At 46.5% G+C, this 114030-nt stretch overlaps 3 protein-coding genes across 9 annotated transcripts; 2 read left to right on the forward strand and 1 right to left on the reverse strand.

The window, feature by feature from the left end:
• The first annotated feature begins 277 nt into the window (after positions 1 to 277).
• Positions 278 to 1481, forward strand: LOC143185941 (uncharacterized). Its single transcript, XM_076389276.1, has 3 exons — positions 278 to 307; positions 376 to 794; positions 1406 to 1481. The coding sequence occupies exons 1-2, from the start codon at positions 297 to 299 to the stop codon at positions 692 to 694; spliced, it is 330 nt and encodes a 109-aa protein (XP_076245391.1). The 5' UTR covers positions 278 to 296; the 3' UTR covers positions 695 to 794; positions 1406 to 1481.
• Positions 1482 to 1882: 401 nt separating this feature from the next.
• Positions 1883 to 9520, forward strand: Hiscl1 (Histamine-gated chloride channel subunit 1). The gene is made up of 7 exons (XM_076389275.1): positions 1883 to 2046; positions 3768 to 3945; positions 4456 to 4682; positions 4757 to 4839; positions 5751 to 6062; positions 6635 to 6840; positions 9344 to 9520. The coding sequence occupies exons 1-7, from the start codon at positions 1967 to 1969 to the stop codon at positions 9518 to 9520; spliced, it is 1263 nt and encodes a 420-aa protein (XP_076245390.1). The 5' UTR covers positions 1883 to 1966.
• Positions 9521 to 24589: 15069 nt separating this feature from the next.
• On the reverse strand, positions 24590 to 103314 carry Shal (potassium voltage-gated channel protein Shal). Of its 7 annotated transcripts, none has more exons than XM_076388609.1 (6): positions 102179 to 103314; positions 70591 to 70753; positions 53164 to 53352; positions 44230 to 44382; positions 30435 to 30518; positions 24590 to 24856 (listed from the first exon to the last, which is right to left on the reverse strand). In XM_076388609.1, the coding sequence occupies exons 1-6, from the start codon at positions 103291 to 103293 to the stop codon at positions 24713 to 24715; spliced, it is 1848 nt and encodes a 615-aa protein (XP_076244724.1). In that variant the 5' UTR covers positions 103294 to 103314; the 3' UTR covers positions 24590 to 24712. The 7 variants fall into 7 exon arrangements, with proteins under 7 accessions (XP_076244724.1, XP_076244718.1, XP_076244719.1 ...); XM_076388603.1 differs by lacking the exon at positions 30435 to 30518 and adding an exon at positions 35297 to 35347; XM_076388604.1 differs by lacking the exon at positions 30435 to 30518.
• Positions 103315 to 114030: the final 10716 nt, after the last annotated feature.

The following is a 114030-nucleotide window of genomic DNA, read 5'->3' on the forward strand; positions in this document are numbered from 1 at the left end:
CACCCACACCTCGGAACGCAGCGTAGCGCCTGTTACATAACGCTTTATTGTGGAGAAACGAAGGAAGAACGTGAAAGCCTCTAGCACAGCAGCGAGGTTGAAAAGAGCGGTACGCTAAAGGGAAGGCGACTGGATCAGCCACATCTTAGCGAGGTCGTAATCTCATAGCAGAACCTGTCGACGGAAGTTTCTCTGGAAGCAGAAGCTGTCACGTGTGTGTGAGAGGCGCACGTGTGCGTGGATCGCATAGAGTTGGGTAGAGCAGCCGGTGGAGCAGAGCGTCCACGTCCACCACGATGAAAAAGAGGTAGGGCTTAATCAGTTAGTCGATAGGCAAATTGGCTTAGAGGCACCGACCGACAGGGTGGTTTACAGAACCAGCAAGCCCCGCCAGTGGCCAGTGGCCGAGTGGCGAATCAACCCTTCGCCGATAACAGCCGCGTCGCGTCCCCGATCCTTCGAAGGGTTTCTTCCACGAATCGTGGCCCCGAATTCGTCAGTGCACGCGCCGGAAGTGATCCATTTCGCTGGTGTACCCCCGCTGCAAGGGCGCAGAGGAAGCGACGGAGCTGCCTCCTCGGGAACCGATGATCGTTCGGGGTTCGAGGTGCTCGCCGATCGACGCGCGTCGAACGATCCAGACACGTTGATGGATATTCGAGGGACCATCCGGCGGACGTGGCTCGTGGCCTGATAAGCAGGCTGCGGTATCGTGACGAGGGATAGGGGGTCAGAGTGCACGAGCTGCTGGCTTGGACAAAGAGGATCGGCACGGTAGAATGTGCAGCTGATCGGTGAGTCGAAGAGCCCCGAGGATCCGCTAGAAACGGATAATCCCCCTGCCTCTAGCTAACCCCGCTTTCGAGATAGCTTACGTACAGGAATTACTAGTTCTTTATAGAAACAGCGAGAGCCTCGGTAGAATAGAACCTTCCAATAGACTAGCCTCTCCCGGGAATTACATTTCATCGCGACTTTCGATCACCGCTCGCCAATCGATCAATCGACAATCACAGGCTTCGCGTCTCCACGGTTCGAGCATCAGCGTTACCCAGCCGAGTAAAATCGCACGCGATACGTGGCTCGCGAAGGAGAGCTTTCCCGCGGCTGTATCGACCGAGCCTCTGTCTAGCCTTCGAGTCCCGAAAGAACGAGCCGATGGCTCTGAAAAAAGAGAGCTCGCGAGGGAACAGCGTCGAACGCTCGTCGACCTGGATTCCTGCTATGGCCGATAGAATTCCGTGCACACATAAGTTCGTCGACGAGTCACGGGACTTGGTTTCGCGTCGTTTGCCAACCTTCTCGTCGCTTTTCACTCCGTTTCTCGGTTCGATGCTCCTCCTCGCGCGGAACTTTCGGCTAGATTAGAGAGGCACCGCGGCTTCACTCACGCCGTTTGTTTCAGGAATGACGAGGCACTCTCTGGTGATCCTATGCTGCTACCTGTACACGCTCTTTGACATGGCGGCCCTACACTTTCCGTGAGTAGGCGAACATGTTTGGAAACTAAGCAGACTCTCTCGATGGACTGGCCTTGCTCGAAGGCGGTCGATCGTCCCTTCGACCGACTTCCATCCTCGGCCATGGCGAGATCCCTCGAGCCCTTTTCCTCTTTTCCTTTCTTCTCTTACTTGTTCGATCGCCAAGCAACGAGATCCCGTGAACGATATCGTGGCCCCCTTGCAAAAAGGACGTCGACGAAACCGAAATCCTCTTTCGAGCTTGAAACTTAGCTAACGCCGTGATAACCCTATTACGGCCTAAGCCCTGTCGAATTATTCCCCCTGGAAGGGAGCTCCTCTCGATCGAGGGCGCGCTCGAACGGGGAATTCGATCGCGGTGAATTCGCTCTTGTTGCAAGATGGCGACGATAGAAGCTGGCCCAGCATCACCCGCGACTGTGTCGAGTTTCAGCGAGGAAATATGCGAACCGGTACTTTCCACGGAGGTCGAAGGCTGGCATATTATGGTCGATAGCCTATCGTCCAGTACGTTTCGACTTTCGGCGAGAAAGCGCGGGTACCGGTTCTTTCCGAAGATCGAAAGGTAACGCATCATAAATGATCGACACCATCAGTCTTTTCCTACACGATTCATCAACAGTTGCATCATCCGACGACTCAACTCTTCAGTTAACTCCCTCACTAATCGTTAAGGAGAATAGAATAGAATAGATCGATAGAGTCAGACGATCAGCGTCGAAAGAAGGGAGATTGAAAAACATTTCTCCAATGTCTTGTTATGGATTATCGGCTTGGTAGGTTTCACACCTTTATAAGACGCCACGACGCATTTAACTCCAGTCCACTTAAGTCTGTCACCTAGAATCAACCCTCATCGCAGCTCTCGTGAACTCAATCGCAGTAGACTTCGTCTACATCGCGATGCAAAGCATAGAAAGCTCTCTAGAAAACTTTCGACTTAGCAGCCTCACAGCTCCCCGTCAGATTTCTGCTTTCCAATATTCGCGAAACTGCTGTCGATTACTATCACAAAGGAACGAGGCGGAAATCCAGGAAGAAACGAAATCCAAAATACGCTGATAATCGATTTAATTCGGGCTCGTCTATCGTGGGTAAATTCGGGTCGGGGAAGCAATCGTGACGTATAAATCTAGATGGTCGGAACTCGCGGCGAAGGAAAGTGGAAATCGTCGGGGAAACCGGATCCAGAGGTCGTAGGTTAGCATATTAAAATGTCTGCACGTAAGGAACACACGTATCTCGGCCGGACTTAAAGGTGTGCCAAGCACGAAGACCTATTATGGCTTCCGCGATATTGCTGTTTCATCGGAATCGCGGCAATATTTTAGACCCGCTCGCTGCCACCATTCGTGGACTTCCTTCGCGAGCAGCTCTCGACGCAGCCTTGATTTCGTGCCACCATCACGGTTCTCGTATTCGAGTAGAACCTTGCGAAACGAGAAATCGTTTATGAAACGAAGATCGCGTGAAGCTTTGATGAAATTTCGTCTACTGGCGGTCCTAATTCATTTTCGTCTTGGATTCGAGCACACGTTGCTCCGGCTCGGATTCGTTTCGAAATTCTGATTGGCAGAATAATAGGGGTAGATTCTAAATTGGAGAAGGCGAGATACGGCGGTCGGTGGAACGGGATAAAATAGATGAAAGAAACGAGATGGTCTGAGAGACGCATCCTACGACACTCTACTTTCCTCCGAATTACAATATTCTATACATAAACAAGTAGCTAATACGAGCCGTCCGAAAAGGCGATGGAGCACACACAGTGAAAGAATTTAAAGAAACAGCCCAGAAAGGGACATCATTTGCAACGACAGGGATGCATTCTTCGCCGACGCTTCCTCCAATTACCATATTTTATGAATACAGAATTACCTAATACAGAACATCCAGCATGAAAATGAAACATGTGTATGAAGTGAAATGTACAAACGAAATGATAACGAGGGAACGAGGTCGCTTTCCTCAGGGAAGGCCGACATATTTCTCGATTAAAACAGCCTCTTGATAAACGCATAGTTAATATAGGGTATACAAAATGAACGCTGTAGCGCGGGGGAGTAGCTTGACGAACAAAGCGACGGGGGAAGGAAATTTCAACAGAAGTGCATTCCTCACAGTACGTGCTCATTCTCAATGCGAACACAAACTCGAAGGGTTGAGTAACAAGCGACCATAAAGAGACGTTCCACTGGCAGGGAAATTGGCTCGCAGAGGCACGGCGCAAGAATTGACGGGGCTCCGTGGTCAGACTCGCTTCTCCTCGCTTCTACTTTCTTTCAGGGAGTCGGACCTCGAGGAGTACGGCAGGAAGGAGGCCTCCTTGTCCCTGAGAGACATCCTCCCATTGAACCCGAAGCAGTACGACAAGCACAGGGCGCCAAAGTTCTTGGGACAGCCTACCATCGTCTACTTCCACGTGACGGTGCTCAGCCTTGACTCCATAAACGAGGAATCCATGGTAACTAGCTTGCAAAGGACGCCAATCCAATATTCTTTTATTTCACTCGGAATCGAATTGCAAGTATCGAGGTTGAACTCCTTGTTGCCTCGAATTGATCAAAATTTCAGAATTTAGTACCGAGAATTATATATGTTCCATCAGACCAATAACGGGGCTGAAACGAGGTGGTCTGTGGGCAACGTTTCTAATTCTCGAGGATTTGCAATGTCGAGCAGACAAGCGTTTTTCAGGCGCCGAGAAGCGCGCTAATGCGAATGCAAATTGCAGCCACCGGTGCTCCCATCCACCCTTTTTAGTCGTCATTAAAGTCTCAGGTGGCGTTTTTTATTTCGAAGGCAATTAAAACTAAATAATGCCCCAGCAGAAATTAAGATGATGGCCGGTAATTGCTGGGTTAAAATCGATAGCTGAGCACGCGGCGGCGAGGCTTTTTTCATGTTGGAAGTAATTAAAATCGAATAAAGCTGGGGCTCCGGTTGACGGCTCTCTCTCTACTATATTTTCCAGACGTATGTCGCGGACATATTCCTGGCGCAAAGTTGGCGGGATTCTAGGCTTCGACTTCCGGAGAACATGTCCGAGGAGTACAGAATATTGGACGTGGACTGGCTGCACAATATCTGGAGGCCCGACTGCTTCTTCAAGAACGCGAAGAAGGTCACCTTCCACGAGATGTCGATACCGAATCATTACCTCTGGCTTTACCACGACAAAACCCTGCTTTACATGTCAAAGTAAGCGTGCTGCTCCCCGTAACGAGAACGTAATTTGCGACGATGAAGTAATCGCATGAATATTTCTTCCCCAGGTTAACCCTCGTGCTCTCCTGCGCGATGAAGTTCGAGTCTTATCCCCACGACACGCAAATTTGCTCAATGATGATCGAAAGCTGTAAGTATCGCTACTAAATAAAGCGTGACAGAATTTTCTGCAACGTCGTATTACTCTCTGTCAAAATACCTAGCGGTTTCCATAAATTCTAGTATCCAACCCACCCAAATTAATTACAGTCAGATTTAATCGGGGCTCAGCCGTCAGGCGGATCGCATTTGTATCCATTTGTAGCTAACGTAAATTTACGCAAATCCCTAGTCATCGCACATCAGAATGAAATTGAATTTCAAATTCTACGCTACTAAGATTTTCTTTATGAAGGCAGCTCGAGAGGATTCCTAATCTCTGTGAAGCACAGTAGGAAAGAATTTCAGTGGGAAGGAAATATACTAGGTACTCAACGACAGGTGTTGGAAATTTGAAAGGGTGATTCTGCAAGCCAGAATAAAAGAAAATGAAGAATGAAAAAATTGCATTTGAGGCCTCATTTCCGAATTATTAATTATTACAGATATACCTACAGTAAGCGCGTGAAATGTGTCTGACTCAGGACCTATTCTACTCCCAGGCTGAAGTGGTCCGATCAGGCGCACCGCTGCCAGTAGAATAAGTCCTGTGTCAAACAGAATTCACTTACCATCTAATACCTCGGATATAAAGCCTCAAACACAACTTCATCATTCTTCATTTTCGTCTTATTTTGGCATATAATACCACCGCATAAAACTTCTCGCTCCTCTCATCGAATACTCTGCACACACGCCGATAACATCTCAATTTCATTCTATGTACACAAATTGTACACCCCCGAAGATGAAAAGACATTCGTTTGACGACATAATAGGGGATGTATCGCGTCCCCGTGTAAACACGATGACCGCAACAGGGTCACGCGCGAGATAAGGCGATGGGATTAACGCGTGCTCGCAGCCAGCGGGTGGTGACGCGTGAAATTGCTCGGTTTCCAGTGTCACACACGACCCAGGACCTGGTGTTCATCTGGAACATGACGGACCCTCTGGTGGTGAACCCGGAGATCGAGCTGCCGCAGCTAGACATCTCCAACAATTACACGACCGACTGCACGATCGAGTACTCGACCGGGAACTTCACCTGCATACAGATCGTCTTCAATCTCCGCCGCCGGCTGGGCTATCACCTGTTCCACACCTACATACCGTCCGCGCTGATCGTGGTCATGTCCTGGATCGCGTTCTGGATCAAACCCGAGGCGATCCCCGCTCGGGTCACCCTGGGCGTGACGTCACTGCTGACCCTCGGTAAGCTCGTCGCGCCTGCGACTGCATTCCGGACTGAAATGCACTCTCCGCGAGCCTTTGCCCCTCGCGGACACCTCCGCCGCGGTGTCCCCTTTCTTTTGGGGGCGCTAACGAGCAGTCGTTATACCGTGACTCGAATTTCGATGTACAGTGGGACTGAAGGTCTTAAATTTTGAAGGGGACCCTAGTTTGCAATTGAAGCAAACTTCATGGGGTGGGACAGGAATGTAGGACGCTTTGTCGGTGGCGATGCTGAGATGCTCTAGCTTGGTTGAACCGTGGGCTCGATACGCTATCGTTTTAACGTTCTAGTGGCCCCGCGATCGCTTCAATTAATTAGGGGACTGTAACGCAGAATAACACGGTCGAGTGATTGAACACGACTGGTAGACTGTCGCAGCGATGCGGCTGTGACGCAGAGAGCAGTCGAGTAGGTACACAGGGACTCGATGAACCGTGAGACCGAGGATCCAATGTTAGCACAGGGAAGGCTGGAATTCGCATACGAATCGAAAAGTCTAACGAATCGGACGACTACTGACCGACATACTGTTCCCCGTTTTTGCCCGCAGCGACTCAGAACACGCAGTCTCAGCAATCACTGCCACCGGTTTCCTACGTGAAAGCCATCGACGTCTGGATGTCCTCCTGCAGCGTGTTCGTGTTCCTCTCGCTGATGGAATTCGCGGTGGTGAACAACTACATGGGCCCCGTGGCCACCAAAGCCATGAAGGGATACTCTGACGAGGATCTCAGGGAGGCCATCGACGAATTCAAGGTACGTCGTTTTTTATATCATTTCTCTTCTCTTCTCAGCTGTTCCAGGAGTGTAAAGTGTAGGAGGATAAAAGTGTAGGTAAATATGGATAACATAACGAGGGTTGGAAAGCATGCAGAAGGGGAATGAGACTCGCCAGACGGGCAGTGAAACTGGGAGCACAGTAAACAAAACTGACAAGTAGAAAAAGAGAATACTAGAGCGAAGTGTTCTCTCGCAAGTTTGCGCTCCTGAATATCGAGCTACGCGTAACACGTGCGAAAATATTGGCAGTTTTTCGGCGCCGAGGTAAAGGGTACGTTTCTGTCGGCGTTAATTAGGGGTGGATATAGTCGAGCGTGGAAATTGGGAGGCATGGAACCGCGTTTCCACCCTGTCTCGACCGCTTTCGGAAGGAAAAAGCCAGTCGAGATACAAAACGGAGAGAAACGGTGGCCTGTTTTCGCAGCCAGTGAGCATTATTCATGGAGGTTGTTACACGAGCGGAAGCTTGTTCCGCATTCAACTAGAGAATTATGCATCTCGAACTTACAATTACTGTAAAGCTAAGCATCTCTAACTGTCGCGAACGCAGCCAGGGATGATACTAAATATCTGGCGGTTTCTGCTCGCGTTGGATACGAAAAATTAATGTGACCACAGCCGAATTCCACTGGTCTCTGCGACGCAACAAGGGTCGTAGAAAGGAATTCCTCAGAGAGAGATAAATAATACAAAGAAGGGTAACATTACCTCATTGTTTTTCGTTCAGCTTTTTTCGCGACCGGGTAGCGCGTCGTTTCTCTGTAAAACTGTTCACTGAATTGCAAAATATATGCACAACGAATATCAGCGTAGATGGGAATCTAACCACGCGTCTGAAGTTCCAGCTGACACACTTGGAAATTGAAGTCGCGACCTCGAAGGTGTCGCAACTTTAACTGACTCGCGCGAGCTGTAAAGTTTCATGACGTCACATGACTTTTATTCGCGAGAAGACTCATCAAATTTTGAAAGAATAGTAAGGGAAGTTTCGTAAGAACTCCCTCGCGACATACGGGGATGTATAATTCAGGAGAGAAGGACTCTAGGACGGACTGTTGCTTTTGAGCTGTCACCGTCGCTCTCGGTTCATAAGGCGTTAAAGTGTTTCCCTATCTGAACTCGATTGGCGCGTTAATTTCTAAGCGAGGCTGTGTGTCGCTGTGCAAAATGAAAGCCAAACACGACGGAGTCCAATTACCGGTTCCACCGCGCTGAACTCGAAATTCTTCGCGTACCGTGCGTGTTTGCTCCACTGGAAAAGCGGGTCTATTTGACAGCCAGTGCAAACAGACCGCTGATGTTCCAGGCGACGCGTAAATCGAGATCATCGATTCGCTTTGAGCTGGCTAGTGACGTTGCTTCTCTCAACCTTCTCCAATACCACGAGAAAACGCTGGAAAAATGGGGAAGGAAGCCTCCAGTGGAAATTGCTTTTCGTTGCTTTGTCCCACGCTCCGCGGGAAGCCCTGTCTGTTAATTTCATTTCGTCCAACAAAACGTTATTAATTGCCCGTGGAGGGTAAGAAGAGGCGAGGTTCTGAGAAGGAATGCTCGAGGGGACGAGAAGACTCTCAGATTTGGCTCACGAAATTCATGAAATTCAAAAGACTGGAGTCGCGTTACGCTGGAGACATTTAACGCGGAAAAGATGGGAAATTCTCTGGGACACGGACGGAAATTGAAGGTGGCTCGATGCAAACTTGCCGGTTTAAGGGTGGGACGAATGTTTCACGGGACTGTGTGCACGAGGGCCGAGGGAAAGATTGTTTCGCGTGCCTTGAATAAAATATGAGCCCGAAACCCGAGATTAATTTAAGTTTAACTCGAGCGTGGACAGCGCAGGTGAAATTCAGGACGCGTGGTTAACAATTTATTGTATTTGCGAACGAGTTGATCGCGTGGACATTCTATTCCGTTCCTCACGCGAGGATCTTAATGTACGCGACTGTTTCTCTGTTTATGTTTCTCTAGGTTTATTTCTTCAGTGAAGCCTTCCCTTCCGTTTCAGTTCGCCTCTTCTTAAAAAGGGAACAATTGTCTTTTGTTTATACGATGGCACTGCTGCTCTAGACCTGAACGTTTCGGTACTTGATGGTAGACTATTTCGTTGCATCGTGCCGCGGGAACAAAGCTACATTGTCCTAATTGAAGTAAACGGAGCTGACAGCGTCGGCTTTCTTCTGGAAAAATACGTCCGCGGATAAGTACCTCGAAGAGACGTTAGCTCAGAGCTGTGTTTCGTTGCAAAGTCCCTCACTAAATTGCAGTTTCTGGTACCTACTTTATTAGAGGAATCTAATAATAAAAGAAGAGAGCTACTTAAAGGGAAGAGTCTAAATCAAGGAGGATTTATTGGAATATGGCTACCTGATTTACCCTATTTCAACCATAGAAAATAATTAATTACTTTTAATTGAAGAATAAAGTACAAGCTTTTCTTATCTGAATCTATATAACTTAAATATGATTCTTTTTCCAGACGCCAATGAGGAATGACTCCGAGAGAAGCAGAAGCCCCGTCAGGCCTCTGACCGTGCAGTACGACACTTGCTGCCAAGGTCGGGCGACCGCCATCTACATCGACAAGGTCTCCAGATTCTTCTTTCCGTTCTCCTTCCTCATCTTGAACGTCGTCTACTGGAGCACCTTCCTGTAGGAGGCTCGTCCCTCAACGAGGGAGAGGACCGACGAGAGCGAAAATAAAAATCGTCGATGGTCTCGTCTTTGTTAACGTATCGATCCGTTGCTACGATCATCTGATACAAAAGCTTCTTACTTCTTCCATCGACGCAATCGATAGAATAATTTTTCATTGTCATCCCGAGACGAAGAGCGATCCTCGAATGGTTGCTTCTTCCTAGAGAAGGCAGGATCGAGGGGTTAACAAAGATTCGAACGAACCGGACGGTTTTCTACGAGAGAAAGTCTGTTAAGAAAATTTTCAGTGCCTTTTATATATATACACATAGAAAGACCAGATTCAGGGCGTTTAATTAACGATAAACTAATTCTAGAAGTTAAGTCGCGTTGAGGTTCCTCGATGGTGTATATCGATTGATCCGAGTGTACTCGCCCGTTCGAAACGCGTATGTAGATCCACTTGAAACGGAATGTCACCTTGAATAATAAAAAATGAATCTCCATCGATTCGTCTATTTACGATCCGTCACCCGAGAGCCCGTCAGCTGCCCGATAGTAGTTTTGCCCGATTACTTACCATAATCTCCTTCCATATCGCTGTGACAGGTACACTCGACGATGTTGCCAGTAAGATATTCCTGTTAACATTGAAATTAAAATCTGTGGGGAGGGTTTGAAAGATAGGGTAATGAAAAACACTTCTGAATCATGACGAAAATAGATCGTTTATTTCTTGAAACTCCTACGCACTTCTGCTTGTCAGCATATTCAAAAAGGCCTTGAATTTTCGTAGCTCGTATTCTAACCAGCCTTCTTTTCCCTTCGGTCCTTTTTCGTATAGGCTGATCTCAGTGGAACCTGTTTGGTTTGCGAGCTGAAAGTGTCTGAAAGCAGTCTAAAAACCTTAGGCCAAAAAGATTGACATCTGAGCCTGAAACTGTGTTCGAAAATCCGAACTTACCACCCCTTCCTTGGAAAGATTCTGTAATCCAATCGTTAGGAACGCACCAGGAAGCTGAAAAGGAATCTCACTGCTACAATAGCTTACCCGAGGATACAGACACACAAATTCGTTCACCTGTACTCTACTGTCCTATATTCTTGACATCCAGTTTTTCCACTTTCGAAGCTACAACCAATAGTCCTCGAAGAAATTCGTGAACGAGCGTGTGTCAACTTTTCTTCAATCCATGTACCAATTCGTATCCATCTCCGAGTTCAGTGTGTCAGTCGAGGAGTAACTAAATTGCGATCGGAACGCCCCTCGTCGAAATCGTCAGAAAAGCGATGCGTGAGAAATAAAAAGGGGGAAACAATGAAGCTGTGGTGCTCGAAATCGAGAAAGTATTCGACCTACGCTCACGATCAAAGGAAAATTCTCCGTCATCCTTGCACGAGTTCTTAGGTCTCGGCGAGTCTTTTATCGAACGGAGCGCTCAATGTAGCAAGAGACCACGGAGAAAGAGAGTTCTCGTTGGTAGCAGCACGCGGTCTCACGAGCACCGAACAATGGAGGAAGGGGAAAGGGTCCCGTTTCCTTTTCCTCCAGCCGCGCAGCGGCGTCCCCTTTAAATCGCGCCACTTTTAGCCGAGGATCTCGCCGGTAAACGACGCTCGCCAGTAATTAATTGGAACGAACTGCTCCGGTTGCACGGGGGAATAATTAAATCCACACGTAAGGTGGCGTAATTGCAACGCGACCGAATGGCTGTCTCAGTTTCGCGACGGAACGCTGCTGCGAAAAGATGTTCCACTTTTTCTCCCGCCCCCGTTTCCGCTTAATTAAAACAACGTGTCATCGCCACTTCCTCCCGCCCCCCCTTTCGCCCCCTATTTTAATAATCCCACGAAACAGCCGTTCTAACAGGTTTTTAACCGTCTCCCTTCGCGCCAACGCCACTGAATGCGCCAGCAATTTCGAACGCCACGATTCGTTACACTGCGCCCTGGAACGAAGCTTCAGCTCGAACTCATCACCTACACGTTTCAACGGGAACCTACTGAAAGAGAGCGTCGAGCTTCTGGTAGAGACCAAATGGGCACGGTGGAAACAGAAAGTTGCAGTAATTGGAAGAACTGCAATTTTCGACGCTGAATCCTGGATACTTTTCGGCGTTCCATTCCCGTCATACTCACTCCTGCTCACCCCTGCGCTCGAACCTTTTTTTTTCCTCCCTGCCTACGTCCCTCGGGAGCATTCCCATCAGCGATAACAATTTCCAAGCATTCTCTCTGGTCGAGTAATCCGTTTTCATCCCGGCACGCGACACCAGCCACTCGAGGACGTTTCGCTCCTCGAAACTGCTGCTTTGTGGACCAATCTACCCTTCATCTGTCACCCCACCCCTTTCTTGTGCCTCTGCTAACCCTGCCAGGTGGCTGGCTGTTGTTTAGAGAGGAGAAGACGCCGAGAGGCATCTGTCCGCTGAAAGAGTGGACAGAACGGTAGAAAGAAACCTCGCGGGGGTGGGGTAAGCAGAAACGCGCGTGGAAGGCGAGAGTTTTTAATCATAGCATTTTATCTTGAGAGAGCCTTTGTGTCCGCGATGAAAATACTCTCGCGAGCTTCCTCCATACCACGATCCCCCTCTCTGTTTACGCGAACGTGCCTCTCGGCCGCCCCCTTTGCGCGTTTCGACGATTTAACCCCTCCTGGAGCCCACCCCTTAATCCCTTCTGGCGACGCGGCTCCACAGCAATCCGGAAATTACGCCTCTTTGTCGATTTACGATTTCTCTATCCTTTTGTCTCCACATTCGCGCACCCCCCTATTTGCTCTCGCCTTTTCCACTTCTTCTACCCTCGTTTCGACTCGTCTCTGAATCTCGACTCGACAGCATGAGGGCTTGAAGTCAAGTTTGCGGTGAAATTGGCCGCTCGAAGTAATCGCTGTGGCCTCAAAGAGTCAGGCAGTCGGTATCGCCATCAAAATTTTCGTATTCTACTTATGTGTATTTTCTTCCTTCGATAAAGTAGACGTATACACACAATCGATGCTACTGCGGTTGGTCGAACACGATCGATCGACGTTTGATGATCAATCGCGAATCGGCCGAATTGGGGACAGCCGCGGCGACCCCTAACGAGATCCCTTCATTTGCGTAATTAACTATCGACTTTCCGTCGGCAATCTTGTTAACGAGAAGCCTGCTGGTCGTTAATGGATTCCAGCGAGTCGAAACGGACACGCTGAGACCGACAGACATTGAAGTAATTATTCCACTTCCGGATACCAGGGGCCTTCGGCCGTGGCTCGTCGAAAATAGCGTGAATGGACCTCCAAGAAGATCATCACGACCCCGATAGTTCGCCATCCCCAAATACTTCGATGATCACGAGCCTCGTTCGGCCCTTCAAGTGCAAAGCGATCAAGAAGGGGAACGTCTTAATTAAAACAGCGCTTCAGGCTGGGGTGGGCAAGAAGCGACGGCTTTGTTATCGACTTTGTTTGCGTCAAGGAAAATTTCGGTCCCGTGGATTCGTTTCGTGAAAATATTATTCGACACGGTGACCCAGATTCGCAGACTCAGACGAGATATAAAAGGAGACCTATCACCTTGTAAACCTCTGTACTTATAACCGATATAGAAATTCGTGTCCGACTTTGGCATCGCAGTGTCACTTGAAAAATGATCGAAAATAATAATTTGCCAACTGTTGAGAGTGGTAACGTTCAAGAAATGAATCACTTTCCACATCTCATTGATACAGGTGCAAAAGATGAAGAAATTTACAAGCCACAAAAAACATATTCCTTCCTCGAAATCAATAAACAGAGAGATACTGCCTCAGAATCTCGACTTTCCTTTGCCCAGCATCTCCCATCGGCGTCCTTGACCCCCGTTCTGGAAATAAAGCATCCCTCGGCGCATTGAAAAAGCCCCGTATGCGAGCAGCATCCGCAATGTAGCCATAAATTCCGCCAGCGAGCGGCGTTCGCGCTCAGCCTGCAAACACCATGACACGATGGCTTCCCATTTAAACCGTCGAGCAGGTAACGAGCACGTCCTGTTCGTTCATACGCGCGAATACCAATCGATTCCCACCCCCGCGAGCTCCACGCTCCGAAACACCAATTAATTTCGTGATCTCCTGTTTTCTTTCCTGTTTTCCTTCCGTTTTTGCTCCCGAGAGTCCTCATGGGACGAAAGTTGCTCGATTCGCCGAGACTAAAGTCCGAAGGCCGAAGTCCGCTGAAACTTTTCCTCGACCCTCGTTCGCCATTCCATGTGTTCAGGAAACGAGAGGCACTGTACTTTGATTGGACGCTTAGAAAAGAAAACTTTCATGAATTTATCGGGGGCGGGTCTACGGCGAACGCGGAGGGACATGTTTGTGGTAGCATTTTGCAACCGCCGAAGTTTCAAAAGTACTTTGGCATTCAGGCGGAAGTTTGCCATGGACGCCACGTCCGCTTTTCCGTTCGCCTGTAAAACAAACAGCGCTAGCGAAGATCGTTAGGCAGGCTACCAATCGATTACAGTAAATTTTCTATCGAGACACTGGATCGACGTCGTGCTTGCGTAAAAGGCGAGTAACACCGACAGGAAATGGTGACAAAACGGTGGACTGAGCTCGTTGAACGCCTCGGTTAGCCGAGTGTCGAGGCGTTCGCGTGAAACAGCTGACGCGTGGTTACGCGCATGAATACTTGGCCTTTTAGCGGTCGCAGTGGAGCAGGAAATTGTTGATCGCGACAGAAGTTATCGCGTTAGATAATTTTAGGTAGGAAGGTTAACGCTAACTAGATATGCAAATGCAGCGGTGCGAGTTGAGGGAATTTGTCAACAGAGGGGCGAGGGCTATGCATCCTCGCAGTCGAGAATCCTTGAAGGCTGTGTACAGAGTGGATCCTGTTCTAAGTGGAATGAAAGATAGCTCCTTAAATATGAATTTGAATTTATTTTCAGTTTTTTGAGTAAGGCGTGGAAGCTACCGAAGACGGACAACACCTTTGGCTAAAACGTCTTCATCCCGTTCCTAGTTAACATCTATCGGGTGTACTCGTTACAACGTGTCGGCGCTTGACCGCTGTCGATAAACTCTCTCCCCGCGTCTACCCTCCGTTCATCCCCTACGTCTCTCCTTCGACAGTTTCTCCTCCTTCTTCTTGCTCCTCTTTTTTACAGAGTGATTAAAAATATCGTTATTGCCAAATGATCGATACACAGCGCGTACTCCCGAGCCTCTGAGAGACAATTGTCGTCGTATCCGCTTACAAATTCAGATCCATGCGTCGGAAGTCAGACGTTTGCGCAGGGGTCGATGGAGAACGTCTCCCTCATCCCCTGACAGTGTTTCGACCCTTGTCACGACGTCTCGCGGGGCGCGGAACGATCCCGTCGCTTTCCTTTCGAACTCCTTGCGACGTCCAACACAGATCCTCCACGAAAGACGCTTTATCTACTAGAAAATTTCATTCTAAGAGCACTCTAACGTCGATCGCGACCGACCGATCGACCAAGGTTTGCTTAGAGATCTGAGAAAAATTTGAAATTCGAGTATGGATTCGTAAAATCGCAAAAGGTTGACGGCGGTTCGAAGGGGGAAGCGACGGGGGCCTCCTCTCGCGGGTCGCTTAAGAAAATATACGAATAACGAGGGAAAAAGGTTGTTCGGCTGCGCCGACATCTTCTCGAATCTACTCGCGAGCGCGTCGCTTCCGCCTGGCCAGCGGAAGTCGATCCCTCTTTCGCTATACGACACGTGCTACCAGCGTACAATTACATAATCGTCTAATTACGAGCGGGAGAGGAAGTTCCAAAACTGGTGCCGCTCGTTTCAGGATCTGCGGAGGAACTCTCGAACAACAAGTGTTTTGCTGCACAGAACGATCGCTGGATTTATTCCATCGTGGAAGAGAGAAAAGGTTAGATATGCTGAACAGGGTTGAGAAGCTGCAGATACAAATTTCACGAAATACTTCACGGACTCTGTGACATCTGCTACTTTTGATCTTTGAAAGAATCTCATTGCCAGTCCAAGAGCACGTTACTAAGAAATTGCATTTCTTTTCTATGTAAAAAGTTACCCCATTAACCCTAAAAATTTGCACCCACGATTTCTCAACGCGAACTACTTACATTCTAGGTAATGGAATTCTCGCGTATCTTTCTTCCGTAACGGGAGGTGAACCTCCTTCTCCACGTATCGCAGAGGCACGCGCGATTTCCAGTTAGTAAAGGGCGCGACAGAGATTTTGGAACTATCCTCTCTCCAGGCTTAAACGCCGTAAATCGCGATTACGGCTGAGCGCGTCAGGAACATTCGGCGATCCTGCTACGCTCACAGATCCTGTGGACGGTGTCCTGATTACAAAAGGATCGCTTTTCCTCTCACGATGCGAAAGCGACCGAGCGGAGGGGCCGCGAGGGTGTTGCTTTTAATCGGCTCGCCGCTCGAAACAAAGCAGAAATAAATCGATCCTGCGGTTCGGATTCAGGTTTACCCGACTGCTACGCTAGCTCTGCAGTTCGTTTAGCTCGTTTGTTCCTCTTCGAAAGAGGGAAAGCGCTGTCGAGCTTACGCGACAAATCGACGAACTTTTTCAATTCGTCTTTGGTTAACAAAATAATTTTGTGAGATCTTTCTTTCGCGAATCTAGTAACTAGGACAGCTGATTCAGGGTTAAAACCCTCTTCTTTTGTGAGAGTTAGGAGATTCAGTGTAAGATTAAAAAGGGTAGTTTTCCGAAGTTTACAGAAGCCCACCGATCGAAAGCAGAACCCTCCGACACGAGTCCCTCCGTGAAGATCGCGACTGAGTCCTCGTTCAGGACTAGAGAGCGACGAGAGCGAGCGAACCAGCGTCAGACGAGCGGGTCGACGCTTGTTCGCCGCCACCCCTTCGCTCGCCGCCCCTCGTCGCGTCGCTTGAAACCCTTAGTAAAGTTATTACGCGTCGCTTCGGAAAAATTGGCAGTACGGTAGTGAATTGAAAGACTCGTTACATCGTGCTCCTCGCTTCCCTCGATCCCCTTCTCTCCTCCCTCCTCCCTCTTCTCGGTTCTCCAAACCAATCGCGATCTGCTCCCTATAGACTCGTATCATCGACGAAAGTAACTGCAGGTGTTCCCTGGTATTTTACCGAACGCTGACGATTGCGAGGCGACAGCAGGCAAAAGCCCCCTGCCCTCGTTTCTCTCCCCCGTATTCTTTTCTCGAGGGGCGTTCGTCGTTTTCCTTTGGCGAGGGTGAAGGGTGTCAAGCAGCTTTTCTCTCGGTGCATCCCCTTCGCGAATCGCGAGCGTCGCGACACTCGTCTCTCGCCTTTGTCTCCCTTTGTCGCCGCGAAATCGCTTGCTCGGCGCGGGCTGAAGATCAATCGACCCAGGCTGACGACACGATTTCCGGTATAGTCTCGGTCCTTCGAGGAAACCCCCGAGAAGAGGGAAGAAAGCGTCTCGGTCGGTCCAGCGAGATCGAGATTGAGCGAACCTCGATTCTGGCCGAGTGACGCGACGTTTCCGAGCCGAGGACCGTGGAAGGGTTTGCGGACGAGCTTCCGCGAGCGGAAGCAAAGGCTTCACTGCTCGCCAAGAACCAGAGACTAATTAGCTTCGGTAACTAATCCCGAAAGTTACTCACGCACGCTCCAAACCTTTCGCTTCTCGCCTTTGCTTTTATTTCCTCTTTTCAGTCAGCTTCGCGGTAGTTCTGTGCTCGCTAGCCGGAACAGGCGGCGTCGGAGCTTAACCCGACAGCCATTTTTCTCGATTAACGAATGCAAAAGGGGTGTTGCGGTGCACGGCCGTTCTGTGTTTTCCTCCAAGGCGGGGAAAGATGAAACGATTATTTATGGCGATGGGGATCGATCGACTCGAGGCAAGTAATAATAGGATAGGAAAATATCATTTTTGAGCTTGGGTTAAGCTCGAGCTGCCGTTCGATTCCGTCGTTCATTTTAATTTTCCCCCGACCTTGATCCAATCTCTGCTTGGCCATTTCTCCATGAATTTTCGCTCGAGTTTTAAGCGATCCCACGATATAATAAATGATAGAAAAATGTAAGATAAGCTTTGAGTATTAAAAATTCTATGGAAAAAGTGACTTCATCTCTTCATAGGACAGCCCGTTCGTTAGCACTATTCAAGGAGACTTTGTTCGATCAGATTAATGCCATTCACTCGACACTCCTAATCTACTATTTTAAGGCAAATAGAGGAATCGATTTAGTAATTCATATTAAAGCCAAAGTGCCTCTATCTTCCAGGAAAAATTGCATGAACTTCTAGGCTAATCTGCGAATTGTGAAAAAGGAATTTGGTAGACAAGGTTGAGGACTCTGAAGAACATGTCAATTCAATTCGTGAAAGCGGAGATTCATGGAAAGCTGGCTTCTCGTGTTAACGATTCCAATAAAATTTTGACTGATGAGAAGTTCTGGCTCAATATTTCAATAACTTTCTTGATCAACAATATACCATTTGAAGAGGGTTTGATTCAAAATTTCAATTTGTAGTATGTGACTTCGGAAACTTCATCATACGAAGACCTCCAAGGCCTTTTACAACCACTGCTCTCTAGACGACAAAGGACCCGACACATTAGTCTCGATTACCTCTACGATCATATAATATAATAATCTTCTTTTTTTTTATTTACTTAGACTCACGTTTACGTCTTTTGTACCCTCCCGAGGCACCGAGCCACTTTCCTGGAAGTCTAACTTTATTTTCTCGCTCCTGGCGATAGCAGTTTTTCTTCTTCAGAAATTCTTCGCACTTTTTTCGAGCTGCTTTATTCTCCGAAGAAAGAAAAATCATTTCTCAGTATAAATAGAGTTCCTTCTGTAGCTTACAGAAGTTTGCCAAGTTAAGTCGCTGAAATATTTCAGAGAAGTCTGCACCTGAATGCTTACGTTCAAGCTATTTAATGCTTGGATAAAGCTAATGCGATTCAAAAGTTAAAAATTGAATTTCCATTTTTGAGAATCAAGATACTCCTTGAGTTAAGAGCATTCTCCAAAGCAGGGTGAACAACCTCTGGCCTAAAGCCTCCAGAACTTTAAGACATTGAGCCAGCCAAAGTGTTCGCGTCGAAATTCAAAGTGATATTCGGCAGAGGGTGGCTCGGTGGTTCGAAAGGGTTGCTCTCCCACGCACTCAGGCACACATTCTAGTTTGAAAGTTGATTTAGAATTTATTTTATTGCGCAACGCGAGGGTGCCGCAAAGTTGTGTATGTCTCTGTGTGTTGTACGTGTCAGTGATGTGTTCGCTTGTTCCTCTCTTCTTCCTTCTCCCAGCACTTATTCGCACGCTCGAGCAGCGCGTTCGTGAGTGTATTCCTGTGCGTGTACGTGTACAACATAACTGTATTTTTATGTATATATAATATATTCCTTCTTCTTTTATTTGCATTTATAATATAACATATATATATATCCTCTCTCAATAACGTTTCTCTGTTCGTCATCGCTCGTTAAATCGTTTACAATTAATTACAAAGTTAATTACAGACAACACGAGACTCCCCCGTACCTCACGATTATTTACAGCGAATATTCAACGACGTCCATATGTCGTCAAATTAAAAACACCGATTCATTAGTTTCCCATCGCTCAAGAGGGGGTTCCTTGAACTTCTAAAATCGTTTCACCCCTCAGACGAGCGTGAGTCGATCGTGGATCCAGTCGCAAAAATATACCTCATGGATGGAGAATTATCAACGAGATCGATTACACTGTCCACGAATAAAAGACTCCTGTAAAATGAAGAAAACGCTCGATAGTCAGGTTTCTAATCATTAGATCAACCCTCCCGCCCCGACTGCGGAATCGCGAAACTCATAGGGAACATCGAAGATTAAGTAGAATGGTCAACGATCGACCCGTCATTAGGAATCGGCGCGCGACGGTGGGATCGATAAGTTACCACCTAGGAAACAAAGGGTAGAACGAAAATGGGACTCGTCGAAGAGTTTTGAAAGAACGAGGGCATCATCTTACTTTATTTAAAGTACAAGGTACCACTGGGTCCCCAAGCATCGCATCGATCTCTCGCTAAATTCTGCCTCCCCTTTTGCCACCTCGTTAGGGACCCTCGCGCGATCGATTGCCCGCGGATACAGTTCGAATACAGTCCGCGGTTTCATCGACCTTCCCCTTTACGACCGCAATCGTAAAGCTTCCCTTATCGCTCCAGCTTGCAGTCTTCGACCATTTCATCGCGTGTGCTTAAAATTACCGTTTTGCGTAGTTAAACCTAGCGAGTTGAAGAGACTCCTTGGAAAGAGCTTGTTGACCGATTCCCGTGGCGTCCTTGCTTCGCGAGAAACCTTCGTAAGATCGATCCTTAAATCTACCAGGGATGTCGCTTGTCGAAGAGCCGATCTGCGCCCGACGACCGGAGCCGCGCCGCTCGTCCGCCTCTTTTTCCTTTCATCGTCGTTCAACGACCACGAATTTAATTCGCCTTCAATTTTTCCAGTGCTTTGAGTGCCGCCGACGGAGAAACGTTAACGACGCTCTCCACGGACGAGTCTCGAGGAGGATACGCTTCACAGGTCAACAGGCAGCGGCAAGGGGGTCAAGATGAGGAAAATTTCGATCGGAAGGAAAAAGCAAACAGAGGTCTCGGCGATCGAGCGTCCCCGCGGCTACGGTCGCAAATCGTCGAGTTGTTCACGCGCAGACGCAGATCCCGGAAATAACGAGAGTACTGGAAGCCACGCCAGCTGGCCCGGAAGTAGTCGAACCATGTTGCTCTTCCTCTTCAAATTGAACCACCGCTCATCGACGAGGACCAATAGGAAAATTTCGATACCCGATCGATGGGAGATACGCCAGCGTCCCACCGATCACAGTTCCTGGCTTCTTTCGCTCTCCTCGCGGTTTTCCTCTCGCTGAGGCCAGCTGGCGAGACTCATGGCGAGGTACAAATTCACCGATCCTCGAGTTCGTGAACGAAACGGATAGAACAAGGTGTGCAGGCTTGTGTGCGTGCATTAACAAACTTTCGTCCTTGAAGACACGAAGTCGAGGTCCGAGGACGATTGTTGACGCGACAGCGAACTCCTCGAGCTTCCTCTCGCGACGACGTCTTCCTCCTGGCCGGAGATCAAGCGGAGTTCTTGCTTTTCGAGGATAAGCGGCTCTCGTCCTCCTCTAGGAAGTGGATCGTTGAGACTTGAACGGTGTTGGGCCTGTTGGAGGCTCTCAGCAGCTCCACGAGGTCCTCTTTCGTTCGTGGCGCCGATGCAAAGGCGGCATTAGCTTGGGTTCCTCTCTTCCCTTTACTGAAATTCAAAAGTGGCATGCTACTGGGTTTGGCTGGAAAATCTGAGCGGTGGAGAGCTCGATCGAGACGCTTGATAATCGCTGGTTCGTCGCCGAGCGATGCTTCTCTTCTGAAGCGATGTTTTTAGACGACTGGTTGAGACTGTGGATCTAGTAGATGATTTACATTTCCCTTTTCTTTAATATAGGTAATTCTCTGAAACGTTATCTTGCTTCGTGTGTACAATAATCGGTAATTTCTTGGCCCCCAAGGTCTTTATGCAAAGTAAATGCGCTGGATAGTTAATCAGATTGCCAAGAAAGGTTGGACGAGGTTAACGAAGCGTGAGCTAGGGAGCTGAAATAAATTAGCCGCTGAATGGTTAATTTGATTAACAAAAGGGTATGACTGCTCATCCAAGAGAGTGGCCTGCGTTCCAGGAGATTGAGAAAGATCCCCCATCGAGATTAAATCGACATAAAGGCTCGACGAGGATAACCATTTCAGCAAAGTCGCCGAACGTTCTGGCTCCCGTTCAATTATTCTTGCTTAAACATTTTCGGAAGAGGGGTGAAGCTTGCTCCAATGACGAATGGGGATAATCCTCCCGTGCAATAGAGGAAGGGGAGAAAATCGTAGCCAGAGAAGCGTCAGCCTCTTTGGAAGAAAACCCTCGTCAGGAAGTGTGTCAACGTTAAATCTTGCAAGGATTAGCTTTAGAGCATGAGACGCTTGAAATCTCGCCTTTGAAACGATACGAACAACTTTTTTTTTTCAAACTAAAATTCCCTGTGATTATTCCTGCTCTTCACAATATTGCCACCATCCACAGAAACTATTTTTCCAAAAAAACGTTCGCAGGCTTTTTCGACGGGATTGAGAGATCCTAATTTAGTGGATCGTATTGTGCATCCCAACCAAGGGATAGACCGACCAAGTTCTTCGGAAACTATGCTCGCGACGCGTTCTCAGGAATTCGGGGAACTATGAGGCGCATTGTTGCGCCAGAGGGAAATCGATGAATTCTGTCCAACAAAACGTGTCCTGAAATAAGTCAAGATCGCTTAATGACTTGGACGACTAAGACCTCGCATTCTCCACCTGCAATATCGCTCGAGGCTTCTGCCTTCTCTCGTCGCAAGAGTTACGAGTCTCCACGCGGCAGAGCTCGGCCCAAAAAGCACCCATGGAACGAGCTATCTCTCCCCACGTCACAAAGTCAGAAAACCGCGAAAACTTCTAATGAGCTACCATCGCTAACGTTCTCTGGAACCTCGTCCGCGGGCGTGACGCGTGACAGAAGCAAAAGAAGTGGTCTAGAGCTCGCGTGCCACGCGAATCTGCTTTTCGGTCGTCGCTTCGCCGAGCGGGGCTCATTGTTCGCGAGATTTCGGGAAGCCGAACAAGTCGCCGCGCGAAAACTAGGCCTTCTTTGGAATGTCGGTCAAAGGGTGGGAAGAAAGCGGCAATTGTTGGCCGAGGGAGCAACCGCGACAAAACGGCGCCACCAGAGGAAGAAGAGGACGACTCGAGTGTCTCCCGTGTAAGTGAAACCCTTTGGGAGAGAGTGCTCGTGTTGTGGGCGTCACTGACGACGAGCTTGCTTTCGCTTCGGAGAAAAGAAAAGCCGACAATAGAAATAACACACGCGAGCGGATACTTGGTCCCTCGACACTGATCGACACTGTATTGACTGACAGTCCCACTCGCGAATATCCATAGACTCCCCGAGGGAGGACAACTTCTATCGTATTGGACGATTCAGCAATTTGGGTAGTTCAGAGGGTCCTCCACGCGCGTTTCAACGAACATTGATTGGGACTTTAGGTGGACTGAAAGGAATCAATGCGAAGTTGATCTTGAGTCTCTTGAGAGAGGTAACAGATTCCCTTTTAATACCAACAACTGCTGCTTCGAGTTAGATAGACGAACTAATGAACGTTTTAATTTTCCCAAATTTCTCCTATTTTGTCTGTTAAAAAGATGTCGACCATCGAGAGGAAATAAAATATCCCTCGAGTAGAAATTCGAGCAAAGGCATCAGGAAGTCTCAACGCGGTCGTGAAGGGTATTTGCACCTGTGCAAATTTGTCTGCGACCCCGTTTCGACGATCAGCTTCTTTCTGCGTATCTTTGGCCGCTCTTTAGCCGGCCGAGCCCTCTCGACGTCGATATTCGAGTAACGCGCTTTGCTCAATCGATGATTTCACCGCCTCATCCACTTGATAGCTGGCTCGAACCGGAAACGGGGTCGAATCACAGTCGTGTACGTTCCTTCGGTGCTTATCGCACAGTCGAATCTCGCCGTAAACGCGATTAAGTGAAAAGTCGAGTGCTGGCTTGCGATCTATCCCGAACGAAGGAACTCGTTTCGCGGACTCGAAACTGGTTCTTGATATAGAAGCATGGGGAATTAAATTACGGAAAGTAGTATTGAGTCGGAGACAATAAAAAGAAGAAGACGCTTTTAGCAAAATGTGAAGCTAGGTATTCACATTTTTCTACTCGTGGAGCTTCAAAAAAGAGTCTTATATAAATATCTAGAAGAATTGTTTAACCCCAAGGGTTCACTGGCTACAACTCACCAATGAATATTAAAGCTAGTAACCCAGTCCATGAGCATTTAATTTACACCCAGCAGACCACAACCCAGCGTTACTTTGAATAAGCACGAGCCAAGGTTTCATCTACGAAATGGAACCGTACCAGCAGCAGCTTTCAGAGTGGCTTTATAGCCTGTACCGAAGGCTCCGCTAATGTTGACCGACGATCCTGCACAAAGCAGCCGTGGACCGGAAGTCAAGGTGAAATTGGGGCCGTGTAGTTCGATCAGACTTCAGCGAACCGGATCTCCGACACGGGTCAGCTTCTAAAATTCTCCCTGAGCTTTGACGTCGATCGATCTCCTCCGTATCGAGTTGACCAGCTACGTTTCCCTCGGCCACTCGTCCACAGTCTCAACCAACATTCCTCCGCGACTTTCCACGCTTGCGACGAAAAACGATCCCTCCTCAAGCGACCCGACAGCAGGGTTGCCTCTGTCGTGGCAGAGCCGGGACCCAATGCGTCTTCGTGGCCAATCGGCAGGTACTATCGGCTCGCCGCTGGCGATAAAGCTTGATCAACGTCAGCGACGCAGGATTTTGGCGCGAATTTAGGAGGCAACGGCCAGCTATATCGTGGCTGTCGACGTGCCTCTAAGCCTGCCATCCACGCGGATAAACTTCGAGGCGATCTCAAAGGCTCAGAGAACGCGGATCTTCGTCGAGGATTTTGCTGCGCTCATGCAAAGAGGGGGAACAGAGCTGTGCGTCTAGGTACGTGCTCCAAAAGCTACGCGTACTCTCTCTTCATCGCTCTGAATGGACGAAGAAGCGTGGGTGAAGTAGATTAGGGAAACGCGGAAACGTGGGTCACCGGAAGTAGCTTGCTCTTGTAGCTTAACACATTGGAGAACGATGATCTACCCTGTGGGTGAAAGGACAGCTCTCTTCGTCAACTAAGAGTGCAACATTTGGTGACAGCCTTGGCAAAATACAGTGATCTCGAATGTGTTAATCTCTTACTCCTACTTATTTCGAGACGCGAAGAGTTGCCAAAAATTAGCTACTTCCGGTAGTCCGCGACGCAATACCGTAGCTGTAAAGAATGCAAAGATTTAAGAGAAGTTCAGCGGCAGAGACGCGGATCGACGGAAGTGGTCTTGCCCCAGGATTCCTCCCGGAGTGTAGTATTATCCTCATAGAAAGAAAAAGATCTGCAAAGCTAGCTTCTGTATCGATAGCATCGAGAATCCAGAGGAGCCGTGGATCACTTCCGCGTGCAATGGCCTGAGATAAAAGATCGTGAATGCAGGCTCACCGTTCTTCCGGCCGGTCGGCCATTGTTCTTTCATCGAGTAGAAGAGGAGGACGGTGGTTGGTTTATTGTTGGAGGTGATTTGTTCGTAATAGCGGATTATGGTGATCGTGACCGGTCTCGGTGATCGATTCAAGCGGTCTCCGATACCGGAAGCGGTGGCTGCCCACCGGAAGTAGTCATGGCAGGCGCGGTGTTGGTGGTGGTGGTGGTTGGGACCGGAAGTGGCTGAAGGGCCTGCATGTCACAGGTGTGGGAACCGCGCTTCTTTAGGTCCTGGAACAATTCGCATTTCGGATATGTTTCAATTTAGACTCCTCGTCCATCTTTCCTGCCTCCTGCTCCCTTATTCTCTCAGGCAACCCTTCCTCTCGCGCCCTCTCAAACCTTTCACACGTCCTTTCAACCTCGCTCCTTCACTTACGCTCCCTTTCTCCCTCTGTCACTCTCTTTCTCTCTTTCTCTCTCACACCATCCTCTCTCTGCGTCTACGTCTCTAGGGCAACTATGAAAAAACTAATCGTAAGGCAAGTTACGCTACACTCTACGTCTCCTCTCTCTCCCTCCCCCCTCTCCATCTCCCCATCTCTCTCTATCTCTCTCTATCTCTCTCGTGTATCTCGTAGTAGTTCTCTTACGATCCTTTTCCCTCAATGTACATACGTGTTCTTTATCTCTCTCTTTCCCGTGCTCTCTGAAGCTCCTCGAGCGTGAATTTGGAAGACGGAACTGCAGTCCCTTTGCTATTGCCCCGGACGAGGAACAAAGCGTGACTCTCGTCCGGCAGAAAGAATTCTCGAGACCAAAGGAGCTACGTTTTACCGCTCGGTTTTAGATGAAATGGAATGAGATGCGATCTCCGCGCGCGGCGCTTCACCTCGCGGCGCTTCACCCCACGGCGCCAGCCATCGATCCCCGCTGATCTCGTAAATCCCCGAACCGAGTTAATTAAAAACGAGCCAAGTCCTCGGGTAAACGAGGGGGCCGCGAGTAAGTGGCATTTCCTGCGAGATGGAATGGCCGGGAGAGCTGGTCGCGGTGCCGCGCCGCGCCGCGCCGCGCCGCGCCGCGGGGTTTCGATGCTTCGGCTGATACTTCGAGCGAATGTCGCGGCTAAGATCACTAGCGAAGAGAGATGTCGAGAGGAAAGGGGGAAGAATGAGAGAGGCGCGCTGGCCACGTGCAGATAATTCAGAGAACAGAAAGTCATGCGGAGAACAGCGAGAAACGTGGAACGACAAGAACGAGAGGTAAGGGATGCGGACAACGATGCGCTACCGTAGACAGATCAACAGAGCAACGATTACAGTAAGAGAAATAGGTAACAGCAATGCATAACAATAAAAACAGTCGATAAAAGGTGAAGAAAGAAAACAGTCTGTGACATGGTGGTGGGTGGAGGGTGGGTCGATCGAGATAAAAGCATGCGAGGTGCGTGTAAATAAGAACGATCGTGTACGCCTTCGGCGACGTGTTCGAGTGTGGCGCGCAGTAGCGAATTCTCGCAGAGTTCGAGTCACTTCTTCTCGATCTTGGATCTACTCACGTGCGGTGTGCCTCGAAATCTTGCGTCTTTTCGTGAGTCGCTGCGCTAAGTAGTGGCCACGAGCTACGTTCTCGAGTCGAGCCGATTTCGAACGGCGAACGCAATCCACGATGCAGTGCGTTGCGTGAGATGCATCTGAGTTTGCTCTTAGGATATGATACATACGTCGAAACTTCATCAGCGCTCGGTAGTCGGCTCAACGTCGAGGGTAAAAGCGATCTCTATCTGTCAAGCGACTTGCTCGCTTTCTTACTGACCGAAGCGAACTTCTCGGGCATATGCTAAACTAGCTGTTGAAGTAAGGGCTACTAAGTAGAAGGGGACTAATTAATTTGCGATCACCGATGGATTGACCTGTGGTCCCTGGGAACTTTGGGATACTTCGAGCTCCACTGCAATTACTGTCAAAGTTTCTGAACAGCTTAAGAACAGATTCCAGGGTCCATAGAGGTCGTCCATCAGAGGTCACCGTCAGCAGCAGTAAGCTCGAGAAACGAATAGAGACTCCTCGACAGGTTCGACGACAATCGTCAAGGCTATCGCGATTTCTGCATGGCCTACGGCGTAATGATGCTAGACGCGAAACGAAGAACGGCAGAAAGGAGATTAGAAACGGAAGCATCCGACGTGGGCGCGTCGACGATAGCATGCACGAACCGTCGGCGGATTTTCCGGCGAATTCGCTAGCTGCATCCGTGCACCGCAATGCAGTTCTCCCTCTCTATCTCTCTCTATTTCGTGAGTCCTCGACGTGATAGTCACCGTCTTCGCGATGTCGTTCGACGAGGGTCGTTAATCCTTTCCAGCCGACGGTGATATTCGTCGGTGCCCCTTTCCTGTTGCGACGCGACGGCGGGCTAAACCTCGTTCACACGGAAATTCATCCTTTCAACTATCGCGTGATTGGCTCTTTAAAACCTGAGTCATCTTGGTCTACGTGATCAAGATAAATTGGTGTCTAAAAATCCTGAGAAAGGTGTAAAAATATCTCTACCGAATCAGCACTTTCTCTAGTTGCAATATTTCAAAATCTCTTCTTACAGCCTCTATTAATATTCAGAACTTCATTAAGATTAAGACACTAATTACGGATGAGACTATCTAAGAATTCTAAGATTCAATGATCCTCACATAAGCTTCACAGCGACACTTGACAAGGCTTAGAAATTCACTGTACTACTACCATCAGCGAAGCATAAGAAACAGTGCCAGACACTTGGCAAGGTGTCCGAAGTGATCGTGGCTCGAGGCGTCGTGTGAACGAAGCTTTTAGCCGCGGTCGCGTTGCTTCCCTTCGCTCGTGACGCACGAGACGCGCGCGTTGTTCTCTTTCGGCCGCGCGTGCACGCGTTATTTCGGTTGCACTGGGACGGGTTTCCCGCGATTGATCGCGCGTCGCGAGCGAGTCGACGCAGCTCGCGTCAGAGGCGTCACGAGCACGATTCATCTGGGACAAAGGAACCCGTCGGTGCGGGCGCGATGCTCTATTCGCTGCAACGGTGACAGGGTCCCGTGTTAACTGCGCTTCCGCCAGGGCCTCTTCTTTAGAGAGTGACGTTACAGGTTGAAGAGAAATTATACAATTTTATAGAAATTCTAGCTTGAAGAGGAAACATGTCTTTTGAATCTAGAGAGTCTGGATAGACTTTAGACTCTAGACTCTAGACTCTAGACGATCAGATATGTTTCGGAAACATATCATCGCTATCTCCACCAGCGTTTTCCGGGTATGGTTTCTTCGGGAGACAAAACTATGTCAAGGTAATAAAACGCAGTCTTTTCGAAGCCCAGTTCCCCAGAAGCTTCCTTGTCGAGAAGTATTCCGGACGGCTGAAAAATCACGGACTCGCTGCGGCCACGTACGCGTCGGGTCACGTCGCGTTAACACAATACAAGGAAAACGCATTAGGTGAGGCGGTGTGGCTGCAGGATAATAGAGGAAGGGTAGGAGCACGGAGGAGAATCGTCGGCGACGTTTGAATCTCGCTGCCGACGTCTTTCACGAGCGTGCACATTAATCATCGGGCAGCGAAACGAGAACGAGGTGGCCTCGCTTATTAAAGTTCTGGGGGGCCATTAGTCGCAGGCCGCGCGGCAGCAACTTCAGGGGAGCGAGCCCGTAAAGCACGATCGTAAAATAAATCACGCGGTGTTAAAAATTTCGCGCGATACTCGCGGGATCGCGACGCTGGGGACACTGTAGTCATCTCGAGACTGCGCAAGGGGCGTGAGAACGTTCTAGAGTGGATAGCGCCTGAGCGAAATTATGAACGATAGAGGTTCAGACCATCGAGCTCTCTCCATTCCATCAGACTTAACCACCGCGAAGAGGCGAAGGTTCCCAGCGAAATTAAACGCGAGCAGGCCTCGTAAAACTTGTAATCGAATAGTTTCAACCCTTCGCTCATCTTAAAGTTCAAGCGCTCGATAATCTCGCCAGTCGTAAACGGTGACCCGTCACCTCCCGAAGCGCAGGAAGCAAGCAGAGCAGCGCGACTGCTATTTCGGGGCTGCTAAGTCCCGCACCCCTTTGTCCCCCGTGTTTTTTCATCCCTCCAGAGAAGCTAGAAGCTCGCAAGCGAACAAAGACGGCGGACAGACGGCGAACAAAGGGAGAATGGCTGGTGGACGACGTCAGAAATGCTTCGAGGCGTATAAGGCGCGTAAACCCCGACTCGCTTCTAACCATAAACTTCCGTAGTTTACCGTGGTCCGCCGACTTCCGTTGTTGAACGCTTCCTACTTCGATCGCCACCTAGAGGGGAGCCTAACGTGTCTCTGTTGCATCTCGATTCGCCGCGATTTCATTCTTGGCTCATCCTAGGCGCGACGCTGGAAAACTGGCTAAAGAAAAGAGAGTGGAGCTAGAGCAGCGGGCTGAAGAAGCTGGAGAACTGGAGTTCAGACCGAGGGGTGGGGGTAATGGAACAGGGGAACGCGACCCATTCGGATGCAGGGATCGATGGGAAGCGAAGAAGCATTGGTGGATCGCGCGAGAATGCATAAATCAGAAGCCAGATCAAGATTCAGCCGCAACCAATGATGGATTCGGGTAGGCACCATGCCAGAAGGGTTTCGTCTCTTCGAAGGAAGTTGGCCTTCTTCTCCAGGGACGGGCGACCGCGAAAGGAAGAAGTAAAACGCCTGGGGGCAAACTAAAACGTCAACCAAAATGACCCGCGAGGGAGAAACGGGGAATACCTTGAAGAAAAAGGGAGAAATAAAGTGCGAAAGTTGTTGAGTAACCGGAGAAACGGAAAGTTGTCGGAACGAAATCAAAGGCGAGACCAAATCCAGGGAGAACGCGCGAGAAATGGAAAAGCGATTTTGTGTGGTGTCGAAGAAGCGAAGGGGAAAGTGTTTCTCGGGAAAAGCAGACACCCAGAAGCCAATCCAGGGATCAGCCACGCGACACGATATATTCTCGACCACCGAGGGGATGCATGGGGAGGCCTTCGTGTGTCCTTCGTCCTGATCCTTTCGCCGAAGGACAAGAAAAAGTGCCTCATATTTTCCCAACAAGGACACACAAGTGTCTTATGCACATACTTTAATAAACATCGTATAGAAGAGGTTGCACGCGCGTGCGATAATGCGCGCGATCGCCACTTGTAATGCGCGTTTGTATACGATACGATCGTGGCCTACCAGAAGCGAGCGTTTTGTCCTTTGAAGGGATATTGCCTGGTAAATTCGAGGGTCCCATTCGGTTGTAAACAAGAATCACAGTATGTCGCTCATATATCTGACAAATGTTCTTTTCACTCTCTTGTAGGGCTGTATTTTACGAAGTGAAATTCGCGAGACAACCCGTCTTCTCGATGAAAGAGAATATTTTGCTTCGAGATTCAAATTTGTATTGCTTTTACTCCAAATAGCTATGCTAGTCACGCTGGTATCGCTTCCCTTTTGATATTCTTCGCCCTCTTCGTGTATTTGTCGCGATGCTTCACGGTCTGACAAGTGCTTTCCTATTCTACTGATATTTCTATATTCGCTGCGACTACACTGCGATCCCCAGAAAAATCCTAACAGGTTTCGAATATTCAAACGAGGCGATTCGACACTCTGACTTCTTTCGACTTTCAATCAATTATTTTTTCATGAAATTTTTTCAAATATGACATTTTTGCAATACTCGTAGCTCTGTAACCCACGTCCACGTATACAAACGAACGCATTACTCGCGGTAAATGCTCGAATCAAGGCACGAGCGTACAAATAACAACGAAACGGTATAACACAGTGTGGAATACACAATTATCATCGTATTTAAAATGACGTCCAGGTAACCACGGTTTTCTTTACCTTTTTCCGCACTTGTATACGGTCTCCATATACGAGCACCACTCTATCCTTGCTCTCGTTCGAGGTGAGCTGATACGACAAGCTCTAAAATTGGATGATTCGTGTGCGTTTCGACGGCCATAGTTGAGAACGCCGCAATTTATCAATTACCACGCATTGCGTGTTCGTCGTTCCCGATACAGTATTTTTTTGTTCGTTATATCGTTCCCATCGTCGGCGTTGTTACCGTGTTTTCATTATTATATCATTTGGTGTTTTTCATTTTTCGATTCGAACGTCGTCCACGAAATTCCATCGTGAAAGAGAGGGAAAAGAAGAGAGAGGGCGCGAGAGATATATCCATCGGGTTCATTATGAATTCCGCACGGTTTCACGTGGACGAATCGTTTATTCGATGTTCGTATCATTTTTTTTTTCAATTTTTTTTTTTTTTTTTTTTTTGGTGAATGCATTTCCATGTTCGTTAAAGAATCGATTTGTCAGAGGATGCGACGAGAAAGAGGTGCCGATTCGCAGCGAGAAGGATGATGATAGACGGCGATTTATGTTGGTGGATGGCCGGCAAACGATGACGCCCGCGATGATCGGTGACGATAACGATGATGGAACGGGAGAGGCGACGTCGTCGTAGGTCCAATATCCATGGTTGATGAACGGGGGTGGCACGGAAATGAGGAAATAGAAGAATTTGATTGACTTACATTGTGGATTTTTCACTGTGTGTGTCTTGTGTCATTTTTATTTCTATTTTTTACTTATTGTTGTCTGTTTTTCACCACTCTCGCGCGACTATTGTGATCGTGGCAATAAATTTGTGTTTCTTCCTGGTCCTTCTCTACCCTCCGAACGCTCCTTATATTTACACACGTATATACGTCTCTATAATACAGTTGCTGTTTCTATTCCCCGTCACTCTCGGGAAAATCGTTTCGTTTGTGTCGTTGCCTCAAAGGCAACCGTGTCTCTGTGTGTCTCTAAGGCGTACGAATCTCGTGTAAACCTTTCCTTCTCTACCGTTTCCGAGCGGTCGATCTCGAAGGCAACTTCAAACCTCGCACTCTTTACTCGCCGTGCGTCGCCGTCAACGATTACGTCTCTATATGTATATACGTACTTTTTTGTTTGTTATATTTCATATTTACTCGTTTGCCACTTAGTCTGCTCTATCTCGATTTCAGTGGGTTCGGTCTCGGGCTTATAGCGTGCGTTACACTATAGACTGACTAAGGAAAGGCTTAGGCCGCTCAGAACGAGGCCTCGACGAGGTAAGTATCGTCCATCGCAGCCCCAGTCTGGCCCCCTTGGGCACCCGATACTTGGGCCCTTGTCGCTGGGATGTACTGACTGTACGCCTGCTGAAATCCACACCACAAGCACACACTACATTGTTGCACGCTAGGCTCTCCTACCCTAAGTCTGTTTCTACATTGGCCTACGGCTTATCTACTTCGTCGCCAGATCGGACGAGGTCTGTTCTCGGGGCCGATTCTACTTCGGCTGTTATCGGCTTGCGAAGACCTCGCAAGTCTTTCGTCTGGTTCTACTCTCTCTGTTATCGCTAGGCTTTTCCTACGTGGACCAACGGGGCTACTGAGGTGTCACAAGGATGGCAACGACAATAATACTCGGCTAACTCTTGCCTACTCTTCGCTCGCAAAAGTTCCAATACCCCAGGAGACTAATCTATGCTAAACCCTACTTTGCCCTCTACTTCGAAGAGGAACAACCCCCCACGAGAAACACGCTACATCGAAGGCCCAGGCAAAAGAGGCGATCGAAAGGGGTGGCTTCTATTCAAGCATCGTCTGATGCACGATCTCCCGCGAGATCGATAACCTACGAGTGCGGTCTTACTGCGGTAAAACTTCTATCAAGTTCAACAGTTTGTCATCTTTTCCTGTTGTCGAGGGACAGCGTCTGACTCTGCCTCGTTCGTTTAGTACTTATGGAAGCGTGATCTATGGGCGGCTAACAATTCTCTAGACAACCCCGTGCCTCGGTCAGCAATTTTTGCACGAGCGTCGATCGTCCCTGTTCCGTTTTTAAGCGCGAAACCATTTCACGCGGGTCGATTGTCGCAAACAAGAACAACGAGTTGAATTTAATCGTCGCTGGTTTTGTTAAATTTCGGTCATTCGCGGCGTGTTCTCGCGAAATTTACGAATTTTCTCTCCCAATGATTGCTGGAATGTTAATGGACGCGTTCCCAGTGAAGCTGAAAAATTGATGGACTAACGCCATCATGGCTGACGGATTACTGATTCCTGGCGAATGTTGGTGAACGCGTGAACGAATTGGAATATAGAGTGAGGACCAGCGTTTTTTCGTTTCACTTATTTTTGAATAAGTTTCAGGGATCAAAGGATTGTATTCGATTTCAACCTGCAATTTGGAATATTTGATATCTGACCTGTATGAGGAAACTATATTTCAAAATGCTTCGAATAGATACGTCCAGATTTCGATTATTAAAAGTGAAATACTATCATTTCTAATCAGTTTAATCGCGTGGCAATGGCAAAAACCGAGAGTTTCACTGAAAGAAAGTAGTTTGATTAAAGTTCGTCGATCCGTGATCGATGAAAACCCGGCAACAGCGTTCTTCGCGATAATCGAATGGCAAGAGTCATCGTGGCGAACAGGAAACAGCTTCTCGGCTCGCAACCATGCAATTTCGATGTATTCGCAATTGTACGCTAATTAATTTCGTCGATTCCAGCGGCACTCGCGTCCGGAGGGCCACTGAGATCGAGTACCATCGAGAAACAGGGGATCGAAGGGAGGGAAAGCAGAGGGAATTTTGCAACGAGATGCAATTAAAAACCATCTCTTCCCCTCCCTTCGGTAATGTTGTTCACGATCGCAACTTTCGGCGGAGAGCGGGGGAGGAGGGCGAAAGGTTACTTGAAACGTCGAACAATCTCTTCGTCGAGCACGAGTCGTGTCTGAAAATCGTGAAGAGGTACGGCATTCAGGAACAATCCAGAAAGAGAAGTGTGGAAGAGGTACGAGTGCCAAGAACGAGAAGTAGAGTCGATTTAAACATTTCCCAAGAATGAAAAAAGGGCAACTAATCCGAGCTAGCAGGCTGTCAGGGGGTATTAACGATACACAAGAGGCAGACAAGTAACAGTTGAGATTTCGGCCTTACCTTAAACGGACGAGAACTGTTTCTACGGGACGAACCACACACAACAGGTGCCGACAGTGTTTATGTTACAAAATGTACAGATATATTTACATGTACGCGTCACATATGCCAGTTTCTCGGGGGTTAAGTTTTGGGGGAGGAGTCTGAGTTGCCGATAGAGTCCTTAGAGGAGGACGTAGCTTCAGCATCCACCGAATCGCTTTCACGTTGCCACCTAGAGTGACAGCGTGAACAACGACTCGAGCTTGCAATATTAACGCGTCTTGGAATGACCGAACATTCTCCAAATTCAATTATCTCGTTTCTCGATTTTTTGTAGATAAATTAACACATTTTCTTGACGCAACTTTCTCAGATTATCATTACTTCCATTACGCGTTAATAGGTTGCCTAGAGGATCATGGATACTGATATTACTCCATTTCTCATAATGAACATTGCGATGACGGTCATAAAAATTGACAAATGACAACCTGTCCCGCCACGACGTTTACGGCCCTATCCGTTTGTGACTTACCTGTTGAACAGGGTAATTAATTTCGCAGGACGATGGAATTGACGTCGATAGGAACCAGAGGGAGGGACAAGAGGCTGGCTAATCGCGGCCTACTGGCCAAAAATAGTCGCGAAGGATGGGCCACGCAAAATATGCCGTCAATGGATCGCGGATCGATTAATCATTCCACGGGCCGTAATCGACGCGAACCGACAGGCTGTAACCTTTTGCTAATTCGCGATTAATCTTGTTCACGGATCGGGCCTAAGTTCAACCAGAAACACTGGGTGATTAATGGGTGGGTCGGGGGGCACGAGGGGCGCTCGAATCTCAACGTAACACGTGTTTCTTTTGGCGATAGCTGCCTCTGGAAATCACGGGGAGATGATTGATCATCGTTGGACTATTGTTTTACGACCGTTTAATGTCTGTTTATTAAACCTGTTCATCGACAAAGAATGCTACAGTATCTTCGTGTTAATTTTCACAGTCCAAATCCGTTGAATTCGACCGCCCCCTATCAACAGCTGATACCATTAGTGTCGTTATCCTTCGCAGGGTTACCCCTAATAAAGATAACAGAATCGATCCGTACACATTATACACAGTATATTTAATCGAACCGACTATTTATGTGCGAAGGGCCAATTAGTTTTCAACAGCGATCAAACGGAGCTAAAGTTAGGGACAGTGGCCAACATCAATATCCAAAATAGAAGTCGAGTGGCCTGGATAGCACGGGAGATGCAAGTGACAGTTTCCAGGAAGTTCATTTCGCGACCTTTTTGTGAATCAGTGTGAAAGCGACCTTCGAAGTTCGAAGGGTCGCCTACTTCCCTCGAATAAGGTCAAAGTTGGGAATGTAGCAACCTTCGGACACGATCCAAATAGTTCTTGTGCCCTCAAAGAAGCGAATGCTGCTGAAATTAAACACGCTATCACATATGATATTCGCCAATCCACTGTATAATACCGCATAAAAAGGGGAGGAGAATTTTCATTCCCAAAAATGTGACTTGCAACTCCCTGTCCATGGACTACTCAATTCCTAGAAATCGGAGATTCGGGAGCACGGTGTTCGGTAACAAAGGGGCAAGTCTCTGTGAACAGGACAGAACAGAGGGTTGTCGAATAGACGGTGCTCGTTACTGGGCCGACGGCAAGTGAATTGACGGAGCTTTTCAGACGGACACTTAAGATTCAATTTTCTCTTGCCTGGCTGATCTGAAGTGGATGCTCCACTACAGGCTCCTGGTGTTCCTTCGGCTATGCATTATTCATGAAAGCAACTCGTGTTATATTATAATGCGCAAGATGGGGGGCAATTAATTCGACGCGGCGCCATCGGTGCTCGACGACGCAGTCTATCTGTTCTTTCGTTCCTACTGAGCAACGCGCGCGAGAACGAAACCGATAATGAGCCACGGAGAAGACTGCACGAGACCCTCGATTCTTAACGTCATTTTCCGACGCCCGACGTCGAAGCTACCCCTTCGAGGTAACGTTACTCGTGGATTCGTGACGCGTATTCTCGATGCTTTTCCCGAAACTCGACCATCGAAATTCACCCTCGGACCATACCAGTTTACTTTAATAACGTGACCGAAATGAACGATACGCGTGGACTTCGACGATAGGCGTCGATTCGGCACGAAACGCCGGTTCATTCGATTTCGCTGAACAAAGAGAGATGTTATCGTGACCGGAATAAAAACACCTGCTTAATGTACCTGGCTGAATGCGACCTGGTTATTGAAACGCGATCCAGTAGCCGCTAGAAGCGAGAGATTTACTGGCTCTGGCACAGAGAGCAGAACAGAAATGGGAAGAAAGCCGAACTTTCAATTACCACGAATAAAAATCACCAGGGAAATCGAAAATTCATTTTCACGCAGATGATAGAGATGAAATTAAACAAGTCGAGGGGGAGACGTGTACTGGAATATACCGTCAAACTCTGCAGCGTTCCTATTAGAACTCCTGAAGAACAACAGCTGCTGCGATTACTGATTCACGACGAAATTTCGAACGACAGGGCGTAAACGAATTTCCGTCGCTTTGGCTGTTACGCAGGGGGCTGAAAGTTCCTCGAGCTAGCCGGTCGATCGCGGTGGAAACGATGGTGGAAACGTTTATTCGACTTTAAGCGCTTTCAATTCTTCGCAGCAGCGAGCTGCCGTCTGGTCTAGGCACCAGATTTATCGAGGCTTTGGCACGTGGCGACTCCTCGTGAACACACATCAGGTTTCGATAATTCAATTGTACGCTGCTACTTCGAAAGCCAACGAGAATAAAGACAAGAATATCTCTACTGCAAATAGAAGAATTGACAAATTTTATATTACTCGATTTGGATAGAGAAAAGTTGTCAAGAATATTTGACATCGCTCTAGAACCCTAAAAACCTTCCGCGTTATTGCCGCGTGAGAAGTCATTATCCCAAAAGGGGTAAGACGATGCACTTCCCTTCGTAAACTGTGCCAGAAAGTCAACGACCGTTTTTGCGAACGCCACTCGTCGTTCATTGTGCACCACCCACGCGATGCAAGCGCGCGACGACGCGTGCATAGGTACAGCCGCACTATGCACCCAGTGAGAGGCGAGGGTGGAGTCTCGAGGAAGACTCGTGATCAAGTTGGGTCAAAGCTTGCCTCGAATTGTGCCTCGCGCCCTGAGACCACCTTAGAGCTGACGCGAGGTCTCGACGAATGCTAACGCTTCGGCTAGAGACGTTTTCTCGAGAAACGTTTTTCAAGAATTTTCGTGAGAAGTCGTTAAGCCATGGAAACTCTCGAGCTCCAGAGGTTCTTCACTCGTCAAAAATTTGTGCGAGACTTTGCTCTGCTGCCTCGAACGAACTCGCAGAGCGAGATAAAAAGGGGAAAAACGTGGCGAGGGGAGATCCTACACGTGTGTCGAGGATTGAAAAGTTCTCGGCAACTTGAGAAACGTTAAATCGGTCTTAGGAACACTCGCGACAGAGAAACGATCCTAACTATCCCTCGAGCTTCCCGTAAACTGTGCCATTTCGGGCAAAGTGGATGATTAGATCGACACAACTTCAGTATTATAGCGTGCTCTATATTGCAGCTAAAGACTTCTAATCGTTCCTGACCTCGTGAATCTTTAAATCGAGTCAAGTGAACCTGCACCGCTGGGCAACTGTTTGACCTCGTAAATCTCGCCGAAAGCTCGACAAAGTGCTTCAAGTATGCACTCCAATTTGTATGAAAAATTGAAAACTCTCTCTTACGTTACCCAAGCAGTTCTAGAGACACAATAGAGCTAATCAGTTTCCATAACTATGGTAGAACCAAGACCCTATGACAGGTAGAACAACGCGCCTTGGAGATGACTTACGCTCTAGTGGCCGCTTATACACACTCGAACGAGGGCAAACGGTTGTCCAGCATTGTAGGTCGGCGATGATCGGGGCGTGAAACTCAGCAGGGTGTCTTCTGTCCGGTAGGAAAGCTCGAAGGAGACCTCGAGCCTCTCCGTGGTTAGGTTGACGCCAACGGGTACACGACACGTGTATACACGTACACATGGAGCAAGCACGCGTTACACAGACACATTCACGTACACATACATGTGTATATACCTGCTGGACGTCCCTAAGGTCAAGGTGACACGTTGCCGTACAATTTTCTAGTCGATAACCGTGCAAGGATGACTGTACACCCGTATGAATATCCAACGGACTGCGGTCTAACCCGCGGACGTGTTCTCGCGTCGCCTGGAACCGGAAGGAAGCCAGCGAGCCCGGGCCAATCGCTGCCCGAGCCGCTCAGAACTTCTCTTCCGGTTGGCCGACGCGGGACTCGTCGAAAGTCTGCAGCGTCGCGGTTTGCGGGACGTCGAAAGCGATCCGTCTAGCTGCCACCTGCACGGAAAATCCAAGGGATCAATTCACTCGGTCGTATTTCAGGTATAGAGAGTGTAGAGGTCGAGTGCCACTGTGCACAGGGATCGTAACATAGTTTATAGGACTGTTGAGCATAAACATGACAGTGTCGAATGATAGATGAAACGGCAGCCTTCCGTGCAGGGGGTACGGTGCACTTTCGTCTCTCTCTCGTTGCTTTCTAGGGTCTAACGAAGCTCGTTAAAGTTTCGTGACGACGGTACACGTGGCTGAAAATCAAGAAGTGGTCAGAAATAGGAAAGATCCGTGGTTCATCGGTTCTCTCGATTCGTGTGCTTTCTCTTGGGGTTTCATTGGGTGGAGATCGCTCCCGCCAATCGCAGTTTTCGCTCTACTTTCTCGATTTCGACTTGACTCCAGGGTCTCAAGGGGTGGAGATTCGAGAACAGGAGAGTCAGACCGTTGTGTGGGGGGGTTCGGAAAGGACGCGAGCGATTAAAAAATCTCAGCTTCTTTATTTCTTTCAGACATCGTCTCGTTAAAGGTGTTCGATATCCTCCTGTCGCGCTGGCGAGCGCTCTAACGGAAGAGAAAAGCGTAGGATCGCTAACGGATCGCTGGAATGTGTGACAAACGTGTCTTCGTGCCTGGAGCCTGTCCTCGGCCCGATTAAGGGTTCGCCTTCAAATTCATCCCCCAAAATCACGAGACTCAGTCGAGGAATAAACGCTTGGAAGTGAGAGACAACCCTTAATCGTCGAAGGTTCGTCGATCCTCGCGAACCGAGGACTCCTCGCTTCAGAAATATCGAGGACTGCCTCCCGAGCGGACTTGCGTCAAACGAGCGAAAGGAAAGTACATCAAAGCGACGTAAATCGCGCGGAAATTTCGTAAAACGCAATGCTCTACGCGAGCGCGCAAATTTATGACGCTAATGTGGATAGATTGATCGGGACACCGTTGCTTTATTACGCCCGATTAATTCTGAAAGGGGATATTTAGACTGGGCCACGCGTAAATCGAGATTAAGCGCGGAGAATGGACGCGCCAGTGACTATCTAGGATTCAGAGGGAATTTAGATCCACGACTAGATCACTGCGTCACGGCTATTACAGTCTTCGCGAGTCCAACTGCGTCTGGCGTCTCGTTCTGAATTACGACGACTCGCAAAATTGTTTTAATTCGATCTGCCAAATACCTTGGATTAACGACAATTTCTCACTAATTATCCTCAGGTTTATTTAAAGGTCTTTCGATTTCATTTCCTCGTGCGTAGGAAATAAAAGAAACATACGTTTGACGCAAGCCAGCTGGTGAACGAAGCAGAGTGGCACGATCGTTCTCAACCGGCGAAGGTAAAGGATCGAACAGCCGACTTGGCCGTTATGTACAATTGGTTTCGTAGACCGCTAAGGCTAGTTCCGCGATTGTCGCGCGACATTTCCTAAGTAAACTCGTAGGTTCTCGCGACTCCTGTCTCGTTGAGCCTATCTACGAGCTGGGGGTATCCTTAAAGCTACTCTTAGGGCCAAAAGCTCGCGCATGTGATCAGCCTCGTGTCCCTTAGAGGACCCTTATCCAGGGTCCCGAGCATCTGGAAACCTGCCTCGGCGATAGTGAAGGAAGACCGTCGAGCGTGGCTTGTTGGAACTTAGACAAAGTCTAGATGAAACGAAGCCGCGAAGAACGAGTTTCGCGCGTTCATTCCTCGCGGTATCGATTCAATTTCCTCGTACGCGACTTGAAAGCTCCACCGAGTCCCGTGGAACTCGATAAAATCCGAGACGAGAAACGGGAGTCGTGTGCGCAAGGAGAAAAAGCGGAGGGAAGGATCGGTGTGCAATCCATTTCCTCTGGTTTTCCAAGGGACACGCGGCTTCCGTTTCGCGGGGACTGTTCCTGTCTAGGCTTTCGTCGATCCGAGAAAGCCTCAGCATCCCGTGGAACTCCATTGAAACGCGAGGAAAGTGAAGGGGCTCGAAGTTCGCTTAGGGGTGATTAATTTGTGCGATCGGACGAGAAGAAGGCGGGCACGAGCTCGGGCAGGATTCGACGCGCGGCTTCGAGTCGAGCTTTTTAATCTAAAAATGGAAGACGTAGGGTAGGGCTGACGAGCGACCAGGCTCGACCTAGGGGATGATAGGCTCTCCAGTGGAAGACGACCCGCCGGGTCCCAGTCGAATCGACGGGCCCGGAATCTTCGATATGATCAATGGAAAGTCGTCGTGGCTCGAGATCGCGATGGAACCTGCTATTTATCTAGAGAAAAGCTGGAACATCCTCTAGTACCGTCGAAATATACGAATCTACTCGAAGAGTCCATTCGAGATTTCGTTCGCGTGAGAAGAATCGAATCTCCCGCGAGTCTCCCTCGAAATATAATGCAGCTCATGTTTCACGGTGCCATGTGAACGTTTTGTCAGGGAAGAAAAATATCAGACAGGAAAGGGGAAACGTCGAGAGGTATCTGTGATCTGACTCTAGCGGGACGGTTAATCGAGCGAGCGAGTCGCGGGAAATCTGCTCGCGAGGATCGCACGGAATCCTCGCGAACACAGTGAAATGCTTCCCCTGTGGAAGATATATTGCTGGTCGTCCCGCACATTTCGGCAATTTCGAACAGACGCGGAGGTGGAGAACGAGGAGAGTACGTACAGCGGCAGGAACACATTTGTTGCGGTCGGTGACGGCGCACGTCGCCCGCCGCCGTGTTCCCTCCTACCTATGAATCTTATCATTGATTTAAAGCCGGCAAGAAACACATTTGCCCAGCCGAGTGACGTCGTCGCGAGAACAGTTTCAGTTTAACGTAACGTTAGTGTCATAAAGATCCTGCGAGCGGACGCAGAAGCGCGTCGACAGAGCTCGTTTGTCATTCGGCGTTCGTGTCAATTAAAGTCACCTTTGGATAAACTTGCTTTCAGAGGAACAAGCGGCTGGAAGATGAACCGCAGAGACTTTCTGGAAATCCACGATGAGAAATAGGATTGGTACTAGGAAGCAGCTAATAATTCTTCTTTTTTGCTTACTGACAGCGTGGTATCAACAGCACGACACTTTAATGCAAGTTTCAAAAAGTGCTGTTCATTGAGGAGGATGAAGACTATCCCTGGTGTCTTGCGTGGTTTATGTGATCTTGTGATCGTATTTTTTGGGAAGCAATAACATTAAATGTCGAGGAATAGTGCATATGTATGTAAATATCAATTCTCGTGCATCATCTCCAAGTGCACACTTTACGGGATGGCGATAAATATCTTGACTTCAGAAATGCAGTGCTACTCCTAGTTACCGGTTCGTTCCTTAAAATGGTGATTTATAAAACAACAGGGAAATTAGGTTCTAGTATAAAATTGCTACTAACATATATTGGGGGCATATTTGGAAACAAATGAGCTTATATCCGAAGGGTACGCTCCTTAATGAAGAAAATAATTTCTATCAGCTCCCCTAAAAGGTTATGGAGTCAACGACGAATTCTCGGGTTAATCGACGATTAACGCTGCGGTACAGGAACAGAGGCTGCCGAGGGAAAATGGAGGATAGTGGACTACTGAAAAATAGCTATTGAAGAAGGGTGGAGATCTCTGATCCATATCTACTGAATGCGATATAGTCCTGGGCAGTTGAGTGCAAGAATTAGACCAAGAGCTAGTCCAAGAGGAAATTAGTAACATTTTTAATTATTACTGCATATCATGTATGTATATTAATTTGTGGAAATGGCTTCCAAAAATGGCGTATCTAGTATGTACAGATCCGTGGTGGAGATAGGAGAGGAATAGCACTTAATGGGGTTTCGATGGGGTCTCGTCCTCGATCTGTCAGCCGACCAAACCATTTATCACTTCTCATTTTCCCTCGTTAACGTCGCCCCTGACTACGTGGAAGCTGATTTACGAGTAGACGTATGCTAGTCTCGTGGACTGCTCCAGTCGATAGGTATCAGCTATCGATAGCATCATCGACACCAAGAAGGAATCGAATATAGACGCAAGTTCAGAATTTTTATAGACGATCCCGAGCCACGATTCGACCAGTTTTGTTCACAGCACACTCATAGCCGTCGCTGGAAAACTCGTGGAGTCGTTCTTACAGGAAGTTAATGAAGATCTACTGGGAAAAACGAAGTGAGATTGCTTGAAAATAGGCCGCTCGACTGAAAGAACTGATCTAAGGACGATCTACGAGTTCTCGAAGAGACCTAACGATTTTGATTAGAGACAGACACACTAAACTTGCTGCTCTTAATCTCGATCCAAAGGTTTCATGTTTCTTATTATTTTCGTCTGAGGAAAACTTCCATGTTTCTTTCTAAATGATAAAGCTTAACAGCAGCAGGTTCAGTAGTTCCTTCGTCATTCTATCAGGGCCACTACGACACCGATTTAGAATTCGCCAAGTAGAATAAGGCTAGATAATTTCAATTAGACCCAGAATCTGGCCGAACGTGGGCCAAAGGACAACAACGATAATCTAGATCTAATCTACAGTTTAAAATCCTAATTTCAGCTCGATCGAGAGTGTTGAAGAGCAACGATCGATCAGTTCGCTAGCACGACTCTTTTCAGTACGGTTCAGTCAATGTCTCGCCAGTAAATTTTACCAAAGCTACCTTATGCTCCATAAACTGATATGATCCTGAACCACAATGTGGTTCGAACATAGCACAAAACGCGTCTATCGACAAGGAACACAATTATTTCTCCAAGAGAGGAGTATCACAGAAATTGATCGGAAGGAAACTGAAGTTATACTGCTTCCTGATCTGCTTAAATTCTGACCGAGAATTTAGAGGAAAGAAAAACACGACGGCGGCAAAAACAGCAGCGTCGATTCAAGGAATTCGCGATCAGCTGGGAAAATTTTCTCCGTCCCTTAAGAAGATCTTGGAGGAATTCCAAGCAGGAGGGCAAATTCTTCCGTCGAGATTGGTGGATGCTGACGAAACAGCACGGGCTACTTTCTATTTATTACTCTTGCAACGTGGAATAATAAGCTATCTAAAAATGTACGCTGGTCGAAGAATAGCGCGATTACCAGTACATTTCCTTCGCGATTCCTTGACGAACTCGAGACTTCATAGTCGTGTATAAGGCTTGCGAGATGAGAAACATTGTATCAGTTTCGCAGCTGTTGGGAAAAGTAGCGTTTTTCGCAGTCGATTTGCTTCGAGCACGATATTTTAAGTTCTACTATCTCGACATCGAATTTTCCTTTCTTTTCGCTTGGAAGAATCGCAGAGATTTCTACAAACGCCAAGTGCAGCTTCCACCAACCGCCTATACCAATGAAACGATAAAGTGGCGAGATTATCACCGTAGAGAGAGAGTATCAGTTCGAAAATCGAACCCTCGCTGGCAGTGTGCTTGAGGGATATCTGGCCCCAAGGAACAACCCATCCCGAAGTCGTGCTTAACAATGTGCTTAGAATTGGAACACAGACTTTGATTGCAGCACTCGAGACAGTTCGTTCGAGAGCCGTGATTAAGATCGACGTGGCAAGTACCAATAGATCGAAGGACTTCCAGTTCAAGTCCGTATTATCGGCGAAGAATCGCAGCTAATCGCCCAGCGACTAACAGCTTCAGCGACAAGAACAAATAATCGAGAATTCGCAAAGACGTCTACAATTACTCTTCGAACAGACTCACAATTGGTGTTTCGAATTGCCTTAAACACAATACTCTCAGCCTTAGGCTCGCACATCAGTCACGTTCCCAAGACTGCTCAACAGGCCAGAACTCGATCCCAAGCCCCCGGCGTGGTTGAGCTATCTAGGTGACCAGCCTCCTCTCGAAAACGCACTACCTCTACGCAGTCACGCTCTGAAATGGTAACCATGCCAACTCCCAAACGCTCGAGAGCGATCTACTGCTACCGATCAACCACAGACCACGCCCTAGCCGACCGAGTCCCGCAGCTGAGGCAGCGATCGCCGCGAGGAAGGACCCTGTGCACTCACCAAGACCGCGGGGGTGGCGATCCCCATCGCGGATGAAGCGAACCGAGTGAACGCTCTCCTAGAATCCTTGGCCCGAGCCGTGCTCACACCCTCGTTTCGTTGTAGGGGCTGGAGGAGCTGGTGCCCTGGCGACGTAGCCGATCGTTGTCGCCGGGCACGTTAAACGCGACATTCGGCACCGTGGTTGGGTCAACCGGCTGATAGTGGGACTGCACCGGCTGCCCGCTCGGCTGCGATTGGTGAGAGTGGGAGGAAGACGAGGGTGGGCCCTCGCTTATGGAGGTCGTCGAGGCGAGAATACGGCGACCGCGTACCTGGTAACGTTGGGGGTAGCAGCGGCCGCAGCAGGCGTGCAGCAGGCCGCCCCTCGAGGCAGTGCTGTGCGCGGGGGAGGTCAGGGGCGAGGGCGAACCTGGCCTCTTCGGGGCACCGTTGTAGGGCACCTCCATCTCCACGAACTCACGATCCTGAAACAAATCATTTCGTTCGGTGTTAGTCTTTAGGCTTATCTGTAGTGGCTTGCGTGCCGCGATTGGCTATTATAGGCACCTACTGTGCTTTCTAGCACTTGGAAATCCTGAAAAACTAGCTTCACTATCTCGCCCCGCATCCAAATATAAAAAGGATGAAATAGTAGAGGCTTTGATCTTTACAGCAGCTCAAAGATCGACAAGATTAGTGATCCTTTAATTCTGCTGCGTGCTGTATAATAGCTAATACTCATATGTGTAAAATACTGTTTCGATAGAAGTTGTGGCTTACAAGGAAGTATTTCTGATAGGTGATCCATGGCTCCTGTCACAGCAGAGCTTGGTCATAAGTCATCTATAGTCATTTTAGCATAAACTATCGACTAAACAAACTTCTCCTTATAAATTCGCAACTTCGTTGTTGGATGCTTCAAGTTTCATTACGTGGCCGTATTGTCTGGAAACAGTTTTTCTACTTGAAGCATCTCCTATTAGTTTCCTATAATATTATCGAACGCTAATTCGAAAGCCTTAATCAATCCGTAATCGGTTATCGATGAAGCGAAGTAGATTGCGCACGTAACTGCACAGCCTCATGCGATGTTACGGCAAGTCAACTTGCCTCGGGCGAATAAGAACACTCGAATTTCCTGCCTCGTACAACACGCCCTCTTCCATTAGCGAAAATGTTCGGCCGTTCGACGGGGAGATCGATAAACGAACATGAATTTAATTGAAGAATCTTTACTTTTAATCAAAGTTATCGATGCCCTCGAGTAGGTGGTACACGTAACCGGTCGACCTCTCCGCAGTGGATCGGGAACGTGCCTGGTCGGCCACGACTATCCAGCCTCCAGTCTGAACGCTTGATTCACGGTTCGATAACTGCGTTGTGATCCTCGCTTCAACGCAACTACAAAATTATGACGACGTATTAAAGGATATTTAACTGCTGAAGCAGATTCGAGCAACGAAGCGTTCCTGAATAGAAATACGACAGTTTCAGAGTGCCATAAAAGGTAACGCGTGGAAAGAATAGCAAAAGGGACCGTGTGAAATTGCTCTGAGAGCAAACTAGGGACGAATTCGCATTCGAATCGCTGGGAGACCATACCCAACATATCCCGTCGTTAGTCAAAGTTTGGTCCGCCGAGTATTGCTCGGACCATGTTCAAAGTTGTTCCTGCGCTCGAATTACATAGCCAAGGGGAAAGCGCAAAGGCCAGTTGTTGTCTCATCCCAGGACATTTCCGTCAGGATTTGCTACACGAGCTGCGCAATCGGAGTGGAAGTAACGCCGCTCTAAACTCGCCTCTATGGGTCTGGCATGATTTTATTAGCGCTCAAGAACTACCTCGACGTGCGGAGTAGGCGCCCAACAACGATATCTCGAAATTGGTGCCTGCGAAATTTCCTAACTGGTCGTTAAACGCGAATCATCATTCCGAAACGGTGTTCTGTATTTTTTTTTATTCGGTAGCGCTGACGTTAGAGCAGACCAGATGTATCCCGATCCACGAGACCAGCGATCGAAGGCGAAGGAAAATTTATCGGCGAGCAACTGACCCAGTGGAGGCAGGCTTCAAAAGGCTCCTCCCTCGAACTTTTTCCGAGCGGTTTCTAGAAGAGATTGCACGGTTGCTCTATTCCACAGGATCAAATCTTCTCCGAGTGGCTGGAAAAAACTCGGCTGGAGATCACTCGATAACCCCGCGTTCTCTGGCGTTTTCTACGCTGTGGGAATCGGCTTCCAGTGGAACAATTGATCGTGCTTTTTAGATCTATTGAAAAATATGCTATGGAATATTTGAAATTTGATTGGACAAAAGAACGTGGAAACGACAGTCCAGAAATTCTTTTGATCCTATAAGCTTCAGTCCCTTCGCTCCCTGTGTCAGTAGATAAGGAAGTGTTTACTAAGACATTCTCTATCTCGGAGACAAAACCGCTTGTTCAAGATTCTTCTCAAAACAATCGCGACAGTCGTTCGATTTCATCACCCCTACTTCATCGTTTAACCCGCTGACCCGTGGGAATATTTAAATTTCATGAACCTGATATAATACGAAGCCCGAGTGACCCAGAAAAATCGGAATTGTTTTGCATGGATATTGGGGGATATTTATTCCGGTGACAGGTCGCGAGAGGCTTTATTCCAGCGTGAAGGGGATGAAAGGAAGAATACGCAACCCTTACAGATTATAAAGGGTGTGGAGGGCAGAACAATTTGCGACTTTATTCGCGGTTGTCTCGAGGAGAATCGTCTGCGTTGCTTCGGTGTCCTCGAATTAGGCCCGCCCTTATCGCGTCGGCTTCCTCTCATATTCTACGTCGCGAGGCAGCAGAGCGTGGAAATAAAACGAGCTCGTCGAAGTGGCTGAGAGCTCGGCCCGACAAAAGACGCCCACTGCCACTATTATTCCCTCGTCAGAGTCTCGCCGAAGCTTCCTCGCGAGTTCGCGAGCGAAACGCAATTGGTCTTCTTTGAATCGACAAACGAGAATGTCGAGGGCCAGTGAAAGGAAGATTCTTCTCTAAAATCCCCTGGATCTCCCTCTCCCAGAGGACGATATCGTTACCATTACTGTGCCCACTTTTCACGGGAATGAGGATAAGCATGACAAACGCTGAATTCAACCTTGACGTAACGGCCACGTGTTACCAAACGTATAATTTAGAATCTAGTAGGAAATCAAAGTAGATTATTTATTAAGAGTGACAAGTTGAGTAGAGTTTACGAAGAAAATAAAAGAAAGTTTGAAGTATGACTTATGCTGTCGCCGATGTGATATATTCGTTGTGTACTTAAGCGATAGGACGAGCGTGTCCATCGATCGGGACTCAGAGCCGCTGTCTCGGCGATAACGTTGAGAAACACGTTTCTGTGTTTGCCGAAGTTTGTTTCGAAGCGGCAACTTAGACGGCTCTTTGTCGCATAGTGGGGCAAGGATACGCGTTCCACTTTGATCACTCGACAAAGGAAGATCGTAGTTCGGCAATAGCGGCGGTGCTCTGTCCAATCAATCTTTTCTTCCTGGCTCGATTTTCACGGGACGAGTTTGTAAAAGTAAACTCGTTAAAAGGAAGCAACTGTTCGAAATTCTCGGAAAGAGGGTCTACTCGATGCTCGAGAGGAAACTTTCGGTTCGACTTGGATCTTGACAGGGAAACTTAATTAATATAAAAGGGGAGCTCTCAAGTACAGCAATATTTTACTCGTTTCAAATTTCCCGAGAATATCGAGCTAATCACCTTTCGTTTCCCTTCCTCGGGTAAACTTGTCCAATGGAAATTTCGCCTCGTTGAATTTCTAGCGAGGTGTAACTCAAGGAAAATTCGTACGATCGAATGACTCGAGGGATCGAGGGATTATGAGAACGCGAGAGGTCGATATCTCTTCCGTCGATCGTTTTCTCAGTTGCAAGCCGCACGCTCGACGTGAAAAAGAGGAGACAGCTGGACGTTGCGGCAACGTATAAAAAGAAATCGCCAAGAGAACCGGTCTATAAACAGAACGACGCGCAGCTATTTTTGTACGTCCGTTTCTAAAGGTGGTTACAAACGCACTGACCTCTCCAAGATTGTGACGCGTGACGCGACACCGTTTTGGAGGGCCACCAATTGCGCTTTCTATTTATCCCAGCCATTGATCCTAGCTCGGGTGTTTAAATATAAATTAAACAAATTGCCGCGCGGCTCACCTCGTTTCGTCTGCCGTACAATCGGGCGAAACGGCTTGGAAAGCGTTCGCTTCTGCTCCACATCCCCATCGAGCTCTGGTTCCTTTTACCAACACTTCTCGTGACACTCGAACCAAGTGAACAAGCTTCTCAAGATTTCTCAAGAAAAATTCCGCCGCACAAAGCTTAATCGTGGCTCTAAAGATCGCAATAAACTGGTTTCCTTCGCGAAAGATATGAGTCATTAAGTCTTAGACTACCAGCCATAAAATTCAAGCGAAGCTTCTTTTTAACCTCGAGTCGCGAAAATGGTTACGAACAGCAAGGCACCCGAAGATGTACGCGCACACCGGCGCGGCGACACCATTTTAGAAATGCAGCGACCGCGAGACGCGGCCAGGATGGATATGCATTCCCCGCTTAATAGAGGCAGCGATCGGTGTTCGTAAATCCAGCCGGGCCATCCTCGTGCCCCATAAATAACTCGCTACGCCAGGCGACCCGACCCCGAACGCTTGTCGCGATTTTATGGACCTCTCTACCTAGTCAACCATTCCTATCCTATTTCGTGGAATTGCGCCGACGAAGAGATAGAGCAGGTCCCGAAACTTGGACAGCTTCGTTTCCTGTTCCTCGTCAGAAGCAGCGAAGTTCACCTTAGTCGGTTGAACATCTTCATGGGATGTTCATACCAGGGATGGCATGAAACTTGCTGTTCCTTCTGTTTAGTGACGTCACAAGGTAGAAAGGGAACTTTTCGAATGAGGTGGGGATTGGCCCACCAACCAGTGATCGCTGAGAATCCCCACCTCGCTTGATAATTTCCCTTTCTACCTCATGACGTCACCGAACAGCAGGTTTCATACCATCCCTGGTCTGGATTGCCCCGCCAACCAGTCACTGCTAGAGATCCCCACCCCATTCGAACAGTCCCCTCTTTACCTCGTGACGTCAGTAGACAGATAGAGCAGCAGGTTTCATACCATCCCTGTCGCTGACCTCTGTCGTCTTTTACAGTGGCGTGTGACGAGTCAGGTCGATGTAAACCTCGATGCAAAGTTGGGCTAAAGCGAATTAAAGTGCAATTAAGCGAAGGATACACAGCAGCCGCGTCCCAAATTGACAGAGGCTGTGAAACGAACGCGAGGGGGAACTTATCGACGCCTTTATCCCAGCAGGTCTCGGGTGACGAAGGATTCGTGGCTCGAAGTGGGTCGCGCTAAATAGACTCGGCGCGAGAATTAAAGCTGTCGTTCGCCGGGTGCAAATTCGCAACCAATAGAAAAGCGCGGAGCCAGCAAGGGATAGCGAGCCGTGAATTTCCGGGATCGCGTATGCATTGCTCGCCGTCTGGGCCGAAAAACGGGTGACACGGCTGCCCACTCGTGAATTTAATATCGTCCAGCTGGGAATAAACGTAGTGGAAAAGAGGCGAGGCAGGGAAAAGAAGAGAGAGACAGACTGGAGAAAAAGAAGGGAAGGGCCGTGACCCGACAGCTTGCTGAAATTTGTTGTCTCGTTCGATCTACTCGGCGGAAACACGCTCTGTTGCGGAATCGAAGCCAACGACGGAGCTTTCGACTGATCGAACCAGTCAGCCTCTCCGTCATACTTTCCCTGGCCGAAGGGAATATGGAGCTTATCGAATTCCCTGTCGCTGCCAAGGGAAGTAGGAAAATGGGGATGAACAGGGTGGTGTTTTCAGAAGCTATGGCGATGAAGGTGGTTGCGAAGCGTTCACGAACAGCGACGCAGCAGCGGAAACCGCGATCGGTGCTCCGTTACGATGCTCCGTTTGTGCCACGCGAATCGGAAAATCCGATGGGGCTGTGCTATTCCTGGGTCTCTTTAACGCTGTTTCCCGCCTATAATTAGTCCCCAGTATGACGTATCGCACCGACGACTCCGATTCCCGATGAGATTCGATCGAGGCCGACCACGACCCGGAAGAAATCAATACCCCGACACCAAGACACCGATTGGCCGCCAGATACTCGCAGGCTGCGCAACACGGTGGCCTTCAGAGATCTTTGCTAGAAATCGTTTTCTTCACTCGATGTAAACTGTTTCTCCACACACGCTGCAATGTCCCTGATAGAGTGCACCGTTCAAAGGGGCTGCCTATTTGTAGAACTAGGCCCTTCAGACCTATGCAAGAGGCAACTAAGAACGTGCAGAAGCTATTATGCAACGTTGCACTCGCCCAAGACCCTATTAGGCTCGATCTTCTACTCGACCTCGATTCCAATTAGATCAGAGGTCCATTCAATGCTTGTGCAAGTCAATGAGTAAAGGTTCTACAGCATGGAACTTTATGTAAACGAAGTCTGGATGGAATGTATGTGCCTTCGTGGTCGTGGCGTAGAGTGAGGAAAACAATTTCTTCTGGTGGGAGGGTTATTAATTTTGCGGAAAATAGAGTTGACGTCAGAGGACAGTGACACGTAGAATCGATCCATTGAGCGCGGAATCTGTGAGGCGTCGTAGTAACGTCACCAATGAAACACGTTCTAGAGTTGTTATCCCCTGACGTTATCGTGAACGCGTCAACGTTGGCCCGAGGCATTCTTCTGACGAGCCGTCACAGAATATCGTTATCGTCATCGTACGCTTCCGTATAGGCAAAACTCTGTTGGCTGCCAATCGCTGGGATTAGCTGCTCATTATAAATAGAAGGTTGCAGGTGTCTAAAAAAGTGAACTAGGAAGCTATCGAGTTTCTTATAAGGAGACAAAGTAGAACGAAGGATTTACAGTGGTAAAGAGGAGTGGCGTTGGGGTAGGAGAAGTAGTATTAGGGGTAGAGAAACAGTCGTAGAAATAGAAGAGTATTAACGGAGGCAGTAATAGAAGCTGAGAGGTGGTAGTAGTGAGATGGGGATAGTGGTGGAAATAGAGAGATAGAGGGCGGTGGTGAAGACAATAGTAGGGATAAGAAGGTAATAGCTGGAACAGGATAGCAATGGAGGTTTTTACCCTTCTGAGTGGTAGCAAGATTAGAAGTGTAATCGTCGAAATACCAGTGGGGCAGTAATGACAGAAATAGCGAAGGCAGTCACGAAAATAGTGATAAGGCTAGAGGAGTAATCAGGCAACAGATAAACTACAATAATCTAGAAACTGCATCGAGTCTCGTGCCTTCCTTAAAGATATAATTCCTGGTCATCTAAGTAATCTGCTATATACAAGAACGTTCTAACCTAACCCAGATGTGGCTTATCACCCCTCTAACTTACGTTCTCATTCACCCCTGACGCCAAATGGGAACCCAGCCCTCAGCCCGACAATTTTCCCACCTAATCAAGTATTCGTTGCTCGAAGTCAACCGAAGTCAAACCGAAAGCAAGACTCCAGGCCTCATTTTAGATCCATGCGGGAGTACATTAATCAATTTCCCTCGGAGCTCATTAATTACCGCGAACGGGAGCGATGAAGCAGTCAAACGATCAAGACAGCGCCCTGGAAAAAGTACTCGAAAGCAACTCAGACTCTAAAATCGTCTCAGACGGTTCCCCGAAATTCATCGAAGACGTTTCACGTGGGCCAACTAACGTCGTTCCAATGTCAGCCTCTGAGAGCCTACTTCGGAACTTTGAAATGACTAAAGTTCGCCTCATTGTCCGCGAGCACAAAGCCAGTTGCGATAAGAGCGCGGACACGAGAAGCAGAAAGGGAAGAAACGGCGGCGAAAGTTCTTGGAAAGGAGCAAGGAAGAAGAAAGGGCAAAGAAGAGGATCCGCAGACAGAACTCGCGAACTGAACACTAACAGAAAGCAATCGCGGGTCTAGTCCAAGTCGAAAAGCGCCAAAAAGCGACAGGAAGTAGAACGACATGGTCCTGGGACGTGTACACAATTTCTTTGACGACTCTACAAAAGCTACCAGAATCCTATCGCTTTCTGGGTTAAGTATACCTACCAGGAGGAAGGCTGAAGACGAAAGAGAGGAACAAGCTTTCAAAAGGGAGCAGCGTGATTGAAAGCTGATACCGAAAGGCTGCGCGCGAGGCTGGAATTCGAGAAAACACGAGAATAACAGAAGACTCCAATTAATAATTCCCAGAAGCGACGCGGTACTTTCTCGAATTCCGCTAGTAATATTGATGAGTTCTGAAGTCAAGCGTGATCCAACTTCCGAGAGGGATAAGCTAAAATATCGACGAGAAAATTTATTAATGATCTACCTCTGCATATTTTATTCAGACGTATCAAAAGCATAAAAGAAGCTCCAGATGTCAGATCTCTAAATATCTACGTCTTTCTATAGGTGTTTTCCTCTCGAATTCATTAAACAAGATATTAGCAACTTGCGCGAGGAAGATGGGTCCTACTTCTAAGGATGCCTGGCGCCTATGAACTTCTCGTTTTAGGCCAGCCTGTACATCGACACACGGTGGTCGTGTACCTGTCACAATGACGCACAAGGGTTATTCTCTGTGTGTGCACGGGCCGAGTGTGCTTAGTGGGTGACACGGCATCCCTTGCACGAGCGGCAGAGCTAAAATTAGACGCGAACAGAGGGGGTTTATTCAAATTACTCCGCAGCGCGGGCGCGAAGCGGTCTCCCGGATTTTAAGCGGCTACGTGTTACTTCTCTTGACGGGAGAATGAGCCAGCTCGGTAACACGACGTTTCTACCAGTGACGCCGCAAAATTAAGCGAGGCCCGCGCGCGACTTAATGAAGCGTGTGCTTCTTCCTCCACAAAGAACAGACCCGTCGACCAAGGGGAGAACATTCATTTGATCATACGTTGCCGCAAGGATTGAGAAAATTCAGTGGCTCAGCGTTACATTATTGGAGCGACCCTATCAGGAGTGACTCAACTCTTTGGTAACTTAACTTGTATTGTTTTTTCCTTGAAAATTTTCCTTCCAGGATTTCCAAAACTTCGAAGCCATAGTATGTTATCATTAATAATAATAATTATCTATGAAAAGTTTCGAGTTACATCTTAATTCATACTCGAATTATACTCTACGAGAAACCTTCCCTCGACTCAAGATTAATATCTTCTTAATCTCAGTGCAATTAAAAAAGTGGCCAAACTTATAATCGGTAAAATATTCTGCAACTAACTTGCATGTAACTTGAGACTTACCGTGGTCTTCTCTAAGCAGCGAAGTAGATGATGATGCTGCAATTCGAAGATGTCCTCCTCCTTGTAATTGTCGTCCAGTTGAAGGCCGCTCTCCTGCGCGGCCAGTCGAGCTTCCGCCGCCTTCTTTTTACTCACAAACGCAGCTCCGCTCGACGCCTTCGCGATCCTGATGCGCGCCAGTCTGGCTTTCTGCAACACAAACAAATCCAGATTACTATTGAAACTCGCCTCTGGTACGTCTCAACTTTATTTCACTGTTTTCATCCGACGTTCATCGCATTATCAATCCATTGTCTGGATAAAAACGTCGACAAAGGAGGGCCAGGATTAAATGCTGCCAAAAGCGTGAAAAAGGTTTGCGGAACGTCAACCCAGTTCGCGAAGAGTTTTGGAAAGAAACCAAAGGCGAGGCGCGAAAAACGCGAGGGACTTGGGTGACGCGGATCGCGCGGAAAAACGGGATTCGAGGGATGAAAGGGAGCGGGTGAAAGCAAGGCGAGAAACGCGCGTGTCTTTCCAGGTCGAGTGAAATTGTCCCGCGCGAGACAATGGCGAACCGGCCGGCTCCGCTCGAAATCTGAGAGAACTGCCGGCCAAATCGGCGACGACAACAGAAAACGCATCAGAGCTTTCCCCCGAAGATTCCAGAACGCGAATTCCCCGCGCAGAAGGAGTCATTAGACTAACAACGACGCATTGTCTGTCTGTTTTTCCTTTTTCTTCTCCCGCGCTGCGTCACCGAGGCAGGCCTTCCGGTTCTCCGGCCAGGCTCGGTCAATTTAGCTTTTAGCTGCGATTTTCCGCGAGAAATTACCGTGCACCATTCAGACGCCACGAATAAGCGACGCCGAACCGACGCTTTGAGCACGTCCACGCCTCTTTCCGGAACGATTATGCTCGAATCGCTGGGATTTTCACTTCTCGAGCTGTCTCTATACGAATGGAGCTTGTCGAAGTTGTTGCTAACACGACACGAAAGTTTGTGGCACTTTCCGTAATACTAGAGTGAATCAGGATATGAGAGCACCTAGTAGAGCAGTGGAAACTCGCGAATAGGGAAAGTTGAAACTTGAACTAGGAAGCCGAAGACATGTGACCAACGGTCAAGCTGTTCACTGGCTAGAGTGGTGAATGGTAGCCCAAGGGAGTCCAGGAAGTTCCGCCAGAGGATCGCCAGAACGATCCTCGGCCTCCGGAGACTCCAGAGCGAGTGACTAGAAACGCGGGAACTAAACACTGAATTGCGAGATTAATCGAACGATGAATATTTTCGAAAAATTAGTATTAATTAAATATACATTGTAACAACAATTTCTGCTATATATATATTGTTGATAACAATCGATTGGTAATGGGAAATACCAAATTTTCGCAAATTATTCCTTGGTCGATCAATTTTGAAACTCCTACTACCTGAAGAACTCTGATTGGTTCCCCATCTTCTTCGAGAAAGTATAAATACCGCTGCAGGAGCAAGAGTATCTCACTCGCCGCGGTTTCTTCGGCGGGTATGGTCCTTCTCAGGATGGGCCACTCTGGGCCATTCTGGACCATCCTGGACCACCCTGGACCATCGGTCTCCCCTGACCAGCGGAAAGCTTGACCACTGGTAAGTTTTACTCAAATTTTAGAGTTAATTTTTCTGTTGTCCCTATTTGTTATGTACCGTAGCCCATATCGCCTCCTTGATTTAGACTTAAGGACTTTTTTAAAGGCTAATCGATGGAACTTTCATTTCACCTATCTCCCTGTATGTCCCCTCTCACAGCAATTATAGATGTGAAATGAAATATGCATACATATATCTTTAGAAAAATTAATAACACGTTTTATAATAAACGAGATATCCTTTTAAGTTGGCTCATCGACTTTTCTCAGGGCCTAGTAAATATTCATTTTCAATAAATTCAGTCCTTTTAATTGCTATAGAACTTTAGTAGAAAGTATGAATAGAAAGAAAAGTACGGCGTATATTATCACGTTTCCAGTTATTTTCACACTGATCACAATGATTTAAAGCAACTCCCACAGAAACGGAGGTTAAGAGTAACGCAATTGTTCCCTCGAGGATGCACTTCCTTGTCAGGCATCGGTAGCCCCATTTCGCGTAAATAAGCCAGAGAGGAATTCGCAAAGATGCAAACGATCGTTTGTCATCTCTCCAGATTCGTAACGCCGGTAATAAGACGCGAGGTAATTCACCAAAGTGGAATGAAGTTTCGCGTCGGGACTCGAGATAAACTTTCCAGGCGCATCTGCTTCGGGGACGGGGAAATGGCGAACTTATTTCTTTTTCTGCCCCTCGTGAAAACCACCGTAATTGTGAAACAACGCGCGATAAACCTGTTCATTCGGACAAGCTTATGCCATGAAAAACGCTGGATCTCTGCCGCGAGAGTGCAACCCTGTTACTTGCTTGAGTATCAAGTCGAGCATTCCATTGCATTTATTTTTAGCGTTAGTTTAGAACTGTAGAGTCATAATTCATTAGTAGTTTTTCGAGTCAGAAAATTAAGTGAAAATTCTCGATTATTGGCACGATTTCTGGAGTATTAAGTATTAGGCATTTCCACTTATATCTCACTATACAATTGATATTGTGGAATAGATAATAATAAAAGGATTTGCCAAATATATGTGGGACTTTTTATATTTCTGTCCCTATTCGTGTACTTCTTACATGTGTACAAAATACCGTGCGAAATGCGACGATATGCCATTCTTCAGCTTCCTCAAACCTGACACATAGAATTTAGCATCATTTACCTTCCACAATATCTTCCACTTATACTACAAACCGGAACTCTTCAAAACGAGCTTTCGAGGGCAATTACAATCCATTCTCCCCGTTCACCCAGTTGCTTCACGAGCGAAAAAAGCCCTTGTAATTTGCGTCGAGCGAAAATTTTTCCGCGAGTCAGCAAGCACTTCGCAGGGCATTCAGTGCTATTTGCGTCAATATAATTTACGGGACAACGTTGTAACATTTATCTCGTGCGAACAGTCGGCGACACTAGCATCGCCCTCTTCTGCCAGGCTTCTCTCACAACGCGCACAAAGAACCTGAATTAAACGACACCGTCCCAACACGCAGCACGTCGTATAACTCCCCTGAATCCATCATTAACATGTTATTTCTCTTTAACGAGCCCTTTACTACGTCCGCAAGCCCCATAAAGCCTGTAGTCTTGAGATCTAAGCGTCAAGGACCAACTATAGCTGGTAGCCGCCGAGAATCACCATGAAATAAAATCATCGGTCTTAGGGGAACGATCACGGAAAAGTATCCAGCAAGGTCTTCGTTTTCCCGAGATATTCGCGCCTGTCGACGATCACATAATAAGCATTGATTACCGAAATTACGCCTCGATAAACGTCGCGCGAGCGTAACGATGATTATCGCGATTTAGTTTTTCCGTGGCTGATAAGCATCGGTAATAAAACTATGCCCACGAGCCCGCCCCAGGCAATTTGCATCGCGTTCGATCAAAGTCCGAATCGTCGCGCAGCGGAAGCGTATTTACCCGCGTTATTTCCCCCTTATCAAACTTCGTGGATCTCGCTGGCATTATTCTACGAAATTTCCTTCACAGCTGGCGACCCCTGAATTACGAAGCTGGTCAAGATCAACGAGTTATGGTAACGGAGTGAAGAAGAACTGTTGGATTCTAACTACACTTTGCAGAAGAACTAAAGGGTTACTAATTTTGGGTCGAAAAATGATCGATCTTTGAGCTACTGTAACCGCGTGAAAAAAAATCGTACAGCAGTCGGCTTCGGCTCAGCTCAAAAGTAGTATTCTCTACTGTTTCAGCCCTGGATCGAATTTTCTCGAAGACGCTTTTGTTCACGGATACAAGGCGCAGAAGTACAGGTGGTTTTTTCTCTGAAAATGTTTTACACTAATAATTCGCTAATAATTCCTCTCCAATTTCCTCCTATAGCCCAACACCACGTATACCAGTTTAATAAACACGTCAGTCACATTCGACACAGTCCTCTTTCCACCTCTATATTCAGACCATTTCAGTGTAGCTAAAATCGACTGGCGTGTACCCATTCCATCCCCGATGGTGAAGCAGCAAGGCCAAGGACTCAACGATTACCTTCGACCATGTCTCACAGGAGTCTCCTACGGTTCAGCACTGCCGTTAAATTCGTCGCGGTGAAGGTACCATTGCCAAAGGTGTCTATATGTGCATGGCGGTCCGTGGCGTGGCAGCAGGCAGTAAAAGCCGCAGAAAGTGCACGCGGTCGCGGCCCTGCACGTCGAGACTGCACGCGAGGACAACTTCCTGACATTTCGCAGCTGCGGTCGACCGCGTAAACATCCGCGGCATAAGCGTCCCGCGTGACACCTTGCAGACGCGGATCCAAAGTCTCGCGAAAATATACGATTCGCCGAATATAAATATGGTAAACACGGGGGAGGCTTCCTCGGCGGCGAGCGCAGCGCTCTGCTATAATTAGCGGCCGAGTTGATGCACGTTCGGCTATAATTTGCGCGATTTACGCGTCGAAGGCCAGTGTTTGGAGAATCGACGGAACGTAAATGTTTAATCTCTGGATCGGAACGGGAAATCGAACCTCGGGGCCATACGTGCCCAGGCTTTTTCTTTAATTATCGCGATGGAGTGATGGGAGCTAGGCGTACGGACCTTGCCAACTGCTCTTCGGTTCACTGCGCTTTCTACGCGCACCCGTTTTTCGCGCTCGATGCCAGTATCAAGAGGCCACGGTCCGAGAGACTGTGCTCGATGAAATATTTTCCAGGGGAAAAAGGCTGTGAGCTTCGAGGATAGGCTGACGATGAAAATGGAACGGGAAAACAACGATCAGAGAGGTATGACTGCGCGCATCGGTCATCCAGTGGAAGAAGAGAAACGGAAGCGAGCAACGACGCGAAAGGTCCCGTGTCATCGGGCACAGAGATGATCGATCGCGAAGGGACTCGTGACGGAAACGGATAACTGAAACTTCCTGGCGTGGTTCCAGCGATCCCTCGCGAGGAAAAAATTAACAGGTCGCGCGAGATTAATCGACCCGATGAAACGCGTAAGTTACACGACCGACGAAGAAACTCTTGACTCGGTCAACGTTGCGAAGGAGGAGCTCGACAAAGATAAATTGTCCTGAGGAGAACATCTCTGACGATGCTCTGGGGAGAAGAGGTCGGGAATGTGTCGATAGTTTAGTGAACTCGGCGATGACGACTCAATGAGAGATTCTGAATGTTTGGGGGAGACGAAAGTATTAAGTAGATATTGGCACTTTTAAATAAATGGGGCCTGTATATTTCGGATTTTGTAACATTCGCAAGAATGTTAAATGCAGCGACGATAATGGGATTACTAGTCCATTGAATTCGTCCAGAAATTTAATCAACGCAGCTAATTAATTCGCTTATGAATATCAGTTTTTATCGGGTTTGGTGGACGACAGCTACCCACTCGTATCGAATTAATTAAGCATCGACGAGATGCGAGGACCGTCCTTCATCCTATGATACCGATTACCATGACAGAGAGGACCTCCCTAGTCTAGTAAACATCGTTATCCGGTAAGAGTCTTTCGAGTGCACTGAGAGGATGCTGAAAATTGAATCAAATTTTTAGCGATTCACTTCTGCTGCGTTTATTCTCCTCTTGAGAGAAACTCGAGGCAACAGACTCAAACTCCGAGTTATTCAATAAAAATTTCTTCACAAAGGGCACTTATATTGCAAATAATATTCCTAGTAAAACAGATATTAAATAATATCCACGATAAGGACGATAATTCACACTGAAATACTAAGAAGGAGCGATGTGGTTGGCAAGTGAAAGCGGATCGTATTTGGTCAGACACGTGCAGCAACCCAATACTGCTTTTACCACTTGGCAACCCTTCCCCTGGCAGAAGCAGTGGAGCGCCCTGTATATCTCAGCCCTGGCATTTAGAGGTAACCCGAGTCTTTGCAACGGCCTAACCCTTGGTCGGCGCGAGAGCCCTTATCCATCGAGACCTCCGTCAACCCCTGCACTTTCGTCTTCCCGTGAAGGAAGGAGGACTCATACTTTTCCCCTGGTGAAAATCAAGAAAGGCCATCGGTACAGGGACATGGATCGTGGTCGGAAGTATCGCGTGGCTCTCGACGATTAATCCAAGGAAGATGAGGGAACGTGGACACCGCGGGACCGATAAGGGACGAACAGAAGGCACGATTCCAACAATCCGCGAGCCCTAGGTTTTCGGGGCTTGACATGGTTGCCCAGCCCCTCCCACCACGTCGTCTGTTAAGTTAATTAAGCGAGCGCCGACAAATAATGCGCGGGTCACGGACGGCTGAAAGGGGCACGGCCTTTAGCGATTGAAGAAAGGGCCGACGGAGGAAAGCACGGCGAGACCTACTTTCGCAGGGAGCATTGAAAATTAAAATAGCGGTAAGTGGCTTCCACGGAAAATACTCGCCGTTTCAGCCGGGATTCTGACCGAAGAAGGGCCGCAGCGATCTTCTCGGAAATGTTAATAGTCGTCCCGCTTCCCAGGGACTGCGGAGGAGAAACGTTCTCTGGGGGGATGGAGGAACAGGTGAGAGCTGAAGGGAACGAAAATCTCTAAATAATCTCCTTGACGAATGAGAGTCGACGGTTCGTTGCTCGAGGAGCATCGTATCAGAAGGATATCACGATTCAAGAATTGCTGGTTCGTCGAGCAACCCTTTCTTTCGGCTCGCCATTTTTCCTTCATTGAAGGAAAATGAATGCCCGATGAAGTGCTATAGAAGCAAATTGCGAGCCTATGAAAGAGTCTCAACAGCAGCTGCGGTTGGAGGGAATATTTAAATACTGGTGTATAAACCACTGGTGGCCAAACAGACTCGTGGCCGGAATTATATATCGCCTATCCTGGAATCCTCAAAAGCTGCATTCTCTATTGAAACAGTATTTTTATGCATGGGTATGAATATTACTATATACTTCACTGCAAAATTAAAGGATCACTGTGATCAGCATGAATGTTTTGTGACTGCTTCGTTCGAGGATCCAGAATGTACCTATCCCGTCAATTTCTTTCCATAACTCGCGATGACGTGATGCTGCCAATGAAAATTGTTATCATCGAGGCATTGTACGAACGGTAAGCGCCATTTGAATTGTTCAATTCAGGGTTTGGGAGAGAGACTCGTGCAGCAGCAGATACGCTTCAGAGAGAAACTTCATTCTCCCATTTCTACGCGCGATATTGTGGGCCGAACGATGAATGCGTTTCGAGATCTATGTAACTTTCGGTCCTTCGGTGACACTAACAGGGGACACTGATAAATTTCACGTCCCTTTTTTTCTCTATAAAGTGAGAGACGATCTCACACGAAATAGTTTTTTTAGTTTTCAAATTTTGAAATTTTGAAAAAGTACCTATAGCCAGACACTCCTGTATTTCGCTTAATCAAAGGTTAAACTCTGACATCGATACGATGCTTCGCTAACGATTTATATGGTGAATGGCTGTCAGGGGACCGGAGTTAAACCAAACGGTTTTCGATTTGCTACAAGTGAACGTAAACGAGAGAATAATGGGAAACATTCATGAAAAATAACTAACACTGAAGTTACGATACCATGAATCAGTTATTCACAAAGGTACTAAATCAAATAATCGAAGTTACAACACTATTTCTAGAATTTGAATAAGTCACGCGCGAAATTACAATCTCTACTACTTTTTCCCCCAACCCCTAATTCCAAATCAGCGAAAAGATGAAAGAAGACTTCTGATGGGCTCCCCGAAATCTCGTTTAATAATCGGCTGCCACCTCGACGTCGATATCCTTTTATTTCCATTCGAACGCGGTCGATCGAACGGTCGGCGAAGTCAATTTTCACGCCGACGTCGCCAAGAGTTCCAATTAAAAGTCTCTTTAACCAGTCTGCAGGGAAGTTAATCCGCTCGAAGGAATCCTCTCCGCGCTCTCCATTGTTCTCGGAACGTTTATCGTAGCCGCGTAATATCCCGAATATGGCGGTTCGAACAAAGGTAATCGACGAGGCGACCGAGTCAAAAGAATTTGCTGCACTTCCCCCAAGCAGATGTTTCTTCTCCTCTCCCTGACAGAGAAAAAACGAGAAAAACTTGTCTATTGTCGCGCGCGACTCGATCATCCCATTGTTATCGACATTGTTCCGCAGAGCAGATCGAGAAGAATAACGAGGGATCGAAAAATGCTTCGAACAGCCGAAATTTAATGGGATTCTAGGAACGTTCGGGCAATTAAAAATGAGAGATTAATCGAATTACGCGACAGCGTGGCTCCAGTTAACCCCACGAATGACACGTAGCAATTTAATCGGCGAAGGGGCGGATATTTTGGAGCATCTGTTCGAAATTACGAGGGATACAGCTGAAATCGACTTACGTTGCTATAGGCGGTCAGGGTCATTTGAATATTCGATTGACGCTACGTTGTGGCCCCCGGTGCAACCAATTGGACACGGTACGTACTAATTAGCTGCGATTAATTAACGTTACTCCACTGTACTATTATAATAATTTGCAAAACACGCTTTGGAAGCGTACCTCATCGAGGTTTCGTGCAAGATGATTGAAGTCATACAAACTGTTAATTCTGCTTGTTAGTACCAGTAGTTTAATACGGACGTGTTAAAACTGACGAAAAAAGAATTTAGGGAGAACGCAGTCTGAACACGTAGAGACAATCGAGAGTTTCCTGCGTTCGCCAGTTTCAGCTGAATGAAAAAATACATAGTAATGAACGGTTCAACAAAGGTGCCGATAAATTTTGGTTTTCGAAACCAAAGGAAGGCACGATGCAGGGGAATTATTATTTACGAGCTCGCCGATTCGATTATTTGCGGAAATTCAGTTAACGCGGTGAATCATGGAGGCCGATAAATCGCAAGAGTTCGCGAAACGAAGACGTGGATTTCGCATAAACGTTGGACCAAGTCGGCGATAAAACCGTGATTCCATGATTTATAAACCGATTCCAAAAATTCCCTCGCGCAACCACGCGATCGTTCGTTTTTCCCAGCTGTAAACACTACCTCGTTTTGATCGTTAAGCCAGCTGTAACACCGCTCATAACACAACCCTGGTAATTCGAAAATGGCCTCCTAATAGCGACCACTAATTACAGGTCGTTAATGAACATTATACCTACCACGAGCCGCGGCCCTCGTCAAATCATAAATTTCCTCAGAAGCACTGGCTGAATATTTCTTCGAGGCGTGAGAAATTAGCCATTTTTTATTTCGAGATCACGCGAATTTTCTCACCCCTTATTTCTTCTTTTCCTGAAAGTCCCGCGATCAATCTCAGATCTGATCCACCAATGTGGTCACGTAAATCGACGTTTCGTCGAAATAATAATGGACTGTCAGCGTGTCGACAATAATTTAAAGCAGTGTATCTGCTTCTGGATTTGATTTATCGAATGTACGTGGTCCGCGTGAAACGCACGCCGACGCGTTTTACGAGGCGAAAACCAGTTGACAGGCTGCCACCTCTGAACCACCACGATGATAGGATATCCCGATACTCCCTTTTATTTCCCTGGCAAGTTATTTTTAAAAATCCCCGGCTCTTTGTTTGCGGCGGAATCGAAGCGCGACGACGCTCACCTAGATCGATTATCGAGAACCCAGAGACGCCTTCTAGAAAGTATAGAATGAAATTCGTTTTGCAATGATCGTGTATTGCTCTCGCGGGGATCTGCACGCCAGGTATTATTTCAGAAATCGCAATGAAAGTAAAATCTTACGTTTCATTCAATTATCTTGATTTCCTTCTGAGCAGTGTCCTAATGGCTCCTCTTATTTTTCAAATTTTATTCCACATTGTGTATTCATTGCGAGCCAAAACATTTCTCATCTATCATTCGATGAATAATCTCAGCCTCCTTCTCACAGAAATCTCAGGGTTCCACCCTACTCAAATTACGAATCTTTTCATTCCATAAGCGTCTCCCCGCATGCTACATCTGCCACCCACTTGAGACGCGGCGCAAGCAACCTCGACGACACCCACGAGTGCATCGTATCATCGACTTGGTGGTGATTTTCTCCCAATTTCGGAGTTCAGAACCGTGTAATCCTCCGACGGTCCATTCTCTCCGTGCCAAGTACTCTCGACTGGCAGGAGTGTTCCAGCTCGTCGAGGGGAGCTGCTAGTAGATGTGTCGGTGACGAGACAGCCGAGTGTTTATCCGTTTGCGTGGAGCCCTCGCGGCGCTGACGCTCGTGCACGCGTCGAGCAGCTTCCCCGCGGCGATCGATCCCGGCGAGCAATCTTTATTAACGCTGGCTGCGCGTAAACTGTTTGAAAGTACGGCCGTCTTTAGCCGCGTTCAAGAATAGCGTGACGCCGCTGACGCGGTCGTTTTCGCTTCCCTGGTGCACTGGCCGTATTCAACAGCCACGACCAGAAAGAAAACGCCGCGACGTGATAAACCGACGACCACCGGGGCAGATGACGTCAGAGCGACGCGCGCCCCGTACCACCGTCCATCTGTTTACGCCTATGGATCCACAGATCCCCTCTCCTAGATATCCTCTCCCTCTTTCGTTCAGCCTTCCCAGCAGACTATACTCCGGGCTGACTTTAACGAGCTCGTTCCACTCGCGGACGCTTCGATTATTTTTCTTCTCGCGCGAGCAGTAAAACTTTTCGACGGCTCTTTTTATCGAGCCGTGCGTCAATCATCCTTCCTGATCGATACCTCGCTTAGTGGATTATTCCACTCGCTCTCCCGCGGTTTCTTTTTTCCTTTGGGTTTTTTCCGTTTTAATAAAAACTTTGGAATATTTGGAAATGTGGAGGCACATCCTTTATTATGTAAACCTTGATGCTTGCATAAGTTCTTGGGTTAACATTGCGTCACTGTTGAGGTACTGCACGTTGGTTGAAAGTTCGATAAGATATAGTTACTATGCCATAGTAGTCCAGAAAATAAGGGAAGATGTACTCCTTGTAAGTAGCTACTGATACATATTAGTCCTCTTCCTCTCACTAATGTGTTTTTCCACACCTTTCTAACCACTCTCTCTCTATCTCTCACATCTGTCCCTTGTCATCGTAAAGCTTCAAAGTCTCCCATCAAGTTGCATCGCCAAATAGGTTAATCGCTCGTCGCGCGAAATAAATCTTCGTCCACTTGTGTCGTAAATATTCTCAGACAGATTTCCCGTGACTTGGGTGTCAAAGCGTCTGCCAATAATTATTCGGAATCTTTCCTAAGAGAGAACTTAATGAGCGCTCCGAACTATGCCAAATGGGACGAATCCACGTCCCCCGACGGCTGGAATAAGTCTTCCGAGCTTTCGTCCGCTTCAGAATTTATTCGGCCGACAGAAATACGGACAAACAACCCGACCATCGATCAAATTTAAGCGAGCGACCCGTTTTCCTTCGCGCCGACGACTCTTGCCGCAATTTTTCAGCTGGTGACACGAGGAACCTGCTAGCATTTGTCTGCCATTAAAAAAAGGCGAACAAGATCTCGGGGGAGAGGAGACATGCAGCGGGACGAAACTTCATCCCCTAATCTCTCTATTTCCACTCGAGTTGGCTCGCCTAGTGGTTGCCAATCTCTTCTCATTGCTCTCCCGAAGGCGGACAAAGCGCGAAGGGATCGCAGAGTTTTCTTAATCGGCAAGGAAAACGCGAAAGTCGGGTGAAAGAGTAAGAAACGATTTTCACGGGTGTCTTGGCACAAGCGATCCGTTCGGTCACCAAGTCAAGCAAACAAATGAAATGTTCCCAGAACGGCTAGTGTTTCTTTTTTTTCTTGGCGCTCGTTACTTTTTCTTCTCTTCGAAACTCCCTGCACGCCACCCTCTGTGCAGCAGGACGGAAAAGAGAGACCTTAAAGGGACGAGCGTGCCGAGAGTTTTCTCCAAGAATAGAGATACGTGGTGAAGAGGAAGAAAGAAAACCCTCCTCTGGAAAAATCTTGAATCGTGGTCGACACGAATACCCCTGGCGAGAAATAAACCGTGTCGTCTAACTGGGGCAGCGATTTCGAACGATCTCTGGGTCTGAATGGTTCTAAATGGAGAAGGTGCGAACTTGTTTTCATTAACGATGGAGATAAAAGTTCTGGCCTACGACCACGACCCCTCTATCGACCAGTTATTTTTGTATTTTCGTCGAGTGTGGAGGGAGAGAAAAGTTGAGAGGCTGGCTCTGGAATAATATGAAAACTAACTCAGTTGAATTATAAAAATTCATTTTAAATATGAGTTTCTATTTCTTCTGCGAGAAAATATTATTTATAACCAGCACCAGCCCGAACAAAATTTTATTGAGTCTTGTGTCCTTGACGCATTTTCTCGGATAATAAAAATTAGATATTTAGTCTTCCAAGTCGAAGAACGATACCGCTTGCATCACGACAAGATATTTTAGCCACGTTTAACGACCACTGAGGCGAGGCATATCAATAATCGTAAAAAGCTTAATCGTCGAAACAGATTTAAGGGATGAAGAAAGACCAGTGGTGAAATATCAGTTTCACGGGTGGTTCTAAAAATTTTATCGGGCAGCAAAAAGCCAGGGCGAGTCGAAAAGGGAATAAAAACGAATTCTCGGGACTTCCACTCATGGAACAATATTCCCGGCGAAAGTTAACGCGATATCTCGCCTGTTCACACGCTTAATTACTTTTGTGTGCGAACACGTGGCGCCCCTTTGTTTCGTCAGCTCGCGAGCCACGACAAAAACGCAATCGTTGAGAGAAAATAGATCAGTCGTCCCTTTTGATCGCGTTCAATCACAGAAGCACCCGCTTTACGCTTGCACTGCGCCCTGGCGAAAGGACTTTATGGTATTGTGAGGGGCAATGAAAATCGAAAGATGCTCTATCCATCGACCGAATAAAATGCGGAAAGAAGTGGAAATTTATGCAGCAATGGTCTCCGAGTCGAGCAACTTCTGACGGAAGTCGGAGTTTGTTTCACGACGAGGAGCTCGGCCGAAGACCGTTTACTTATGGAAGCTCCTCTCAAATATTTGTTTACCCTTAGCCGGGTGAACTTGCGCGGCATCGATTTTCAAGGGAAGGATCGAAAGCAGAACGCGAGAGACCTCGACGCCCGCGGACTTCAATGTTTCACTTTGAAACTATTTATTTGCCTAGCGCCGACGTCCGTCGGCCGCATTTGCATTTCCTTCCTCATCCGCGACGTGGCTGACAAGCAGGTTCTACGATGGTACGATACTTTGACAGGCTACGTGAGGTTTCTCCGATCGAATTGCGTTCGAATCCTTTTTTGAAGCGCGTCGATAGCTACAGTCAGAAGGAAGTAAACTGACCATTCGAGATTCCCTTTTTTTCTTGTATTTTGCAGACAAAAATTGTCTTTGGAATATTTCAGTGGTTAAAGTAGAAACCTCATCTGAAACAGTGTGGTCTATTGCGTTCCAGTTATGCTAGCCCAAGGGGTTTCAAGTTTCCATGGAGCACTCTATCAATCTGTCCATCAATAATCCATCGGGACACGACGAAAATAGAGTTTATCTTTCCGACTGCAAATCGGACTTCATCGAACAAATGGTTCTATAGGCCCGCTGGAAACTGCCAAATAACTCTGTACAATGATGAAGCAGCGGCAAAGAATATAAAAGAACGTGCAGAACGAAAGATACGCCGATGTCCGAAACCGCGAATCGGGACGAGCGCGGCCATGCATATGTAGATGCGACGCATCTGCATTGCAGATTTAACCGAGCCGAAAAAGAAAGCGAGCACTGATCTCAGGGCTGCGAATTGTCGGGAAGCTGGCTCCCGCCTCCTAATTTGCAAAAACTCCTCCCACGATCTTTGACTCCCTGAATCTCGCGCCTCTCCGCGCGATTATGCGAGAATCGCGAATCAGCGCTGTCGCTGTTTCAAAATCAACTCTTTCCTCGTGGATTAATTTTGCTGCCTGTTTTTGGTCTCCTTTCATCGAGATCTGGATTCTGGCATAAAAATTGTAATTATCCTAAATAAAAATATGAGAATCCTAGACAGTCCAAATAAGTCCTAAATAATGAATTATTATTATATTTTTCCGATCTACAGTAGATCGGAAATAAAGTCGTCAGCGCTCGAATACTTTTAATTTCGTTGGCTGGCGGAGCAACGATCGCCATCAATCAGATTGGCGGGGGCGACCGGAAGATTCCCGACCGCGATCATGCTCCTCGCCACTTTATTCGGCCAGCTGCCTCTGTCTCTCGCCGTACACGGGATAGTGGTAATGAACTGAGGGTAGCCGCTGGCTGCTGGCCAACGAAAACCTCCTGCTACAGCCTCGAGCCAGTCTCCGTGAGGAGCCACACCGTGAGATTTCTGCCGCTGCTCGACACCGCAAGAAATTATTGCGGATCGACTTTGCGTAACCGGGACACTTCTGTCGCTGAACTCCGCCAGACAACACTCTGATGCTCTCTCGTCTTGCGGTTACTCAGTAACGTTCCTCTGAACTCCAGGAAGGAAATGTAAATATCCAAAGCGTGGGAGGATTGAAGGATAACACAAAAGCATGTCCTGAGAGATCGTTGAACTCTGAGGGGAATCAATACGCAGAGATAACGAGCGAATCTTTTCTCTCATTTCCCAGAGACGTCTGAAGGGGCGGAGGCGAGTAACCTCGAGAAGACAGAAGAGCCGCGGAAAGACCTTTCATCGATGAAATTAAGAGCATGAGAACGCTATTCCTTGCTTTCGAGAGCAATTTATGGGGAGCGCGACGCAGGGAAAACGAGATATCTGTGTCAAGAAATGCGGGGATCCTTTCAGACTCGACGAATAATTGCGGATAGACCGCAGGCGGAAGTCGATACGTAAATTGGAGGAGAATAGAGTGGCGTTTCGAGCAGAAGGCGAAACGTATTCGCGGTTTAATAGGTGCTCGATTAAATTGACCAGATTAGCGAATTACAAACGGGAGCACGACGAATAATCTGCTGGCTGGGATTCAACGATTAAAGACCCCGACCAGCACGGAAAGGAACCAGCAATCATACCCGTCATTAGCGTTCACGATAGCGGAGCACTCTCGAGCGAGTCTTTGATCTCCGCTAATAAAATGCCAGCTGCCGATTAAAAATAACCCTGCGACTTGCCGACGATTATTTCGATACAGGGCCTCTGTCTTTGTTGACGCGAGCCTCTTTTTTAGACCACTACTGGAAAAATCGTCGATCTTCCAATACACAGATCGAAGTGGATGGAGAAACGTAGCATGCAATATTCTTTGAAAACCAGTTCTATTTGCAAACAAGATCCGCTGGCTCGCGGAGATAAAGGCTGACAAACGCAAGATGAATTCGCGGGAAATTCAATGAAAGCTATCCATCGTGAGACGCGGGTGGTCTACTGACAGAGTTCTCTTTGATTTTCCCCTGGCTCTTCTAAAACGATGACAAGTAAATCTGAAGTTATGGAAATGGCGTGCTCGAACTTCAAACGATGGTATTTTAATCTACCCAGCTGATTTTATTGAGGGGTGCTCTTGCAAAGAAAACCTACATAAATTATTTTTCATTTGTACAGTTTTTAAGATTTCTACATTTAACATCCCCAGACGAGGCTGTTCTCGAAATTCTGAAAATCTAACTAGGAAGTCTCTGTCCGCGAAACGAGAATTTATTAGCGAGTTATCGCGTAGACCGCCGTCGATTACATCGCGCAATGTTTCAAGATTACCTGACCGCGATAATGAAAGTTTCGCAAGATTTCGACCCACGAGCGGCACGCGAAATCGGAAAACTCTGATACACAGCCAACCGAGAGAGACTTTCGCGCAAGTGTGCCACAGGGACAATATATTAGCTGTAGGCGCTGGTGAGAATAAATCGTTCGAGTTTTCGGAGGCAAGGCATCGCGGGTACCTATAAGTCCTCATCGATCCTGTCGACAGCCGTGTGCGAAGGAAACCATGACTTCCTGCTCCTGATGGAAAATATATCACGAAGGGGGAGGCATAGGGGGAGGGTGGGAGTTTAGGGAACGTCCGCAGAACCGATTTCCAGGAGACGGAAATTCGACCATGAGGTGAACGCGAGACGGACTCTCTCGAAAGTTTTACGACAACCATCCGCGCGCGATGAAAATACACTCCTCAATCCCCTGTTCAACAATACACTCGGAGAAACTAATAAAACAATCCTCGGTAAAGTTCGATAGCAAACAGCTCGAGCTCGATTTGATGCAGAAGTAGATAAAACGAGAAATTTCAATGGCCTCATCGGGTACCGAGAAAGAGGACGATGAGATAATAATAGTGATGAGGAAACTGAAATTATTGTATTGGAAAGTAATAGCTGTCATAAGAGTTAATCTACTATAAAGAAAATTAATCAAGTTTCCTGGTTCCGTGAGAGAAAGAGACACGCTGAGTCACACGCATGGTTGGCTATTTTGTATGCAGGAATAGCCAGAACAGTGTATTCATCATTCTTGATATGAACGTAAGATCCTCACGTAAAAGTCTCGACGGTCTCTATATTAACCACAAAATTTAGTAGCATGAATTTACTACGTGCATATATCAGAATTCTGAACTGGCGAGGAAGTGTCCCACAAGATAGTCGATCTAATGTAGGAACGAAGAATATTAAAAATAAATTCGATAGAGTAGAAATTTGGAAAAGTCTCAGCACTGTAGAAAATCTAATTCGATAGAATTCGAGGTCTGCAAGAAGCTCGTATTTCCTAAAGTTCAAAGTTCATTCAAGTCCTATTTCCGTATAATAGCGATTCGGCGAGGCAACAAAACTGGTCTGTTGGATCAAGCATCTTAGCAATGATCGTGAATGGAAAAGGCGTAAAATTCACGAGTTGTTTAACGGCCTTGAGACCGAGCAACTGGGTCCAAAGACAACATCCAACAATATCGATATCCATCGTGTCGGAATAAAGTGAACAGCCCGTGGCGCGAATAGTGACACAGCTATTTGTGGATGCGCTGAGCGTGTGTAGGCGAGAAAATGGGCGAAAACAGTTCTCGGGACACGAAACACAGATATAAACGCTTGAGGTACTACACTTCCCCAACGACGGATCTCCACGACCCGGAAACCCCTCGATATTTCTCTCAAATTCTCTACTCTCGCTCGCTACTGTCGCTCGAAACGATGCACAACCAGAAAAACTCGCTTTCCACGAAAGTAGAAATAGGTGTCGCGCGTCCAGTGAACCAGTCATTAATATAATGGAATATCTGTGCCAAAATCGCCATCCATGTCGACGATACGATGAATTATAACCGATTCGAGCAGGAATTAAGCTCGAATTAAATTCTGGTCAGAGTTGGTCGCGGGCGATAACGCGTGTCCTCGATAAAGGATTGATAATGCGAAGATGAATAAGGGCAGTTCGAATGATGCATTTAATTGTCCCGATAAAGGAATTAAAAGGAGAAAATAGTGAGTTTTACTCACCCTCTGCGCCTTGCGCTTGTCAGCTCGCTGATTTTGGTGGTATATTCTGCTGAAATTACTGACGATAACAGGCACCGGTAAAGCGATCACAAGGACACCGCTAAGGGAGCATACACCCCCCACGATTTTTCCCGCGATCGTTTTCGGAACCATGTCACCGTACCTGAAATCAAAAATTGCAAATATTTAGTACGGGGGTAAAAAATCCTTGATACATAATAAATTGCAAATATATTGATACTTTTAGAATTCTATGTAATTTTTTTACAGAAAAATACAGTTCCCGTTCTGTCGTCTCTAATACGTGTCTGACCACGAACGATCATTTTCTACTTAAATACCTTTAAATTCTCAATTTTAAAGATACTCTGCGCAATTAAATAAAAGTGAAAAATTCTAGAAAACCTGTAATTTTACTACACCTAAAAATGAATGAACCTCATTTTAGCAGAGTACCACATAGCGTTTTTTTATTTTTAATCCCCCTCGGCCAGCCGTTCCTATCATCCTTAATTGAAAACTCCTATACAAGCCCTGGCACACTGTTTGCATAATTTCACGGCTGTTTTACGCCCGTGGGTCCCAGCAATGAATCACGGCTGTTCACAGTATAGACGACAATTTGCATCGTAAATTTTGCGTCGGTGGGAGAAGAAAAAACATCGGACGAAGACGAAACGAAATTTCGGGGAAGAGTACAAAAAACAAGCGGTGCAATTTCGTGGACAAGTAAGCTGAACTCCGTTCGAACCGAACACTTTCAGTTTCTCTTGTGGATCGTGTCGAGTGAATAGGGAAAATCGGGATAAAGAGAAAAGATAATGAAATTCGAGATGTCTGGCAAAGATTACAAACGTGTCTGTCTTTCCACCCTCGATAAAACTTTCCACAGATGTTTGTGTACCGGAACAATGTTTTGGAGTTTTCCCCGCGAGTTTGTACCTCGGCGAATATACTCGGTAGAGTTTCGTAAATTCCACGGCAGGAAATTATACGGGGCGAACGTCTGTCAGGGTTCCTCTTCCGCTCGTTTCCTTCGTCGATTCAATTTTTCGTCCGTAATTCCTCCAACCCAATGGGACGGATTTCCTCAGTGAAATTAACGCGAATTCTTGAGCTACAAAGTATGTCAAAATAAATCTCAACCGCGATTCACTTTGAAGCGGATCATTATTCGGGAATTTTGACGGACGAGATCAAAGAAATCACCGAGTTGAATTATAGAATGCATTTTGGCAACGAGAGGTAGATTGGAGCGTAAAGAAAGCAGCGATCATTAGGGAAGTGCCAAATTGCGATCAGCCGAACTGAAATACGGCGTATAGTTTGCAACCTAGCCATGCTTAACGTCCCGTAACCGTAGACGCGAGTATTTCTACCGCGATCGTCACGTCCACTTCACATGGGTCTAGAACGCACGGTCTGACCATGACGCCTTGTTCTACTAGAAGTGAAAAACCGACTCATTTGTGCGACCTCGGCTAAACACATCATGTTGAAGCGTAAAATTGAGGGTATAGAGTATAGAATTCTCCATAAGCTATCTGACATGCGAAAGACGACGCGAGCGCTTGAGGAGAAGCGTTCATTTATTTAGGATGCAAGCGATCGAGATCTATTCGGAACAGTTGAAACAGGAGCAAAGATCAATTTGGGCGTAGTGCGTTGATTAAAATTCAATAGACAAATTGGTAATCGGATTGGGACAAAATTGGATGCTTGTCGCTCAAATGGCAATAGAACTCAGTGTATTATTCCTGAAATGACTGGTGAAATTAACGGTCCAAAAAAGAGGGGAATTCATTCGAGACAGGAATACATAACGCTGGTACAAATGAGAAAGCCGATTGAAGAGAGATCAATGACGATACAGCGAGGGAGAAATATACGCTGGTGCGTCCTATCGTTTGAATAAAGCGAAGATGAATCAAAGGGTCTGATGGATGTTCAAGCTTCGAATAACTGTAGAGTTTTAGTATTCCCCGATGAAAAATAATGACGGAGACTCGCTTCAATCGCGGAGCCGAATTATTTGCAGAACTGTATAGTACGAGGATTTTCCAAGGGAAAATACGATCGACCGTATCGTACCCTGACAGGTGCACGCGTTCCCACGAAACATCACTGCTCATTCATATTTCTTAAACAGGTGTGCAAAGCAAGCCACAAGGAAACACGGACAATACATCCACTAGGAAATTCCCTTTATTTAAACCGGCTAATCGTTCGCCACTTGTTTCCAAACCATTAGGCGTTCTATTTTTCCCTGATATTAGCTCCGACGCAGAAAATAAAGATACGAGATTTCCAATAGCCCGCAATGGTATCGAAATAACGTTCTTTAAGCGAGTAATTGATGGTTCTAGAATAATTGGAACTCCCCTAACTTTTACCACACGAACTGAAAAGTGATTTAATAAATTGGAAACGTCACGAACAACGTTACCTTGAAAGCAATCGCGCTCGATCGAAGTCGCGAAGAACGAAGTGTCTGTCGACTATAAAAAACCACCGCGAATAAATTCAACTGTCGAAGTTCGCGAATTTATTGGCGACCGACGAATGGCACGCTGTGACAGGTGCAATCAACGTCGCGGGGCAAAATGCAGCTCACTCGAGCGAAATATCGAAAGGAACGTACTTCGCCTCCAGGAAAATTCAACCAGAAGAGAAAGGAAAATGAGCGACGGCGAAGCGAGTCTAATGGATCGAACTCGACGACTGTGGTCCGAGTTATGGTGGTCGAACCAATCCGTCGTCAAAATAGAAACATATAAGAGAGGACAGCAAGAATTCCCAGTGGACTTTCGCTTTCCTTTTCCTTCACTGGACCGCACCGAATCATGAAAAAACACCCATAAATTCCGAACCGCTGGGGATCACGACTTTTATGGTTTACCCAATGTCCTTCCTGACAAAATTCTACAGCGTATTTCATGAGGCTACCTCTATAAGGATGTTATAGTTATCCAAGAATGTATAGGTCCTAACGTTCCTGTCTCCGAACTTCGAGATTTAAACAGCCACGACGCGAATCTCCTCTTACAAAATGCTGGTAATGCACAGTGATAGCGGTGGCGGCTGCCAATTAGAGCACACATTTCTCTTTTTAATAATGCAACAGCCTCTATATGCGGCCTGCACATTGCACTGTGTGTAATTACGCGGAAACCGCTAGCCACTAATGCGTGCCGACACAAACACGGTACGACCATTGGGAATCTGTGCCTGCCTCTCTCTCGACCGCCGTTTCACCGATTTCCGTCTTCCACCCTTTATATTGAAGCCTCTGTTCCATTCAATACCGAGCCTGTGCTCGAAATTCCAGCGATAATACCTTAACAGCCTATCAGCATTCTCATAGCTGTAAAACTTTGACGAAATGACTCAATTTCCTGCCACTCTCGAATATCCAATAACTAAAACAACCCTCAAGTGATAGTACCCTTAATTTCTAAGACTCTCCAAGCTAATCCAAGCCTTGGATCCCCCAAATTTTCTCACATTTGGAGGATGGATTCGTAGACAGGGGTGGGTTAATTCAACATTTGTTAGGGGCAGGAAAATCCAAGAGGTCGGCGCGATCCAGGTCGACGTGTTTCAGCGATGTACCCCGAATTAGTTGACGGCACGCCGGCATCCAGATCCCGCGGGATGGAACGGAACGACGACGTGCGCGAGTCCCGGAAGGACCCACGAAACTGCGACATAATTCGATAAAGCGGTCCAGGGTTCGTGAGCGACGATGATCGAGGATTGGCCCGCTGGCGATGTTCCATATTACCGACTCCCGACGAACGCTTGCTTTCGAGAGACCACTTAGAGAATGGCGGTAATACGGCCGCGCAAAAACATGGGAATCCGCCGAATTATCGTCATTCCAATGAACACGATCCAGGATTCTGTTTTCTTTCTCTTCTTAGTTGTCGAAGGTATGTGTAGCCCTTTGATAACGTTTGGATTCTGCTGAGCGTTTCTTGGGCTGTTTAGGGACGTATCGAATCTACTTGCTACAGAGGAGATCGCGGTCAAATTAGTCTTTCTTGTTCATTTGCAATGGTATTCGTTTGAATAAGTGGGAAAGTATAATCAAATATTGGAAATCTGAAAAAATAGAATTATTGCTGGTCTAATTTATCGCAGGTTTAATTGCCTCACCTCCCAATAATCGTATTTTACATTGTCACAAGTGTCCAACCGAACATATTCGATATTTCTTCAGCACTGTTTTCGACAAGCGTGAAAATAATCGTGCAACATTGGTCGATGCTTTTTATCGCCAGGCAAAAAGCAGAGAATCTCCTGTAGTGGATGGAAACTCACTGTAAGGGAGGCAAAAAGTATCGGAACTTCTCTTAATCGGGCCACATCGAATGTCGGTTAAACTCGACTCGAATTTCCAACCAATTTCAATGGACTTCATCGATATTCATACCCAATGCTATCGCGTCCCGTGCACAAAGTATTTTTCGCAAAATATCCACCCTCTCGAATCGTAAAATAATTTTATCACCTGCTGGACAAATCGAGGCGAAGTTAATCGATCGAATTACGAGCTTTCTCGCCATTAATGAAAATTTTTAGAACCCCGAGGGAATAATTACTTCGTAAAACGTGCCGTGTTCTCTTTCGAGTGAGGAATAAAAAGTTCAACGGGGTGACATCCCCTTCTTCGATTCCGACCTGATTTCTTTGTCTATTCTCTCGATTCCTTCATAGGATAAAAGAAGAAAGAGACCACCCATCGTTCCTTCGTCTTCGACCCTTCGGAAAATTATTTTCCCTTGCGTCTTTTTCCACCCTCCTTTAAGGATATCGAGCATTTTGTCCAAGGAATGCTGAAACGATGAGAAAAAGTCGTTTCTCGAGGAAACGAGGCCTAACGTTCGATCGCGTTAAAATTTTCACCCCCTGGTCGAGGACATCTCCCCTTTTACGCGAGATATAAGTCTCTCGTTGCTGGATAGAAGGTAATAAAAATGCTCTACGAAGGAACTAACTTTTGGGGAGCTACTTACTGGGTTACCTGATCGACGGTTTTATCTTGGCGACGTCCTCGTTTCGTTTAAGCTGGTCAGCAAAACTTTTCAGATAAAATGATTCGCTGCGACATCGACGTATCATTGTAAAGCAATTGATCGATATAAAATATTAATAGCTTCTATTTTATGGGAAATAAAAGCAATTCGTGCAGTAATTCAACTTTTCTATTGAAGAATACTCGTTTATTTTAGTGTCCTCCGTTCTATCCTTTTTAAGGAACGTGGTTAGTTGAAGCAGAAAAGAAAATAAGAGTTTGTAACTGCAATTGAAAGAAACGTTGCAAGCAAAGACACCACACGGAAATGTAATTACAAACTCGTTGGAGAAGTCTAAAGAAGTGAACTTCGTTAATGAAGTACAAAATAGAGAGAATAATTTCCGAGATTTAATACGATAAAAATTGAGAAGATTACTATCGCGAATTATTTTATGGTACAGAAGTTACTTTCCGCAAATTGTGCAACTCTGAGAACAGCAACTAGCGAAAATAGAATTCTTTGGAGAATTGATAAGAATGTCTGTCTTTCAAAATACAATAAAAACAGAAATGGGCACGGCAATTTCCCCATGGAAATGGGACGTCCATTATTGAAAAGCGAGTGGAACGCTTCGAAACACGATTAGTTCAGACGAAGACAATGTTTCCAGGGAATTATTTCTGAGAAGAGTAACTACTACCGTACATGAGTGTCAACGTGTATTAAAGCCTATTCTGAAAATGACTTAATGAACTTTCGAAAGACGACCCCGTCGGATAATTCGCTTAAAATGAGTTTCGTGGCGCGAGCCTGCTCGCAAAATAATAAAAAAGAAACTTCAAGTTAACTTATCTAAGTTGAGAAAGAAATTATCACTATTTTCCCAGAACTATCAATTTATTCGAAGGTTCAGGCGAATTCCTCGTTTTGGTGAAGCTAGTATAAAATAATCAATCTACATTTTATCCATCAGTAAGATATTTTTCTGCTTTCCATTACAAATTAGTCTCAAATGAAATTCTTCTCAATAACCACCCCACTCATTACAATATACTCGTGTGTTAATGCATTACTGACTGAATCCCATTTGTTTCTGCGCAAGAAGAGACCCATTGTTATCGGTTAACGACCAGAACGAAATGAAAACCGTATTTCTCACAAACTGCGCTATAGCCCAAGGGAAAAGGGTATTTTTCTGTTAAAACAGAGGGAACGAGGAGCATTCAAAGCTAAGTAACAGCTTACCGTAGCGAGATAGCAGCCCATTGCGGTGAACTCGAAAGGATACGGGCCGAAAACAGGAATCGTCCAAGTGACCATGAGACCCTTTTTACGACTGTGCTTTACGCGACGCTAAAGGCGCTTCAAACTTTTTACGATTCGACTACTCGATTCCGTCCATGTTTACACCCGCCTTCGCCTCACCCAGCCCCGGAAATACGTCGTCGACTTTGTCGACCGATTGGTCGTTAGGTTAACTTTAACGCGTGCACTTCGCAGCAGTAATAAAAACCATCTTGCGTTGACATCTTTCAGCAGTTTGCACCGCGATGGTTCTCCAGACGAGACGAAACTCATTTGCCTGTGTCGTTTCCTAAGAAAGGAGTTTCCCACGTTTTATTTCCCGCTTCCTCGTCAGACTCTCCGCGAGATAGAAATGGACCAGCTTTATTCTTCCTCTGTGCCGCGCTTAACTGCTGCAGGACACGCAGACATTCTTTATCCCGATGCTATGTCCCAGATAACGAAAACTTTGTCGATGTCAGTCGCCCCGACGAGCTCCAGACGCGAGAAGCTCCGAGTTCAAGGAGATCGTTCGCGCTGGTGGCACTAGAGACCCGTGTTTTCTTGTTTTGTCGTGCCAGCCGGAACACGCGACGGCAACGAGTTTAGAATCTAGCGTGAACGCACGGATTAGAGAATCTATCTTTAGAGAAGCACGCCTTGACGGCCGTCGCGAATGTTTGCCGCCTAAACGCGCATCAAGCTCGCTTAAAAGCCGATCCCGTCGGTGATACGGCAATCGTAAATAATCCCTTTCGTCTGTTCTGTTGAACCGAGGCACGAGAAAGGTAGCTGACCCATTGATTTGAAAACAAAAACCAGCTATTTTCCCCTGAAAACGATTTCCAAATCCAACTACATCGCACTAGCTACCAATCAATTTTTTCCTAAAAAAGAAAAGGCTCTCGAAGATCGCGAATTCCTCTAATTGAGCCTCTTCGTTATACCAACAGCGAGGATGCGCTAAAAAAGAGACGTGCAAAAGAAAACGATATTCCTCGATGCCTCTCTTCTTTTTTCCCTCTTTTTTTCTCGCCATTCCTCCCAGTAACCGCGCTAACGAGCACTGAAATGGATCCGAATTTGTTTCGCCCTAGGAAAGGGAAAAAAGAGCATTCTCCAAGCGTAGAGAGGTAGCACGGGAGAATCGATCGCCAGCCAAGTGTTTGCTTCTCGTTGTCGGCCACTAAACACAGCGTTTGATAATGCGACACGCTCGATAAAAACGTCGTCTGTGTAGCTTCTCGAGCTTTGTTTGCCCGCGGTGTCCACGAGCAACGTCTCACAGCGGGCCCTTTCAATCGACCGCAAATGGAACAGTCGCCGCGTGGGCGGTAATGAAAGTGTCATAAAATTAAAAGAGCTGCGATAGAAAACGTTTCCCGCGGATATCCTCGCGGCATCCTACACCAACACCTCCGTTTATGGAGAATTTCAAATGCTACTGAATGCAAAGCCTGGAAATGGCCACCCTAGACGCTAGTTCGCAGATTGAGTATATTGATGGGAATTGTTTCTCCCATAGGTACAGTATAATTCTTTGTACAGATCTCTTGTACTTACTCTGCGATACGAAGAAATCCAGAGGAGGAGCAGAAATAGAATTTCTCGCTGACACTGATGTAGATCACACTTCACGGTCAAAACTCGATACACGAGTCAAAAAGGAAACCGGAGTCGACAAGGGCACGAGAAAGACTATTGCTGACGAGAGACCAGTGTCGATATCTTGGCAGTGTTTTGGGGAGTAAAGGGAGAGGGTAACCAATAGCAGGTATACGGTTGAAGGGTGGGAAAGTCGATAAGAACTTTCCTTCTGGAAGGTCAGTGTTGTTTAGGGAGAGTCAGAGTTATTGAGAAAGTCAGAGTATCTATAGAGTACCTGTTAGGTACACCCTATCACAAATCTGTACCTGAAAGGCAACCTGACCGAAGTCCTTTTTTTTCAGGAGAATAGAAACACAAATTCAGCAAGCGTGACGCTAGCCACGCGCTTCTTATTCCTCGAGCGCCCCGTAGGCGTGGAAGTCTTGCCACTGGGATGCAACGATGCTATTAAAAGCCGAACACCCGCTTTACAAATTCGCCGCGATCTGTCAGCACGGCTTGTCTGAAAATAAAGCGTCTTCTCACCCTGAGCACCAGGAGAGGTCGCGCGCCGATCGCGTAATCGGCCTGACGATGGCAAGGTTTCCCAAAACAGCGGGACAATCGATCAGGAGGAGCAGAAATCGGAGAGAGAAAGGCGAGTGCAAGCCCACCGAGATAGAAGCGATCTCGCCGTGAATTATCGCTCGATCCGCATTTTCAATTTCGAGCTGACAAATTTCGACGAGCGGTGAGAAAGAAGACGCGCCTACGAACGAGGGAATCGTGTATCTAATCAGTCACATCGTTAGCCTCGATACGCGAGCTCTGCGAAGAGAGAAACGAGGTCTACGAGAGGGAAGGCAAAGAGGAAAACTTTTCGCGATAATTGACAAGGAGAAAATAGTTTTATAGCGGATTTCAGGCTTCCAATGAAACGTTCAACGGCTACCAGGAGATATTTGGGACTTGCGACGAGTGAGGCACGCGAGACAGACTCGACGAAGATAAAACGACTGCACAGTTTGACGATGAGAAATAGCCTGCTTTGTATTTCCGTGGATCGGACACTGGCTGAGAGACAAATCGGCGCTGGCGATCGGATCGACGAACTTTATCGAGATCGAAACTAGGAAAGCTAGCTCTACAGAAATTTAAGTTATTCTTTCACGTTTTCCCAACTAACCTTTCTTTTATTTTCTCAGCTATCTGACGCGTAACACCATGAAGGAGAGCAGCGCGCTGTCCTCCATTAATTCCCACTCGATTCCGCTCGACGGAATTTCAACTATAATCGCGCAAGCTGGAGCAGAAGGCGAGACGTAATCAGCCCCGTTTCAGCCGGGACAATGAATGAAAATCAAGCGGATGCTCGCGGCCAGATAATTCCGCGAACAGATTAGGAATAATTGGAGGCTACGCGTTCTGATCATTCAGCTCGCTCGGGATTTCGTGTCATCGAGCAGAGGGAACGTAACTTCGTCCAAGTATAAACGGCACCGTGCGAACTTGTTGATTAATCGGGAAGAGAGCCACGAAAGACGAATTCCCAGCTGACGTCAACCAACCGATTTTCCTCTCGAAGCTTCCAGAGATTATCGTTTCAACCTGAGGCCTCCCCAATCACCAAGCTAATTACATTATTCGGTAATCATCAATGGAGTGATCAGGCTCCTGTATCAAAATTTCCCTTGATCTGAAATCGAGTCAGTTGAATTTGTTTTCGCGGTAATACAACTATAGTGATGCCACTCGTAACCGTGTGTTAGTAAGACCCAGGATTATGGTCGCCTATAGTGTTGCTATTTTTGAGAAAACGTGTAATAAAGCCATCAGTTGAATGTCCATTAACAGATAGCGAGATGTCGTACCCTAAGATATTAATAGAGAGCAATTCTGTACACGTGTTCAAGGAGTCTCGTCTTTAATACTAGACGTATCATAAACCCACTCTGAGTCGTATCAGCGCCTGGAGCGACAACTCTCGAGTCCGTAGACCCGTAAACCTAATATCCCCCTCCACTGAAGAGCAAATTTCAGACAATCTCATTCATAAAAATTGTAAACATCTCTCATTTCGAGAACTAGATACATAGATACTGTAACAATTGAGAAAAACACAGACATCTCATCCAAGAAAAATAAATAGTTGCCTTTCTGCTATTTTAACTCATTGTCAGTCTGCTCGAGCTTATTTTACTCTTACCTAACGAGCCAGCACAAAGGTAATTCTGCGTGCAACAAAATTGCGCATTAGTAAATTGTAAATTAGTAAAGTTTCCTCAATGAAACAACGCAATCACAACTGTGTGCACAGGTGGTTACCGAAAGGAAGCGACAGAAGCTGTCAAAGCTGCGCCGTGTATCTGGGTCACGCACGCGAGCGCTGGTAAACGTAACGAGCACACAGGGTAAACAGCTAAACTCGCGACAAAAGGGTTTCGCGACAGAAGAATGTTTACGCGGAGGCACGCACGATCGATTAGAGGGACGCAGCGATCCATGCAACAGGGGTTCTCCCTTGGTTAAAGAGACACAGATCGAGATCGCTTTATCGCATCCCTGTCACGAACTTGCGCGATAAAGATGGAGGGTGACTCGCAAGGAGCAGCTGGCCAACCTGTAAGCGCCTCTTCATCCCCCTCGTTCCCACAGCCGCAGCCTTCGCTATTTTTGTCGCAAATGCAAACGCTATTTATAAATGTCAAGCATTTGCTGCCACATTGTAGTGCTCATAGCAATCCGATTATCATGCACGCGAAGTGGGATAAATTTGTAAACAGAGGAGCTAAGAATGCTCGCGGAATCCTCGCGGAATCCTCGCTCTTGCGTTTCCTTCTCTAACAGAATTCCTATGCCTCGAGACTCTGTGTGAGTCGTTTAAAGAAACTGTTACTCACGGTTCTTCTCTCGCTGCAATTATTGCGTCCTGACGGAGGAAGTAAAAAGTTTGAAGGGGATAGGAACGAGGCGAGGGGTTGCGTTAATTTTTCACGCAGAACCGGGGTTCGTTTAATTTTCCCTTGGCAGCACGAGATGCCTGCGGTTTCTACGGCTTTGTACAGGCGGCAGCCGCTTTAACGATGGTGTAATAACCGCGTTCGACGAGCTAGAATGATCGCTAAAGGGCGGGAGCTAGGTGGAAAGTTGGCAGAGTGGGATGACGTGGCTGGGAATTCAAATGGAATCGCTAAATCTCCCATCCCAACATCGATTAACCCTATTTCCTTCCCACCCTCCTTATCTCTCGCTCCCTTCCACGTATCTCACAGTTCTATCATAATTCCTCGTCTATCTCCCGCGATGTAAATCAGGCTAATAAATGGATGTTGCGCGGTAGTAACAATCGTAACACCAATTCCGTGTCGTCTTTAGCAATTCAGCATCGATAACTGGACGCTGAGAGTAAAGTAGAAATGAATTTCGATAGAAAGAGGTAAAATAATAGCGTAATAACGGATTAATCGCCATCGAACTTGCAATGCAATAACAGAGATTGGAAAAAGAGGGTGCAGCAAGTTAACCATTAGACCATTGCTCGATCGGGGAATTTAATTAACGCGATGACTCAGCCTCTGCTCCACTGGGGTGTTTAATTAATAACACGTCGAGACTGACGCGTCGAATTTACAGGACCACTTCTCGGCCCTTCGAGATCGACCGCCTCTAATTATTACTCGGCAAGATTGATTGCCGATCGACAATGGGAGCAACATTTTCGCGCGAACACGCGAAACACTCTCGCAGAGCCTCCCAGGGAAAATTACTAGATACGTCGATACGAGATAGGAGGTTCAAACTCAGAAGCTTGATTACGCACTCCATCTCGTCAGAAGTTTCTGAGAACTCAGACTCTTCCGTGTGCTCCGAAACTTATGAAACTCATCGAGCTGTATTTGCAGGAAGTTACGAAATCCCTGAAATTGCTTCCCTTTCTTTTCCACCGTCGCCAACGACCTGTCATTCTCAAGATCCAAGGGCTCGAGCCGATCCAGAGCTCTTGAATCCGATTTAAAGCTGTGTCATCAGCTCTGACGCCCTTGGCGAGATGCTAATTGAACTAAATTGATTCCGGATACCGAAGCAAATAACGAGTGACGCGTCGAACAACCGCGAACCGAGGAACACTATTTTCCCTGGATGACACTGTTTGCTCATGTGACAAGCAGAAAGAGAACATCGCGGGCCGCGAGGATTCGAGTGGTTGTTAATATATTTGAATTATCGTGGACGTAGGTGGAATCGGAAGCGACAAGGTTTGGCAAGGGACCAAATCAGACCAAATCGGATTTCACTGGCTACCGATATGTGGATCCACTGAGTTCTCTTTGATATCCATTCTTGACTATCGCGCAAAACAAACACACGCCATGATAGGACAATAATTTCTACTCGAGCCGCGGTATCTCTCCATAAATTTCGAAGCGAATCTCCGAAGGAAATCAGATCTGATCGAGCACGGCGGATAATCAATCCTGTGGATCGCTGATTAGCTCGTCAGGGCTCGAATGTAAGCAACCTTGACTGCAGTGGAAAGGGAATAGACCAATCCACACCTGTGGGAGTTTCGGCGGGATTAAACAGGTGGACCGAGTGTATCGCGCGATGTTAACCAGAAACTTTCGAGCGGCTGATTAATCACGCGATTGGGGAAAACAAAAGTACAATTTCGCACGGTAATACGACGCTATCTGGGATCACTGTCACGACATCCTGGCGTGTATTAAACGGCTGTTACGTCGATAAGGGGCCAGCACGCAATGCGATTAACACGCGCGGTTAACCCGTTCGCGATAATTGGTTAAGTTTCGAGTAATTAAGAAGTTGCCGAGGCACTGGGAGTACCCGGCCACCAGCTGATTATGCTAACGAATATGAATCGCTTATAGACGATTATCGATTCTCGGTTAAGGCGCCACCAGAATTACCAGCGATTTTTTTCTCTTAACTCCCTGTTCGATCTCCTGGGAAGGAACTCGAGCAATGTAAAGGAAAGCCGATATGATTACGCCTGACGTTTCTTTCGCATTATTTTCCACGCCGACTTTACCTCCAGAATGAAAAAGTATCACGTAACGCGCGATATCAAGCGAGAAAAGTGAGTTTAAATATTGAAATCTGTGTTGCACGAGATGCTTAAAGAATTAAAGCACTGTATGAACTTCAGAGCTAATTTTACATGAAATGAGATTATTTCCCGAGGTCAGATGCGAATTGCAGAACGGAATAGGGAAATTATGTCGGGAAAACGAAGCATTTTGATAACCGCCAGCTGAAAAACTCATTTCGCAGCGAGACAACGATACTAATCGGCCGATTAGTCCGACAGAGCGAGTAATTTCGTGGAATGCACGCGATACAACTGCGAATCGCGCGGAATCCAACGAAAACAGAATTAAGTGGAGATTTACTGCTACGATAAAACGAACGACGAAATCGCGCGTAATCAGCCATCGTATAACGCGGGATTAAAACGATTCTGTGTACCGAAAATGAAAGCAATCGCGCAGGGAATTTATCGCGCGGACATAAGCGCGACGAAAAGCGCAATTGTTCAATTAAATGTAACACCCAGCCATTTGCATTTCCCTGCCACTCGGGTTCGTCCTGGGGAAGCGTATCGGTGGCGCAGGTTCGAGGCTTTTCGCGGAATTTCTGGCTTATTGGCGGAAGCATTGATTCGCATTATGACTCGGCGTTACGGCGTGTCCCTTCTCTTCTTACCCTCTCCAGAGCCTTTACTTGCGCTCCTCTGGAGCAAAGAGATGTTGGCTCGCGTCCAAAGGTGCGGGAAAGGGACTCGAAGAAGAAGGATTCGAAATCGATGCCTTCACCGCTCCACTTTCCTCGCCTTCGAGCCTTCCGAACACGACGCACCGCCCTTGGGACTTTTTTCCGTGGTAAAAGATCGACTCGCAACCCCGTTTCATCTCATCCCGATCGCTTTCCACCCGCAACTTGTTTGCCTGTTCCCTAGCTTCGCCGCCTCCTTGGCAAATCGACCCTCGATTTCGCCCATTCCACCCTCTCGCTCGCCCGACTTCCTGCTTCCTCCAAGTAGCCTTCTCTAACTTTACGTCCCTCTATTTCAATCCACTTGGCAACATACACAAGCCTGAGCGAACCGTGGCTCTACGAAGTGTATTTTTGAAAGCACTTAACACTTCCGAATTCGGCACGTCATAACTGGGTTATATCAGAACCTTTGAAAACTGACGGCCTTTCAGTCGAGAGATAGATGTATAGGGAGGTCTCGAGAGGTTGCTCTGAAATATTCAAACGGGCCAAAAATATTAATTACGCGGCCGAAAATAAAGTATTCTTCAAAGATTGCTCGCTCTATAAAACGGAAGGTCCGGGGCCAGTCCCTTATAATTTATTCTCATCTTCTTTTGCGCGTACGCTGGGGAACTGATCGAACCGTGAACCGTAAACGAGGCTAATGAAAAAGGGCGATTACGTTCGAGGGAGTCGGCTCGAGTAACCGTTAAATGTCACGTCTAACACGGAGAAACATTATTTTTAGTCCATCAGCGTCGACCTCGAAAGAGCGATAAAGGCTAACAGAGCTTCGCTGATTTCGCCTTTTTGCTTGCAGCTTGAATAATGCCCCTCGCTAGCGACAGGAATTTCGTGCAGTAATGAACGAACAGATAAGGGAAACTTAAAATCAGTGGATAAAGCTACGGGGGAGCTGACGGAGTACTGATGCTACATGAGTCGAAGTTACGAGGGAGGCGAAGTTGGAACAGCATGGGAGCGCAGCGTGAAACGAAGACTGGATGAAACAGAGTCAAAGTTACAGACAACAACCGGAGCCTGGACATAAAACGAAGCCCTGGACGAAGACGAATCGAAGTTACGAGGCGGAACAGGAGAGCCAGGAGGGTCGATCGGGCTTCGAAGTTCTGAGAGAAGGGTCGGGCGATAAATTCAGCCCCATGTCGAAATAAAGATCGAAAGCTGTGTAATTCCTACGTGTCAGCCCTCGGCTACCTTTCGATGGAACTTCACAGTCAACCGAGAAACTTTTGCTCGTAGATCGAGCTGATTCTCTCTGCATTCTCTTCGAGCAACCCCCAAACACTGGCGGTAACAGATATCTCTATAAAAGGATCCGACGACCCCTTTATCGAGATTTTGATATCCATGTGACTGGGGACTGAGTCCTCTGAATTTGTGAAAACGATGTGAGCGAGTTGAATGGACGATTTTCGGAGTAGACTACGCAAGGAAAGCTGGGAGACGAAGGGGACGAGAATTTCTGTCAGAAACAAGCCTTGCCTTTACATCAAGTTACTGGCATACAATCGACAAAACCGTGTTGTTAGCGAGCAACTGGGTCATTCCTAACAAAGTGAGTCGACTCTGAGCTAAGCCGAAACTTTCGTCGGTCACCTTTCACGTACAAATCCTCCACTGTGTTCGAGAACGATAATTATTCGTATTAGGAAAAATACTCTAGTAAACTTTATCGAACGCTTCAAGGTCCCTTCAGTTCCAAATTTACCACTTTTCTCCTTTAATTTTAAGTCCAACTTTTCGTCCTTGCAAGCAGAAAAAGTTTCGGGACCTTCAACTTTGGAAAACTATTGAATCTTAATTGAATCATTGGTAAAACGATAGGGGGGAAATGATAAGCTCCCTATGACGTGAAAATTTAAAGCTGAAAATAAGTCCAATAGAAAAAGTCTCCGTACTTTGCATAAAATGAATGCTGCCGAGGAAGAAGCCACTAAGACATCAAACAATTCCTTTTTAGAAGCTTCCCTTAATACCTCGAGCGAGCGAGTTCCTGAATAGAAGGATACTGAGAACTTCCACTAGCCTCGATACTCGTAAAACTTCCGCTAAGTAAACCACAAAAATGGCACTCGCACGGCTTAACACTGTTTAATTTTTAACTCCTATTAGATGCAACGATGCCATTTTCCGACTTTGTTCGTGGAACATTTCGCGAATAATGAGGCGACTGAAAGTCTTCAGATCCTCAGAACTTCTCTGCGATTTGAAATTTGTTCACTCGAAATGTATTCGAAATTAACCCTCCTGAGAATACACAGAGGATAACTCTATTGAAACGCTGCGCTACCACTAAAGCGTTCATAAAATGTGGTAATTACGAACTTCACTGAAATCACAATCAATTTTTCCCTTCCTGAAATGGGTCGATTCTCTGTGTAGCAGTGTAATTTTTCGAAAAATGATTTAGTTAGCTATGCGTTCGTTCCTGTCGGGCCTCGGCGTTAACAAGACGCGATTTGTAATTCATGAGGCAGACCTGGAAAAAAGAGGGCGTTCGAGCGAGAAAGCAGCTCGCTGGTCGCGACCGGGCAGATTCAGAGAATTTATTAACCGCGGGAGATTTATCTTCGCGTTATTTAGATCTCGACGAGACGTGCCGAATTTCTCCATGCTTCTTTATTTCCCTGATATTTTCCCTCGATCGAGATTCTCCTTCCAATCACGATCCTTTGCCCAGCAGCGGAAGTCTCTGCGATTTTGGAATTCAACCGCGACGCGACTCGGATTATCCTTTGTCCCGAGATTTTACAGCTCCAGTTAAAACCACGGAAGAATCCGCCTTTGTTTGCCCCAACGAGGAAACTTCTGCGGAGCTTCTGCAAATCCCCGATATCCGTTATCAAAATTACAAAAAGGAATCCCGCTCCGTGGTGCTTTTCATTTAATCTTCTCCCGTTCCCTCCCGCGGCGGGGGCAGGAACAAATTCTGGGATCGCTGGTCGTGTTCGATTCCTCGCGAGCTGCTTGTCCGTCTGGTAAATCGAGAATGAACCAGCAGCTTTCCAGATCCCCGCGGGACGATCCTCCACCCTCTACGCCATCTCTTTCTCGCTTTGCCCGTCCTCTCCCCCATAGGATCTTTCATGGCCTTCCGGCATCTATGTCTCTATCGATCTGGCCGGCGAAAGCTGTGTACAAGGCCAGTTTGGGCGGGGCCAGATCGCGCGGAAAAAAGAATTAATAACAACCGATCGTTAATCCTCTACTGGACTGTGGGAGGAGAATCCGATTTGAGTTAAGGGGGGAATTCGATTTGAGGTAAAAGGGTGAATCGCTTTAAACGTAGCTATCAGCTTGATGAATTAAATTTTTTCAAAAAGTATTTTAATTAGTTGACTGAATTTTTGTATTCTTTGGTAAGATACAAGCTGATCAGTTTCTGAGCCCGTACACTCGAATTACTATCGAACAGTACATTTTCTGTGGTAGCTACAGAAGCTACGTATACAAACGCTAGATCGATAACCCCAAGTTCCTGAAGAGCAAGGGTTGCTAAAATCACCCTCGAGAGCCGCAATTAATATTTCCGCGTTATCGCCTCGGACGAGACAATTCCAGGGTTCTCTCTAGCAGCGTTTAAATACAGTGGCGAATGAGAAAGCGTCTTCGACACGCGAGGGAAATTTCTCTCAAAGGTCGACCGCTGTCCTTGCGTGACCTCCGCGAATTGAATAAGTCAAAGGGCGTATCCAATCGAATCTGGAAGGGTGTAAATCACGTCTTTCGCCCTTGAGGCACGGTCCAGCCTAGCCGCAAAAAGGAATGGGATACCAACTTTCTTGCGAAAAGTATTCCAAAGAACGATAAAATGAGACGTAGAGAAAGAGGAGAGAAGCAGATATGCATGAACGAAAAGGAACGAAATTGGAAAGCTACCAATGACTGGATGGGACTTCGCGAACCTTGCATTTCCGGGGGATTCGTCGTAGAATGGGTTCCCAGCGCGAGGGCCAGCGGAAACGGAACACCTATGGCGGAAGAGCCAATGGAAACGCGGAAGGAAATCAAGCAACCGCTCTCGAGCGAAGTATTCGCGTGATATTAACGTTCGAAGCTTTATGCTGCGCCCTCACGAAATTTGCATGACCGTAAAAAGGTATCGTAAACATTGCGTGGGAGAGAGCTGTGTAGATACATAAACATTCGAGGGTGTTTGCATTATCCATGGATCAATGAGATCGCGTAACCCAGCCCTGTTAAGGGGGCAGACTCCTTGTGTTTTGAGCTGTGTGCGTGCGCTCACACAAGCAAAGAAAGTCATACACGTATACGCGATGAGCGAGAGAGACAAACGGTTTCGTAAATTACGCTTTACGTCTCGATACTTGCATAAATGAATTTTTCGCGGGTACAGAACCCACGAGTAGACTTCATTACAGGGTGCTCTGGTCCGTTTAAACTCCAATAGACACTATACGTTGAGTTTACTGTAAAATTACAAACTGTAAGCATGAAACAGACGCTGTTGTAAACTAGCAAGATGGCTGCCGAAGTGACATTTTCGCAAATATCTCACGATTTAATGGTTTTTTCACTCATAGCACACCAGAGCACCCTTCCTTGAATTAGCACAATATCGTGGAAATGCGATTTTCCTCAATTTAACACTTCTTGAAGGCGTAAAGCGTAATTTTCGTTGTGCACCCGTTTTGACACAAAAATAGTTCAACGATTTGCCGTTAGAAGCGTTAATGGTATATCTCAATCAATTGGGTCATATTACCATCAGCATCGATAAAAATACAGATCAGACGGTAAATGTAATCTAGAATTTGACAGCTGAATGGCGTGTTCACCAAATACACGAATACAGACGCAAGAAAGGCTTAGTTGCCAAAACGTATTGAAAGTTTCGTCACGCTGTTGCCACATATATGTATGTACATATTACAATTCTGCCCATCAGGAAAACTTGAACGAATCCAACTCCAGCCGAGATTTTGATTCTTACTAATAAGGGAACATCGCGAGGTGAAAGTCTCTGATTTTGATGAAACTTTGTAGGATTGTAGAATAGCCGAAAATATTCGACACGTATTTTTTTTTATTGCTTCTAATTCATCTAAAGGGTGTTAAAACCACCCCCAAAGTTGGGAGTGGAAAACATATTTCGTTTAATATCTCCAAAACTGGTGCGTATAGCAAAATGATATAAATGGGGCGATTGTGTATTTTTGAACGACGAATCCGTTTATTTAAAAAATATATTAAAAAATAGTATATTGTCGTTGTTTTCACTGACAACATGCTGATCGAACGTTTTGCAAATTTATATGCAAATACTATGAACCAAAACACAAAATACGGCTAAAATAGAATTTTGAATTTTTACGTTATAAACAAAATAATAACATTCCTAGTTAAACTGCATTTTGTGCGAAATTGGGCCCTGAAACGAGTGGTTTTACGAAAAATATATACCCCTATAATGTTTTTGTCATTATATTATGATACATGTTTATTGTTCACTAAATATATAAATTATAACATTGCTAATGAATACTCGCAACGTCTTGCACTCGTTGGAAACAGTACGAGAGGTTCAGTGTGAGTGACTCTTGATCGATGAAAATGTAGCAAGTACAGGTGATTTACAAATCATTATTCTTCAATAATTATTATTTACTATAAACAAACAATTGGAATTGTTCCAGAAGGTATAGTTTAATCCACTAATTTTATAAGAAAGTACCGTAGTTGAGTGTGAATTAGGCATTCCCTCATAATCTGTAGGTGCCTGGTTCGAATCTCGTAGTAGCTTTTAATTTTTTTAGTTTTCAATTTTTATTTTAAATAATTCTAATTTTTGTATACCTTTTCACAGATTACAATTATACCACTCATAACATTTTTATTTTTAAATAAAAAAAATTAAAATAATTTCGTTTGTTTATTTCTTAAAAAGTATGAATGAATGATTGAATGAATAGCATGAATTTAATGAATTATTTATTCTATATATATAAGTTTTAGGATTTCACATATTAGTATATATATATGCCCATAATTATGAAAGTGGTCTAAATTGTATATTTCTTATTTTGGGATATTGAAAGGATTACATTTAAATAAATTAGAAAATATTTTTATATTACGTAACATTATAATTAGTCTTGATTAATGAACATTTATTATAAATGTGAAATTTTGTGTGAATCTCATACGAAAATGTTGTTTCTTAGACCACTTTCATAATTTTGGGCACATATGTATTGTTTCATTCGTGATACTCTTTCTTTCTCGTTCGCACCGTCCTTTTCTATATTCCGTATGAAGCAAAATATCGGCTCAAGGCGTATTCAGTAGAGATTTACTGATGCATAAAATTGTAATTGATGTGGCAACAGCGTGACAGAACTTTCCTACGATGCGATTTGGCAATTATATCTTCGCACTTCTCATTTGTAATTCAACAGGATAACGCTAGATGCCACATTATCAAATGTCGCATGTATAAATTATATGTTTTCACTAATGCCCGTTTTTTCGCAACAGCGCTTCGATCGATTCGGAGTAGGCCCCGAAGGAGTCTGCCCCCTTAACTCTTTCCTTTAACAAAAACATTACTCGTCGAGGAAAGCTCTTCCTCTATTTATCGCTCAAATATTAACACTACATTATTCTTACTCTGGCTTAGCTTCTATCTGCGTGCACTCTTGTAGATACCTTTAGTGTTACAAAGGTTCTTCGAACTCTCGAAACTGTTGAATATTACACGAAATCAAATTTGTAATAATATTGTAGTTAATTGGGCTGCTTTTTCGAGTCAATTATTCATGAATATTAAGATAATTCTAGCCCGTGGGAAACTTCACCCTTTTGAGAAGTTGCTCACGAAAATCTAACTGGAGATGAATCGTTCTCCCTCGGCACTCGTGTGCAGCTACAGCCGGCCCAGAGGAAAACTCAAACGAAACGGATCCTTTGGGTATCCTTTAATTAAAGATCAAACACGACCGCGAATTAGGTCCAAGAACAGGGATAGAGAAAGATCCAAACGGTTGGTCCTCATCGACCGGATTTCTAGAAACATTTTCACTTCTTCACTCTCTGTAAGCAAAGGTGAAGTTAGTTGCGACTACTATCTTCATGTTGTTCTATTACCGAAAATTACATCTCCCTCTTCTGCTTCCTCTTATCTTTCCGTCTGCCCCCCTCTTCTCTACACTCTGCTCTTTCCCTCTCCCCCGCCTTCCTCCTTACTCCTCTTACCCTCTTCCCCTCTACCCCTCCACTCTCCTCACTCCTCTCTGCGCTACCCCTCCACTCCCCTCCGATTCTCATCACCATCTCCTTTCCCCCGCCCGCTCATCCCTCCTCGCCACTCCTTTCTCTCCCCCTCTCCTCCTGTGAGAGAGAAGTGGAGGAGACGAGAGGAGGAAGGAAAGAGGAAAGCAATAGGTTATGGGGCAGAAAGGGGTAAGGGGACAAGGCTGACCCCTGTACCTTGGATGGTCACCTCAAAAGTGGTTACTCCGACCACCCTCGGGGGTGGTATTCAATAAACTAATGATTGTAGTAATAATTCTGGCTACACTTGCCATTAACAACAATTTCCTATAATAATATACCAGAATGAATCTTTTTTATTAATTCAGTAGTTATAAGCTGGAAGAAATATTTTAAATAGTAACAATAGCATAATCGAAGGACTATATTGTTTGCAACACGATTGATTTTACTCCCCCTACTGCAAAATGGGACGAAATTGTTCACGTTGCTCTAGTTAATATCAATCACACGCGATGTCGACATCAGCCGGTTCACAGCGATTGTGAGTCGAAATTTACATGATCTGAATGGCTGATGGATTCGTAGCGATCAACTTCCCGTGCTCGGTGTTGTAATACACCGATGACAGGGACTCCATTAGCATTTTATTAGGGACTATGGCCAGCCTGTTGCATTGATTAGTTACTGGCCGTATTCACGATCGAAGCGTCGGGAGATTAAGCTTCAGGTTCATCCAACTCTCATTTTTCAATCTATTAGACAATTTAGAAACTCCTTGATTTTTGTAGATTTTTATCGTTCTCCGGAAAGGAGCCCAGTCAGTAAGTTCCGTCGCGCAGAACGACAGGAAAATGATGGTTAATGAAACTTCCATTATAAAACCGCGCCACTGTTCGTGTTTTAAAGCAAAATAATTATAGTAAAATGTTAGTGTTTCTATTTATGGAAAAAATGTCTCCAAAAAATAATATGTCCAACATAGAAATTTTTAACTATTTTTATACCGACTGCAACAATCATGATAGCATGTACTACACAATCTAGCCTTTCTATCAAATACAACTATTTTTTCTAACCGCTCTTGTTACAAAAGTCCATTGAGGTTCACGGAGGCGCGACGCACGAGTCAGGCTACTTTTTAGTATCTCTGGAACCACTCGAGCTTAAAGTTTAACCCCTTTGAAGCCTATTACCGAGATTAATGCAGCGTCCCTTAGACCCATCAACAGAGCTCGAGCATTATCAGGCATGCTCCGGTTTCATACGCTCAAAATGTTCGCGCTAATTATCTTAATTGAAATAGAAATATTGCAGCACTGCTTCCCGACCTTTTGTTCAACCAAATCTCTAGGACTAGGACTAAATAAAGGTCATCCAACTCAAAGTTGTTCCAAAAACGTGAACAAATATTTCTAACATTTTCCACAGTAGTGGAGAATGAAAATAGCTGTCATCCAAAAAATCTGACAAGTCATTAAGAAGAAAGCAAAATTCCTCAGCAATTGGATGCGAAAATCTTGATCCCTTGTGTGCTCCAAACACCCAATCGCGATGCATTCATTGTGTGCAGCGCAGCTTCATTGTGCATATTCCGCTAGGTTCGATTCATTGTGATAGAAGTTTATAATGGAAACCGTCGTTAAAAGGATCCAAAAATTCCATTGAAATTGGGGACAGTATTGTCTGGTGGTGAATGTCTCGCATTGCTTGCTGCCGAAAATCATCATTGTGTTGAACAAAATTCTAGCAACGAGCAAGGGGAAAGAGACTCTATTCACTCAGAGAAAAGAGTCACGTTTGTGGGGATTAATGAGGCCGTCGCGCAAATTACCCTCGACGTTATCTCGCGTCGGCGTTTCGTCCTCATTGGCTCGTTCGTTACGCGACTCTGCGTCCCCATAGAGCCTGCCAGCCATCAATGTGCACGCACCTGTACTTTCAACCCCTGACGAGAGCCCTGTGCACGTTTTCGATCGTAAACGCGAAATTTGTTCAACTAATCTGCGTCTATTACACAGTTCGTCGATATTACTCACGTAAGCTCATAATCAACAACCGAAAATAGTAAATTACTAGATTGGTCGATGTGTACCATGACAACGATGGCCAAACCTGTGGCTTCTGAGCCACATGTGGCTTGTCTAGATAGCTATTATGGCTCCTAGGTTTTGGAAATCTCCCTAGAAAAATTTACAGAGAAAAAACCACCTTCACTTTGACGCCTCACATCCGAGGACAAAAGTACCTTCAAGAAAATTCAATTCAGGGTCGAAAAACTAGAGGCTTTGTTCTTTAAAATGAGCCCAGACTCACTGCAGTACAATGTTTTTCACAAAGTTACTGGCGCTCAAAGCACGAAACCGACCAATGAATAGAAAGGACAGTCTCCTTAAGAAGGCAAGTATCCTCCAACGTGAAATCATTTTACAGAATCTCGAGAGCTTGGAGCAGCAATAACACCGTAGGCCATGTCCTAAGCGTCTCGAAATCTCGGGCAGCAGGTGTAATCGTATCTGGAAAACGCGTCACGTTGCAGCCTGACAAACCTAATTACCAGCCCCAGCAGGGAACGGACGTCATAACGGGCAGTAAAGAAGGCCATACGTGACCCCGATACCGTGCTCGTCTCAGCCTCGTCGAACAAAATCGCACAAGATTCCATAGGATCCAGAGGAGCGACGCGTAATATCCTCCTCTCGCGTTCCATCTGGCCGTGCAATCTCTATTATCGCGTCGCAAGGGTTCGAATCTTCGGGCAGGCCAACAGACTCAGAGGATGGAGAAGGTGAAAGGCTCGAGCCGCGGTCGAAGCCAGAAAATAACTCGGTAATTTCCACGTTAGCCGCCTGCTCGCGTGTGCTTTGCAAATTTAATGGTCACCAGGAACGAACCACTGAATTGCCGTCGTATTACGAGAGAGCCAGCTTTTTCACCGAATAAATGGATGATAACGAGCGCGCTCCACGCTTACTCGATCTCTCTCCTCCCCTCTCGCGGAACGAGAGAATCAGGGAGGAAAGGATTGCTCGGTACGTTACATGGGGAGAAAGGCGGGAAAGAAGATGAGCGTGTTACGCGCGACGAATTTGCACGATGGCCTACTTTGAATTCGCGAAATTGCCTCGACCAGAGTGGACCAGAACTTTTTCCTGGGGGGATGAGAGGGTGCCTCGGTTTCGCTGTTCCACGTTTTTGTTTAAAAAATTGTGACGGATAAAGCGGTGTGCCAGTGATGGTAGTACTCGTCCGAAATGTACAAAGTACATTATTGTTAACATAGAAGACAAGTAAGTACATGTTAGTGAACCATATCTCTTCTCCAAAAATCCGAAAAAATAAATGTTTGTAAAACAGAGGTAGCAGAGTGCACAATATGTAGGTACGTTTCAAATGAATCTGATTAAGGATTGTATAAAGTTTCATAGAATAATAAATGATTCTTGTTTGCGAAATAAACTTTTATCTCAAGCAAGGATATTCATGATCTGAAGGAGGAACGAAATATTTCAGCGTTTTCTGTCATTATTGTCTCAATACACTGTGAAAGACGCTGACAATTTATAAGCTACTTAAAGTGTGTCATAAAAATTTTGATACCATCTACCACCTATTGCTAACCATTTAGCCAATCTCGAAGCTTGAACGACGTTTCGCAGTGATTGAAGTATCAATTTTTATCGAGACTTCGTTGCACCATCGCGCTGACGATTGCTTTCAGCCAACTTCCGCCAAGTTTGCAAATTTTTAACGAATCTATCTTCAAATAAAAAGGAATGAGCTGTCAGAAAGCATCATAAATTTCGAAATCGTTTGGGCTATTAATCTACAGAATGAAAGACGTCGCATTTTGTCATTTAAAAGAAATGTAAAAAAAACAACGATACACTGGAAGAAATATTATGCAGACGGATTACGCAGACAGAGTGGCCTCGATATTTAAGACCAGCTCAGATGTGCGTAACGCTTCGGTGTCATATAAATTTCAGAAGAATCGACACGTGTACCCAAAGATCGAAAAAACAAAGGTTCCACAGGAGCACACCTGAGCGAGATGCGATATTCGGTGTCTGCGTGGTTATTTTGGCTGTGCGCCAATCGAACTCGAGAACCGGACGAGTGTTTGCCGAGCGTTTATCCGCTTTCGTTATTCGTACCCTCTTTTGCCTATCCTTTCCGCTTATCTGCTTATTTTCGTCACCTTAGCATCGCTCGTCTCGACAACCACTATAGTTCAACCACCTTCTGTTCACTGAATGATGCATCCAAGCAAGAATCACTCGTTTTCAATGACCCACTGATCCCAAGCACCGATTTTGCAAAAGTACGCAGGATAAACCAATTACGATATCAGTGGCCGCAGTCATCGAGCTCTACTACTAGCCCCGTCGACTTATGCGTTTACCCGACTACTGCAACCATGGAGCTCTTGCTTCCCTCTCTCGAATCTTCTTTTCCACTTTCATTTATCTTCCCAACAGCTTTATGATTCCGTAGCTGTTGCCTACGTACGATCCTCCCTTTACGAGCGCCTCTTCCTTTACCCTGCTTTTCCTTTTCTTTTCCTTGGAATTCACCGGTGGCTCAATTTCAAGCCATGATACATCGATGATTCTAGAATCCTTCAAGCACACGGTGCGCCTATGATCCCTTTCCACTAGGCAACGAGACGGTGGAGATGAATATTCGATTCGCAGCTGGAAATCCACTGCGAAAATCCGTTCCTCGTACAGAGAACTCGTCCGTTAGACCGTCGAGATTTTCCAGCTGAAACGACTTTCCCATATCTCGCTATCGGTTCCTTTATCGTTCCATCATCCCGCCTCCGTCTTCGAGCCAATCCCTGAGATTCCTAAGTAACGGGGTTGACTTACTCCTCGGTAACAAACAGGGGATGAAACTCGAGAAGAACGAAACATACTTCTGCGACGGAAGAGACACATCGAGCAGAGTTTGTTTATTCTAGTTATTTAGTAGGGTGAACAGTGTCTCGGTTTTTAACTGCCGAAGTAAAACAATAAGTAGACGAAAAACGGGAAACTGGCAGTGAATCGAAGGTATCGATGAGTCGTCCATAGAATTTCCCTCCTGTCTATGGCGTTTTTTCAATCGTTACTCGATTTATTCCCTGTCCAATTCGATCGTTTATCGCGAATTGAACGAGAAATCAGGTACCCTTTATTGCCCGTATTTCTGACATTTGCATGCCTCATTCCGAGGGGAATCGCCGCTTTAAAGCGCGTACTTTTTCTCATCTCTATCGCCCCCTCCTTCGTTCGATCGACACCCCCAACTGCCGATGTCTGGCTGCCTCTCCAGCGCTGCACGGGTAGCGCGATAAATCGTCGGAGGCGAGTTATCGAGAGGAAATAACGGCGAAACTCTCGATCGCGTGCAATTTTATAACGCTGGCCGCGATAGCGTAACGGGCTGCATCCCCATCGCTTCTGCGCCCCTCCATAATGTTGTTTCCGGGTATAATCTATTCCTTTTCGTTCACGTAGATTCCGATTTTTAATTTCAAATTGCTGCAGTGCTCCACGATATTGGCAGTGTTTCTATATTACTGCGACAGCGAGAAACATTTTTCAGTAGTGCCACTAACATTGGAGAGGAGATTGAAAATTTTATGGCGTCAGAATATTAAAGAATATTGACTATGAAAAGTCTAAAAGCGTCAGAGAACTCTGATAACATTGAATTTTATAGAATTTATTGGATACATTTTTGAAGATCCAGAAGTCGGGATAATTTCAAACGCAACGCTTGAACAAGATGAAATAAAATCGTTTCGTTCAATTAAAGAGAGAAACAAAGTTCCAAGTGGAACAAAAGTGTGAGCACCATTTTCGAAACTATTTCAACGTCGCGACATCGTTTCCGCTGTCGGCTTCATCAATGGCGCGTAACCGGGAAGCGATCGAACGGGCACACTTTTTCCTCCCTTTTTTATTTATGGAGAAATTACTTTGCAGCGGAGGGAATCGACGACTCGTGTCATTTGCGATTTCCATGCATACACGCCTCCGTAAAAAGCGAACGATTTAGAGAGCTTCCCGTGGTGAAATCGAGCTTTCACGATGGGAAACTGTCGACGGAAGATTGGCTGATAAACCAACTTCTGATTGAATTCACTCGCGAGGATCTGAAGTCGCTGGCAACTCGAGACGAGCGCAAATACGTGTATCTTCCTCAAACAAAATTGAAACTCGACGCTCCTATCTTTTCCCTTTTCCTTTGCGAGACCAACAGGAAAATGTCTTAATGGAGAAGACGCTTTCGATTCAAACTGGTGTAGATTTACAAAATTTTAGAAGCCATCGTGCAGTCAGTTTTAGTTACAGAAACTTTCTCCCACCCTTTCCCTCGTTCATCAAGCAAAATCCGGCCATCCCGAAAAAAGAAGGAATTCTGACAGAATTGAGGAGCTCATTGGCTCGAACAGAGAAATAAGGGCAGGGCGAAAAGAAAATTGACGTAACGAAACTCGAACTTCCACGCCTCGTTTCTTTTTATTTTCCTCTGAATCCGACCGCTCCTTTTTATCGACTTCGCCGAAAAGGAGAGAGAAAAAATAGAAGCGAGAATGCGGTCTGTTGCCTGATCATCGTGGGAGAAACCGAGGAAAAACCGACGGCCAATTTTTATTTATTACGCTGTTGAAAGCGAAGCAGCGGAAATATTGAAAGAAAAAAATCGCTTCTTTCTATCTTTAAGTTGAAAAACCTAAAAAATAACCCAGGGCACAGGATGAAATTTTTCCAGGTCGTCAAACTAGAATCATAACTCAGAAACCGAAAGCTAGTTGAGCCTGGCGCAGCGGGAGATCCATTTTGATGCAGCAAGGTGCATAAATTAACGTGCCGAATGAAAATTTATGGGAAGCATTATCCAATCTCTGTCACTAACCAGCAATTCGTTCTCATTAATATCTAGACGAGTTACACGACGTTCCAGCAGTGACCAATGTTTGTCCAACATTCGAAATAAATTCGGAAAGTAACGCGTTAGAAGGTTGCTAGAGAAATCCTCGAGGCACCTGTTGATCCTTCTCGTTAAAGTTTGAAGGAACAGTCCTGGACTAGCCTGGACACGCGAACTGGAAGCTAGCCGGTGCTGACACAGGAAAAAAGCCCAGGACGTTATTACCTTGCGAGCAAACACGTCTGCCTGTTCGTTCGCGATGAATATACATCGAGTTCTTAATGTTAAGTTCTCTCCTGTCGTGACAGAGACGATGAACTGTCGTCTACCAAAAAGGGAGACGATTTTCGAAAAATTTTCCACCTTAATTCATTGATCAAGCGCCATGAATTTGGCGCCAATTTTTTTGAAACTCGGTCACTTCTTTCTCGACACCTTTTTAGGTAGATATCATCTTCGTCTTTTCTCAGACAAGGTTTTGTTAAACTTCTGAATCCCCAGAGCATGTTAAACTATAAACTAGGTTGAAATTACTATCTCTGCTCTAATACTTCAGTCGCAAAGTTTTTTATAGGGAACACCATCGAACACAGTAATTTAAAGATGTTAGGAGTATTGTATATTTTCGCCAGAGTATCGATACGTATTTTTAACAGTATACTCTCTGGCTCGTTTCTCTACTTTTCAGTTTTATCGAAAAATACGAGGAAAGGATAAACGAAGTATAACAAACGATGTGGGGGAATTTCGTGGAATTTTTGCGACTATTTCGAGGACGAATATCTATAGAGTGTATCAAATGTTGTATGAACATCCATAACGAGAAAAAGCGTTCCCATAAACGTAGATTTGAACTTATAGTTGCTAGTCGAAGAAGAGTACAACGTGCCAATGGTTTTATGGGCACGTTTTATCTTAGGACCAAAATACTAATAAAACTGTCTTTCGTTCCAGCACGTTCGCTATATTTCCCCGCGTTATATCGTTCAACCACACTCGAAATAACTATAAATAACCATGAAGAGTTCGACGATCCAGAAGTCGAGTATAATTCTCTGAAATATAGCGCAACGGATGTCGAGAAGCGCACAACAATGCGGCCAGTGAATTCGCACCTGAGTTCTGATAAATTTGTGTCGACGGAGGCGTTATATTTGGACGGGTGAAACAATTTAACGGGGCGCGATTAAAATTATCAAAGGTCGCCTGCAACGGCGTGTACGCTAAAATTCAGCGATAGAGGAACAGAGAAGTAGAGAGAGAGAGAGAGAGAGAGAGAGAGAGAGAGAGAGAGAGGGGGGAACAAGCGACCACGTAAATCGCAATAATTAACGACGAAAGCGGGGAAACACCGCCTATTATAATTCCATCGACGAAACACATTTGTCTGTACAGTTGGCTCGTGATCCACGTAATAATAGACCGTCGTTATCCTTTAATGAACCTTATACATTTTCCGATCCCCGTTCAGCAACGCTCCAGTTGGTAGAGTTAATCGACGAAACATTGTCGCTTTCAACAATTGAATTCCTTCACGTTCACCGATTCTCCAATCGAATGTAATATCGAAGTCTTTGAGGATACTCGAGTGGAATATTGAACTAGATAGACTCTCTTAATTCCATTGAGACAACGCGAGGCGAGTAATCACTTCGAATCACTTTCGGTACCACGCAAAATGAAAAGTCAAAGTTTCTTCGTATGATTACTGAAATACTGTACCTACTGATCGAATTACTCGAGAACCTGCAAGAGTTGCAGCAACTTGCTAGCCATTCATCTCTATCCAACCTGCTCCAGAGGGACTCGATTAACCAAGAGGAGAGAAGGAAGTGTCGCAAGTGTTCGGTTGGAACGAAATAGTGACGGAAGCAGGCGAGACGCAGTTGCGAAAGAGTACTCAAATTCATCGACTCGTTTTACGCGGCATCCTAAATTTCTGTTCGGATTAGGGGAGGATCAGAGTCGACTGGCGGCTCGAGGCTTCGGAAGATCTACGAATCCGAGCCACGGAATTGGCCGCTGCTCGAACCACCAGCAGACGCGACCACCGGCTGCGCGACCAACATCGACCGTGATTGTCAGCTGTCCGTGTGAAAACGAAACGAAAATACCATTGACATAGATTTCCCGAGGCAGAAATAGAGGGATCAAGCTTACTCCCTTCGGGCGATAAGGCGTCAATGAATTTTTTCTACTTCCTTTCCAATGGTCCAGGAGAAGATAAAGGGAAGCAAGATTTGGATGGGTAGACTGAATTTACTTTCCGATTTTAATGATGCACCAATATTTTTGGTTGAATTTCGTGACACAAAAGAAGAGAAAGGTTCGAATCGTTCTTATCATTTTTTTATCCGCCTCGCTGAGAGACCCTTCGCGCAACCTGCATGATTAAAGAAGCGAGAGAGTTTCTCGTTGCTTCGGCCAGAATAATGGAGTCTACGGTCAAAGAAAAAGCTTGAATCTTTCAAGCGTTTGTGTGCTTCTTCCACGCGAAATGCTAAATTTAGAGTCGACTGGTCTAAAATTAACTTTATCTGTTTGGACTCTCTCGGAGCATCGAAGACCTAGTTCAATAGTCTGCACTACTTTTTCTGTTAACTTTTTCAGGGAATTAATAGAAAGAACCAGAGCGAAAGCTTTTTCGCAACTTATACTGTAAAACATAGAAAAACAATTCTGCAAAGAATTTCAAGGGAATCTCTCTCGTTCGAAATAATTCCGCAAATTCTTCTCGAGTGTCCACTTCATCCAGTAAACAATATCATGAATTCCCCACAGTTTTTCGACCCCTTCAATCCTCGAAACTTCCAAGATAATACAAACTCCTCAAAGTCTGCGGTGAAAACGAAATCAAACAAAACGAGCAACTTCCTTAGACTTTGCTCGTTGCAGCAGAAGAAAAGAGGAAAGAGCACAAAGGGAAACAAATTTCGTCCGCAAAGTAGCCAAAGGTTTTTTAGAAATTAAAGGCAAACACAAACGTTTTGCCTTGGTGGCGGCTGTTCAAGCGAGGACCAGTCGCTTTAATTCATCGCGAGTCGCGAGGCAGAGAGGGAGCGAGCTTATGATGGGAATAGCGCAAGAGAAAAGGGAAATGCGAGAAATTGTCGGCGAGCTTTCGGGGTCGCCGCTTCTGTCGCGGATATTTAGAGAAAGCAACGAGGCCCTTCGAGGTAAAAAGGTCGACAACAACCTCTGTTAAAAATATCACTGGAGACCGACGCTTGTTCCGGCTTCAGGCGGTTTACACGGAGCCAATTACTTTCACGGAAGCGTTTTTAAGTTCTACTCCCTAGCGTATTTCCTACGACTGTATCTTGTTCTACTGATTTTTGTTCCCTTTAGACCTTCAGACGTTTACCCCTTCCATGTCAAGTTATCCCTTAGGACAGCTAAGTAATTAAGAGACACCAAGAACTCGAGAAGTAGCAGCTAAACTATTTGGATGTTCAATATTCGCGGACGACAAAGACCAGAGTCTTACAAGTGTCTTGCAAGATCAAAATTTCAATGTACAAAACTATAATAGCAATTGTAGTAAGCTTAAAATACACAGGATCTCTCGAAGGCAGTGGAACAAACAGCAAATCGATGCTTCGAAATCTCAAAGTTAAAAACCAGAAAACAGACTCTAAGTTAAGGAAGAATCCAAGTGCAAAGAAAATCACCAATGTACCAATTGCTCCAGCAGCACACGCAAGAATACAATGTTAAAGAAGAAAAGTAGGACTCACCCCAAAGTGGTCATAGTAACGATGGTATACCAGAAGGCGGCAGGGATCGAGGTGAAGTTCGTCCCGTCGACGTTCTTCTCCGCGTAGAACATGACGGTGGCGAATATGATGATGGCCATGGCCAGGGAGAATACGAGGAAGCCGAGCTCGGACGCGCACGACTTCAACGTGTACCCAAGGATCCGCAGACCCTGCGAGTGCCTGGAGAACTTGAAGATTCGGAACACACGGAAGACACGCAACGTGACGAACGCGCCGGACACGTCGTCGTTGTCGGTGATACCGAGGCCGATGTAGTACGGCAGGATGGCGACCACGTCGATGATGGACATGACGGAGCGCGCGAACTTGCAACGGGACGGGGCCGCGAACAGTCTCAAGAGGTACTCGGCGGTGAATATCATGACGCAGGCGGTGTCCAGGCAGAAGAAGACGATTTTGTAACGCTCGCCGCAAGAAAGCGTACCGGCGCGTCCCGGACGATTACCGCACGGCACGGTCTCGACCACGTTCGCCAGCACGCTCACGGCGATGAAGAACCCGGTCACGTAGTAGAACACCAGAGCGGCCGTGGATATGTGAGGATTCTGGAAGGCTCGCCACATCTTTTGCCTGATGTCGGGCAGCTGCTGCAGCGTCTGATCCCCGTTCTCGCTCAGCTTGTCGTCCATCAGCCTCTCCGCGTTCTCCCGCTTTCGGTCGCGGTAGTCCTCGTAGCAGCAGTCGCCGATCACGTCCGGCAGGATGCCGAAGAACGCGAGCTCCTCGTCGTAGCTCGTCAGGCATTCGTGCTTCGGGTAGTGGAGCTTCCCGGTCCTGTAGTAGTTCAGGATGTGACGGAAGATGTCTGGATCACGGTCGAAGAAGTACTCTTTGCTCTCCTCGTCGTAGAAGAACTCGCGCTCGTTCGAGCCGAGAAGAGTGTCGGGATACTTCTCGAGGGTGTTCCGCCAGGTCTCGAACCGGCGACCGCTCACGTTGATCAGCAGCTTCTCGTCGTCTGCCTTGCGACGATCCTTCGGGATCGGCGGCGGTGGCAGTGGATGGGTCGCGATCGGCACCCAGCCGATCGCCGCCGCTCGGGCGAAAGGCAGCCACGCAGCCACCGAGGCCATGGTCCACGGTGGTACGACTTTCCTGGCTCACCCAATTTTTACTGTTTTCTATTGTCCGTCCTCTTCCTACCACTTCCACTTGCCACTTCCACTTGCCACTTCTACTCCTCTTCCCTCACCTCGCGAGCAGATAAATTCCTTGGGTAATGGCTGTGCCGGGAGAGGGTTTATCTACTGATCAGACATCAGCACCCCGGTCGAACAAACAGCAAGTGTTTTCCCACTCGAATGCCCTCGATATTTACGTCGTAAACTGGATAACGCGTGTGTGTACACGTTTTTATGTTCCCCCTGTTCGCTCCCGAGTCTCGAGCTTCGAAGTCTCCCGAGGAAACCGCCGCAAGCTCACAGCTCGAAGCTTCGGTTTAACCACCCACCACAATAAAGTCCCTCTATCGAGGCTGTTGGTTCTCGAGGCCTGTCGCCATTCGACCGATCCGTATTAGCTGGTCGTGCAGAGGCAGCGTTCCCAGCGGCAACGCGTCGACGGCCACGGCCACGACGTCGACAACGACACCGCGGTCCTAGGATCGAGCACGACCACCAAGTCCGTCATCGTACCTCGGCATTCCTTCGCCGTTACGAGCACCGTTCGCGCCACACCACGTTCACGAGCACCGTCTCGAACCGGAGGAACGCGAGCACCGCGACAACCAATCGCCTCCTGGCACCGTGCCTTCCACCATCATCGATACGCGTTGCTCCTCTCCGAGTTTGCCTGTCTTTCTGCGTCCAGATCGGTATCTAGCCACGAAGATCCTCCACCTGTTCTTCCTCGTTCGAATTCTCGGCCCACCTATTTCTAGCCCGAGTTCCTCGCATTCGTCGCGATTATCAACCGTTCTCCGCGACTCCCTCAGTGTCCTCGAGAACCATCGAGTCTACATCGCCGAGTTCACGAGCACAACGCGCGAGCGAAAGAAGCTTCTCTCCAGTTTAGACGCGAAACAGGTCGGATCTAAGGGACACTTGCAGCATTTTTGCTTTCTCCCACGACCGCCGACGAGGTGCGACGTTTTAATTAATCCACGGGACCACCGGCTGGACGCGTAGCTCCGTGTGATCGATGGCTCTCCTCTCCTCGTCAATTATTTCTTGTCAGCCATCGCAGCTTTTCTCTCCCAGGAAATGAATGGGTTCCATGGCGATGCTCCACAGGTATCCAGGCGAGGACAGCTCGCGTTCGAAAGAAAACGGCTGTAAATCGAAAAGAGAAGAGCTTGCTTCACTGCCGCCGCAGCTCGGATCTGCTCGCTTCCACGACGCGTCCCGCGAGAACTGCTCCTCTGCGAGGCTCGAGCATCGTCCAATGAGTCAGGCCGCGTCGTCGACGGCACGCGCGAGCTTTTTTTACTCACTCGCGGCTCGCAGCGCGCTCAGGCCACGCTGGCTCCGTCCGTGATACGTCAGCAGGCACAGGCACGCGAGTCGAAAGCTCCACCGGTCGCGCAGATGTTTCCCTCTCGGTCCCGCGACAGACGGCACGTCGCATGCGTGTCACGGGGGCTCCTTCCTCGTGCACAGCCTCTTGGAACCACTAGCAATCGTAGAATCGCCGCTCCGCCGCCTCCAGGCACGAGGGTGATCTCCGTCGTCCCTCCCGCGGCTCGATCATCTCTCGAGCCACGAAAAACCCGGGAAAGGTTCGAGGGCCTCGCCAGAGAGCACTCGTCTTCCCTCCTCCGAAGCTGCCCGTTATGAATCTTCTATCTCCTCGTCCTCGCCAAGTATCCTCGAGCGTACGGCTGCTTCTTGGTCCTCCTCCTCTACAGCCTACCACCGCTTCTCTGTTTACAGCGTTAGAGATCCTCTCGATCTCGAGCTTCTTCGGCGCCCTTCATCGTCCTCCAGCCTCAGCTGTCCACGCTTCTGTGCCGCGACCTCCTCGTGGACCATCGGTCCGCGTGAACGCAGGAGCAGAATGTGGGAGAGTGGTCGCGTGCGACTGGCGAACGTGTGCGCGTCGGCACGCTCGAGAGGAAGAGGCTAGGCGGGTACACGCACGAGCTGACTGGCGACTCGCGACTGAGCTGGTGCTCGCGGTGCGGTATCGGCCTCGCTGGCTAGCTCGGTAGCGCGGTGGCGAGGTGGCCGGCACCTCCTCCGTAAGGGAAGCGTGCTGCTCTCGAGCCTCGAGCCGCCGGAGCAGCCGCGACGCAGCGCCGAGCGAACGGTCACCTAGCCAAGGTCCAAATTGATTTTTACGTCGCGGCGTCGGTGGCGACGCACGACGGCGTCCCGACGCGGCGGCGAACCGCGCGCCCCGTTGCCCGGGCAACCCTCAACCTCATGACGTCATACCTCCCTCCCCGACGCCTCTCTGCCTCTTCGTCCTCTCGACGAAGGCGAGGAGAGGTCACAACCCGGACGAACGCTTTTGGGATAGGATTGGGCTTCGAATCTACCAATTAATGACTATCTGCCACTTTTCAAATATCGATCGCTATTGCCGGATCGCTTTCGCTGAGGGACATTGTCCAAACCTGATACGCTAGAGAATTAGTTTTTATAGGATTCTCAAATATAGGGGAGAATATAGCAAGTGCAGCAAAAGCCGGGGGTGGGTTCACTGAGCAGTAATAAAAAAGAATTAATGTGTACTCTGTGAAGCTTGGAAACAAGGTCAAACCGAACGTACGTTTACATAAACTTCTATATTATTTTCCAGAGTCGAGTTCACTCGTGAAGTTCGCAATTACGTTACGTTCCGTCTACCTGATATCCAAGTTGCTGTTTTCACTAAAAATGTTTAACCATGGTAGGCTAATATTCTGAAAATGAGTTCGAGCGCTGTTTCGTTCAAAAATCGCTCGTCCAGTTCCTGACCTCCCTTTGTCAGCGCCAGTCTCCTCTTCCTCTATTCCTCTCGTCGAAACGTCGCCTGTGCCCTTCTCGCTTCGTTGCTTTCTCTTCATTAGATTCCTGGATATTTGTTTAGTTGTACGTTTGATAGCAGCGCCTCTTCCTTCGTTGCGTGTGCACGTGGAAACGAGTGCAGCAGCAGCTCGTGAAGCGTTTTGATATCCTCCGGCACGCTTGCCGCTTCCCTGTGATTGAATTAAAATGTAGGTTTATGGGGCTGCGCGCGCTGAGGCCTTGCTCGCACAAGAGCGTCCAATTATTCCGCGATTTTAATTTCGAGCGAAGCGTTTCGTCGTTTGATGGCGGTTTATTGAATGCCGCACCTCTTTTCGATAGGGCCGCCGCTGTACACGGCAGAAAAAAGTCAATTGCTGAGCCATCAAGGTCAGTAGATGCTCTTCTGCTTGGTCAATTGGTGACAGAAATTGTTGCACACCGATCGAGCGATATGCCTCTTCAATTCTCTTCAAGAATTGCCTCCCAGTTTCCCCTTCGTTTTTTGCTCGCTACAGCTTTCGTGTTCACAGTGTTTCGTTGACCTCCTGTTCGACTTTTCCTCCTTATTTTGTCCAGCCTTGTTATTGTCGCCCTCAATCCCTAATCCATTGTCTATCTTCTTCACCTCTGGCTGCTCCAGTTTTCACCATCCCCCGAATCCGCTGAGTTCGAAATTTCTCCCAAGGAAGCGTCGAATTTTCCCTCGCCAGCCCCATTTTAGCTTTAAGGAACAGCTACTTCGAGGGAGTTAATTCACCTAGGAGAGAATCTCTATACGTGGCAAGTTCCTGCCTTGCCATTCCCTTTGATCCATACAAGCATCGAGGTACATTCCTGCGGAAGTCAAGCAACGCGTGAATAATCTTGCCAGCGCCTAGACAAGGCTGCCCGATAACCAGCTTGACCCGAATATGCAAATATTCCCGGCGCATTTGCGACGATTAGTCCGATAGCTCTTCGAGGATTCCCTTATGTTTGGTCTCCTCCAACTTCGCAACGAGATCGTAGATAAGTCTTAAGAAAATCCAGTTTTGCGAGAGCAAAGTTCTGATGGGTCGTTTAAAACGCAGAGAAACAAGACCTGAGAAAATCTGGTCGGATAGAAGAGAATTCGTGGATGAAAGCAAGATCTGCGCAGATCTTCCTCAGCACTTTGTACGATCCAAGACAACAAGTGGAGCTGTCTCGTCGGCAGGTAAATTTGCGCCGCTAATGAACGCGCGAAAGAGTGCAACCTCAAAATGCAAGTGTAGGCCCTCTAGCGCGAGGTGTAACGCCCGATTAAGTGCCCTCGAGTTCGCGCTTTCTTCGAATTCCTAACCCCGCGACGCCTTTAAACTCCATTTAATTCTGCCTCGATCGAGGGCCCGAGAAAATGATCCAGAGCAAACAGTGAGTTCTATTTTTCAAAGATATAGAGAGGAAGAAAATGCTTGTCGATGTTCCAGTAAGAAAAACAGTGGAAAAAGAAACGGAGCCTTGGTACCTATCGGATAATTCCACCTTCGTAATTTCCGTTGATCTTGCCAGGATCAAGGATCAATACGGCTGAGCCGAGAAAAGCGAGGAAAATTCCGTAGTACAGGGAAGGTGGGAGTCGCGTCGTATTGTGAGCTTTTAATCGGATTGCAACTTTTCCCACGAAAGGGGCAACAATCCCACACTTACGGGAGAATAGAAATGTGCTTTGGTTTCTTCACAACATAGGATCGACAAATCACGAGTACACTGAATGGAATATCATGGCAAATGTTATCCTTGCACGAGAGTGGAAATTCGCGTGAGAACAAACTTCCCCGAGAGATAGCATCGCGTTTTCGTATCTCTTTATCCACGCATCGCCACGCGAGCTCGCTTAAATTAAATCGGAAAAGGGAAAACGAGGTCGCGTCGTCGGGTATTAAACGATCGAGTCGACGCGTTAATTGAAAAGTCCCACGTGCCGAAATTAAAGGAACTGTTTAGTCGGTCTTCTGAGCTGAATTACGGAAAAAGTCGCTCGCAATCCGCGAGTAATATAAAAAGGGGACGTTTCTTTCACGTTGATCCGAATGTTTCTTTTCAAAGGACGAATAAAAGGAAAAAGAAGGTAGAGCGAATCGCCGACTGCCGCTAATTCGAGCCCTCTTTCTCCCTTTCGCGGCTCTATCTCGGGTCGTTTCCAAGGGACATTTCGCAGTCGAGGCTGTACCCCTCATCCTTCACCGTGTAAATATCCCGGAAAAAGGAACGATCTTGGTCGCTCATTCACGATTAAAAACCGCTTCTTCCTGGGCACGAACTATGAAGGAAAAGGAACGATGTAACCGAGGAACTGCTATATAGAGCGGCACTAGTGAGGTGAGTTGAAAAATTATCCTCCATGAGGGCGTGAAATTAATCCTGGAGATTGTCTCGGACCTTTTAAAGTGGAATTGCCCTTAGCCGCGTATGTTCGGAAACTGGTTCTTTCCCCAAATAGAAACAGTAGATACTTTTCTATCATTTCATTCCCTGTGATATAAGTACAAATATTACTATGTACACGTCCCAGCAAAATTAAAGAATCACAAGTTCAGACCAAAATTAAAAGACACTTTTCAATCGTCTGATGCCGACGGCAACACTTTTCTTTCCAAGCGTCATAACTCGGCGAAAAAAAATCGTAGAACAAATTTTAAGCTCTCGCTGGAAAGGGGAGACTTCAAAATTGAAACCCACTGTAAAAACAGTTCCGAAAAAAATTTATCAAGTTCCTGACAGTCGACTGAAGTTGGAAAACATTTGAGGAAAAAACACCCTCTCTCTTTCGGGGTGTCATGGAATCAAGAATTTTTTTCGGACAACTTCAACTCAGGGGTGTAAAAGTAGAGGCTTTGCCCTTTAGAATGAGACCAGGCTGACCTCCCTGCGATTTTTTTTCGCCAAATTACAGCAGCTCAAATATTGGCAATTTTTTCGATCTCTGAATCACTACCTGATTCTGAGTTATCTGGCTCACTTCTCCTTCCGAGTGCCATAACTCGGCGAAAAAAAATCGTAGAACAATTTTTAAGCTCTCGTTGGAAAGGGGAGACTTCAAACTTGAAACACACTGTAAAAACAGTTCCGAAAAAATTGTATCAAGTTCCTGACAGTCGACTGAAGTTGGAAAACATTTGAGGAAAAAACACCCTCTCTCTTTCGGGGTGTCATGGAATCAAGAATTTTTTTCGGACAACTTCAACTCAGGGGTGTAAAAGTAGAGGCTTTGCCCTTTAGAATGAGACCAGGCTGACCTCCCTGCGATTTTTTTTCGTCAAATTACAGCAGCTCAAATATCGACAATTTTTATCTCAAATTGTAATTACAGACATCTCGGTATACATAAGTATAATCTAAGCTTGAAGGCTGATATACGAATGATATTATAACTACGAAGCGAATAAATGTTGGGCTAGAAAAATGAGAAGGATATTTCTGGTTCCTGACTCACCAAGAAGGATAGGTAGCATTTTGGGGAACGTCTTGTGTGAAGGATTCGGTTTATAGCAGCAATTATTCTTTACGAAAACGGCTCCAGTATCTAGAACAGACGAGGAAAAGGAAATAAAAGAATCGGACGATATGAGAAAAATTAAATATGAAATAAAATGTGGACATTTCTCACTTTTAACGAGAAATATCCAAGTTTTCATGGCGGTGATGAAAAGTTACAAGGCGATGTCGTTCAAATTGTACATAAAGACGATCTTTATTATTAAATACTTCTTGGACACCGATACTTTTGTTGCGTTTTTTACCCTCGCCGTCAAACCACGTCGTACGCGTTCTATACCTTATCTACTTGGCCTAGCCAAGCGCCACGCATCGATAATTCATCCTCGGACCTGTTCGAGGCTCGTGACGGATCCTCGGAGACCCTCCGAGCAATCGACGCCCTCCCCTCGATCGGTTTCTTGCGCTACTGTTACGCGAATAAATACAAAAAGCGGGATCCACACCATTCGTCTTGCGATCTTGTCGTCGATCCGCGTTACAGCAATCTATTTTCTATCTGTCGTACAAAAACGTTGTCCCTCCTCGTTCGTCTTCAGCGATCAATCGATCAGCAAGGAATGTGCGCGTAGAAAGGCTGTCTAGCCTAGCAAGCCTTTTCAAAGATACTTCATACCGCTCGCGGGCAAACCGTCGCGTACTTCAATCTCCAATTTCTCATCTCGGGATACAGAAATATTCGTTGGCATGATCTCGCGTTACCTACGCCTCGTGCAGGCCGAAAAGCGAACAGCGAAAACGGTGCAATATGTGCTCCCTCGACATCTCTCTCAACCGTGCTCCAATTTGAAACAGCTTGAAATATTGAGACACAGGTTACCTATCGAAAAGCTTTCACAGTAATTCGCGTTAGTCTTTGGTCTTTTTCGCCAGGCTGCACCCTGCACCGTGTCCGCAGTACGCGTAATCGCTATATGTACACGCACGCAAGTCTCACTCGACGCCTCGTAAAATCGCACGCGCTGTTCTCGTCTTACATTCGTATCGATAGAAACTCGAGCGCTCCCTGGCCTTTCGTTAAATATCGTTACCTAAGAAATGTCGAAGTTCAACGCCAGTACAAAATTCGTTAACGTCGCGTTAGAAATCCTATAATCTACGGTTCCTACAGTGCTAGCGGTACTCGAACTTAGCCTAGACTTCGTTCGTAGGACAGATCGCGAGTGAACTCGTTGACAATTGTTCGTGTTCCCACCGTTCACTCTTTTTTTCCAAACCATTCTTCCATTTCGAGTAATTTTCCAACGCCGCTTGTAGCCTTTTTCCTCTTCCCGATGGGTTTAGGGTTTGACACAGTGGAAACACGATTTTCCAGTGCAATCTTTTACAAAATGAACTCTGTCTCAACGGTAGGCTGTATCGCGCGACAAGGGGGAACGATAAACGTTATCACTGGATCGAGTAAAGCGCAAGTTGCTCTAGGAAACTTTTGATACCGAAAAGTCCCTTTTCGTTCATGTACAATTACTGATATTACAGTCGAGACAAGATCTATTGACTGCTCAAGGTCACTTGATGGAACTATTCCCACTTTTCTAGTATCATCTTTGATCTTTCCAGAAAACTTTGTTGCGCATAGCGGGGAAAGCGATCTTGAACAGCCAATTAATTTTGTCCCGATTGTAGTACCGATATAACGAGGACTGCATCCATTTACATCTTGCATTTATATTTATATTTTTCTATATATATAATATTTATATTTATATTTGCATACTCGTATGTTCATATTTATATATATATATATATACTGATTATTTACAAAGATCGTTACATGTATAAATGACAACATTTAGAAACACGCGTTTGCGATGAAGATCGGAGTGTGCCAGCGAAGGGAATGGCTTCGTGAAGCTTGAAATTATTTAAACAATGATCCATTGCAACGCAGATTACGCGTGAGAGCAAATGAACAGAGGATTAAGGCGAAATAGTGCTCGGAAGAAAAAGCGAAAACGCGAATAGTATAGTGCCAGACCCTTGAGAATTGGCGGAAAAGTGTACTAATTCGCGGGCGATGAACAAGTGCAGGCTTCCAATTTAACAACGTAAATTTAGTCTTCCTAAATTTGTGAAACCTTGATGCTCTTGAAATACGCGGAATTCACGAAGGATGTCATTTGGAGCGTTTAAGCGAAGCATAGACGAGATCGATGAAATGAAAAATTAAATTCACAGCGACACAGAGTCGTGTATAACGTGGCGCAATCTAAAACAGCCTCGGAATAATGATAAACTAATAATAAAATCCGTAGCGTGGCTTATAATATATCGCTTTAAAAAAAGAAACAGAGAAATAAAAAGTTTCGTCGAACGCAACACTGATACAAAATGCTAAGCGTAATAAGGAGAGAAGTAAATCGAATGTTAAAGGTGTGTTCACAGAAAACTGTGCAACTTCAATTCTGCGACAATGACAGAAATCAATGTCATTATTATTTCAGACAGCATTTTTGATCCGTATCCCAGATCTCACACGTAACATCAACGTCTCTGTTCCTATTTAATAACATTATACAATTATGTACGTACGAATGTATAAAATTCTTATTTTTTTTTTTTGTTGTCCGTTTTTCCTTCTTCTTTCTTTCTTCTTTACGACTAAATACGGGAATGTTCGATCTGTTCGCCGCGTCTGCGCGACGCTTCTCCTTTCTCTCGATCGTCGAAATATTCGATACAAGAATCCTTCTTATATAAATACGACAGTGCAAAATTAATCGAGAACGAGTTCGTCGACGTCCCAACAAAAACACCTATCTGAACGAACGAAATCTTTATTGTATCTCGTTCTAGATAAAACAGGGTTAGCTACCAATCTCGTCGAATTCGTTCTCGAGAAACCGGAAATAACATTCGAGTTACTCGCGGGAATGTTTCTCGTTACATTTCGGATTAACAAACACAAAACGAATGTACGAACAAACAAATTACTCACAGTGTTAGCTTTCTCGTTCATCGAATGACGGTTCACCTCCTTGATCTTGCTTCTCTATTTTTAACAGTCACTGACACTGAACAATTATATTCACTACTGTGACTTGCCTGTACCCACGCCATGGCACACCTACGTGAACCTGTCAAATTTCAAATCGAACAATGTGACCAGACTCTTCTCGATACGGACGCCCTCTCTAAATCATTTTCGCGGCAAATCTGACAATTTCAAATATGGGGGCTGCAGCCGCCATAGAACACTTGGACATGGATACCAATAATCGATTTTTGATACCTCTTTTAAAGTAGAGGGGGCGTCACAAATGGTTTCTGATACAGATTTGGCAAATCTGATCACACGAAAGTCGGACATTTCGCATTAATAAACGAAGAGGGCTTAGACTTACAAATAAAATTGATCGATGGCTAAACGATGGCTTCTTTTAAACGAGTAACTAAATCACAGTTCTGATGGCTCGGTTCGATCTATTGATGCGTCGTATCAAATCTGGGCGTTCTCGGAATAACGTTACTTAAAATACATGTATTATTTGCGTACACAGATAGCGAAGCAATGAAATAATATCTATTCATAATTCGTCAACGCAAATATTTGGAAATATTTTCAAGCTCAATGTCTTTGCCCAGTCGCATTTATCCAATTTTGGACGCTTACCGTCAGAACCGTTATCCTTGCAAACGCACAAAAAGATATATCGCAACTATTTTAAATTACAATTCGCATCGGATACATTGCAATAAAGGATAACGCAGCAGGTACGAGAAAAAATGGCGGAAACGTTCGACAATTGGCTTAAATGTCCTATTACCGTAGCGTTCTACGATTCGTCGATAAATAAAGTGAAATAAAGTTTATAAATACCTTTTTATCTATAAGTACAGACGAACACGGTACAGAGAACACAGTTTTACGATTAAAAACACAGATCTTCGTCTATTAGTAATCTCTCCTTTCGACTATGCATCCGCGTAAAAACGGAAGTGACAAAAACGGTTCCCCGGAAACGTTACGACTATTGGATAATCTCGAAAGTATCGGTAGTCGATCCTCATTACAAATTTTTTTCGCAACTTACAATCTTATAATCTTATGTACATGTTCGCATTTATGAAACCTGAAAAAATGTCTAACATATTGTTCTTAGGGCTTACAGATTCCCGGTGATTTGTCTTCATAAATCCAGAAACCCTTTTATAGGTTTACCTTAAGAATTAGAACCGTATCGATCTACTCTCACAATCCTCTTCGATAATCGAACGCTTGACTCGCCGCGCGTATTTTGAAAAATCTGCGATTACAATATACCACTTTTCGTTCGATTCTTTTTTTTTTCTTTTTTTTTTTTACTTAGACGGAATGAGTATATATTGTAGATTGTATTTATCACCAAAACGAGCTTTGAA

The sequence above is a fragment of the Calliopsis andreniformis genome, chromosome 12 (assembly GCF_051401765.1).
Source record: "Calliopsis andreniformis isolate RMS-2024a chromosome 12, iyCalAndr_principal, whole genome shotgun sequence".
NCBI lineage: Eukaryota > Metazoa > Arthropoda > Insecta > Hymenoptera > Andrenidae > Calliopsis > Calliopsis andreniformis.

Bases quoted from the DNA above. Each gene is read 5' to 3' on its own strand.
- Hiscl1 (XM_076389275.1), top strand. From the start codon at position 1,967: ATGGTCGATAGCCTATCGTCCAGTACGTTTCGACTTTCGGCGAGAAAG. The intron at 3,946-4,455 runs GTAACTAGCTTG...TATATTTTCCAG, and splicing joins CCATAAACGAGGAATCCATG to ACGTATGTCGCGGACATATT. The intron at 6,841-9,343 runs GTACGTCGTTTT...TTCTTTTTCCAG, and splicing joins AGGCCATCGACGAATTCAAG to ACGCCAATGAGGAATGACTC.
- Shal (XM_076388609.1), bottom strand. From the start codon at position 103,293: ATGGCCTCGGTGGCTGCGTGGCTGCCTTTCGCCCGAGCGGCGGCGATC. The intron at 44,383-53,163 runs GTAAGTCTCAAG...GATTTGTTTCAG, and splicing joins GCTGCTTAGAGAAGACCACG to GATCGTGAGTTCGTGGAGAT. The intron at 30,519-44,229 runs GTACGCGGTCGC...ATCCAATTTTAG, and splicing joins GCTACCCCCAACGTTACCAG to AGCTTGTCGTATCAGCTCAC.